The sequence below is a fragment of the Marmota monax genome, unplaced genomic scaffold, assembly GCF_021218885.2.
Source record: "Marmota monax isolate L192 unplaced genomic scaffold, Marmota_monax_Labrador192_F-V1.1 WCK01_AAM20220418_F8-fsc00100, whole genome shotgun sequence".
Lineage (NCBI taxonomy): Eukaryota > Metazoa > Chordata > Mammalia > Rodentia > Sciuridae > Marmota > Marmota monax.
In genome coordinates, this window is record NW_026693872.1 from 6,729,501 (window position 1) to 6,873,679 (window position 144,179).

At 42.4% G+C, this 144,179-nt stretch overlaps 2 protein-coding genes and 2 long non-coding RNA genes across 5 annotated transcripts; all 4 read left to right on the top strand.

Annotated features, from left to right (window-relative positions):
• Positions 1–8,904: 8,904 nt before the first annotated feature.
• Klhl6 (kelch like family member 6) lies at positions 8,905–77,266 on the top strand. Of its 2 annotated transcripts, XR_006855720.2 has the most exons (8): positions 8,905–9,290; positions 37,884–38,049; positions 54,727–55,176; positions 61,359–61,596; positions 66,355–66,557; positions 67,901–68,114; positions 69,425–70,940; positions 71,806–77,266. XR_006855720.2 is itself a non-coding variant. In XM_046462602.2 (7 exons), the coding sequence occupies exons 1-7, from the start codon at positions 8,998–9,000 to the stop codon at positions 69,724–69,726; spliced, it is 1,866 nt and encodes a 621-aa protein (XP_046318558.1). In that variant the 5' UTR covers positions 8,905–8,997; the 3' UTR covers positions 69,727–73,805. The 2 variants fall into 2 exon arrangements, 1 of the variants encoding a protein (XP_046318558.1); XM_046462602.2 differs by having other exon boundaries at positions 69,425–73,805.
• Positions 77,267–100,831: 23,565 nt separating this feature from the next.
• LOC124105384 (uncharacterized) lies at positions 100,832–105,816 on the top strand. The gene is made up of 3 exons (XR_006855714.2): positions 100,832–100,966; positions 103,165–103,275; positions 105,659–105,816. It is a non-coding gene; the product is annotated as an uncharacterized LOC124105384 (long non-coding RNA).
• Positions 105,817–126,577: 20,761 nt separating this feature from the next.
• On the top strand, positions 126,578–128,441 carry LOC131424875 (palmitoyltransferase ZDHHC19-like). The gene is made up of 2 exons (XM_058585052.1): positions 126,578–127,230; positions 127,993–128,441. Exons 1-2 carry the CDS (start codon positions 127,018–127,020, stop codon positions 128,164–128,166), a joined length of 387 nt encoding a protein of 128 aa, XP_058441035.1. The 5' UTR covers positions 126,578–127,017; the 3' UTR covers positions 128,167–128,441.
• Positions 128,442–130,346: 1,905 nt separating this feature from the next.
• LOC124105456 (uncharacterized) lies at positions 130,347–135,976 on the top strand. Its single transcript, XR_006855730.2, has 3 exons — positions 130,347–134,393; positions 134,743–134,884; positions 135,425–135,976. It is a non-coding gene; the product is annotated as an uncharacterized LOC124105456 (long non-coding RNA).
• The last annotated feature ends 8,203 nt before the right edge of the window (positions 135,977–144,179 follow it).

Sequence of the window (144,179 nt, forward strand, 5' to 3'; positions counted from 1 at the left end):
ACCTATCTCTATCCCTTGGTCCTCTGACTGTTCCTCCAGAACTGGAGTCTGACCTTGCTCTCCTTACTTCTTCCCAAGGTTAGCATTCTTTCACAAGACCCAAACCTAAAGGCCAGCTCCCTAAGGGCTGCCACCTGAGTAAGTCTGGTCCAGAGGGGAACTAGGATGTAATGCCAAAACAGGAAGAGTGTAGGCTATGGGGTGAAATGTTTCAAAAAAAAATAGTATCTGTTGAAAAATTCCCTTCAAGGGAAAATTGGATTTACCCTTAGGGCAGGCATGGAAGCTGGAGGGAACCAATGTGCTATCCATACTGAGTTCTAGATGGGGAGGACAGCACGAGCTATGATGGTCAGCGTGCAGGGAGACAGAGGAGTGTCCAGTACTGCTCTGCTTCCATTCCAGCGAAGCTCGTTTGGACATAAGGGATGAGACTCCATACACATATCTTAAGATAGGGGGCTAGGCAGAATCTCTCTGAAATCCCAGAAGAGAGCCTTAACTGAACTGGAACGTTCAAATTCAAGGAGGACCTCAGAAGGGTGAGGCAGGATGATGGCATGATGGTCAGTGTTTATCAGCCAGCTCTCAAGAAGACAGAAAGCACTTGCCAATGTCTATGTAAGTACTTCTGTCATGGCCAGTTTCAATCATAATATGTCACTGAACTTAAAGTTGGGAAGAAATAAACACCATAGACTCTTTCAAGTTGGTGTGAGTCTCCCCCAGTATACTACATGTTAATTTTGATTCTTTTTTAAATTTTCCAAGTTTTTTTTTTTTTAATAACTTCTGTTGAATCCAGGGGCACTTAACCACTGAGCCACATCCCGAGTCCTTTTTATATTTCATTTTGAGACAAAGTCTCACCAAGTTGCTTAGTGCCTTGCTAAGTTGCTGAGGCTGGCTTTGAATTCGTGATACCCCTGCCTCAGCCTACCAAACTGCTGGGATTATAGGTGTGTGCCACCTTGGTGGGCGAATTTTCCAAGTTTTTAACAAGGTACTTTTATTATTGCTTTATAAGCAGAAAACCCATAGCAAAAGTTAAATTTAAAAAAAGAAATGTGGGATTTCTTGGGATGGGTGGGATGGGATGATATGTGGGATGTGAAATGGTGCATTAAGAACAAATTTCCCTGATTTCACCCTTTTCTGAGGGTCAGTCTAGGTCATCAGTTGCCTCTTTTCCTCTGGGATCATCTGCGGACTTGTGCCAGGTTTGGTTTGGTTCACAGCTACCCTTAAGTGGATTTATTAAGGAATAATCCACCTGGGCTTGGTGGTGCATGCCTGTAATCCCAGCATCTTGGGAGGCTGAGACAAGAGGATTGCCAGTTCAAAGCCAGCCTCAGCAATGGTAAGGTGCTAGGCAACTTAATGAGATCTTTTCTCAAAATACAAAAAATTAGGGCTGGGGACGTGGCTCAGTGGTTGAGTGCCCCTGAGTTCAATCTGCAGTACCTCCCCCAAAAAGAAAAGAAATAATCCCTTCTTATTTTGTGGGACATTGTTTCAGGGAGAGGTTGATCAGAACCACATGGTGGGGGTCTTGGGAGCATTTGGCTTTCCTAAATTCAGGTCCTGAAAGGACATTCCAGGGTGACGTTTAGGGACCAGGTTATGTGGCCCTGAATAGAAAGTTTTTTAAAAGCTGTAATTTATATAGAATAAGCCTTTTTTTCTTTCATTTTTTCTTTTTTAGTTTTTAGTTTTTATTTATTTATATGCGGTGCTTAGGATCGAACCCAGGGTCTCACACATTCCAGGCAAGTGCTCTACCGCTGAGCCACAACCCCAGAACACAGAATAAGCCTTTTATTATGTTGACCAGAAGTGAAAAGTTATGCCATGGAAACTGTGTACTGTGTGTGAAATCTGTGCATGAACATAAAGGCTTGACACAGATCTTAGAAAAACAATCTCCTCTGGGATGTGATTCAGTAGTAGAATACTTGCTAACATGTGCACGGTCCTAGGTTCAATCCCTAGTAGAGAGAGAGAGAGAGAGAGAGAAATAATCCCCTTGGGATTAAGTTATGGAACATCTGAATCCAGTTTTGCCCTTAGATTTTGGTTCTGGGCTTCAGCCTTCAGCTCTTCCTCAAGCAACTTCCCAACTTCCTGTTTCTGACTAAGGCAGTCCCTAAGGGACTATTATTCACTATTATTTATGGAGCTATTTATCTTTTGTTATTATTATGATGGGATGTGGTTGGCAGGAGGGGTTGGCCTAAGGGGCTCAGGGCTGGGCATTGATAGACAGGAGCCTAGGAGCACTGGGCAGCCTTGAGTGAGGCAGGAAGGAGAGGCCAGTCCAGGATGCAGGATGGGAATGTGAGAGGCTGGGGCCCTTCCCCTGGGAGCTCAGGATGCACAGGGGAGCCCTAGCCCAAGGTAGAAGGGCAGCTTCTCTGTCCTCTGGGTCCTCAGGTAGTAATTGGAGCCAGAGTGAGGCCACAATCTGGGAGGTAACACTGCTCTTGTTTGAGGCCTGGGTGGATATTCCAGTTACCTTACACTGAAAAGTGAATACACACAAGTCCCAAATATGGTGCTTCAGTAGAGGGTGGATAAGAAACCAATTTAGGAGCTGCAAGTCTTGAGCTACAGTCTCATTTCAGCTACTAATTAGCCATTGGGTAAATAATTGACTTTTTATTTTATTTTTTAAGTATTAGGGATTGAACCCAGGGTCTATCACATGCTAGGTAAGTGCTGTGGCCCTCTTTGTTCTATTTTGAGATAGGGTCTCCCTAAGTTGCCCAAGCTGCCTTCAAACTTGCAATCCTCCTGACTCAGCCTCCCAAGTAGCTGGGATTACAGATGTGCACCATCGGCTATTCTGGCATTGTTTTGTGATGCGTTGTTTGAGATAATTGTAGGCTAGCCCAGGAAAGCTCTAAGGATTTAAGAATCTTTCTTAAATGTGGTCTGCAGGTGACTTGCCTACAACTCCTTCCTATGGGCTCTTATTTGGTCCATTGGAGGCATCTTCTAGTTTCTTCCACTTGCTGGTCTTTCAAATTTCATACTGGAGTCCTCCTTTTCCCTTTTATTAAGCATCTGTGGAACTTCTGACAGATCTACATGCTCTTCTATGAAGCTACATCCCTAACGTTGACAGTTTTGATAAGTATGTATCTAGGACCAAGGTTCTCAACTGGGGGGGGGGGGCGGGATTTGTCACTTAAGGGACATTTGGCAATTACAGGAGACATTTTTGATTGTCACAACTGAGAGAGGACATATCCAGTGGGTAGTAGCAGCCAGGGCTGCTGCTAAACATTCTATAATACACAGGATGGCTACCCACAACACAGAATTATGCAGACCTGAGTGTTAGTGGTGCTATGGTTTGGCAGCCTTCATCTAGAACATACATGTTTTTTTTGGTTTGAATTTTATAAGAATATTATTAAATCTATGCATTGTTTTGCAATCTGAATTCACAGTATTTCTTCAGGCAGTAAAGGAGACTGAGACTCTAAGCAAAAGGAATAAACATAGGTCCAAGGCAGAAAAATGGAGCATATTTAGAGATAAACTATGTAGTTGCAAAATCATAGCAGAAGAATGCCCTGGTTTTGGAGTGAACAAATGAGGTTTGAATCTTCTTTGATGTTAGAGTATGTCTTTTATGAATTCATATACAATCACTTGTCTTTGGTTTGTTGAAACAACACTTGCCATAAAAAGTCCGTTAAAGTGGCTGCCATGAGACTCCAGGGCACATTCATCTGAAGCACAGCGAGCTCAGCCTTCTTTGTCTCATGCTTATTCTTAGGAGTGGTATAAGCCTTCTTCCTTCTCTTAGCACTACCACAAAATATCAATACTAGATGAACAGTGTATTCCTTTTGAAAATCGTTGTCAGACAAAGTGTGTCTGTTTTCTAGTTGCCTGCCAGTGAAGGCCAGTCTTTAGTGGTCAAGAGGAATTTTTTCCTTATCCTGGATCTTGGGCCTTTGCATTTTCTGTTGAATCTAAGGATTCAACCTTGGGGGTGATGGTCTTCCTTGTAAGAGTTCTTATGTATGTCTCTATTTTAAGGGAATTTTAGTGGCAGTTCCACATCATCTGTTGGGTTGGAAAGTAGGGTTAAATCTTAACTCTGTCTCCTAAGATCAAAGAACTGAGTGAGAGAAGAGATGCACTGGGATCCGTGTGACCTCACAGCCATGAGTCCTCTATAAGCCTCAGTTTCTATATTTTTAATTTGAGGAACAACACTACCTACTTTGAAGTATTATTGCAATCATTCATACAGGTAGTAGTTGGTAGGTGCCCTTCAACAGATGAATAGATAAAGAAAATGTGGTACATATATGCAATGGAATATTACTCAGCCATAAAGAAGAATGAAATTATGGCATTTGATGGTAAATGGATGTAATTGGAGACTATTTGCTAAGTGAAATAAGCCAATTGCAAAAAACAAAGGCCAAATGTTCTCTCTGATATGTGGATGCTAACCTACAGCAAGGGAGAGTGGAGAGTGAAAGAATAGAAGTTCATTGGATTAGACAAAGGGGAATGAAGGGAAGGGAGGTGGGATGAGAATAGGAAAGATAGACTTAAATTCCCTATGTTCATATATGAACACATGACCAGTGAAATTCCGCATCATGTACAATGACAAGAATGGGAAGTTATAATCCATGTAGGTATAATATGTCAAAATACACTTTACTGTCATGTATATCGAAAAAGAACAAATAAAAAAAATAAAAAATAGGTAGTGGTTGGTTAAGCACTTGCATCTGGTAGGTTTTCAATAAATATTGACTATTATTATTATTGTTGTTGTTATCCTTTTATTGTCAAATAAAATAGATGTAGAAAATGGCCCAAACAAATAAATAGCTTTGTGGATTATCATAACACACGCACATGCTTGTAAACACCACTAAGGTCAAGAAATTGAGCTTTGTCAACCACTCCAATTTTCTTTTTCATGTGTTTCAGTTCAAAGTCAGCCTGGTAAAGTGATACATTTAGCGTATTCCTTTAAGATTTTAGCTTGGGATATATTTAGTTGGAGGATGCCCCAACTGTTACACCTCAAGTATAGCTGTTAAGGAGGCAGTTGGGTATATAAGTATGGAATTCAGGGAGCCGCCAAGGTCAAGGAACAAGTTTGGGCACAGTCAACATATAGGTGGCATTTAAAGCCATGGAACTGGTGAGGTTACCTAGCATGACCAGCCAGGTGAAGCACAAATGAGGAGTCAAGTTATCACTTGGCTTTGTGCTATAATAATTAGGTAAATATTGATTTCTCCAAATGACCCCTGTCAACTATGAAGTACATAAGGACATTCAAAAAACTGTTTTCTAACTACCACAGAACATCAAAAACTTTGTTCTTTGAGAAAGTAAGAACAAGATATCCTATACTTGTCTGGTGAATCTAAATCACTTTGACACACATAGGCAGGCTCAGTTTCCAGGTCGGATAGAGGGCATCAGATAAAGGGTGTTATGAGAGTCTCTCTTAGATATTGTGTCACACATGAACTTTTGGGGGACACTTCATATCTAAACCATAACATGGTGACAAGGTGGGGATAGATGAGACAGAGGAAAACCCTTAGAGGATGAGTGAGTTACACCATGGACAATTAGAGTTCAATGCTCTGGGGATACTCTGAGAGATGGTGTAGAATATACTTCAGTATTGAACCACCAAGGGACAAAGGAGGGAATGTATCTGTCTACACAATCCTGGCCCTTGGTTGAAGGTCATTCTTGGGAGTTGTAACTCTCTAAGCATTTCTGGTGAGCTGGCATGCACTCGTAGATGAGGCAGAGTGATGCTTTGTATGTGTGTGGGGGTGAATTTTTTGGGGTGACCTTCAGGATGGGCAGAGGGGATACGGCATGGCACCATGGTGGGTGCTTTTGTGTGACCTTATTCACTTTCATGACTTTTAAATGGAGAATAGAGTACTGAACTGCACTGGTTTAGTGGGAAGATTGAGTACATTAAAGTTCATAAAGTGTGTTTTAGCTAACTTTTCAGTGCTGTGACCAAAGAACAAGAACAAATTTCAGGAAGAAAAGTTTATTTGGGCCTCATGGTTTCAGGGTCTCAGTTCATAGACAGCTGACTCCATTGCTGGGGCTCAAGGTAAGGCAGAATATCATGGGATAAAGGCCCAGAGGAAGAAAGAAGCTGCTCAGCTCATGGGTTGGTCAGGAGGAGGGGAGGAGAGAGAGAAAGAGAGAGAGAGAGAGAGAGAGAGAGTCAGTCCATCCTCAGGGTCTTCAAAGGCATTCTCCCAGTGACCCACCTCCTCCAGCCATGCCCCATCTGCCAACAGTGATCACTCAGTCCATTCAAACTAGGATGGACTGATTAAGATACAGCTCTCATAATTCAATCATTTTACCTCTGAATATTCCTGCAGAAACACAGGGGAAGGCTCATAGCAAAACCATAAAAAGTGCTTATTACAGTCCCTGGAACATAGTTAATGTCCATGAATGATAGCCTTAGCAGCAATAAATTAACGTGGGAAGACAATGACTCTTCCTCTGTACCTGACTTAAAACTTTCTTTTATCACTATAATTTGTGTTAAAGGAGACAACTGACTAGAGTCAGAATATGCAATCATGGCTTTGGGATAAAGATTTTTCTTTGAAGCATCCCACTTCTGTGGGAACAGAACCTATTTTATGTGAGATTATAGAGCCAACTAGCCTAGCAAAATACAATTATTTTCTCACTAGTAAAGCTTTTGCCAATAGCTTGTGTGTTTTGTTGCCCTGTAGGGAAGTAAAATTTCCACAGGACAGAATTTGTACCCATGAAGAACATTTACCAGGTCATGCTGAATCTCAGAGTATATCCACGTTGACATAGGTGCCAAACTGATTGTGTTTTATTTTTAATTTATTTTTTACCATTGATCTGATCATAGATATAATCATGCCCTTAGTATATCTCTGTATGTGCTTTCCTAGAGGAAAATGGAAGGGGAGTGGAAGGAAACAGAATCTGCTCATGTTGGAGGAGGGAACATAAAAAATAATAAGGGAATTTGGTAAACAGCTCTGTCATGAATGAGGAATCGAGTTTATTCTTTATTTGAGGTGGGTGGAGCTGAGTGTGGCCAATGTTGTTTATAATTTGAGAGGTTCCAAGAGATAAGGCATGAGAGGGATGGGTTGTGTGCTGTCCTCACCCTTCCTGGAGGATGGAATTAAAATCAGGTAGGTGGAAGTCGAGTCTCCTAGTCAAGACCCAGAGGACAAGAGAGGGTTGTGTGTGCCCTGTGGAGGCACAGGGGGTGGCTCCTTCCCCCTCTGTGTTATTGGGATCTGATTTTGTTCAGCTATCAGATGGTTGTTCCTCAATCTTGGAAAATGTGGTCTAGTACCAGGAGATGAATAATATCTAGTCCCTCCCAATAGCCATAATCCTTCTGTATTTCCTAAGATTGATTTGGAGTGGCCAAGTGGTCCAGAAGTCTGATGGGGATCTTAAGAAATCTTTTCCTTTGGTAAAAAGAGATGGAGGAGACAAGGCCTGCCTGATTTTTCCTCCTGATTTTGGATTGGGATTTTGTGAAGACATGATGTTTGGCACTGTGGAAACTATTATGTGACACTAAGGGGACATCTTCATAGGATGAGAGTAAGGAAGTAGAAAGATGGAAAAATCCTGTGTCCTTTTGCACTGAGATGCTGAATCAAACTTGGGAATCATTGCTTTTGCCTTCTTTTACTATGAAATTCCTAGTATTTAAACCTCTTTTGATAGGCTATTTTGTTACTGAAGCCCAAAGCATCTTCATTGAGAGAACTTAGGATAAAGAATAAAGTTTGGAAGAATATCAAGACCCTGATGTTAGGAGCAGGGATCCATAAAAGAGAGCAAGGCAGAACTGGACCTCCTGGAGAGGACTTTGAATACCTCTGACTGTGGGAAGGGATGGACTCTTATCCATCAGGAGGACTGGCAATATTCCCAACTGCCTGAGGGTGGATGAAAGCAGGAGTAGAACTTTGTTGAGGTGCTGTGGACTGTTGCAGCCATGGCAAGCCCTAAAGTTCCATCTATGGGAGACAGAGGAGTCAGGGCCAACAGGATATTTCAGCCCTGGTAGCTAATGGTGGTGTAGGAAACAGAGGCATTGGAGCCAAACAGGAGTGTTTGAACCCTGACACTCATTTGATCTAAGCTTCAGTTTCCTTAGTTATAAAAAGAGGAAATTCATATCTGCCCCACTGAATTACTATATGGGTTAAGATACACTTAGTCCTATAAATTCCCTAGGATATAGTGGTATTTCAAATGATAGCTATTGCTAAGTAATAGAGACCTACAGAGATAACAAACATACTTTATGACCTTTAGAGACATGGTCTATTGCTGTTTTGTGAGATGGGGCCAATTTAAGACTTGTTAGGGTCATCAGGTGTCAAACTACCCTAACTGGTTTTCTAAGAGAAGACCCTGGGGATGGAGTTTCTGGAAATGATTTCTTTTCTTCCTATAGAAGTATATTCAAAACAATAGACATGTGTTTTGGGTGGGAGACATTAATGACGTTTTTCCTTGAGCAGGGAGGAAGGTGAAGACCCAAGATGTGTAGGGCCAGCAGCATCAGGAATGTTAGAGATAGGTGGGATTTCTCAAAGCACACTGAATACAAATGTAAATAACCAGAGCTTCCTGCTCACGGATGTGAGGTGGGAGATGAACCAAAATAACCACTTCTGAAGAGTGGGAGACTCTGAGAAGCCACCCCTTCTCCCCTAGAGTTCCCTCCTACACGCCCACTCTAAGTAATTTCTAAGTCTGTGATAATTCACAGAAAGAAGAAGAATAGGGAGTTGCTGGCGTTTGTAGTAACAGGATGAGAAAGTGCGAGACTTCCTGTTATGTGCGTGTGACAGCTGGTGATAAGTGGAGGGCCCTGCACAGGAAATCCGCTCAGCTTCTGCAATGTGACCTGCCTGAAACTTGGGCGCTCCTTCAGTCAGGATGTCCATGGCGGGACAAAGGGGATCCTGGACCATGGGCGATGTGGTAGAGAAGAGTTTGGAAGGGCCCCTGGCACCCTCTACAGAAGAGCCCTCCCAGAAAAGTGGAGAATTGGTAGAAATCTTAAATGGGGAGAAGGTGAAATTTGACGACTCAGGACTGTCCTTAATTCTTCAGAGCGGCCTGGAGACCCTCCGAGTGGAAAACGCTCTGACAGATGTCATCTTGTGTGTGGACATTCAGGAATTCTCCTGCCACCGCGTGGTGCTTGCTGCGGCCAGCAACTACTTCAGGTCAGCGCGCCTGGAACCAGAGCCAATCTGGGTGCAGGTTGCAAAGAAAATCAGTGTTGATGTGAAAGCCCAAGCTAGCTAGTTTGCTTTCACATTTATGGTTTATATACATCTATTGAGGTTTGTGTGTATACGTAAAAGTACAAGAAAGGGAGGTATTGAACTTTAGATTTTAGGATGTAGGCCACATTTTGAGAGAGACTGGCATCATTTAAAAGCAATGTTTATAAATAACGGTGAACTTTCTGTGTATATGTATGTCCTTGTTCCAGAGGATGGGATATGACTTAAGTCATGGGGATTTTTTACCCTGTCTTTGTTCTGACTAACATGTTGGAAAAATAATGATGTCTTTATTCATCAACAGAAATAGAGAAAAGGATGTGGCCCCTCTTTTGAAGTTAGCGAGTTAAGGGCCTTTGGGTGTGTGCGGGAGGTGGTGGGAAATTTAGATGCAAAAGGCTCTGGTTCCAACAGATCTGTGGCCTCCACAGTGGGAGGACCTGGCGTCAGGAGACCTGGGTTCCATCCCATTTGGTCTCCTTTTGACCATACGACTGGACGGAGGGGAGTCTCTTAATGTTCTGAATTTTACCTGTCAGATGAGGACAGTGATGATTACCTCTCAGGATTCTTGCAATAATTAAACACGAGGGTGAAAAGGGTCTGACAGAGTGCCTGGCATGTGGTGGACTCTCATATATCTTCATTGAAATTCTTCACCCCATTCTGCTTTGTTCCACTAAGAATTACTTTTTGAGGGTTTACCATGAGCAAATCCCTGCAGTAGGAAAGTGGGAGAATCAAGAACCCAGTGATCACATCTGGATCCAGCATTGTCCACGTGAACAGGGACTCAGGCAGGGAACCAGTCCATGAAGACAGTGTGAATGCAGAAGGTATTTTGGGAATGTGAAAAAGAAATACCTTTATCATTTTTCTTATCAAGATTCTTTTTAACTCTCCGTTCTGGCTGAGGAAATCAAGTATCCTGGAAGGCATTTTATGTTTTTATTTTTTTGAGGTACTTAGGGGAAAAAAATGTCTCTCTGGAATTCAAAGAGCAGGGTTGGCTGGTTATTGTGGGATGGAGTAGCTCCCCTATGTTGATAAGGTAAGGAGATAATCTTGAGTTTGTGGAAATTCGTGCCTATTATACACCCGGTAGATATAGTTATCTGATTTTATTTTTGTAGTGGTATGATAGAGATAACTGATGTCCCCTTTTACAGATGAGGAAATAGAAACCCAACATTTTATATCTGGTCATTATTGCAGCAGGGAATCTGTACATTTTAGAGGTCCTGGTTTTTAATGCAATGCAAGTTTTGGGCTTCTTTTCACAGCCTAGAAAGTAGAGTGCAGTCATAGCCATAAAAATGCGTGGACATAGATAGTCCAATAGTATCAATCACTTGCTTTCACAATTGATCACAGACCTTCTGGGGGTGAATGAAAGCTAATTTTGCTCAATGCCCTGGGTACTTGTTTTAGAGTCATTCTTTCTGTTTTGAGTCACTGGGAAAATGCTAAAATAAAATGTATACCTGGTTAGTAATTTTGTTAATGGCTCAGCCTATGGGACAGGACCACTGGCTGTGTGTCCTCGGCACATCACTGCTCTCTTCTAGTCCTTGGGTTTTATTCTGCTAAACAGAAGGTGTCTGGGCTCAGATCCTTCCAGCCCTGTTGATCGAGGACACTTAGGGCAAGTCTCTGCCAGTCCTCAGAGGAGGTGGTGGCAATGAGAAGTTGGAGGCACACAGGGATGAACTTGTCTCTCCATGTATGCAGAGTTTTTTCCCAAACTGTCTGGTCATGAGGGGAAAGGCCTTCTAATCTTCAGAGCAGTGACTTTAGATCTGTATCTAGGGATTTCCAATGTGGCTTTTCTTCTGTAATGAACAGATATGGAGACAGGATTCTTTTTTCAGTACTACTATTAGTAATGGCTTCTTTTTGTTGAACCTTTTGTGTGGGCCAGCCCTGTGCCACCAGTGTCACATACACTAACCCATTTAATGGGAACAACAATGCAGCAAGGTAGGGATTTCATCCCCATCTTACAGAGGAGGAGCTTAATAAGAAAGTAGCCAAGTTAAGCTTTGGAACGAAGACTGAGATTGAGTCTGACACTGCCTCCCTGCCTCTCCTGCTGTTTCTAAGGTTTTGAAAATCATCTGTAGCTGGGTTCTTCTTATATTCAGACTTAAGAAGGCCAAAGAGGCTCCCCACACAGCCTTCTGGGCTTTGGGAGGGTTTGGAAGCTGGCTGTAAAATTATATAGGCTTTTCCCCCTTTATTTCATTGAGAAAATAAACACTTTGCTCTAAATGGCTGACTATAGTTTACTTAACCAGTCCTGCACCGACAGATATTTGGTTTGGAATCTCTTGCTGCTGTGGACAATGTTGTAACGAATACTCTTATGCATGTGCCATTTCATATGCGTGCAAGTGTATCTGGGGATGCACTTCTGGAAAATGGTTGCTAAGTTAATGCATCTGCAGTCGTAAGAGATTTGGTCAACTTCTGTCGGAGACAGGTTGAATCACTTTATATTCTCCATGATTTTATCAAAATAGAGTAGTATCAAACTATTGAGCTTTTGTATTATACACCAACAACTTAGAGCTGAATATATTTACAGGATATAAGAGATGCTATGGTTTTTTAATACAATGAGGAATGACCAAATCAAGCCAATCAACCCATCATCACCTCAACATTTAACATCTTTTGCAATGAGAACATTGAACTGAGGTTTTGTACCTTTTGGTTATCATCATCCCAAGTTCTTCAGCCCCAGCTCTGCCACCCATCATTCTATTTTCTGCTTCTATTAGTTCAATCGTCTTAGGTTCCACATTTAAATGAGATCACATGGTATTTGTCTTTCTGTTAAACCGTTGAATTTTTGCCAGTTGATAGATGAAAAAGAATATCTCAATTTAGTTTTATTTTTGCATATCTCTTATTTTAATAAGGTCATGTGTTTCAGGGTGATCTGAAGTTCTTCTTTTGTGAACTGTCTCTTTATATTGTCTTTCAAATTATCATGTTTACTTTTAAAAATTAAAATTCATTTTTTTATCAAAGACATGCAAATAGTTAACAAAAAGTCAAATAGAATTATGAAAAACAAAAATTCCTCCTCACTCCCTCTGTCCTTCAGTTTTGCTCACCAGAGGCCACTATTTTCAACTTCTTTTTTTCTATTTTATCTCTATATTTCTTTCTTCTCTCTCTCTCTTCCTCCCCCCCCCGTGTCAGGGATTGAACCCAGGGGCGCTTAACAACTGAACCACATCCCCAGCCCTTTTTAAATTTTTTACTTTGAGACAGGGTCTTCTAAATTGATTAGGGCCTTGCTAGGTTGCTGAGACTTGCTTTGAACTTGCAATTCTGCCTCAGCCTCTCATGTGTCAACAGGCCACTGGGCTCAGCTTATCTCTATATTTCTATAAATACTTATGCTATTTCTTGATTTCTCAATATTAGATATAATATGTTTATTTCAGATAAGAACTTAGCATTTATACCTAACTCCCTTACCATACACTCCCCAATGTCTCTCTTTTTTTAAACTTTGTTTATTTTTTCAATAACTTAGTACCTCACACGTGCTAGGCAAGTGCTCTACCACTGAGCCACAACCTCAGTCTTCTCTGTTGTCTCTTAACATAATGTTATTGTAAACTTTTTGCTGAATCTCTGTTGAGTTTACATGATCATGTTCGTAAATATAGTATTTCCTGTGGAGCCAAATAATACAATATATTTCCTTCCTTGTAAAGTTTTTTTTTATAATTTATTTTTTAGTTGTAGGTGGACACAATACCTTTATTTTATTTTCATGTGCCGGTGAGGATCCAACCCAGTGCCCCATGCATGCTGGGCAAGCGCTCTTCCTCTGAGCCCCAGCCCCAGCCCCTTGTAAACATTTTTGTTTTGTTTGAAGTTACTAGTCCACTCCTGGGCTAGGGATGCAGCTCAATGGTAGGGTACTTGCCCAGCATTTGCAAGACCCTGGATTTGATACCCAGCACCACAAAAAAGAAAAAAAAATCCATTTCTTTTTCCATTTGCTTAGTTTTTTTTTTTCATTTTCATTTGCTTAGTTTTTGAAGTGTCTTTTTCTCACAGTTTCTCATCATGCTCTTTAAGAACCTACCAGTTCCATCCCCACCCCACCCCAAGTTCTCATATCCAACACATGTTTTCTGGACTTGCAGCCCAGCTATTGCCCAGCTGCTTCCCACCATCCCCCAAACTCTCTCTGACTCTCTGCTTCGTCACATAGAGCCTCTCTCTCTTCATCCCCCTCTCTTCTCTCCTTCTTACTCTGATGAAACATATCCTCCAATAACTTCCTAAGAAAGGGTGTATGGAAGGTAAATTTTCCAGGCTTTGTATGTTGAAAATATCTCTATTCACTCGATACAGAGATTGATAATGGTTCCCCAAAGACATCTATGTCTAATCCTGGAACTGTGAATATGCTACTTTAAACGGCAAAAGGCACTTTGCAGATGTGATTAAGTATCTCGAGATGAGAAGATCATCCTCGATTGTCTGGCTGGGCTCAATGTAATCACCAATCCTTACTAGAGGGAGGCAGGAGGATCAGAGTTGGAGTGAGGAGCCATGGCAGTGGAAGCAAAGGTTGGAGTGATTGGCTTTGAAGATGCAAGAAGGGCTCAAGGAATGTTGATAATTTCTAGAAGAAGAAATGAGCAAGAAAGCAGATTCTCTCCTTTAGCCTCCACAGGCAACATGGTTCTGCTGATTCCTGGGTTTGGGCTCAGTGAAACCCATTTTGCATTTCTGATTGCTGTATTGCAAAACCATAATTTTTGTTTTTTCAAAAGCAACAGAATTGGGACTGGGAATGTAACTCAGTGGTAGAGCACTCACCTAGGATCCTAGCATACGTGAGGCCCTGGGTTCAATCCCCAGGACTTGGGGGAAAAAAAAAGCCACCATGCTTGCAGTTTTTCAGTAGTTTGTTACAATAGCTATATGAAATTAATATACTAAGATATAGATTTTTTTTTTTTTTTTGGTGCTGGGGATTGAACCCAGGGGAGCTTTACCACTGAGCTGTATCTCCAGTCCGGTTTTAATTGAGATAGGGCCCACTAAGTTGCTGAGAGTCTTACTAAGCCGCTATGGGTCTGACTAAATTGCTAAGGCTGGCCTTGAACTTGGATCCTCCTGCCTTAGCCTCCCAAGGCACTGGGATTAGAGACATGTACCACTGAGAATTCTTGAAAATAATTGTCCTTCCAGATTTTGAAAGTATTGCTACATTGTCTCTGGATTCCTTTATTGCTATGAAGAAGTTTGATGCTCTTCTGATTTCTGATCCTTTGTCTGTGATCCTTTTTTCTCTCTAGGAAATTTTTAGGATTTTTAAAAAACAATTTTTAAAAAAATTCTAAAAAATTTAGAAAATAGGATTTTCTCTTAAAATGTTTTTATTATAGTTATACATAATATCATCCTGACATAATTATACATACATGGAATACATTTCCATCCTCAGTACTTCCTTGTTTCATGGTTATGTTTATGTGTTTGTCTCTCTCTCTCTCCAGGTATTTTCCTCCAACCACTTTGATATGCATTTAACGGCACCTTTTAACTTGAAGACTTATATCATCTAGTTCTAAGAAATTTTCTTGGGTTTTTTATAGTAATTATCTGTCCACTTTTTCTTTATTCTCTAGTTTTGGATCACCTGTTCAGTTGATATAGATTCCTAATCCTCTAGCTTTCTTCTCTTTTTTCCTCTATTTTTCATCAGCTTATCTTTTTATTTTACTTTCTCCAGTTATATTTCTCAAATTTGTCTTCCCACCTGCTAGGATCTCAGTTTTAATTTCCAAGGGCCCTTTCTTATTTTATGAAGTATTGCTTTTTTTTTTTTTAGAGAGAGAGAGAGAGAGAGAGAGAGAGAGAGAGAGAGAGAATTTTAATATTTATTTTTTAGTTCTTGGCGGACACAACATCTTTGTTTGTATGTGGTGCTGAGGATCGAACCCGGCCCCACGCATGCCAGGCGAGCGCGCTACCACTTGAGCCACATCCCCAGCCCTGAAGTGTTGCTCTTGACAACATCCTGTTCTTGTTTTAATGTGGATTGTATTTTCCTTAATGTCTTTGAGATTTATATATATATATATATATATATATATATATATTTAAAAAAATACTTTTCTTCTGTTCCTTGTGATGGTTCTGCATTTCTATTTTTTCTTTTTAGTCTCTAACTTTTATTTCAAAGGCTATATTCAAATATCTAGTGATCTTTAGATATCAATTCATACTTACAAGTGAAGAGTGAAGCACTAAAAGGCTAATGGATGCTAGGATGGGGGGTGGTGAGGCTTTGCTCTGGAGTCATGGTATTGAGCACACTTTTTGTTGGGAATTTCCAGATATTAGTATTAAAGGTTTTTGCTCTTTGTACCAATCTTTCTAAGGAAAAAATCTCCATATTCCTACCTAGGAAAATATAAGATTCATTGTTTGCTTTCTGGGAAAAGAAGAAGACAGGGTATATCACTTTTTGGGTTTTAGATGTATATTTAATTCTCCTGTTGCTGGTTCCCCTCCCTCCTCTGTGCTTGGGGGCACAGGTTGTGTCAGGTGTTCATGAGTTGGTTAAATTTCTCCAGAACAAACCTTGTGAGTCCTTAAGTGATTGTTCCTTTGACGGGAGGGGTAGGGATGGTGATCTGAGCATAGCGAGATGAAACTGCTTCTTTATACAGAATCTCAACTAGTGCCTGTGTTTGGTCCTATTCTGACCCTCCTCGCATCCCACCTTCGTCTTCTAAGGTGGTCATGCGTACCAGAGTCTTTCTGGGGTTCTCTGGAGAGGACCAGCTCAGGATGTCTTAGTGGCACTTTGGTTTCAGCTTCTTCCATATGGATCTTCTCTGAATTTTTTACCTTCCCAGTTCTCAGGAGGAATTCTGAGATGGCAAGAAGTAGAATTCATTCCAGGCTCAGCTCTATGTCTAGTCTTCTGTGACTCTCAGAGGAGGTACTGATAAAACTAGCTGTCATTCTGTCCCCGCTGCACCGGGCTTTATCTTTGGTATCAGGCATTGCACCTAAGTACTTTATAACAGTATCTTGTTTAATCTTTAAGATATTTACTTCAAAGTGTTGTTATCATCCCCACTTTGCAGAAGCAGAAGCTGAGATCCTGAGTGGTTAAGTAACTTGCCCAAGGTCATGAGCTAGTGGAAGGCAGAGTATTGCTTTGTCCCCCCTCCCCCCACCCCAATTGTACTGGGAATTGAATCAACCAGGGCAAGTGCTCTATCCATGACCCTTAAAACTTTTTTTTTTTTTTTAATCTTAAGACAAGGTCTTTCTAAGTCGTCCAGGCTGGCCTGAAGTTCGAGATCCTCCTGCCTTAGGCTCCAGAATAGCTAGGATATAGGTGTGTGCCACCATGCCTGGCTCTTCTTGCTCTCTTGCATGTGATCATTGGTGATTTTTGCAAAGACCTGCTACTCCTAAAGAACTAAGCAAAATGCAGAGGATGCATATGGCAATAGCTCTTATTACTCTGTGACTAGTTAGATTTCTGTTAGCTAAAGAGATAATGAAACCAATGCTTTGTGATACTTTTTATATGAGGGAGAAAACCTTTTTGGCTACCAAGTATCCCATTGTTTCTGCCACAAACTGTCCCTAAACCAAACAAACACATAGAGAAGCAATTTCAAGAATTTATTTGTGATGCCAGGAGACTAATGGGTGGGAACATGTTAACCAAATAGGGAGTACATTAGTAACTCAGACAATGTATTTCCTTTTGGAAGTCTATTTAAAAGTCTTTGTAAGAATGAGGAAGTTGGGGGGAAAAATGTTTGGTTGAGACGAGAAAAGGGTGAAAGAGATTAAATCTTAAAAAGTAGCCTACTGTATACATTTAAATGTCAAACAGCCAAATGGCAAGATGTCCAAATATTTTTATGGCAGAAAATTTGGGGAAGTATAGATTTAACATCTCTAATATATTCTTTATTTTATGAAACTACTAATATCTATTATAAGTTCACAATAAAGCTGCCATTTGTGTTATGCCTTTGGACAGATCCCAAATCAGTCACTGGAAGGGGTTGTGTGTGCTGCGCTCTGAGTCCTACCTCGTGAAGGGTTTCCATCTAAACCAGGGCTTCTCACCACTTGGGGGGCTCATATCACTACAGAATATGGCATATTATGTGACAGTGGTCTGTAAGTGTCAGAATGGGATGTAATAGTGATAAGGAAGCTGTTACAAGGCTTCCCTCAGTCCCATAGGATGACTGGCCCTTTCTATAGGTGTATAAAAGCTGTCAGGCTGAGACTGAATCCACAGCAAACTCTCTTGTTGCTGCTGATGCCTGAAGTCTTTGCCTGGATTCTGACCCCTGCTGTGTACCTCAGTCTCTGGGTCTCATTCCCTGAGCTTATCCTGAGGGGATTTAGCCCACGAGCTACAACAATCAAGCATAAAGTCAGGAATGAGAAGGGAATTGTGGGTATAGTCCATGCATTTGTTATCATTATTACTTATTAACCAGTGACTGGAAGGCAGAGATTGGGGCAAGAGGCTACTTGTAGGCTATGTTTCCATGTTGTAATCTTTAACTCTTTCTCCATAATGGTGTTAGGTGTCTAGAGAGGAGCCAGCAAGTCTAGGTGATAGAGTAAGTGAAGAAAACAGGAATGAGTCAAGGCTGAGTCTGAATTTAAGAATCTGGCAAATGGTGAAAGCGTTGAGGACTATGGCCGTCATTGTAGGTACATCACCAGTGTCATGTCCTGTATTTTATACTTTTAATATTTCCCAATATTGTGGACCAGAATCAATAAGGTGGTTAATATTTTAAGCATTGGAGCTTTATAATCACTTTCCTGCAATTCCAAAATTTCCAAAGAGCTGCTAGATGAAAAGTTTTTTTTTTTTTAATAATTTATTTGACAACCAAATCTGACTTGAACTGTAGTCATTTGATGGAGATACCTGCCCTAAACTGAGGAAAGGCTACTTATGGCAGCTGTTGATATATTCTCTCCTGTAATGCTAACACATTCAATTAAGTTGTGCTGGAGGTGCTATATAATATTGAATACAAGAATTCTGAATTCCAGAGCACATATGGCTATAAGATTTTTGGGTAAGGGATTATGGGACTTTCTCATAAAGCTCACAGGTTTCATTGTGGTGTTGTCTACCTTTTATTCACATGCATGTTTTTACATATTTGTAAATGTAGTTTTCATACAGTTTTGCATCTTGCTTTGCCCCCTCTCATCATTATGATCTTTTTCCCTATGGTATTCCATAGTTTTGTAATCATCACTTATTTATTTATTTTGCTACCAGATGCATAATATGGAGATCATTCTCTCTCTGTGGACATTTAAGTTGCTTCCAAAATTTTGTTTTTATAAATGATGCAGCATGATAATCTTTGTATTAAGTATTTTTTTGTAGTTTAGAATATGGAAAGGCTGACATTTTTTGAATACTTACTACATGTCAGGCACCTTGCTTTGCTTTGATTTCATTGAACCCTCACAACAACAATCTCAACAGTTAGATAACTACAATCTCAACAGTTAGATAACAAGTATATAGCATGGTCTCCATTTCACTTTCAGTGGAACTCACTTGGATAGGAAGAATGACTTTTCCATGGGGAAAACAGATCTGAACCCAGAGGACAGAAATGTGGCTAGTAGGGTGTTTTCCAGTGTAAGACCATTAAGTCTCCCCAACCCCTATGCACCTAGTGTGGGCTGCATAAGCTGAAAATGAGGAGAAAATGTAAAAAGTACCTCTCTGTGCAGGTACACACACGCATGGGCAGGATGCTGTCAGAGCATTCATCCCAATTTTTGTCTGAGGTCTCAGCAAATAGACCCCAAAGCAACAAAGACCCAGCATGTCTGAGAACACCCATCTAGGGCAAAGGGTTTAATAAGAAGTAAGAGGGTGGGTCAGGGTATGTGAGGTAAACACATGCTCTGAAAGAACAAGATCTCAAGATTCTATAGGCCATCACTGGGCCAGCACCAGAAACTACTTGGTCTAGTGAAAGAATTCATACTCTGGAAGTTGAGTCCAGATGCTGCCATTTACTGGCTGTGTAAATCTTGGAGGGACTGCTTGGCCTGTCTGGGGCTCAGCAATGGTACCTACAATACAGTCAGGCTAGTGGTTTATGTCTACCTATCTTGGTGAGTTGCTATGAAATGAAAATAATAAAATGGATTTATTTGTGAATTTATTTGTCTGCAAACATTTTATGTACAGTAATAAGTCAGATTTCTTAGTTTCAGTAAACAGGAATCGACTCTGGCTTATTTGAGGAGAGGAATTTATGTAAATGATAGTAGGACTTGGAAATCCCCCCCCCCAATCCCCAAACAAATCTGAAGAACCAAAATGAAAAAACAGACAGGTGCAAAGGAGGTCAGGCAGCAGCCGGGACCATAGCCCAAGGCCACCCTGAACTGTGTGGGGAGGACTCCCCAGCTGCTGCTGTCCTGGAGACCACAGCTGCACAGCTGCAGTCGCTGCTGATGCTGCATCGCTTTCTCTGAAAACTGGAGGTTGCTACTGCTTCTGCTGCCTCTGCTAAAACTGGCTCTCTCCTCTGTCCCTGCTTCTTGGACTCACTAGCTCCCAGTTCAGAGCCTGGAGTTGATTTATCTGATTGACCAGGGCTGAGTTTTACATGTTAATGCCTTAGATGGAACAGGAACTGAGAAAGACAATACCAGGCCTTTGTAGCTACTGGAGTGGGAACTGACTTCTGCCGTTACTGTGTCTCATTCAGAGGGATAATTCACTACACCTAGGGAGGCTTTCAGATGTTGGACAACTGGAAACTGACAAGTGTCTATAATATGTACCTAAAATGGACCAGGCTTGCATAGAATGCAGAATAGGTACTAAGGTACCATGAAAACTATACAGGCATTAGGGGACTCTGTGACTCTTGTCACATTAGAGATATGGATTCTGAGATCCTAGTAAGCAAGTGGACAGTTATTATTAGCACTTTCACTCTTATTCTCCCCCAAACCATGAGCAGTCCTGTGTTCACTTGTGGGAATGTGACACAAAGGTGCCATCAGCCATGGGTAGACTAGAAATAGATTGAAAAATGTGACCTATGTGGAGGCAGTGACTACATTATTTGTCTCATTGTCCTTGGCACTACTGCAATGGCTGGCATTCAGCAGACACCCTGTAAATGTTAGAAGTGAGTAAAACCTCGCTATTCCTCCTGCAGATTTAGTTACTGATGAAGTAGCATCTAGGCCTGAGCAGGAAGTCCTTACAGAGTTTGGAAGCTATCACATGCTTTAGAAAAGGGAAGAATGATAAAGTATTGCCTTCACAGGAAAAATTGAAAAGAGCATTTAAAAAATCCAAAATGTTTCCGAACGTTGAGGATTTAACAGGTTACTCGTATCATCATCTGGATACAGATGTGCTATGCCTATAGGGTAGGTGATTCTTGTAGGAATTTTAAAAAAATTGTTTTTAGCACTGGGAAGTTGTGCTCTCAGAACAGAAGTGCAATCAGGTCCTTTGATTTTTTTTCTACTTTTTAAAAGTTGGTGCATTGTAGTTGTACATAATGATGGGCTTTGTTGTCACATATTTGTTCGTGAACACACTATACCAATATAATTTATCCAGTATCACTCTCTGGCACATCTGTCCTTCCTCCCCATCTCCCACTCATGGTCCCTTTCCTCTATTGATCTCCCTCTGATTTTCATGAGATCTACCCCTACCTTTCTTTTCCCTTTTCCTCTCTAGCTTCCACATATGAAAGAAAACATGTTCCTTGACCTTCTGAGTTTGATTTATTTTGCGTAACATAATGGTCTCTAGTTTCATTAATTTTCCGGCAAATGACATAATTTCATTTTTACTTATGGCAGGTCCTTTGATTTTTAAATTAAAGTTTCTCTGTCACCTCCACTCATGGTGTCTAAGCATGTGGGACTCCTTTCAACCAGGAACAGAACAACTATTCTTCTCCAATTTTGAATAATCTTGTGTGTAAACTCCCAAATAAATCACAACAGATAAATACATCCATGATTCATATCAAGTCATGAGCACATCTCTGCATCAAGCCCATGGATACCTGTCCCTCCATTAAAATGTTTTTATAGAACTGAGTGCTAATATGGTAAACCCAATGGCATAGGAGAAGGGCTGGCCACATGCTCAATGGTTGTGTTTTTGGTAAAACTGCCATGGAGCTTACCATCAATCATGTTGCTCAATGTTTCCGTACTAGTTATCATTTTTGTCTTCAAGGGATGGAAGCTCAACTCAAATGAGCTTAGACAAGGAGGTAACATACAGCATAGGAATTGCTGGGATGTAACAGAGCCCAGGGAGAAGAGGAACCAAGTCCTCAAACACAATCAGATTGCTCTCTCTCCTCCTCTCACTTGTCTCATGTGGAATTTTCAGTTTAAGTTCTGGCACATGGTTGGCAGCTTGCCTGTTGGCAGATCTGAGACTCACTTCCCCCAGCTTTGGTTCTAGAGGGAAATTGAAGGACTTTCTTTATCTTGAGTCTGAAGAGTCCTTGGGAAAGAACTGATTGGTCCAGTATCATTCGATTACCCATTCTTCCACCAATTGCTGCCATCAGGGGGCACTATGATCAGCTCAGCTTAGGAGTTCACCATTGGTCAAAGAGGGATGTTTGTGTATGGTGGAGGGGAGGAGAGAGGGAGAAAGAAAAGAGAGAGGCAGGGAGAGAGAGTGTGAAGAAGGAGAGAGAGAGTGAATCAGATCAGGAAAGACAGACAGAAAAAGAGACAGAGACATCTGCAAAAACGTGAGAACTCCCACATGAACAACATAATTTGAGTGGGACTGGTTGAGGAGAAGAGAATTTCCCAGAAAAGGAAGACACTGGATGAAAGGAGAAGCAAATGTTCACTAAAGAGGAATCAAATCCTGTTTTTTTTTTTTTTTCTTTCACTAGCCAACTTACCATATTTCTGTATTTGCTTTGGCTGTCCTTAGCTTGAATTTTAATAACAGTTTCCTCTTTAATCACTTAATTCTTATTTTGGTTGGCACTGCTTTGAATTTTAAAACCCATCTCCTTCTTTAGGATAAGCCATCTTAAATTCTTTTTGGCAAGTCCATCTCTATATAAAGATGCTTCCTTGCTATGAAAGAAGATCATTTAGGCAACTGTGTGCCCCCCACCAGCTGTAAGGGTATATGTTCTTTCATTGCATGTATATTTCGTGGAAAGCTTGAAGGTCACAGTAATTACAGGAGTGTTGATACTGCTCTGACTTTAAAACACAATCAAAATAAAACTAGCAAGATACATCAAGGATTTAAAACATCCAGCAGATTTGAATGTAGTGATTCAGGTCCTGGGGTCAAGTAAGAGCTTACTGAATTCAAAAGACCCTATGTCATGTAGAATAAGCTTGGGTTTAAAGAGGGCAGAAGAACAAGACATTTTGGTATTAGGAAAATAGTGGGAGGGGCAGAGGCCCAGTGAATAATTCCTGGAAAGAGAGGTTAGCAGACACAACACACACACAAATGGACAGAAGAGAGTAGAGATTAGGAAGAGATAGGAAAGTATCAGGTGTCTCACAGCATCCTTAAGGCTCAGGACAGCAGGTTGGGTTGGAGGGAGGTGGCTGTCTCATTTGCTGGTGGACCCAGAAATGGAGAAGAGAATTCTTAGTAAGCTCTATGAAAGTCCTCCTTCTTCCCACATGTCTTCACCTTACCACTGTTCATTGGCAAGCCTTCAGTTGCAGAATCCTGGATCATATTACCTCTCCTGGAGTACAAATACCTGGAGAGGAGGGAATGCAAAACACTAAATTTTTGTTACTGTAGTGTTGAGTGGGTTTAAGGAAATTTCATCTGTCCATTCATATAGTCAACCAATGGACCCAAATTTACTAAGTGCTTACATACTCTAGGCCTGGCATAAGGTATGCAAAGGTGAATGAGTTATGGTTCCTTCTAACCTGGAAGACACAACCTAGTTAGGGGAGAGAGATGAGTAAATCGATGTTTAGAGTATGGGGTGACAGGCACCACAATGGAGCCCTGCAAAAGGGCTATGGGAGCTACAGGAGGGCATATCAAGCCAGAGAAAAAGCTGTCAGAAAAGTCTTCCCAGAATAGATGAGAGTTGAGGCATGAGTAGGCATTGGCCAGAATGGGCCAAGTGAAGGGGAGAAGGAAAATACATCTGGGGAGGAGGTACCATGCAGGGCCAGCACAGGAACCACAGGGAGAAGAGCAGAGGTGCAGTAAAGGAGATGTGTAGTCAGGGAGAGGGGCAGGTCAGGTCATGACAGGTTTTGTTGGGCGAAGCTGAGGGGTGAAACACATGTCACAGGCAGTGAAAAGCCATGGAGGAAAAGTTAAACAGAAAAACAATATGATCTGAGATCTCCCTATAGGGTCAAGGTCCCATCAGTCTTTGGAGACCCTCAGGTGGTTTCAAGAAGTTACAGTGAGAGGAGATAAGGGTCAGAATGAAGGCAGAGGCGGTGGCCTGGGGAGGCAGACTTAAGATGCTGAGTTCTCTCTGAGGGCCTGCAGGGCAGACAGACCTCCCACGGCCCCAGGGAGAGGCTGCACTGCCTAGTGAGAAAGGGGAAGAATGGAGAGTGGGAAGATTGGAAGACAACGGATGTCACACTTCCTTGAGGGTTGACTCTGAGCTTCAAGATTGGGAAGAGAAACAGGAGGTAGTGTGACCCTAGCAATCCTTCATGTGCCCACGCATCCCATTTTAGAGAAATGCCCCAAAACATAATGAATAATTTAAAAGTAAGTCAAGTTCTGAACTTGCAATTTTTGAACACTTTGAAGGAGATTCACACTACAGTTATTACTAAAATCTCTTTCCCTTACCTCCGGAGTAGACCAGTGTTAGTTTTAAGGTATCTTCCTTTGAAAATTTTTTCAATTTTTGTTTTTGGTATTGGGAATTGATAGCAGGGGTGCTCTGCCACTGAACTACAACCCTAGTCCTTTTTGGTTTTTATTTTGAGACGGGGTCTCACTAAGCTGACAAGAATAGCTTTGAACTTGCAATCCCCTTGCCTCAGCCTCTTAGGAGTTGGAATTACAGGCTTTTCTTTAAAATTTCAATAGCCCTCTATCTCAGAGGACCAGTTAGAAATAGGAGCCCCTTTCTCTGCAGTCCACATTAGGATGCAAGACTTGGAAAGTGTAGCAGGGACTAAGTGAGACTGGGTCCTGGTACCCCTGGTTAGCACAACCTTCAGGGGCTCCTCCTCCACCTCTGGCCTCACAGCTGCTGCCTGTCAGAAGCTCCTGCGTTTCTCCCCTTTCCCTCTGGCTTCTGTATCACGAAAGGCTAAGGAGGAGGCCTGGCTATCCAGATTGCATCGTGACAGCTGTCAGAGAAAGTAGTCTGGAATACACATATGACCACCATTGTCCTGTCACAACAGGCATAGCTTTGATGAGGGGAGCCTCAACATCTGAATACCTTGGGGTGAAGACTGGACCCAGTGTCGGTTTGTGAATTTCTAAGTGGTTGGAACCAGGGAATGTTCAAAATATCTCTAGACAGGGCCAATCTTTGAATTCTGGTCAGTGACAGTGGTCAAAGGTAAGCCAGGCGGCATCCTGGGGGGAAGGGTGAGATGGAAAATGTTCAGAAAAAGAAGGTGATGTGGAACCTCCAGGACAGTAGCCTGGTCAGGATGTGACAGTGGACAGTAAGCACAAATGCTGACTTTGCTCCTGACCCTATAGGGAAGTGAGAATCTAAGCAAAGCTCACAAAAGAGGAGTGTGAAGGAAGTGGTATTTGGTTAGGGGAAGCCAGGTTTTCATCACCAGCAAAGATGTGGGAGATGTACAAAACCAAAAGCAAATTAAAGCAGAGAATAACCACTGTGTTCTGTAATATAAAAATCTCTAGGTCCTGGGATAAACAGCAATGGACATGGAATTCTAATTCAGAGAATTGTTAGGTATTATGTTTCCTTGACACATGCCTTGGACAAAGTCTCCCAGGAACTTATTGCTATTTATTCTCATAGCAGTTAGAGGAGAAATGTGGGTTTGGAGTTTGGGGTCGAATAGGCAAATCTGTGGGGCTTACTTGAAGTATGGGACTACATTGTATGTGTGGCTTACTTTCTATCCATCCATCCATCCATCCATCCATCCATCCATCCATCCGTCTGCCCAACAACTACTAGAAGTATCTCCTCTGGGCCAGTAATTTGAATTGAGAGAGAAATAAAATCTAATCCCTTTCCCTCAGATGCTTATTAGTCTAATAGAGAAGACATATTAAAACCAGACCACCAAAGTATATCAGAGAGGCCTGCCTGGAGCCCAGGGTGCTGATGTGAATGGATTGGAAACTGCTAGTCACTGGGTATAGCTGCACTGTAGGATGGGAAAGGAAGTGCACAGACCACATTGTAAAGGACCTTTATGACAATGTTGACAGGACTCAAGGTTTACTTTTTCTGGGCACCTGTAATATAATCTTCATGGGCCCTTTGCTGTTCAGGATTTCTCTTGTCCAGTTGAATCAGTTGGAACTCTGCATTGCAAGTGACAGTCAGTCAGTTCATACTGGTTCAAACATAAAGGAAAAAAAGGAATTTGTTCATATGCTTTTAGTTTTTTCATGGAACTAGAGATTAAACCCAGGATCTCATGCATCCTGGACAAGTGCTCTATCACCCAGCTACACATCCAACTCTTGTTCATGTAATTTTTTTTTTTTTGGTACCAGGGATTGAACCTAGGGGTGCTCAACTGCTGAGTCACATCCCCAGCCATTTTTATTTTTTATTTTGAGACAGGGTCTTGCTAAGTTGCTTAGGGCCTCACCAGTTGCTGAGGCTGGCTTCGAACTCACAATCCTCCTGCTTCATCTTCCTGAGCCATTGGGATTAAAGGCATGTGCCACTATGCCTGGCTTGTTCATGTAATTTTAAGATATCCAGGAGTATCGTTTTATGTATAGTTGATCCTTGTCCTCAAACTAATCTCATCAGGACTCAGATGCATTTTTTTTTCTCTCTCTCATTACTGCTTTCCTCTCCCAGGGAGGGTCTTCACACAGGGAGGCAAGTATCTTTGAACTTTCATTTCTACCAGTTTAGCAATCTCATGGGAGGAGAGCTTCTGTTCCTCAGTAATTCCAGAAAAGTTCTGGAATTGGCTTTGCTTAGATCAGCTTTGTCATGTGTCTGTCCCTAACCAGTCACTGTGGCATAGAGGACATAACATGTGTTCGTTTCTGGTCTAAGAGGTAGGGTCAGCCCCATCCAAACATCCCAGGCTAACAAAGGATGAGAGGTAGCTCCCAATGGAAAATACAGGTACTCCTACTGAAAAGGATAGGAATGGTGCTGGGCAGGCAAAACAAGAATCGCCCATTCGATCTCTGAGACTGAGTCATTGCTGAAGCCTGGCCACAAGCATTGTTATGATTGATGTTCTGTCCAGCCTGGTTGTGCAGGACAAAACAAGCTCTTCTTTCTGTTATAAATTTGAATGGAGTGAGTTACATGGCATGTTGAGACATCAGCAGTGGTCCCGTGGGTCTTGAAGGACTCTAGTTCCATAGTAATATGGCCAGGTTCTGATATCTCCAAAAGGTCCAGGTGTCCTTGAGGAGTGGTGAACTTAGCCAAGGAGCATGGCAGACAGCAATTCTTTTAAGGTTTGGTAATGCTTAGAGTCCATGATGGGAAGCTCTGGGTTTCCAGTTTCATCTGTCATCTTGGTACAAAGACTCAGCCAGTGGCTGGGGGTTCAGAGTTAACTTCAAACTCCAGAGAGAAACGTAGAGAATTGTTATTCTTGTATCTGTACTGGAAAAAAGAATTGGCCATGAATATTCAAATGCTTCTCTGAAGATGTAGTGGTCAGTTCTCCATTATTATAACAAAACATCCAGAGGCTGGATACTTTAAAAAGAAAAGAAGCTATTAAGCTCACCATTCTGGAAGTTCAAGGGTAGGGTTCTAGCACTGGCTTGGGTTTGGTGAGGGCCTCCTTGGCTGTGTCACAGGAACAGTGTATCATGGCGGGAGTGCATGCTAGAGGGAGAGAACACATGGTGAGACAGGAAGCCAGAGAGCATTAGGGAGGGGCCAGTTTTGCTCTCCTACAATAACTGTCTTGTGAGAAGTCATCAGTGTCCCATGAGAACCACCTCAATTCCCTCTGAGTGCAGTACCCACATCAGCCTAACCACTTTGCACTAGGATCCATCTCCTAAAGTTCTCACCACCATACACCACCACAAGGAGGACCAAGCTTCCAATACATGAACCCCTGGGGGACAAACCACATACACACCTCAGCAGAAGGCATCACTCCAGCTGTATGCAGTTTGCATGTGCACAGCAGACAAGAACAAAATTGTATGCTATTATTATTAATAGAGCTTTGGTGCCAAGCCCTCTTCCAGAACTCCTACCTCCAATGAACTGTACTACTCAAATATAAACTGTGGTGCCTTTTCTTTGCATCTAAACTAGGGAAAGACTAAGAGGCCAGGATGAGGCCTTCTTTCATCTGAGCTATGCAGGTTAGGAAGAAGAGATTAATTCGTTCTCATTCTAGGATTCTAGGGGGCTAGATCTCAGAAGGTGAAAGGGAGACTCTACAGCAAGAGGGGACTTTCCTGGGACATGTTTGCCCGAGCACTGCAGCATTTTTTTTCCTTGACTTTAATCTTTATTGAATCTCTTTCTCAGATGTGAACCAAGGGAGCCTGTGTAGAGGAGTGGGGGTGACTTCTTTCTAGGGCAATGGTTCTTAAGCTTTACTTGCAAAGGAATTATAGGTGGGGCCCAGAGAAGCCTAATAAGATACATCTCCCTAACCCTACTGCCAAGGATTTTAATTCAGTAGGTCTGGGGTAGATGGAGTTTGGGATTCTGGGTTCTTAATGGGTACCCAAAGTACTAAGCAGCTGGGCCAGGGAACATGCTTTGTGACCTACCTCCTGAGGCTGCTGTATCTGGAAGCCGAGGATGTAAGCAGGACTCTAGTGTTGGGATGGGATCTGCATGATAGGACTGAGGGACAGCTTGAAGTCAGAAATTGGGCTGAACTGAATGTTTATTTGCTTCCCTTGGTTAGGACTATGTGGAAAACAGCAGGTGGAAGATTTCAGTACCTTGAGCTTAGAGTTGCTGGGAAGCATACAGAGTGATGTCATGCCATACCAGGTCACACTTGCATCTGCTGACTCCCTGCTTTGTTTGCAGTGGAAACCCCTATGATTGGCTGCATTGGTTTTATATCCAATAATCCCTTTTTAACAATAGTGGTCATTGTGCAGCACAGGATGACTAGTTTGAAACATTATTTTAACTGATTGCATACACATTGGACACTTGTATTCTTGAGTAGAACTTCACTTACTTTGTAACTAATGTTAAAGCCAGTCCAACACAGAAGATCTATCTCAGTGAAGGAGAGGAGTCAGTTTTTGGTATAAATGGGAATAGTGATGGGGTTGGAGATAGAATAGAGTAGAGGCAGGCAGGGAGGAAGCCAGTATAAGATAGTGGAGATGATGGGGTTTATAGGGCTTAGATTGGTGTTTGGAGTTCAGAGCTATGGTGGGTTGGGGAGTGAGTGAGCTATAAATAGTCGAGCTGGGTGAAATGTTCTGAGCTGCTGAGTTTAAGAATTACAGGAGCCCCTAGAACTCATCAAAGTTATAAGTAGAATGCTTGAGTGCATGTGTGTCCTCCTCAAATTTCAGGCTCTGGGATCTGGGGCTGTGATGTGTTCATCATCATGGGGGTGGAGAGCACGTGGGGCAGGACTCCCCATCCATGACCTCTACAGGGTGCTTAACCATTCTTGGAGTGGCAGATTCCTGTCAAAAACAAAAGCAAAGGAACTAGGAAGGACAAGTTGACTCATTCCTTCATTTGCTTATTCCCTCATTTTTTCTGGAGACCAACTCCCTACTGGGTGGGAGCGCTGGTCTAGTCTTGGGGATACAGTAGCAAATATGGCAGAACTCAAACCCTCAATCAGTTCACATTCTAGTCAGGGGACAATTGTTAAACCAATTAACAAGTAGGTGATAGCAGGGTTATGAAGAAAAATACAGGAAGTGAAGGAAGTGAAGGTGTTAGGGAATGACTATTTTGGTTTGGGGACAGCATCAGGGAGAGCCTCTGAGGAGGTGACATTGGGGCAGAGATATGAAGTGAGGAGTAGGCCCAGTAGAGATTAGAAGGGTGTGGGGCCCAGGCAGAGCTTGACTTCACCCCAGAACACCTTCAGGCTGCGGATGTTCTCATGGCTGATGTGGGAGATGGGCTCACTGGCTAAGGCTTTTTGGGGTCAGCACTGATTCACTGTACTAGGCGTCTGGCTCACTGTTATGAGACCGTTTATGCTGTAAAATGAGGATCCTAATAGCTACCTCTGTTTTACAAGAAACTCATGAGAATTGGTCAGCATCTTTGGAAATAGTTTTTATTATACAATATCTTAAATGTATGCTATGAGTTAAATTGTTACCAATTAATCCAGCTGTGTGATCAGAGAACAAAATGTGGGCTGGTACACTTAGGGCTGACGCTGAGCTGACATCCTCCACCCCACCTATACAAAATTTGGCCTTGAACTCTTGCTGATTTTCTTGCACTGTTGAGTTATGGACCAAGTCCAAATGCTAGGTTCTGTTGATTGCTGATCACCTGTGAGGACCAAACTTTGACCACAGTTTTCCTGGATCTCCCAGCGGGAGCAGCGGGAGGCCTAGAAATTTAATTTTTGAGAAATAGATTTCTCCCCAATTTCACTTTATTCATATTCAGTATGGTGGCCATGGCCCAGGACAGTCTATTTAAGTGGCAGAAAAATAAACAAAAACATCTTGGAAAAGAGCAGTGAAATGCTGGGATTTGGGAATCAAATGTGAGAGAAGGACACTGTTTTTAGAATACTTCCCTCCTTTCTCCCAGGCACAGTTACTGAATTAATGTCTGTAGAGCAACCTGTGTGTTGGTGTTTCCCTGGCTCTGGATGGTGGACAGAAATATAGCAACTCTGACATCAGTCACACCAGTCATCCAAACACATCAGGCCAAATGCTGCCAGGTCAAGGGTCACAAGCTGAAGTGATGCACGGTCCTCCCAGATACCTCTGGGTATCTCCCAACAGCCTGCTGAGGTCTATGATCTGGTCTGAAAGGCCTTCCTTGATTGAGTGCTTACCAGGTACCAGGTATTGTGCTAACCACTTGATGCACATTACCTTGCTTATTCTTCCAAACAATTCACGGAGGCAGTGACTGTTGTATCATTGAACAGAGGAGCAAACTGATGTTTCTTCACTTGCACTGAGTCCCGCAGTGAGTGCTGAGTGTTGAGCATAGAGCCTACTCTGGACTGCAGCCCTTCTCTGCCTTCCAACAGCTAGGCAGCAACTCTTCTTCCTTGCTTGCCCTTAGACTCCCCAAAACTCCTTTGCTTGTGCACATCCAATTCACACATAGAAAGAAAGCCACAAGTGCTGAGCATTTTCCTACTCCTGGGTTGGCCTTAACTGAAGGCTATCAGCAGTACCCACTGTCATAGCCTATTGCCTTTGCCTCTTTTGGGACCACTCTGAAGTATGTCTCCAGATCCTTGCAGGGTCAGATTGAAGTGATTTTCTGCATGACTTTGGTCTTACTTGGCTTCCTCCCTTAACACATCCCTAGCATAGGAGGATCTTCTCCTGGAGAATCCAGGTACTAGTTGGTATGGGCTGAGCCGGGGCAGGATGTTATCCAGTGATTGTGAATCCAAGAAAGAATTTGGATGGGGAATCTAGCAGTGACAGCCCAAATAACAGTCCAAGTGACCCCAAAGAGACCAATAAAATATCACATTGAAATACATATTATTTATTTAAGAGTCCTCCTGTGTGTCAGGTGTCACAGGAGACCATTTCCACACATACTTCATTAATGTTAGAACATCTCTCCATTAGGGTTTCTTAGTTTTCTTCTGAATGTTGAAGATCACAAATTGTCCCCGACTTAACAATAATTCAATTTGATTTTTTGATGGTATGAAAGTGATGTGCACTCAGGAGAAATTGTACTTCGACATTTGAGTTTTATTCTTTTCCCCTGTTCACCATGTGCTGTCTCATATTCTGCTGTGGTGCTGGGCAGTGGCTCTGAGCCACACAGCTCCCAGTAAGTCATTTGATCACAACACTAAACCACAGAGGCTCAATAGCACACCGTGTTACTACACTATGATGTTCAGTAGGTTAGGTGTGTAAAATGCATTTTTTGTGGGGATTGTACCAGGAATTGAACCCGGGGGTGTTTAACTCTGGGCCACATCCCCAGCCCTTTTTATATTTTATTTTGAGACAGGGTCTTGCTAAGTTGCTTAGGGGACTCGATAGGTTGCTGAAGCTGGTTTTGAACTTGGGATCCTCCTGCCTCTGCCTCCCAAGCCCCTAGAATTACAGGCATTTGCCACCATTGAGTGGCTTCATTACATGCATTTTTATTCTATGATATTTTCAATTTACTATGGGTTTAGAGACACATGAACCCATTGAATGTTGAAGAGCACCTGCATATGGTTTTAAAAAAATTCACCTTTCACTAATCTTAAAATCACATTTGAAGTGAAATAGCATTTCTAAATTTGATGCTGGTGGGTTTCCAGAGGTGTTGCATCCGTTATGTGAAACTTCATCCAACCTCATGATCATGCCCACTAAATGACCTATTTTCCATGTATTTGAACATAGGATGTTCATGTGGATGATTGAGGGATAATTGCAGATCTGGGTGACCCTGACTCTGTGCAGGATTGATGCTGTAGAACTGTGCTGCCTAATATGGCACCACTACCACTTGTGACTGTCAAGCATTTGAACTGTGGCCAGTCTCAACCAAGATGATTTTAAGTCTAAAATATACATGTTGGATTTTTGCAGACTTAGTGTGGCAAAATAATATAAATTATCTTATTGGTAATTTGAAAATATTCCTTTCATGTCAAAATGGTAATATCAGGTCTACACTGGGTTAAGCAAAATAGGTTATTAAAATGGGTCTTCATCTCTTTTTAATTTTTAAAAAGTGTGATGACTGGGACATGTCAAATTACATATGTCATTACAGACCTACTTAGCAGCACTGCCCTAGAAACTCCAACAAAGGGAGGCTTACAGCCTGAGCTTGTCCAGTTCCTCCAAGCGAGAGGCATTAGCTGAGAAGACATTGTATGGTTGACCAGAAGGATTTTTTAAATGAAATCAGGAGGCAACAAGGCGAGACCTGCATGACATCACTCTTAAAGGCACATGATTGTGGTTCTGCAGACAGCGCCCTGCTGCTGACCAAGAAGATTTATGACTGAAGAAAGTGGCTTGTAAATCGGTCACCTGCCCAAGTGACATCATTGCTTCTTTGGTCCCAGGCTGGAATTTATTAACTTGGTAGCCCTGGAATTCACATTTGCTCTTCCTTTCATGCTGTCTTAGTCTTGTGAGAAGAAAGACGCCAGTTGGGGGAAGACAGAAGAAGAAGGAGGAAGGAGGGGTGGGAGGGTCATCATTGGTTAAAGCAAAAAGGACAGAGAAAGGAGGACAGAGGGACACCAGAGGGCAAGATCTCACTGGCTAAAACAAAAGCTTTGAGAAGTCAGCAAGTCAAATGATCCCTCCACCCTCGTGTGTGTGTGTGTGTGTGTGTGTGTGTGTGTTTGGACTTTTGGATGTTTGATCCTGGGAAGCCACAATCTACCTTTGTCTTACATATTAGGTAAAGGGGAAGGGAAACAGATGAGTGATTACAATTCATTTTAAGACAATTTATTTCCAGTCGTGATAAATAGGAGGTGTGGGAAAGGAATGGGGAGCAGGACATAAGGATATAATCCCCTCTGTGTCTAAATGGATGTCCCAGTTTGGGGACCCCTATTTTTTAATACCAGGGCTCCACTCTGGGACCTTCCTATTTCAGTGATTTGACTGGGAGATAATTATTCTCCAGGCAATATTCATTTGTACCTGTTGTTCAGGTATCTGAGACTTATAGAGTTCATTGAAAACTAGCTAGAGAAGTTCCCCAGCAGCCTACTGCCTCGGTTAATACATTTTCTGGGAAATGTCCCTGGCATTGTCACAAGCCTTGCAACTCTGTTTGGATGCAGTTAATTCTTGACTCCAGGGGCATCCATCACCAGCAAACTATGGTGAGAATATACCTGTTAAAAATGTTCTCTCTGAGTTCTGTTGCTGTTTATGGACATTCAACGGCTCCCCATTGTCCACTGAATAAAAACCTAGTGCCCTGGCCTGCCTCCAGGACCTTTCACAATCAGGACCCAGGTTTACCTTCCCAGACTCCTCTTACTACCTCCTTTCAATCTGTGGACCCCAGCTGAATCACATGTAGACGCTTATAATGACCCTTTACCATTGTGCTCACATGGGTGACTGGGAGCTGTGGCTCGCTGCCAATGCCCAGCATTTTCAGAGAGTATTGTGTTGTATATCACTAGCTGGGGAGAAGATCAAAATCTAAATTTGAAGAATGGTTTTTGCCCAATGTTTATGCCTTTTGCACCACTGTAAAGTTGAAAAATCCTGTCAAACCATTATAAGTTAGAAATCATCTGTATTTGCTGGTTCTTTTATCTGCCCTTCTTCTTTATGTCCCTTCTACTCATAGTGGTTTTTTTACCTGCAAATTCTATCCATAACCTTCACATATCAAAATTTTCCTTCTCCATGAGCAGCCACTCCTGGCTTCCACAGCACATTATAGTCTTTTATGGCCTTTTGTTTGTGCCTATATATCCCTGCTAAATTGTGAACTATTAGGGTTTGGGGTTAATAGAGACTGTCAGTATTAGTCAACCTGAGCTGTTATAACAAAATATCATATACTCGGTGGCTTAAACAGTAGAAATTTTTTTTTCTTACACTTCTGGAGTCTGGAAATCTGGGATCAAGTTGCTAGTTGGGGTTTTGTGAGGGCTCTCTTCCTGGCTTGTAAATGGCCTCCCTCTCCCTGTGTCTTCATGGTCTTTCCTTAGTATATAAGTGAATGGTGGGGGGAGATCTTTTTCTCTTCTTATAAGGACACCAGTCCTGTCTGATTTGGATATCATTTTTATGACTTTGTTTAATCTAATTACCTCCTAAATCCCTGTCTCCAAATGCAGTGGCATTGGGAGTTTTTAGGATTTAAACATGTGACTTTTGGGAGGAACATAGTTCAGTCTATGGCGTTCCACATTTGGTCCTTTAAAGTCATGCCCTTCTTATATGCAAAATACATTGATGACATCCCAACAGCTCCCCAACTCTTAGTTTATTTCATTGTCAACTTCAAAGTCTCATGTAAATTTCATCTAACTCTGATATGGGTGAGATTTGAAGAACAACTCATCTTAAGACAAAATTTCTTTCCAGTTGTAAACCTGTAAAACCAAAATACAGCAGTGGGACAGGATAGATATTCTCATTCCAAAGGGGAGAAATAGGAAAGATGGAAGAGGTGGCAGTTCCCAAGGAAGGGCCAAACCTAGAAAGGTAAATCACATTTCATTTTAAGGATTGAGAATAATCCTCTTTGGTTTGATGCTGTGCCCTCCAGATCCAAGGAGGTGGCAGTATCACTCCCATGCCTGTAAGTGGGAGTCCTGTCCTCAAAGCTTTGACAGAGGCTGTCCCACCTATTGAACCAGGTGGCCCTTATGCTCTATCTCTAAATCACCCTCCAGTGATTGTTTTCTCCTCTTGAGGAATAGTGCACGTTGGCAGTTGAGTACCTGAATCATCTTGTCCCCCACCATCAAGTCCAAGTTCAATAGCTTTTCCTCATTTGCCCAGCCTCCATCCCTTCAGTTAAAACTGGCAATGTTTCATGTAATCCCATAAGTATTTTATCACCCCAGGTCATTTTATCAAATAATAGCCCTTGGTGCTCCCTTCAGAGCGTGCTTTCTCATGTTTTATAATGTTGGTATGCTGAGAATTTCCCTAGTCTTTAATTTCTGTTCCTTTTTTGCTTAAAAATCCATCTCCAATTAATTACTCTCCCTTTTCGTTTTACTAAGCAGTAGGAAGGAAAGCTGTTCCTCAACCCTGCTCAGAAATTGCCTCAGCTAAATATCTATTTAATCACATAAGAGTTCTACCTTCGACAAAATACTAGGACACTGTAGTGTTGAGTTTTTTTTTTTTTTTTTGGCCACTTTATGAGAGCAACACCTTTCTTCCAATGTACAATAACATATTCTCAATTTCCATGTGAGATCTCACCAGAAAGACCTTTAATGCCTATATTTCTATGGACATTCTGTTCAAGGCAATCTAGGCTTTTTATAGCATTCACCTCAAAACCCCTCCAGCTTCCACCCATTACCCAGTCCCAAACCAGCTTTCATATTTTTAATTATTTGTCATAGGAACGCCCCATTTCTTAGCAACCAAATCCATCTTACCTTGGGTTGCTATAACAAAAGACCATAGAAAGGGTGGATTAACCCACAGAAATGTCCTTTCTCACAGTTCTGGAGGCTGGAAGTGAGATCAGGGTGCCAGCGTGGTTGGGTTCTGGTGGGGGCTCTCTTCTTGGCTTGCAGCTGGTCAATTTCTTGCTGTGTCTTCTTCACATGGTGGGGAGGGAGAAAGAGAGGGGGGCTGTGGATTCTGCTCTTTTTCTTCTTCTTGTAAGGTTAATAATACTATCAGATAAGGACCTCAATCTTTTGACCTCTTTTAATCTTAATTACCTCCTAAAGACCTATCTCCAAATATAGTCACATTGGAGGTTAGAGTTTCAACATATGAACAGTGAGTGGGGGTTACAATTCACTTCAGAGTACTGCTTAATATTTAAACCCGTCTCATTCCTATCCCAGTATCCTACATAGAGTGAGTGTTCTGTAAATGCATGTTGAATGGAAAGAAATTGAATTCCAGCGCCTCCAAGGAGTGGTTTTCATAAGCTGTGCTGTCTTAGCTTGTCGAATTTCTGAGGTCTCACACCTACTGGAAGGGCCACAAAGAGTGAACAGGTTTTTGTAGGAATGGGCTGAAGGAATTGTCTCAGCTACAGCTATTAAGGATCAGACTCATGGGGTAAGAATGTTGTGAGGCTGTTATTCATCCCCAAGAGAAATTCCATCTAGTATGTAATGCTAACAATCATAATTCTTCTAAGCATTTGGATTTGTTTAAAAATATCTATCACAAGGATTATGAAATTGTGCATATAACCGAATTGCATTTCTTATGTGTAGGCTGAATCACCTGTGATGATGGTGCTGCAGCCACGTTGGTGGGCATTTTGACCTCAGTCACAGATTAGTTTCATGTTCCCATTCATGGTTTTCTATTGTCTTCCCTCCTATTTTAAATTTACGTAATCTTGCCATATTTTTGGCATCTTTAAACAGAATTTGGTTACAGAACTTCAGAAATCTTTTCAGAAGCCTAGTAAGATTTAAATGCATTTTAAAAATAAACAAAATTGCTCATACATTCCCTGAGGACTAGCAGCTCAAAAAAACCTAAAGAGCAGGATCAATTCACATATGAGCCCGGTATTGGGTGAAAAAAAAAAAAAGCCTGTGTTTCTTCTTATCTATTAGTTAATGAGTTAATCCTTAACAAACTTTAAAAATAGCTCTTAAAGCCCCATTACAGATGAGAAAGCTGGAGCTCATGGAAATGAAAAACACGTCCCATTTTTGAATTGGTAGGGCTGATGTTCAAACCCTCATTCATCTGATGCTAAAATCAACATTCTTTCAATCCTGTTCCCCTGCTTTCAAGATAGAGGCAAAGTTCATTCCTAAGGAGGATCAGAGCCAAAAAATGAGGCAGAGTAATGACCTTGAGGAGTTCTGGTCCTGGGAATCCATGGACAAGTGTTCAACCTCTGGGCTGAGGGGCAGTTGCAAGAGCCATTTGCACTGTTGGAGGGAAGCTGGGTTCTGAATGGTGAGGCTAAGTTCAGGCCACAGGAGAGCTTGTATGAGAACTGAGTTAGCTACTCAGGAGACTGAGGCAGGAGGATCACAAATTTGAGGCCAGCCTGAGCCTATTTTAAAACAAAAAATATAAAGGGCTGGGTTTATAGCTCAGTGGTAGAGTGCCCCTGGGTTCAATCCCCAGTACTAAAAAATAAAATAAACATCAAAAAATCCCCTGTTTGGTACTGGGCAATGAGAAGGAAAGAACAGATGAGGCTTTGAAATTTCCCAAGAAGGATCCCCAGCATTTTGAGTCCATAAAATCGATCTGGAACTGGTCTTGGGGACCACAGTTAGCCTTGGCAGAGCAGGACATTTCATTTCAGGAAGCACTGACTAAATGTCTGATGTGTGGTGGGTGCTGGAAAAACAGCCATAGCCAGGGTTCTGATCTTGGGGACCCCCACTGTTCTAGGAGGACAGACAAGTCTAAAAAAGGATCTCTTTAGGTCTGGAATCAAGGGTCCTAGTAGGATTCATATTCACTCATCTTTCTTCCAGGGCCATGTTCTGCAATGACTTAAAGGAAAAGTATGAGAAGAGGATCATCATTAAAGGGGTGGACGCCGAGACTATGCACACGCTCCTGGACTACACATACACCAGCAAGGCGCTCATCACCAAGCAGAACGTCCAACGGGTCCTGGAAGCTGCCAACCTCTTCCAGGTGTGTGAACAAAGGGGCTTGGTGCTCTTCTCTCAGGCAGGTGAAAGCAGCAGTCCCCAGAGACCTACCTGGACTGGCTCCCAGGCCTGTATCTCACCCCACCACACACACACTTAGCTGGGCCTGTGCTTACTTGAAAGTCAGAAGATGTTCATTTAGAAAATTTATGAGAGGTGGTGAGATGGGACATTGACTCCTTCATGAGATGAAGTCAGGGAATCTGGGTGCCTAGAACGTAGACATGGTTCTGCAGGCACAATGACACGTCTTGCAATAGTCTAACTGGAGCCAGACCTGCAACCAGTGCTTCATATGCATAACCTATGACTCTCAGTACAACCTGGAGAGGTGATTATTTCCCCATTCATGAGCAGGGAAAATAAGGCCATTCAGAGAATGATTGACACGGCTGTGATTTGAACTCTGGGTTTTCTGATTCCAGGGTCCACATGCTTGCTACAATACCATGCAGTTTCTCAGGCAGTGATGTCTAAGTTCTGGGGGAAACAGGGCCTGTTGTGATTACACTGTGTAGTGACTGAAAGAACAAGACTGAAAAATATGGGGTATCATTGAAAACCCTCAGAATTAAGTTTAATTTTAATATAACATGTATTTCTTCCCATCCAATTATGTTGGCTTCAATGTGGTTACAATAATTATATTTAACTTCATAAAATAATTAGACCCATAGATGATGTCAGTTGCATCCACAATTATATCAGGGGTCCCATCCCTGAGTCGAAGGTCATACCATTGAAATTGAGTCTAGTGGATTCAGGAAGAGACTATCTCATTGCTTGGATGTTGAGACTTATCAGAAACATATACAATATGTATATACAGCATACTTTTTAGCATTTGCAAGACCCAGAGAAAGTAGACACTTTCATTCATTGCTGGTGGAAGTGTGTAGAAATTTTTCTGGAAGTCATTTGGAAACAGATATGAAAAACTGAAGGAATAATTATGGATTTTCAAAGTAATTCATATAAATAGTTCTGTAGTGAATTGGGTTATGTTCCCTAGAAAGATATGTCTGAGTCCTAATCCTTAGAACCTGTGAATGTGACCTTATTTGAAAAGAGGGTCTTTGCAGATATAATTAAATATCTTGAGATAAGACTATAATAGCTGGTATCTTTGTGAGAGAAAGGAGAGGGGGGTTTGACCTGGAGGCAAAGGTGGCTTAGGACAACAGAAATGTATCCTCTTGGAGTTTTGGAGGCCAGAAGTTCCACATCAAGGTGTCCGCAGGGATGTATTCCCTCTGAAAGCTCTAGGGATGAATCTTTCTTTGCCCCTTCCAGTGTCTGGTGGGTTCTGGCATTTCTTCTATCGTGACCACAGCTAATCTCTGCCGTTGTGGCCACATTGCCTCTTCTTTGTCCACAGGTCCCCTGGAGGTGTCTGTGTTTTATAAAGGTACATCTGAGTACATTTAGGTACCATGCTGAGGAGAAACACCTCCTCTCAAGCTCCTTGCCTTAATCATGTCGTGTGGCATATAAGTAATATTCACTCCTTTGCCACACAAGGTAGTATTTATAGGTTCTGGGGATTATGGCATGAACATAACTTTTGGGGGCCCAACATTCCACCTACCACAGAGGGTTTCTTCAAATACCCTCTTGCCGCAGTCTGGCTGGGCACAAATGCCGCAGTCTGGCTGGGCACACAATCACGAGCCACCACACAGCTTGTAGATTCAAACAGCAACTCTTTATTCCCGAACTCACACCAGCCGTCTACAATCACGTTCTGGGGAAATCCACGTTCTCTTCCCAAATCCTCCTTCTCTCCCAAATTCACCTCCACTGGGCTTCTATCTCCAAAATATACTGTCTGAATCCCGTGAGAACTCAAGGGGAACTCAGGCAGCAGGATACGCCCTATTCCCAGCAGGAATAATCTTAAACCTTAAACCTGGAACCTAAACTGGGAACGCCCTAAACAAGATTATCTTAAAACCGGGAACACCCTAATCTGCCTTGGTCCTTGAGCAAGGTCACTTACATTCAATGTCACTGCAACATGTCAGCAACATGGGGTACGCTGGCAAGGAAATTGTCATACCTACTTGGCTAATGGCTCCCAGCATCTCCCCCCTTCTGATTAATTAAACAACAAGCAATGTGGCTTAAGGACCGTGCCTGGTAGGTTGTCCAATTCAACATATGGTTCTTACCCGTCATCGGAAAACTGACCTTTAGGCGTCAGCCTCCTGTCTTAGGTTGATACCACTGCAATTGGATCATACCCGTCACTGACTACCGGTCCAGCATACAGCCATACTTGTGGATAGGTCTATGCACCAGTGGGGGGGTGAGGTTCTTTGCCTCACCTCTGTTGGCCCCCAAATTTGGCCTTGGTGCCAGTGGGGGAGTGAGGTTAATGTGGCTTAAGGACCGTGCCTGGTAGGTTGTCCAATTCAACATATGGTTCTTACCCGTCATCGGAAAACTGACCTTTAGGCGTCAGCCTCCTGTCTTAGGTTGATACCACTGCAATTGGATCATACCCGTCACTGACTACCGGTCCAGCATAAGCCATTGGCCCCCAAATTTTAGACCATCACTAGCAGAAGGGAGGAGGATACAGAAATGCCACGACACCAAGCCAATTGACGGCTCCTTGGGAAAAATTGCATCACTGGTGACACCATCAGCAAAGATATGCCAGCACTACCACAACTAACATGGGGTGCGCTGGCAAGGAAGTAAAAATTGCATCACTGGTTAATCACTATCGCAGATGTAAGAATGGCCAAGCTGGAGCTCTGGATATCAGCTGTTATGGATTTGAGTCAAATCATCTTCTTTTCAATCTGTAGAAATTGTTTTAGTTAATCTCTCTGGAATCCAAATGGGCTGCTGTTCTCCCTGTGAAAAAACACAAACAAAACCCCAACTCCAGACAATCACTGGGTCAGGACCTTTCCATTGTCCTGTTAGAATATCTTTCCAAAGTACCTTAGGCTTATGTACATTTTTTGGATACATATGCCTTTCCGCAGCACTAAGTCCTGATGAATCCAAATTTAAAAAGTTTAGAGTAAAAAGGGTTATTTTAAGATTAACTTTGGGGGATATATACCCCTTTCCAATTCCCTCTTTTTGCTTTAATAAGTATATGTCTGTATCTAATAGTTGTCTTAGCTTTTTGCATTTTCTATCTGTGTAATACCTTACTTGACATTTTCAACCATTTTTTCTTATTTCTATCTTCTAATTTTTTTCTAAGGTTTTTATATTTACCCTTAGTTGCTTATTTTCTCTCCTAGTTTTCTTGTTTCCTATTTTGTGGGTTTAAAATTCTTGTCTTTCTACATTTTTTTTATCTTTCTACATATTCTTTATCTTTATTCTTTTTAACTTTCTATACTTCTGTCTTTAAAGTTTTTCACTTTAAATTTTTAATCTTCTTTATCTAAATATCTTTTATCCTGTTATCTTCCCATTTTTTTAAAGTAATGCCTTTAAGATTAAGCCTTTTTCCTCCATCATGAAGGCATTTTAACCATCTTCAATTTAACCTTTTAAGCCTTTTAATTATCATCTATACTGTACTTTTAAATGTACTTTTTCACCACCTACAGCTTCACTCTTTTAAAAGAGGGTTAGATTTTGTTTAAATTGCTTCAATGTTAGTTTACATAGCTGCCCTTCAACCAAAGGCTTCTTTTTTTTTTTTTTTTAACTCCATTGAGAAACTTTGTCTCAATCTGCCATGTACAAATACCTTTTTTTTATTTCTTCTTTTCTCAAGCTTTTAAAGTAAGTCTAGTTTCCTCAAAATCTTTTTAAATGGCATTTTACAACTTTTTACTTTACCACACAGAGATTATCTCATCTAGAAACATTTCTTTTTCCTTTAACCTTTTATATTAATATATTTCCACATCTTGAATCTTTTTTCTCTCTTTTTTAACCGTTAACCCTTTTTATAAATTCACATTTTGAAACAACTCTTATAAAATTTCTGATTTAGACAAATTACTCCACTTTAATAAGATGAAAGACTTTCATGTTTTTTATGATACTATAATACTATAATTGAAACCCAACTGAAAATTTTTCTACTCTTTGTATATAAATTACACGATAGAATCTTAACTCTTAGTAACCTTGTTTTAGCAAAGACACAGACACAAAGCAATATTAAACCTTTTTCCATTTACCAATTTATGAAAACACACATAATGTTTAAATATATTACCTTATGGAACTTAATAAGTAAGAGTACTTGATTTTATATTTAGTGGTTGATATTTTAACACTTTAGCTTTGTAAATTAATCAGATGTCTGTAAAAACCAAGATCTTAGACAAGTGTAGTAAACAGAACTAGCCATCTCTTTCTTGTTGAAGAAAAATCTTTCTACAGGATACCATGATGGTCCCATTGATATACTTAATAACTCGTCTTTAAAAAGCCATGGGCTACATTTTTGTATTGTATCAACATATGCCCTAATTGTTCTTGGTTTCACTGGGGTGCCTCCTTCCTCTAACAATTTCTCTTGCTCGGAGGCAAACAACTTCAAACATTGAGTCAACCATTTTCCCCAGTTTGCCTGAGAAAGTTCTAGGAACAGGCAACTTGAAATAAAAACAAAATAAATCAAAACAATAACACATTGTTTTTTGAAATGTTCACCCATTCTTTCTCTCTTCCTCAGGGGTGAGAAATTTCACTTACCTCTAAGCTTCAGAAGTTCCCCGTACGGGCCACAAAATGCCGCAGTCTGGCTGGGCACAAATGCCGCAGTCTGGCTGGGCACACAATCACGAGCCACCACACAGCTTGTAGATTCAAACAGCAACTCTTTATTCCCGAACTCACACCAGCCGTCTACAATCACGTTCTGGGGAAATCCACGTTCTCTTCCCAAATCCTCCTTCTCTCCCAAATTCACCTCCACTGGGCTTCTATCTCCAAAATATACTGTCTGAATCCCGTGAGAACTCAAGGGGAACTCAGGCAGCAGGATACGCCCTATTCCCAGCAGGAATAATCTTAAACCTTAAACCTGGAACCTAAACTGGGAACGCCCTAAACAAGATTATCTTAAAACCGGGAACACCCTAATCTGCCTTGGTCCTTGAGCAAGGTCACTTACATTCAATGTCACTGCAACATGTCAGCAACATGGGGTACGCTGGCAAGGAAATTGTCATACCTACTTGGCTAATGGCTCCCAGCACCCTCTGATGATTTGATTCTTGGTAATCTAGTCATATTTTGGATAGAGGCCTTAATATGCTAGTTTGAAGCTCAGTGTACATAGGCCAGGGTGGAAAGCCAGTGGACAGGAGAGTTTTTCCAGTGCTCTCAGCTAGCCTGCCAGTTTTCTTTTTATAGGGGGTTCCCAAATGTTAGAACCTACTGGGCTTTTCTTAGGATTGCTCAGTTTCTCCAGACAAGGCTCTTTTCTCCTGCTCCAGGGTTATAAGCCAACTACATGTATTAGTTTGTGTGTGTGTGTGTGTGTGTGTGTTGTGTGCAAATCTTCACTTAACCCCTATATTTTCAATATGATGCCTGTGTGTGTCTTCTTCAGGTTCTGGTGTCCCTGAATCTAGAGCTTCTTTGGGCATGACTTCTCCAGAAATTAAATCTTCTTTTCTAGTGGGAGTGGGATAGGAATTATTAGACCATATGGAGTTAGGGGGTGAAAGGAGGCACAGGAACTTATTCATCTGTCCCCCTACTGTCAGTGGCGCCTACCCTGGCCTTCCTTCTTCCATAAGACCTCAATAGTCCTGCTCTTTTGGGTTCAGAGGGGCAAGCTTGTTCCCCTTTAGGCCTGACCTTCCCTCTCAGCAGAGTCACTTGCCAGTCTCTTGTTTTCTGTGGTTTGGGGTTACTGATGCCGCCTGGTTTCATTGAGGATGGTGTTTTATGTTTCTGTTTTTTTGTTCTCCTTTCAGTTTTGGGTGATTTTTCAAGAGATAAAAACTCTTACGATATTAAAGACTGTGATCTTTTATAATGTCTTTTGAAAATATTTGCCACTGGTCATTTGACTCATAATTTTTAATTACAGTTTTATTCCACGTACAAAAGTATTTAGTCAGATCTATTCATCATTTCCTTGATTTTTTTGCTTTTGGTATACATTTTTAGAAGGGCTTATTTAGAAGGGCCTTCCATTGCTCATTCTTATGCTTATTCACTTATAACTTCATTTAATCTTTTGTATTTACAGCTTTGATATTTAAATATTTATATATCTGGAATTATTTTGGCATCAAATATCTTCTTCTCCAATTCCCTTCTCCACCTCCTCCTTTGCTTCCTCCTCTTCCTCTTTCCCCATCTTCTCCAGGTGATGAGCCTCAATAGAGAGGTTGGTTTTAACAAGAGAAGTGGGAGAAGGAAGATAGGATAGAGACAGGACAGGCTCTGTTCATTGTTGATTCCTCTACTCTGGTAATCTAACCTTAAAATTTTTCCAAATCTCTTTCTAAGAAAAAAAAAGTAAGTTTCTCCCTGAGGCTATTTTAAGAAAACTAGAGAAACACTCTGTGGACTTCTGGGTCTCCATTTAACCTACTGATTTCTCTGGACTACTTGCTACGAAGTCTCAGATATGAAAAACTGGTCACAAAAAATAAAAAAGAAAGTCAAACTTGAAAAAACAAACTGGGACTCCTTTCGTGTGTGAAGGATAAAAATTAATAGGTCACTGAAATCACTTCATAGTTTTAAAAGAATTATTCTTTGGAATGGGTAAAACATGCCCATGTTCCAATTTCAGGAAGGCTGAAGGGAAGGCAGTGAGGGTTCGCCATTGTCACTCTTAGTGAGGTCTTGCTGTTCTTTCTGTTCTATGTGCATACAAGACGATATACACATATATCAGTCCCATTCATTGCTCTCATTTTACAGACACAGATGTTGATATACTCTATTTCACATCCTACTTTGTTTTATAACATATTTTGGAGATTGTTACAGGTCGGTGTGTGTAGAGCATTGTGTTTTCAATAGCCACATAATATCATTAAAGTCTCCTGAGATGGGACCTGTTCTCCATAATGGTCTCAGATGAGGCAGAGAGGGTAGAGGGGAAAAACCATGGGTTCAGAGTCAAGCAGATTTGGGTTTAAACCCCAAGCCAGCCATTTGTTTGCTGTGTGCTTGTGGACAAGTTACTTTTCTGAGCCTTAGCTTTCTTGTTTGTAAAATTAAGATGTAAAAATTAAGTTGTTTGTAAAATTAGCTCTCCTTCCAAGGAGTGATATTTTGAGGATCCAATGAGATGATGTATGCAAAGTACCGGACATATAATAGATGCTGAAGAAAAGTCTCTTCCCATAATTTGTGTGTTAATTTTTACTTTACTTTGCATAGTTTGTGCCTTGGATAAACTGGCTGACACTGAGCTATAAGAACATTTCCCTAAGAATCCCTAAGTTTTTTTCCTTTTTTTGGTACTGAACATTGAACCCAGGGATGCTTAACCACTGAGTCACATCCCTAGCCTTATAAAGTTGCCAAGACTGACCTCAAACTTGCAATTCTCCTGCCTCAGCCTCCTGAGATACTGAGATTACAGGTCTGCACCACCACTCCTGACAACATCCCTAAATCTTTTTGTTGTTATCCTCCCCATCCCAAATTAGGATTATAAAGTACCATGTTTAAGTTTATTTATTTTTTTATCATGTCCACATGGTATGAAGTGAACAGATGCTTTATTTCAATTAACTCAGTCATAGGTAAAGAAAAGTGTGCTGGAGTTGATATTTATGGTCATTCTTGAACACCCACAGAAGCTGGCACCTCCTTCGTTGAACTGAAATCAATGGCTGTGAGGTTCTCACATGTCCCCCACCCCACCTGATAGTAAAGGTTTCTTCACACCACAGAGGTGACTCAGTTTGTTTTCTGCCTGTCCCTTTAGGTCTTCTCTTAGTCTCTTTCTGTTACCCATCAATTGTGTTTTCCCAGAATTTTCCAGTCCAGAAAGGGCCAAATCGTTGACCAAGTCAGTTAACACTCGCTGTTTGGGAAGAGCAACTTCATTAGCTGCTGGCTAGTGTGCAGACTGGTGGCTCAAACCAATCGGGTATGGCTTGACATGGGACAGTTCCTGTCAGGAACTGTGTACAAGTACTGACTGATCTACCCACTACAGGACTTTTGAAGCAAGCTGACCAAAATTTATTGGTTGGTTATAGGAGAAACAGCTCTTCTCTGAGTACTTTTTGGAGAGATAAAGGTAAGAGAGACATCTAAAAGGAAATGCCAGGGGACCTTTTCTGTGAGATGATGTCTTTGAGATGAATATCACCCAGCAGGGTGCCTTAACTGGACCTCCAGGCTCTGAGTTCTAGGTAAGCAGCCAGTAAGAAGCTATAGACACCGGACAACGACTGTATAAAGTTGGCAAGATTTCTCAATCTTGGAGAACCTCACCATGCTCATTACTTTTGTTTTTACTCATTTACTTTAACTTTTTCATTTTTTTAAATAAAAACTCATGAAAAAAAAATTAGGGCTTGGGAGCTTATCTACAAGGCAGTAAGAAGATGTAAGGTCAGGGTGGCATATCCTGTATTTAATCTTGGAAGAGAAAGATTTTTAAAATACAGAGCAGTTGGTTAGAAGCAGCAGCTTAGAATAAGAAAAACAAAAAACAAAAATCAACACAGGTGGTTCTCTGTGAGAAAAGAAAGGGGGATGCTGGTCATCTTGCCTGGCCTGGGAAGAGTCACATGATACCTCCATGGTACCCTAAGAGCAGCGACATGACTTCTTTTCATGGTGACCATTTGAGGAGACTTTGGTGAAGATTCCAACGTTGCTTATTTTCTAGTTAGTTCTTCTGTGTGTGACAAATGAATGCTCGTGAGACCTATGTGGAAGACAGTCTTGTGGCCAGTGGCCGAACCAATTGCCTAGGTTGGCTCCTGACTTTCTAATCCATGGAACATAGTAGACACTCTATAAATATTGGTTGGATGAGTGAATGTGTGAATGAATGTGTGAATGTGTCATTCTTGTTTATTACTACAGAGTAGTAGGACTTCCTCATAAATTACTTAAGAACTCAATGAATATTACTTGGCCTGGCTCTTAGAAATGTCATGGCTGAGTAGAGGAGGAAGAATTCCACATGCTAATACCAATAAATTGCTTCAATTTAAAGTATCTACTAAGCGCCACACACATAGTAAAAAGTAGGTAATGTGCAAATAGATTTCTGTTGTCATTGACGGGGGACCCACAGATTAGATTATATCCACTTAACACTGGAGTAGCTGATCACCCTAGGTAAGAAAATCAGCTCAACTATTTCTTTTTTCTTTTTTGGTACCAGGGATTGAACTCATATATCATATCCCCAGCCCTATTCTGTATTTTATTTACAGACAAGGTCTCACTAAATTGCTTAGTGTCTCACTGTGACTGAAGCTGGCTTTGAATTTGTGATCCTCTTGTTTTAGCCTCCTAGCTGCTGGGATTTCATGTGTGCGTCACTGCTCCTGGCTCAACTATTTCTTTACTGTCATCTGGATAAAGTCTTAACACTTTTCAGATGAGGAAACTGTGGCTCAGAGACAGTTCAGTTCATCAAGTGGTGAAGCTATGATCTGGAGTTTAAATCTAGAACTTCTGACTCCATAATAGGCTTCTAACCCCTACCCCCAAAGCCTCTAAACAAAGATTCCCAAAGTGTTCCCACCCAGTGGCTGATCCAAGCACATTCCAGACAGGAAGGAGGAACATTGAACTGGACCTCACAGACTGGGTAAGAGTTCAACAAGTGGTGGCAGGGTTGAGGGGAAAGTATTCCAGGCAGCGTCTCTCTGTACTTGTCCCACCTTAGTGATTGGATCTTTTGCAGGTCTTACCTCCTTTCTTTCCTGCCCTCTCCTTATGGCTTCCAGGAACAAGCAGACCTCTCAAATAAGACTAAAGCAAGAACTGAAAGGAGGGGAATGAGAGCATCCTAAGGGACTGGGGGCAGTAACTCCAAGGCCACTTAGTCATTAGGGTTGATGGAATGCTGATTTGGACTAAAATAATACTTCAGTTACTGTGGAGCAGATTTGTAGGCACCTCAAGGGAGATGAAGGATCACGTGGGAGAAGTCTCTAAGGTCTCAAGGTTTTGGAGAATGTAAAGGGGAAGGGAAGAGGAGGTTGGAGATGAGAAACATTAGGGTGCATCCTCTTTTTAAATTTTTTATTAACATGTGTAAACTATATATATTAATGGAATTTAGTGTGATATTTTCATATAGGCATCCAGCATGCACTGATTAAATCCAATTTTTTTCACCCTTTCCTTACCCCTTCTCAATCTAGTAATCCCAGGTTGATTTTTCAAAGTTTCCACATATGAAAATACAAAATATTTATCTTTCTGCGTAAGTTCTATTTATCTTGCTGAAAACGATGGAATTTCATTCTTATTTAAGACTGAATAGTACTCCATTGTGTATTTATACCACATTTTCTTTATCCATTCACCTGTAAATGGGCATCTAGGCTGATTCCATTTTAGCTATTGTGAATAGTGCCTCAATGAACATGGGCATGCAGGTATCTCTTTGGTAAACTAATTTCATTTCCTTTTGATATATAAAAAGAAGTGGGATGGCTGGATCTATTTTTATTTTTTTGAGGAAGAGTAAAATTAGCTAGATGGGGTTTTATCAAACTCAGAAGCTTCTGCATATCACAGGAAACAATCAATAGAGTGAAGGGACAACCTATAGATGGGGGAAAATATTTGCAAATTACTTATCTAACAGAGGATGAATATCCAGAATATAAAAGGAACTCAAAAAACTTTAAAATGTAATCCAATTAAAGGTGGACATATAATCTGAATAGCAAGATGTTTTTCAAAAGACGAAATACAAATATATCATTTGTCAGACCTTTTGCTAGTTGCTGCTGGAAATACAAATATATCTGCCTCTTTGGGACAGATATTTCTCATGGGAACTGCAGTCATGTCTCAAGTGGTTTCTTTGATCATATTTTTGGTCTCTCTGAAAGAGAGTCAGGTGCTGGCTGTATGCAGTCTTTTGTTCACATGTCTCCCCAAACAGGAAGTTGGCAGTTTGTTGCCATTGTCTGTCATCTCAGCTCTAACAAGTTCATGTGTCATGGGTATACTCTGAGAAAGAACATTTACCCTAAGGTCTTGCAAAATCTTGTGGCAAAGCAAAAAAAAAGTATTAAAAAAATAAATTCTTGTTCTCATGATTGCCCTGTACATCACATCAACCAATTTCTAGTTTTTGGTCAGGATCATGGGATGCTGACACTCAAAAGTGTTGTTAACACATATTTTGGGGAGACATAGATAACTTGGAGCCCCCTGCCCACCCTGTGCTCATAAAGCTGTTTGATATTCTTCTGGCATTTTGTTAGCTTGACAGTGCACGTTACACTGTCAGAGTAATGTTGAGTGAGGAGAGTTAGCAAGAAGAAATGGTGTATGTGTGTGCATGGGTGTGTGTGCATGTGTGTGCATGTGCCTGCGTGTGAACACTTATACGTAGTTCTGGGGACTGAACACAGGGCCTCAGAAGTGCTCTCCTAAGCCTGTAAGCAGAGATTGTGAGGATCATTTTGCTGCCACTAGTTGAATGACTTCAGGCAACATTCTCTATCTATATCTATATCTATATCTATGATATATATGTGTGTGTGTATATATATATATATATATATATATATATATATATTTGTGGATGGACACAATACCTCTATTTTGTTTATTTAATTTTTTAATGTGATGCTAAGGATTGAACCCAGTGCCTCACATGCAAGAGCTCTACCAATGAGCCAAAACTTCAGCCCTCGGGCAACATTCTTAACTCTGAATTCTTGACTCTTTCTTCTATACAAATGGTAATACTAATATCCTCTTTGTTTACTTGTTGAATGAAATAACAGATAGAAAAGTGCTTAGCATAGATCTTAGTACATGCTAGGTGTCTGAGAAATGGTTCCTTCTATCTCTCCTTCCCCCCTTTCTCTTCTTTTGTTGCTGCTGGAAATAAAAACACAAATATGACCTAGAACCCACCTTTGAGATGCTAGTCTCAACTGGCCAGAGTGCAAGGCAGAACACAGGTGCTCCACAGAAGGGGCAGGCATAACCCAGTGGAGCAGAGAGGAGAGAAGAATTCACTTTGTGTTGGGGAATTGGAAGCTATCAAAGAGGGAGAAAAAAAAAAAACTCCATAGAGAGGTAGAATTTGTCTACTTCTTTTCCATCCCCTGATTTTCCATTTCCCTCCTTTCTTTTTTTTAATATTTATTTTTTAGTTTTCGATGGACACAACATCTTTATTTTATTTTTATGTGGTGCTGAGGATCGAACCCAGCACCCTGCGCATGCCAGGCCAGCGTGCTACCGCTTCAGCCACATCCCCAGCCCCCTCCTTTCTTTTTACACAATTTTGACCCAGAATTTAAAATGTTCAGAGTTGGGGAAGGTTCCAAGCCTAGCCTAACCAGACAGGGCTCTCCCTCATTTGTTGGCTCTGTCCTCAGGTGGATGGATACCAGGGAGTAACTCAATGTCCTCTGAAAACTCAGTTCTCAGAAAAATGCTACATGCACAAACAAGGGTTTGTGTACACTTGTAGGGGTTTACAGACTGTCTGAAGCCAAACCATTGGTCTCTGCTTTAATACCTGTGAGTGAAGAAAACATCCCTATGGAGGTCTTCGATCCTCAGCATGGTAATGTCATCAGGTATCATCACCTCTTCCTCCTTCTTGGGTAAACTTAAAAGAAACCTGTGTTGAAAAATCAGGTGAGCTATTCTGAGTCATTCCTTAAAAGTCAGGCTCTTGAGGAATGTGGGATTTTAACAGAGTCTTGGAAAAGCAGGATTGTGCGGGCCAAGCAGATGGCGTGAGCATCAGAAGGCACAACAGGGATTCTCAGGGAATGTCTGGAGGTGAGACAATGGGTCTAGCTGTGGCTGCAGCACTGTGAGGGAGGGTCATGGTGATGTCAAGAGCCAGCTTGTGGAAGGCTTTGAGGGGTTGGAGGAGGACTATTTTTGGTTTCAGACAGTGGACTCACTGGACTTGGGTACATAGCACTGGTCACAGTTGTAATTGTACATTCTTTGTGTGATTAATTGATTAGTGTCTTCTGTTCCTCTGGTCTATCAGCTCTCATGTCCCAGGAACCATCTGTATCTAGCATGAGTCAAGAATGTCCAGCTTAATGGATACTCAATATATATTGGTTTATGAACAGGTAGATTAATGGCTGAATTAACAGTTTCAGAGTGGAAAGAGACAAGCTTGGATCAATGTTTCTAACAAACATGGGCTTTAGTACTTGATTTGATTTTGTCTCTGTTTCCTTTTTCATTTATCAATGGGTGTCACACAGGGATGGAAATTGGCATCTTGTTGGTCCATCCTTCCTGTGTCGGGGCAGATTAGATTGAGCTCTGTGGTGAAGTGTACAAATGATCTGCCAGTCCCTATCCCCCCCCCCGCCCCCTCCCCCCCATCTTCCACATGTTATTTGACCTGAAGCACCTTGAAATAATGCAAAAACACACAGTTTTGGAATTAGATGAGATTAGTTCATTCTTTTACTCTATTTCTTTTTTTAAAAGTACTTATTTTTTAGTTTTAGATGGACACAATATCTTTATTATTATTTTTTAAATGTGGGTGCTGAGGATCGAACCCAGTGCCTCATGCATGCTAGGTGAGCACTCTACCACTGAGCTACAACCCCAGCCCTGGCTCTATTTCTTATTAGCTTCATCTGTAAACAAGGAATGATCCCAAATATCTATTTCATCATGTTATTGTGATGATTAAATAACTCTTAGTATAAAGAGTTTGGCATATAGTAGGTGTCTTTGTTTTGTTTTTTTACATTTAAGTTGATTTTTTTCTCATTGTGTACTTTAAAACCATAAAAAATATTTTTGTAAGTTTTCCTTGATTTTAAAATGGTCATGTTTGGTATGGAAAACATTGTCTATACAGCAAAATATTAAAAAGTCAAACAAAACATTTTATCTACAATCATTATTAGCATTTTGTGTATTTCCTGTTATGGTCTTTGCTCCTGAGAAACTTTGTCTATTTTAAAAAGGTAATTCCTATACACAATGAGAGAGGCTACAAAAGGGTAAGCAATGAAAAGTAATTCTCCCTTTGACCCTGAACCCAGCCATTAGGTTCCTTTCCTAGAGACAACCAGTGCTACCAGGCCTTAAATGGCACCCTATGGAGAGTCTAAATTTCTAGAAATATCTGTTTAACTTCATATCGTCTTCCTCTCATGTGAAGCTAGCATGGTGGATACGGTGTCTTCACTGGAGGCCGCGGTTTAAGAGAGTTTCCTTTTAGCTCTCAGATGTCTTCATGGGCAGGGCCAGATAGGACTCTAGTGGCAAGTTCTGAGGGCTCGGTGATACTTGGTCTTGGTTGTGTATTTTTGTTCTTTGAATTGAAAATTTGCAAACAGCTGAACAGGTGTTAGACTTCTGGGTCTCAACCGTTGACACAGTTGCTCAAGCGAGGAGCAGAGCTGTTGGAGCCACAGACAAGAGGACTGAGGCAGAAGTTGTGCTTTCTCCAACTTTACTTTGAATCCCAGGGAAATATTTTCTAAATGGACAGTGGGAAGATGTGGTCTGATATGGAAAGATTATATTTTGCAGTTGAAATCAATTCAGAAAGTCAGGGATGCATGTCTCCAGGATGCTCTGAACCTGAGTCAACTCAGTCCACTCTAAGACCACTCCTGTACCTACCCTTTCCCTCAGATTCCACAGTCCTATGTCCCTTCCACCCCATATCCTATCACCAGATCCCTCCTCTGCACACTTCACCCCTGCCTGGCCAGATCTGTCCCATCCATCCTCTCACCAGAACCTGCCTTCTCCACCATGCCCTTCCTCTCAGCCTTTCACTTTCCTCTCCTTCCATTAATAGACCTGCCCAAGCACACTGTGAACTCGACCCTTCAAGGGGCCCAGTGGACAAAGAGGGAAGATAGGAGACTGCACTTGATAAAAGCTAAGCTCCATAGAACAACAAATAAGAATGGACTGATGATGCATCTGAGACAACTCATCTGTAAAATGGGCATTAAATAATATAATGGATATGACACTGCTTCAAAATCTGTAAAGTGCTGTCCGAACACAAAAGACTAAGATTCTCATGAGGATGATGATAAGTTAAACTGGGATATGGAAGCCAATCAATAATTCTACCAATTAATTTTTAACTATTGAAGTGATACTAATTCACTTTAGAGGATATATATATATATATATATATATATATATATTGCAAATAAAGATAGGAAAAAAATTCTCATAGTCTAATTAGAGAGTGTGGTTCCTTGGATTACAGTTCTTACTGAATACCTTATCCATCTCTGTGGGACCTGTTTATGTGGGAGGACTATTGTTCCTTTGGTGGTGAATTTTGCTGTATGACTTACTGTGGCTAGTTAAGTGTGAATGCAAATAGCACAGAGCCACCACTGAAGCTCTAAGAGCTCTTGTGTGGTTCTGCCATCTTTCTTCCCCTTCTGTCATGAGACCAGCATATTTCAGTTATGAGCTTTTCCTTCATCTGGGTCCTGGAATAAAGAGCCCTGTGAAGGACACACAGTAACAGTGAGAGATAATCGTTTCTTTTGTGAGCCCCTGAGGTGTGAAGGTTGTTTGCTACTGCAGTATAATCTGTCCTAAGATACCTATATTGATGCACAGGGAAATAACACTGTTAATCTTTAGTCTATTTTATTCAGTGATTACATCATATATATTTTTCTCTATAAAAATAGACTTGTAAATGAGCATATTATTTGGTGAAATGCTTTTCTCATCTGCAACAATTTCAGCATATAATCTTAGAAAATAAGGATTTAAAAGATAAGTATTTTTTTTCTTAAAATACTCATAGTACCAAAATCAATAATACTAAAATTAATAATTTCTTCATATCACCAAATATTAGTCATTATCAACATTTCTCCAACAGTATTTTATTCTTTATTTAAATCAGAGATTTAATTTTGCAGGAGACTTAGTTTGCAGTAGGTTGATACGTCTCTTAAATCTCTTTATCTTTAGGTTTGCCCTCTCCTTCTCTTTTTGCTCTTGTAAATATTTTTGTTGAGGAAACGGAATCAGTTGTCCTGGGGAATTTCCCACAGTCTGGATTTTGCTGATTGTGTTTTTATGGTGTCACTTAGCATGTTCCTCTTTCCACTGTATTTCCAGTAAATGGTTTATTAAACCTAGAGACTTGGGCTAGGGATGTAGCTCAGTAGTAGAGTATTTGCCTTGCATGGGTGATGTCCTGGGTTTGATCCCCAGCTCTGCAAAAATAAATAAATAAATAAATAAACAAACAAACAAACAAATAAATAAATCTAGGCTCAATTAGATTCAGTGATAGATTTAAAAAAAAAACCTCAATACACTATAAATATCTTCCACATCATTTATTATCCTATGATAATGTGTGTTTTTTTAAATGATTATGGAGTTGTTGACTAGAGCAATGTATCATTAATTTATCTAGGCTGTTGTTGGACGTTTTGGTTGTTTCTGCTTTTGCTACTCTACACAGCTCACTGATAAACATCCTTGTGGCAGTCCACTTTCTGGCCTGATTTGCTCCCTTCTATTCCATTAGTTCCTGCGGATGGTGGATGCCTGCGCCAGCTTCCTCACAGAAGCCTTGAACCCAGAAAACTGTGTTGGAATCCTGAGGTTGGCAGACACACACTCTTTGGACAGTCTAAAGAAGCAAGTTCAGAATTACATCATTCAAAACTTTGTGCAGATTCTGAACTCCGAGGAGTTCCTTGAACTTCCCGTGGACACTCTGTACCACATCTTGAAGAGTGACGACCTTTATGTGACTGAGGAAGCTCAGGTGTTTGAGACTGTGATGAGCTGGGTCCGCCACAAACAGTCAGAGCGACTCTGCTTGCTCCCCTGTGTTCTCGAGAACGTGCGCTTGCCACTTCTGGACCCGTGGTACTTTGTGGAGACGGTCGAAGCAGATCCTCTCATCAGACAGTGCCCAGAGGTCTTCCCACTGCTCCAGGAAGCCAGGATGTACCACCTTTCTGGCAATGAGGTGAGTTAGAGATGAAAGATGCTATGTTTAACCAGATTAATTAGAAGATGCTATACTGTTCAAAGTTTGAGTCAAGAAGTTCCAGAAGCCCTGAATGCCTGATCTGTAAAATGGGGATGTACTACATTTTCAGACAGTTACTGATAGGATTGGGTGACAGAGGAAACCACCCAGCACCACACCTGATTCATTCTTGCTCTTCTCAATTGTGTGAGAGCAGGAGGTTGGTGAGGGGCAATGCACACAGAAAGGACCGTGCCCTGTCCAGAGGCATGCCACTTTCCTAATTTGTCCACTCTGGTGAAACCTTATATCTCTTGGATGGATTCTTATGTTACATTATCTTGGTTCAGACTTTCATCCTTTCCTTCTCAAATTTCTTGAAAGTTCCTCAGAACTCACCTTCTTGCTCTCAGTGTGGTCTCACACTGATTCATTTCCACCAGTAGGATTATCTAAAACTCAAGTGTGAGCCTCTTGCTCATTGGCTTACCTTCTTCACTGGATCCCTGTCATTTCTGGGGTGAAAACCACACTTCCTGCCTAACCCCCATCCAGCCTGGCTTCCTGGCATCATCTCCCACCTCTCTGTTCTGCTCTAGTCCTGATGTGTTGCTTGTTGTTCTCCAAAGTGGAAGTGTAGTCCAGTCTCCAGGCCAAGGCAGGTGATATCCGAATGCCTTTTTCTTTTTCTTCCTCTAGTTAACTTCCACTCCCACCTCAAAACTCAGTTCAAGCATGTTCTTCAGAGACCTATGTGTGTTCTTATAGCCTTTGGTGACTTCCTTAATTATAGCACTAGCTGTCACGTGGTAAACCTTGAGTTCAGAATCTGTAAATTCCTTTAGGTAGAGAGCTTGTTATAGTAGGAAATGTAACTTACTGGACTTTTCATCTCCAGATCTTAGAAGCAAGTCTCTGGTGCATAGTGAGTTAGTGGTCAATGTTTACTGAGTGCTTAGACAAATACCAGGATGGTGAATACACAGAGCATCTGGATCTACCTGGGTCTCCTTAACAATTTCTGAAGAATTTTTTTTTTTTATTCAAAACTTTATAAATGTGAGAGCAAGTGTATTACAGAAGAACAAAACTGGCAGGAAGTAATGCTATAGGGACATCTTGCTAATGATTTGTACACATGCAGACCCATATACATGTGTCACTATACAAGAGTTCTGAGATTAGCCACCAAGCCTTCTTTGTTAGGCCATTGGGAAAAACCTTACCCAAAGGTAGCTCAGCAATCATTTGTCTGAGGCTCCTCTGGCTCTTCCCCCCACCCCACCGTTTGTCTTTTTCTAGCTCTCTGTCATTCTTAGATCCACTTTTTATTCATTCATTCTGGAAATGTTTCCTTAAATATTTGGTAGAATTTACCAGAACCTGAAATTTTCTTTCTGAGATTTTTAAAATTACAAATAGCATAATTTTCATAGATACAGTTCTATTCAGGTTATCCATTTCTTTTAGAATGAGCTTTGGTAGTTTGTCTTTCAAAGAATTGTTTCACTTCACATAAGTTGCTGAGTTTTTTAGAATACAATTATTCATAGTATTCTCTTATCACCCTGTTATTATTTATAGGATCTGTTGGGATATCCAATCTCTCATTCCAGATATTGGAACTTCATATCCTATTTTTTGTTTGTTTTTTTGTTCTCCTGAACAGTTTGGTTAGAGGTTTATCAATTTTATTGATTTTCTCAAATAGCTAACTTTTGGTTTTATTTTCACTATTGTTTTCCTATTTTTTAAAATTTATATATTTCTACTATGATCTTGATTATTTTCTTTCTTCTGCTTATTGTGGATTTAATTTACTCTTCTACTAGTTTATTAAGGTAGGAGCTGAGAACACTGGTCTTGAGTTTTTTTCCCTTAATATTAGCATCAATGCTGAAAATTTCCCCATAAGAATTACTTTTACTCAAACCATATATTTTAAAATGTTGTGCTTTCATTTTTCACAGATAAATCCTGAACATCAACTTATGTCTTAGTCTATTTTGTGTTGTTATAAAAAATAACTGGAGGCTGATAATTTAAAAATTAAAGAGGTTTATTTGGCTAATGAGACAGTCTCTGCCTCACTAACCTTTTGGTCTGACAGAGACATTGGGACAATTAGACTATGGGAGAAGACCAGATCACCACCCACATAGGTCCTTTCCCATGGTGGATATGTGGGAACTTGGCAGATAATTCACACTGGGTATCATACAACTGCAGAAAGGTTTCTCTTAGGTCAATTTAAAGTACAGAGTCTTGGCTAACTATACTTCCAATATTCTATACTTGAACATGCTAGTTACTTTTGCTTCTACCTGCTATTTTCTAAGACCTTAAGATATAGGCAATAAAGGTTTTCCTCTCATATAGAAAGTCTCTATCCTGTTTTCTGCAAAAATTATTACAATTACACATCTTCACTGTCTTTTGTGTTTTCAAGGTCCAGAGGGTGGGGTGGGGTGGTGAGCAGATATGGGTTTTAATATTAACTGTACAATTTATTGACAGTGTAATTTCAGGCAAACTACTTTGCTACTCTAAGGCTCAGTCCTAATCTGTAACACAAGGATAATAATATCTAACAAGAGACAGAACTGTTTTAAAAATTGAATAAAATAATAAATGAAATGTGTGTAGTACAGTGCTTAGTACAGTGTCTAGTGTCTGATAAGTGTCCCACAAATGGAAGCTGGTGTTATTCTCACTCAATTCCTTTATGGTTGCTCTGTCTCCCACAATCAAGCATTTTCTTCTCTGGAACTCAAATCTCTTGTTTCACTGGTCTCAGTCTTTTGCTGCCTTATTTCTTCAAATCCTGAACAAGGCACTTTCTCATTTCCATTTTATATTCTGGACAACTGAATCAATCACAGATCTCCAAATTGGGTCTCATTGCCAGTTGGTCTCTTGAACTGTAATCTATGCACTGCTTGAATGATCTTGGGTTTATTCCTGATGGCAGTAGAGTGAGTTTGGAGGTTACTCTTGTGAATACACTCCTCCTCTTAACCTTCATTTCCAACCTTCATCTCTTCTTCCCTAGAATCTTCTCCATCTTGTAGGATGGTGGTAATGATAGAAATTTTAGAATCTTAAAAGCAAATGTTGATCTACATTTTGTTTAAAAGTAGTAGCTGGAACCTTCATTAGAAGAGTTTTTTTTTGTTTGTTTGTTTTTTTAGGACAGAAAAAAGTTGCCTCTTCATTTAATTGCTTTCTAAGTTTCCAGGGACTAAGTTGGTCTATTATAAAGGTTTTTCTGACAAGTATGATATGGGAAGATGCAGGCAGAGGCTCACTCTTAAGGACAGCTTTGTTGACCAATATGGTCATTTCTATTTGTCCTCAAGTATAACTCTGTGAACAATGAGCAGTTAGTCAGGTACAACTGTTCATTTTGGTTTGTTTGTTTGTAGTACTGACAATTGAACCCAGGCAAGTACTCTACCACTGAGCCATATCCCTAGCCCTATCTGTTCTGTTTTTAACAATCTGAAGTTAAACTGGTTAGACCTGATCGTTGAGTGCAATTCATTGGAAAATATTTATGTAAATCTACAACAAACTTTCATATCTCTGACTTCAAATTGACATCTTTCAAGCCTTGGGGTTTAATATTTTACCAAATTTGCAATTTGATGATAGTGCCAGCACTCAGCACTATTAAGTTACAAGCTTAGTTACAAGGCAATTCTCCATATCCAACCAATCACATCACCAAGATGATTGTATTAGTTAATTGTATTAGTTATCAATCATTGAAAAACAAACTACCCCAAAACTCAACTGTTTAAAACAAAACAGACAGCTGGTGGAGCCCACTTGTAGAACACTTGCCTAGTATGTGCAAGGTTCTGTATTCAACCCCCAGCACTGTAAAAAAAAAAAAAATTCAAACAGCAAACATTCTCAAGTCCTGGGTGGGGTTAGGCTGGGTATTTCTGATGCAAGATCCCTTACCAGGATGTAGTCAGGTTGCTGGGGCTACAGTAGTTTCAAAGTTCAAGTGGAGTTGTAGAACACACTTTAAGCTAACTCACAGAGTTGTTGGTGGGCATCAGTTTTTTTACTGGCTGTTGGCTGGAGGCCTTGGTTTCTTGCCATGTGGGAATCTCCATGTCAGCTGACTTCCCTCTGAGAATGAGAGAGCAACCAAAATGGAAGCTGTCATGCCCCTTGAAGCCTGATGGACCATCATTGCTGCTCTACTATTCATCATAGAGATCAATTCTGGAACAGTGTGACGAGAACTACATAAGGTGTGATTACTGGAAAGCAGGAATCACTGTGGCCATTGTGGAGGATGGTTACCACAATAATTTAGAATGGAAACAATAATCCATGTAAGGGGCTGGGTTACCTAATTTGCCCATCCATCCATCCATCCATCCCCCCATTCACTCATTCACTCTATGCGTATAGAAACCCATAAGCTCCAGTTGTTGGTGTTGAAACCCACAATTTTAGTTTACACCGATATTTGACATTCAGGAGCAAAGAATACCCTGTCAGCCCTGGGAGCCAGGAAGTAAGGCCATTGCCAGTCCAGGTCCCCATCAGCCTCCACTGCCCAGAAGGTTGTTGGTGCATAAGACAGGAAGCTTCCAAGAGAAGGCTGAGGCCTGGTTGTCAGAATTGAAATAAGAGTCACAGAGGAACCAGTTCTGAAGGATGATGCTGTCCTTTACACAAAACCCAACCACACCTAAATCTCCTCTGAAAGAGGACCAGATTGGTGCTGGATGTTGTGTCTCAGACGTAGGTAGGGGAAATTTAGGGACAGGAACTAGGGTTGGTAGCTGGAAGGAAAGTTGCAAAATGTCAAAGTTTGTCTTTGGTGTCAACTCATTGCTTAGATCCTGTCCTGCTGCTTTGGTGTCTTCAACTAACTGACTCCAAGTTCCTTGGAGCATCCCTCCTGACCTTCCTACTTTCTACTGTTGATGCCCTCAGGCTCAGCCCATTGCTTAGGGTTTGTCCTGCTGCAAACTCTATGGCCATGGTCCAGTCTCAAGAATTTACTGGAGCTGATTCTTTGGGACAGAAAAACAAGGAAATAAAGACTCATGGAAAAGTCAAGTTTGGGTGTACTGTGGTCATTGAATTCACCCTGTAAGGACTCAGTCTTTGGTAATGTAACCAATTTGTCAACACCAGTGAGCAAAATCAAAGTTCTATAACTGTTAGATCAGCCTAACTTTGTAGGAAACAGTGGCTGCTTTGGCGGTGGACAAGGGGGCACTACCTCTCTGACTCTCATCAGTACGCCCAAGGAACCTCCCCACTGAGCACCAAGGATTGGATGCAACCAGGAAGAGGCAGCTCTTCCTTTCCTAGTGATATCCATTGACATCTGCTACTGCTCCCACCGACAGGACAATCTGATGAGGGTTGTGTATGTGCCAGGTGCCCCACTCTACCTCATGACATCAAGAGTGTCCACAATGACCTAAAGTCACAGAACCAGTAACAAGCATTTTTCAGAGACTATATCACTTCTCCAAAGTCACATGGCCACAGGTGATGGAAGCCCAGTGTACTTGACTTCCAAACCCCTGGTTTTACAACTGGATTCAAATACCTGTGGTGTGGAGTTCCTTATTCAAGTCTCTGAAGGGTCATAAACTTGTGTAAGGACCAGTTCCCCAGCCTCTCTGGCTCTGCTTCTTTTTCCTCCTAAGTTTCTGCTCTATATGTCACTGTAAAGGACTTTCCTTCCAAAAGGAGGTTGGTGGAGAGCAAAATCTGAGATATTAAGAAATTGAAATCAGGGGAACTGGGAAATAGCCCAAAATGAAATTCAAGAATTTAAGGCTTCAGACCAGGTAGGAAGCATGGGAGAGGGCAGTAAGTACATTTGATGGCAAATAGACCCTGTCTTCTTAAAACAAAATAAAAGAAAACCCAATAGGTAACATTTATTGAGTACACATTACACACCAGGCTCAAGATTAAGCACACTATATATCAAGCTACTTAATTCTCACAACAAACCCATAAGGTAGTTAACACTAAAATTTCCATTGTATAGATGACACAGAGGCACACTGAGGTGAAGTCACGTGGTCATACATACAGATTTTGGAATTGGGACCTGCTCCATATGGCTTCACAGCCTGAGCTGTGCTTCATCATGTTATCCTGCCTATATGTCCCCCATTGATTTTCAGATCATTTCGGAGCGCACCAAGCCCAGGATGCACGAATTCCAATCTGAGGTGTTCATGATCATTGGTGGCTGTACAAAGGACGAACGGTTTGTGGCAGAGGTAACCTGCCTGGATCCCCTGAGGCGCAGTCGCCTGGAGGTGGCCAAGCTCCCATTGACTGAGCATGAGCTGGAGATTGAGAATAAGAAGTGGGTGGAGTTTGCATGCGTGACATTAAAAAATGAGGTCTACATCTCAGGTAAGCAGGAGCCATGTGGAGCCAAAGCAAGCCCATACTCCGCAATAGCATGCCACATTTTCCCAAGTGAGAGCCAGGGAACCATCCTATGAGAATGACTGTGAGTTGGCAATGATGTAACTCTGACTGGGTCAGGTCATGGAACCAGGAGCTCAGGTAGTCTTACCTGGAGAGTGCATTATTAACTAATAAACTCTAAAACGTGAGCAGCATTGTACTGGGATCTAGGGGAGCAGGCAGAGAGGTCAAGTCCTTCTGGGAAAAGGAAGAAATGATACCAGGGTTTATTCAGGGTCTGCTACAAGCTAGCATAGGACTCTGAACCAGGTGTGGGAATATAGTAAGCAATGAAAACCTCTGCTCTTCTCCCAAACCTGACCCCCTCCTAAGTTTATTAGGTCATATTTTGAGAGACTTTGAAGTAATATGAAAAGCATACATTTTTCTTGCTAAATTGTCAATTATTCACAATTACTTTATGGCTGACTTCAATTAGACCTGAAGTTGCCATGCAAGTCAACACTGTGTCCCCAGCCACTAGCATTATGCCTGACTTCAGAGTAAACATTCAATCAATGTTTATTGAATGACATAGTCTCAACATTTTTTATTGCATAGTAGATGAATCTACTTTAATAACACTTAATCATTTGCTCTCACATTGATTCTGTAAGGTAGATAGGATAAAACTGAGGCTCAGAGAGGTTCTAGAATATAACTAGGGTCACACCCTGGTAGGTGTCAGGCAGGATCCCAACCCAGGTGCTGAGCCTGAGTCCCAGGCTCTCATCCTCACATCAAAAAACTCAACCCTTCTTGGGACCCTAGGGAAGAGTTGAACATCCCTTCCCACCCTTGGAGGCTTTTCTGCAAATGAACTTGTTTGGGAAGAGCAGCTTCCCAAGCTGGTTTCCTTCAAAGTGAAGGGCAAGTCTGCTCTTCTTTGTAAATATTCATACCATCTATTAGGTTCTAGTTTTATTTTATATTGTAGAAATATTTGTAATTGTTATAGAAAATTCAAACAATACAAAGAATAGAAAATAGGTAGTTTCTCTGTGCCATTATAATTCTATATTTTTACAAAAATAGTGATATTGTTTTGGGGTAAGTAGTATTAGTGATATAGCAATCCTAAATCTCAGTGAATTAAGATGATAGAATGTGGGAGTGAGGGGAGGGGTCCATCTGCTTCCACTCAGGCACTCAGGGACCCAGCTTTCTTCCATCTTGTGATGCTTCCATTTCCCACATGTGGCCTTCATTTAGGGAAGACAGAGAAACCCAGTGGGTTGAGAAGGCATATGTCCTCATAAAAGCCTCTCAGCCTGGAAAGAGCACCTCGATTCTGCTCACATTCCATTGGCAAAGACTAGCTGTGTGCCCTTCTCTCCCAGCATACAGGTGTCCTGGGAAATGTCGTTTAGCCTTGTGTGGGGGGAGGGAGTGGGGAACAGGGTTGGTGGTCATAATCCATCTTTGCCATTTATACAGCACGTTATTCTACCACTGTCCTTTTCCTCTTGAATTTATTGTTCATTTTAAAATGATACCAGCAATACATGCAAGCATGCTTGTCTACACAGTTAAATCAACAGAAACGTGTACTTCCATTAGCAATATACCTGGGTATCGTTACATGTTGGCACAATGGATGTATGTATGTTAAGTGACATTCTACATGTCAGCTACATGGTGAGAGCTCCATGAGACCTATCATTTTCACCAGTGCTTTTCCCTTCTTTGGTAGTGGGGATTGAACCCAGGGATGCTTTACCTCTCAACTACATCCCCAGGCCTTTTTATTTTTTATTTAGAGATAGCATCTCACTAAGTAGCTGAGACTGGCCTCTACCTTGTGATCCTCCTGCTTCAGCCTCCTAAGTTGCTGGGATTACAGGAGTGTGCTACCAGGCCTGACACCACTGCTCTTCTTTTTGCCAGCTGTAAAGCAGTCTATTGAATGAAAAAAAAAAACATCATTTTTTACAACTTTCTTTTTTAAAATCTCCTTGGGGGGAAAAAACCCCACTCCAGTAGGCATTCTTAAACACTTAAACTTTATATACTTGTGCTCCTCTTTGGAAAGTTCCTGGAAGCAGTCAGAAGGTCTGTGAATAGAGAAATTTGGTATATATTGCTAATTGTCCTCCAGAAAGTTTGTATCAATTTGTTGTTCAATCAGTGTTGGATGACAGTGCCCATTTTCAACATCCTTGCTAACAATTTTTATTATCAATCATTTACATTTTTAATAGACTAAATGTTTAAATTTATACTTTTGGAGCATTGGTGAGGTTGGACATATTTTTACATAGTTATTAGCTAATTGCGTTTATTATAAAAAATTATCTGTTTATACTCTTGGGCTGTTCTATTGATTGTTGTCTTTTTCTTACTAATATTTGGGAGGTCTTATTATGTATCCTTTGCCTTTTGTGTTGCAAACAGATAATGGTTGTCTTTTTAACTTTGATTTATATTTATATAGTCATTTTCTTTCCTATATAATTCCGAGTTTCATGTCATGCTTAGAAATCTTCTCCCTGTTTGCCAGGACGGTGGTGCATGCCTATAATCCCAGCGGTTTGGGAAGCTAAGACAGGAGGATTGTGAGTTTGAGGCCAGCTTCAGCAACTTAGCCAAATCCTAAGCAACTCAGCAAGATCCTGTCTCTAAATAAAATATAAAACAGTGCTGGGGATGTGGCTCAGTGGTTAAGTTTCCCTGGGTTCAATTTCCAATACCAAAAAAAAAAAAAAAAAAAAAAAAAGAAAGAAATCTTCCCCCCCTCCCCAAGATTATTAAGATGGTTTCTTATATATTCCCCAATTACTTTTACAGCAGTTACATTTGACTTTTATTTTAAATGTAATGTGAAATCGGTATCTAACTTAATTTTTCTCCAAATGAATAGAAATTGTTCTAATAACATTTGTTAAATAATTCTATATATTTTAGTCCTGTTTGTATCCTTGTTATTAATTAATCAGTTTGTCTACTTTTGTGCTCATACTGTAGTGTTTTTATTTTAATAGCTTTTAAGCATATTTTAATATTTGCCGAGGAAAGCCTACTTCATTCTTTTTTTTTTCAAATATTTCTTAGAAGTTTTTCCAGTGATGGAGCACTTGCCTAGCATGTGCAAGAAGGCGCTGGCTTTCCTCCCCAGCACCAGAAAAACAACAACAACAACAACAACAACAACAGTTTTTGGAAAAGTATACTTTAAATTGGCCTTCAGGGAGCCAATCAGAGTGACTGTGCATTTGGAATGAGTGTGCAGCTCAGCAGTAGAGCACATAAGAGCCCTGAAAAACAAACAAAAATACCAAAAAAAAAAAAAAAATAAATAATCATCCTAAATTTTCTTTTCTCAGTGAAATTTAAAATTATCCTGTAGAGTTCCCTTTAAAAAGTCCTTCAGGCACTGAGTATGCAGATCCCCTGAGGGAGGGTTGGTATCCCTGCAATAACATGTCTTCACACCCACGCATACACTATGCTTTCCAGTTAGTCAGATTTTCTTTAAAATCCAGAAATAAAATCATAGAGCTTTTTTCCTATTTTAAATAAAGATTGCATATATTCTCTGAAAGTTTATACTTACTTTATAATCTTTGACATTACCTAAATGGGATCAATATCATACTGTTTTGAATAGAGACTTCTAAAAGGTGTATGAGCCAAAGGAAAAATGGTCAGAGTATAATGAATAAGAAATTCAGAGAAAAGGAAGCTCAGCCTCCCTTAGAGTCAGGGAAAACCAAAGTGGGATAGCAGAGAGAGGAGCAGGGGGACTCTCCCCTGCCAGCTGAGGGTGGGACATGAGGAAAGGTCAACCAGCATAGCTTCCCAAAGATGCTTGGTGTGTGCTCATGCCTCTGACCTAGAAATCCCACTTTAGGGTTCCACCCTAGAGAAACACTTAAACCTGTGACCCAGAACATTGTCAGTGATATTTTTCTTTGCCCCACTAGTGCACATTCATAAGTCTGATAAATATAGTCTTTTGCTTCAAGCAGTTGGTGGTGCTGCATGCTGGTGGGGAAATGGAAACATAAAGGTGTTTAAATGTTTTATTAAAGTCACCCCAAAAGGCAGCCCTCCTTTGTCTTGGTCTCTCTCACTAACTGATGAATTATGTATTTTCTGTTTATCAAGAGAGTTGTCTTCAATATTGACCGATTCACTCTCAAAGGAACTATTGTGAGAACCTCTTACTTTATAACAAAAATTAATTTTAGAAAAGGGCAAGTCCCACTTGTATATTTACTAGATCAGAGCTATGAACCAAGAGAATTTTGTAAGATTTCTTGCTGATTTTTCCAAATTTGTGTCTTTGCTCTTTTGTTTAAACTTAGAACTTAAGCTGCCTTCTAATTTACCAGGTGGTCAAGGTCCTGCCATCTCTGCCCGGTCTCACTCCCTGCTCCTTGTGGGCAAAAACACAGAGTCCAGGCTCCCTCTGCCTCCCCACTCACCCAGGTTGAACTCCAGTGACACTGATGTGGCACTGCACACCATGAGGCCATGGCTCCCCTCCTGGTCCACCCACCCCACCCCCAGATCCCTGTATTTGCTTTGTCTCCCCCAAGTCTTGCCATAGACCATATTCACCTTCAGGATTTCTCTTGTCTCCCCTTGGAGTGAGGCTGGCATGAGGATTTAGTGCTTTAGGAGTTCTAAGAAATGATGGGAGAAGCTGCATTTCTGACTCATCTGGTGGTTTCTTAAATATTTTGTTACTTCTTATAGGTGGCAAAGAAACACAGCATGATGTTTGGAAATACAATTCTTCAATCAACAAGTGGATTCAGATTGAATATTTAAACATCGGCCGCTGGAGGCATAAAATGGTGGTGTTGGGTGGCAAGGTCTATGTCATTGGAGGTTTTGATGGCTTACAGAGGATCAACAATGTGGAGACCTACGACCCCTTCCACAACTGCTGGTCGGAGGTATGGGAGATTATTTCTATGACTAACTCTATCTGTATTATTACTTCAGAGCTAAAAAAAAAAAAAGAAAGGCACATGCCTATGACGGTGGCCAGCATTTTGATTGCCTTGCTCCTATGGAGAACATTTTTGGTGGCTCTGAACATTCCCTTCCCTAGGAGTCAGGGCTTCAGCATTGCTGATCAAGGCAAAGCAATAATGTCCTTCCAGGTGGGGAGGCTTTCTCTGGGCAGCCAGAGCCCTCTGTGTGGAGGCTGTGGAGGGGAGGCTTACCCTGCCCTGAGATGGTAGATCCCATGGTCACATGTCTGGCTCAGAATCTTGTCCCCTCAGATGCATTCCATGAGATTCGTCTCCACACCAGGCATGCGGGCATCCGCACACTGCACTGTTTGTGAACCTAGAGTCATTTGGTCATGTTTAGAAGTCAGCCCTTATTTATTTCCCCATTAATGATGAACCATTTACATGCCCACATGTAAGACTCTCAATGTGACCTCAGGTGTATGTCATACCCAGGAAAAGTAAAGTGACTTCGCCTCCTGTAGTTCCAGGTTATTCTTAAGTTCAAATTTTCTTTCTTCTCATCAGAGCATATTCCAGCTTTGGGAAGTATAAAACACAGTCACTGTAGGTACAAGCAAAGGTCCCCAGATCACCACAACATCCAAAAAAGGCCTGTCAACCTGAAAAGTGCTATATAGGGAGCCCTTAACATCTCTGGGGGTGTGCCCAACATGTTCCCCAATCATCAAGTCCCATCATAAAGTTACTCCATGACTCAAAGGGGTTATGCAAATAGGTAATAGGCTCTTGAAATTCTTTTTAGTATCCTGGGATTTACAAGGTAGAAGTACAAGTCTGTCTTAATCCCCAAAGTTGCAATGTGCCCCCAAATGGCTGGTTAAACCCATATACTAGCTTTTCTTCCTGGATATAAACACTAAAGACAATCAATGCTGTCACATAGTAGGTACTCAGATATTTTCTGAATGAACATGTAAATGAATATATATGTTTGAAAAATCATTTTCCTCCAACTTTGGCTGACTTCATCTATATAACTCTAATTTCTGCCTGTACCCTCTCCTTCCTTGAGAACTAGACTCGGGAAAACAGGTGGGAACATCCCAACACACAGCTTGCCCTAGCCTGCCTGTATGGAGGCTGGGAAATGCATGCTTTGATTCTCTCCACATCTTAAGGAGAGTCAAGCCCACAGGCCTTGTCAGTTCAGGAGAAGGATGCCCAGGTTTGCATCCCAGGACATATGTCCTGTGAGTTCTTCCAGCAATTTAGGCAGCATAGCTGACACCTTTTTCTTGTGCCCCATGCCTCTGCAGGCTGCACCCCTCCTTGTCCATGTCAGTTCCTTCGCCGCCACCAGCCACAAGAAGAAGCTCTATGTGATTGGGGGAGGGCCTAATGGAAAACTGGCCACAGACAAAACTCAGTGTTATGACCCTTCCACCAATAAATGGACTTTAAAGGCAGCCATGCCTGTGGAGGCTAAATGCATCAATGCAGTGAGTTTCCGGGACCGCATCTATGTTGTTGGTGAGTGAGTGACAGCTTTTTATTTATCTGAGGTCCCCCTTCATGCAGCTATGCCAGAGATCAGATATAATTCTCTTGAGAATTCCTGGATGAAGTGGGTAGAGCTGAAAAGGAAGAAAAGTTGGGGTTGGTTCAGGTCTTGGTGGATTTTCCTTTACAGTCCTAAAGGCAGAATAAAAACTGTTTAGGGGTAACAAAACAGATGGACACTGTGGCCCAGAGGAAGAGGCCTGAAGTCATTGCAGGAGGAAAGTTGTTTTGCAAACATTAGGAATGTATAGAAGTTGAAATGTGCATGGTATAATAAGTGCTCAACCAGTGGCAGCTATTATTACTTCCTAGTTTGTGTTCATGGAAATTTCTCTCTCGCTGCTTTTTAAGGGCTCTGAAAAGTTACATTTAGTTGAGAGAAAAGTCTAGCCAGCCAGACCACAGTTGGCATGTATTTGTTAAGGATGGTGGCTCCCAGTTAGAATAACCAGGGAGCTTTTGAAAAAACTATGGATAACTGGTTCCTACCCCAGACCAATGAAATCAGAATTCAGGAGGGAAGGAGGTTGCTGGGGAACAGTACAACTTATTATTATTTTTTTAATCTCCGGGTGATTTTAATGAGCAGCCAGGGTAGAGAACTACTGATGAAGGAGATGCCAAGATGCCAGGAAATAAATAACTTCAGTGAATGAGAGCTAATCAGAGAAGGCATTTGGGGGCAAAACATTGGAACAGATTAAGGGGAAAACACTTTTCTCCCTTGCTTTAGATTTCTCCTGTGTTCATGGTTAGTTTCCTGACTGTTCCAAAAGTCTAATCTCAAGATGGTTACCTTGGGCTTGTGTCTCAGATCATGCTGAGTCTCTGAAGAGATGCCAACCCGGCTACTGCCAGGGATGGATGATTTCTATCAACCAGTGCTCTACCGGATGCTTTATGTGCATCTTAGGACCACCATGGTCTTGGTGCCCATGGTAACAGAATAAAAAGTGCAGAGCTGGGATTATGGACCACATCTTCCAAAGGCACCATATTTCTTCCCAGGAGCAGTCTTAAGGTACATTTTGGTAGCTACGTTAAGCCAGTTGTTCTTTAGAAACCACGACTGCAGAATTGGAAGGACATTGTGAGTCATCTCGGTGGCAACTTGCTGCTCCTAGGATGCATCCTGGCTTTCTGGGAAAGGGCCATCAATCCACTGTTTCTCTTGGCAAGATGGGAGTCCTGCCCTAACCGGAAGTAGAATTTTAGTGGCTAACGGGATAGAAACCCAGAAAAATGGTAGGATGCTTCCCCTGTGTGTTCTTCCTCTCCAGGAGGGGCCATGAGAGCGCTGTACGCCTACAGCCCTCTGGAGGACAGCTGGTGCCTGGTGACGCAGCTCAGCCACGAGCGGGCCAGCTGCGGCATCGCGCCCTGCAACAACCGGCTCTACATCACCGGCGGGCGGGACGAGAAGAACGAGGTCATCGCCACTGTACTGTGTTGGGACCCCGAGGCTCAGAAACTGACGGAGGAGTGCGTCCTGCCCCGGGGGGTGTCGCACCACGGCAGCGTCACCATCAGGAAGTCCTACACCCACATCCGGAGGATCGTGCCCGGAGCTGTGTCTGTGTGACTGACAAGGGACCCTGGAGGGCGCCACCGGGAGCACTTAGTTCTACCTTGCGCCCTTCATCCGTGTCCACCCGCAGGCTCCGCTTGTGTTTAAGGCCATGAATCGGGAGCGCACCCGGCTTGCTCTGGGGCACCTAGCAAGTCACGACTTTGGAACACTTGAAAATGGCCAGGAATGTTTGCATGACCTACCTCAGGAGGAAGGATGGAAGAAGAGTAATATTTAACATTTGCGACACTTCTACCCTATGCCAGGTCTTTTTCTATATTAACTCATTTAACCATGGGAATGACCGCCTGCTGGGATATTGTCACTCTAGTCTGAGAAGAAACTGAGTTTCAGAAAGGTCAAGTGGCTTGCCCCCGGGTACTCATTTAGCAAGTAGCTATGCCAGGAGTATAAACCCAAGTCTTTCCAGTTCAAAGCCAATGTCCTCCCCACCATGTGCCTAACTGAGAGGAGGAAAATCAAAACCCAAACCTGACTCAGGTCTTGTTCTGGCCAGTCTGTTAGAAGATTGACTCAGCAAGGCAGGGAAATAAAGGTGTTTCTTTTTCCTTTTTTTTTTTTTTCCTTTTCACTCCTGTATTTAAATCTTATGAAATCCTTAGTGTTGGAGACTTTGGGGGCTTTTGTCAAGAGTGTCTCATAGGCTGTCCCACTTGACAGGGGAGGCAGTTCTGGGAAGACCAGTTTGTATTGAAAGAGATAAAAAGTTTTGTTCTCCTGGCATCAAAGCTTTTCTTTTTTATGGTCACTGGATGGCCCATTTTGGACTTGAACTGACATTGCCAGATGGAATTACCTTCACCACAGTCTGGTGCCTGGACTCTTAATGTCCAACAGTTGTACTGTAATGTAGAAAAGAGGTTTCCAGAGACTCAAACTATTGTTTTTTAAATATGTAAACATCTCAACACTGCTGGCCACTGCAGGAATGTCAGATTCTTCTTGACAGTGTACTTTCTACTTTAAGACTGTGATCTGGACCCACTCACCTGAAGTTTTCAGGATATTTTAAAGCCTATCTTCTTGAGTTTTGAATAAGCTTGGCTCAATTTTGATTCTAAGAACAGAGTCTGCCCTTCACTCTAAGAAAAGAACTTTCAAATGAGCTCACTGGAAATTCATTCTAATCCCCAAGATAGAGAAACAGGTTAAGAGATCCTGTTTCATACGCTGTAGTTAAAAACATAGCAACTGCATTACCCCAGGTACTTTATTTTCATTGTATGATTTCAGTTCTCTTTATAGAGTTTTAGTTCATGTCAGAAGGGGCATATTGTGCTTGTACAATATGTACAGTGGTTTGGGAAGTCAGAGGTATTAGAGTTGATAGTGAACTTAATTTACAGAAAAAAAGTTAAGGTCAAGTCAAGTGTGGTGGTCTAAGCCTGTAATCCCAGGGACTTGGGCGGCTGAGGCAGGAGGATCGCAACTTCCAGGTCAGCCTAGGCAACTTAGTGAGCCCCTGTTTCAAAATAAAATTAAAAGGGTAGGGATGTACTCAGTGGTAGAGTACCCCTGGATTCAATCCCCAGTTCCACAAAAGGAAACAAAAATTATGGTCAGAAGAACTTAATGTTGTAAATGTATATTTAAAACTTGGAAAATTATATCTCTATTTATGCCTAGCTTGTTGAAGATAAATATAAATACATGTTAGTGTGTAAAATGCTCTGCCTTAGGGTCAGGTGATCTATCCCCTGAGAAGAAAATTAAGACGGGTCAATGCACACATACTTATGGATATTGAGAACACACTGTCATGCACCACAAGCTCTAATGACCTTCACAAAGCTCTCAACTGCAACAATTTAATCTAGTTCAGCAATGTTATCTAGTTCATTGCATGTTTGTCAATCTTGGAAATCAAATCTCTACCCTAGAGACCTCAATAAACGGGTAAGTGGGCCACCAATCAATATTCTAATTTTTCTTTTCTTCAAGTTAGCCAAAAATGAGATGCATACTTATGGGGCTGAGTCCAAGACTTGATTGCCTGTCAAGGGGGTCTCTTCTGAGAGCTGTGCACTTAGGTCAACTAGTGGTGATTTCTTACATGTTTGTCTCTTGCAGATCACTGTCTGAGCCATTTGTGACCTACAGGAAAAATCAGTCTTAGTCCAAAGGCTATTTCAGGGAAGAGATTCCAAAGAGGAAATCCAATGACAACATCACTGGCATACAACTCTCAGAAAGAGAATGTTCCTTGCCAGGGATCCAATGGGTACTGTCCTTTGATAGAAGCAATCAGCAAACTTACAGTTCTTTAGAGGTGTGTGTGTATGTGTGTGGGGGGGGGGTGTTTAAGATTGTGCTGGGAAAGTGAGGACATAGGATCTCTAAGTTATAAACCTGATTCTAAATGCAGTTCTGAAGTTTCAGGGGTAATTCATAATGTCTAAGTTCACACAAGGGGAGGAGTCTCTATGATTTTTGTAACACCAATAAACATGTGAATTGTGGTAAAGTTACAGGTATTCAAGATCCAGGAGTTCTTAATAATAATGTGGGTCAGGGGACAGATTTACCTATTAAGAAGATCTAGAGTGGTGCATGCCTGTTATCCCAGCAGTTCGGGAGGCTGAGGCCGAAGGATTGAGAGTTCAAAGCCAGCCTCAGCAAAAGCAAGGTGCTAAGCAACTCAGTGAGACCCTGTCTCTAAATAAAATACAAAATAGGACTGTGGATTTGGCTCAGTGGCTGAGTGCCCCTGAGTTCAATCCTTGGAAAACCCCCCTCCAAAAAAAGATCTAGGGTTCTGCATTTGAAGCTGCCAGCCTGTAGCTTTTAGGAAAGGAAAAAAAGTTCAAGTCATTTTGGGGAAACTTTGCAAGTATAGTCATCAGAGTTTAAGCTTCTAGGCACTAGAAGCTCTTAAAATCTACTTTTCATTCCAAGTTAATAAAACAAAATCCCAAGTTTGCACCAAGTTAATGGTTATGTACCACCAATATGGGGAGAGCAAGCTGAGGCTAACCCAGAAACAACCCCAGGACTCAGAGGGGGGATAGAAGGAGGTTCTGCCACAGTTGGCATGTTGAGGCAGGGCCTCTGCATGGATAGACATGGTAGAGGAGGAGGAGGTCAGGTTTTGAAGATGAGGGTCTAGAAAATGATATTGCGGCCCAGGAGTTTGTAAGTGTGACTCCAGTCCCAAGAAGGGCAAGAAAGAATAAAGGAGCAGGGGACTTGCACACAAGGAAACAAAGAGGGAACCTACTTCCTAGAACTGAGGCACAAGTTAGAGCAGGGCCAACAGTTGGGGCAATTTGCTGTGGGGCCTGTGAGCTGCCTGGTTGGGTCTTGCATCCTAATGGAGATAACAAGACCCAGAGCCTTTGATGGAGTAGAATCTGTAGAAGAGGTTAAGGCTGGTCAAGGCTGGTCTGACAGGCAGGGAGTTAAGCTCACCAAAACACTGACAGATAAATGTCTTCTTCTTTGCTTTCAGCCATTCTGGTCTCAGTGGTTTCAGGAAACACACACATGTAAAACTCCATGTCCTTGAACTCAAAGTAACCATGCTCTCAGGGAAATAACAATTATCATTCTCAACATTCTTTTATAGCTGTGAAAGCATAGCTTTGCTATTTATAAAAGTTGAGGTAGTAGTGTTCATTCTTTACTTGTCCTATTTGATTTTGAAAAATAAAAGTACTCCATAATTTTTAAAGTGAGTAGACATCAATGGATTTTTTTTTTGTATGAAGTCCTAATTTGGGGTTGCAAAGTCATTTTTTCTTCTAAGTGTTAGATCTCATGATTCAAAGAGTCAACTTCCATGTAAATTCCCATATGTCTCAAATATAGGTACTGCAAAGCCAGTCCTGACAGGTCAGATTTTTATATTTATAGGCATAAATAGTGAACCAAACCATTTAAGCATTTTTGGTTTCATGAGATTGTAGTTTTTTTAAGTGATCAAAGCAAGGATGTTGTTTATAGGTTAAAGAAGTTTTAATTTATTCAATAAAATGTGTATGGAATGGATAAGAATGTGTTGTATATAATCAATGATTTTTTTTTACTTCTTTTGGTTGATATGAATAAATACTATCTGAATTGAAATTAAATGTAGTTGGTGGGAATTTAAAATGTTTCAGTAGATCAAGAGAGTTTAGATTAATGCAGAAGACAACATTCACCAGGTTTGCTTTGTAGAATGGTTAACAGTACAGTTTTTCCCTCCCTAAATCCACATTGCCTCTCTGAACAAGCTTTCCCAAATCATTTGCAATGTATGCGACTTTCATCCTGCCTGGCCTCACCCCCTCTTACAGGATGCCCTCTTTTAGGTTTTGATTCCAGATCTGACTTCTAAGCCCTCTACCAGTGTCTTCCATGTCATCTCTGAGGCCCCAACCAACCCCATTCTTTTCGCATCAGTATATGAGATGAAGGGCTGTAGTTCTCACCCACTGAAGAACTTGACATCATTTTGGTTTGTTTTGGATTATAATGCAAAAGTCCTACAGAACTGAAAAGGAAACTTGAGGCTCCAAAGAAATTTGGTGTTCCATGAATAGCTTTGGACCATTCCCTCTTGGTTTCTTATTCTTCTGCCTTAGGAGGTCTTGGTGGAAAACCTTGGGAAGCACAGATTCATCTCATGGGGAGAGTTGTTCTGGAGTTGATTCTGGGCTAGAAATCCAATGGCCATGACTTTATGCTCAGCCAATTTATTAACTTTATGCTCAGCCAATTTTCCTATGGGATCTCAGGGATAATTGGATACTCAGTCCTCTCCCTGTTCCTGTGGGCCCATGCCTCATTTTGTGTTTGTGTACACTGTCATAGTTCAAGATCCCTGGTCTAGGGACCTGTCAAGGTCTAGTGCATCCTGGCCTTAGCATTGATCTGCCTGTTTACCATTCACTGTTTTTCACTTCTGTTTTTTTTTTTTTTTTTCATCTGAGATTTTCCTTTTCTTCTTGCCGGCTCAGATGTCTGAGGTCAGTTGTTAGCTACAACAAACTGTAAATTATTTCGACAATTTTGAACTTTTTCAGGTAGTACTTCAAAAGGGTGTGTGTGGGGGTCATCCCAGGGTTGTAGCCTGGGAATACTGGAAGCCATGCTGACACGGGAGTTTCCTAGGGCAGGGTTTGAATGGGAAGCAGGGGCAGGGAGCTTCAAGGTCCAGGCTTATTTGCTTTATGAAACAGATAAGAGTTCAAGAAAATGATGTGTTGACCACTTGCACTGAAGTTGGCAGTATTTCGGAAAAAGAACTGACCAATTTCTGCAACACAGAAGGCCCCACTGTGAGGCCAGGAGTGCCAAACCACTCCTTCTAGAACCTTCAGAAAACAACCAAAGAGAAAAATAGTATGGAAACTTCTTTGAACCTATATAGGCCACAAGCAATGCTTTTAAACTTTTAAAATCATGTGTCAATAAAATACATCTTTCAGTATGTCTTATTTTAGTTTTTCATGAAGTGCTGTTCACAGTTCAGCAAATTAACTTCATCACTGGCCAATGGGTCACAAATCACAAACCACATCTGAAAGACAAGAAGGGCACTGACTAGGGAAAGGGCAGGCAGCAGGTAGGGGAGAGGAGCCAACCTTTGGTTTCACATATAACTCAACACCACCTAGAAATCTGAGGGGCAAATCTGACTGCACAAAGGAATCTTTTGAGTCTGACCTTAGATAGACAGGATTTTTGCGGATGAAATTCATTCTTTCATAATAAAGATGTAGTAATAGGAGCATCTATTGAGTAATTTCCCAGAAACACAAGACTGAACCAGAACTAGTCAAAGAGATTAGGCCAGTGACAAAACTCATCTAAGCAGAAATGCTAAGATTTTTTTTTTTTGATGCTGGGGATCGAACCCAGGGCCTTACACATGTAAGGCAAGCACTCTACCAACTGATCTATAACCCCAGCCCCAGAAATGCTAAGATTTTTAATTGTCAAAGTGCATCCTGGTAGAATGTAGCATTCCCAGAAAAGGTCACTGTAGAAGCCTGGAGAAAAAGCAGTACATTAGGGGCTGTGGCTGTGGCTCAGTGGTAGAGTGCTTTCCTAGCATGTGTGAGGCACTGGGTTTGATCCTCAGCACCTCATAAAAATAAGCAAAATAAAATAAAGCATGCTGTTCATCTACAACTACCAAAAAACATTTTAAAAAAAGCAATACATTGGATTTTGTTCTAAGTCCTTTGTAGACGTTTGTGAAAGAAGTAATCGGGTGAGATTACTTCTTTCAGATATTTTCTGAGCTCCTACTATGTGCCAGGCATGATTTTTAGGCACTAGGGCTCCATCTGTAAACATCACACCTTGCTTTCATGAGCTGACATTCTAGTGGCAAGAGCAATAACCAAACCAAAACATAATACGATACCAAGTAGTGATAAGTTCTGGAAGACAAGTCAGGCTGGGCGAGGTTATGCAGGCTACTATAAGTACCTTGTCTGGTATGGAGACCCTTAAATAGAAACTCGCAAGAAGAGAAAGTGTGAGGCCCAAGGTACCTGGGGGAAGCTTGATCCAGGTAGCAGGAACAACCATAGCAAAAACTCTGGGGCAAGAGACTCAATGTGTTTAAGGACCAGTAAGAAGGCCTGTGTGAATGAAGTGAATTCAAACCTATGACTGGGAGTCTCAAAAGTGACTGTAAGCATGCTGAGTATAACTGCATAAGATGATAGCAAACAAGGCAGTTTCAGAAAGGCTAAAGATTCACAAATGTTGCACACTCATACATATGGCTTTCAAATTCAAGTCAGCTACATTCATAGGAGGTCGTTAATTGGAAGGAATTGCCACCTTGAACCCCAAAGTGTTTGTAACCTAACAAACTTTGAGCTCTTTACCCAAATCCTTCATTTTTCGGATCCTATCCTGAGCACTATTGTCATGGAGGGCAAGGATGGCTGTCCAAGCTGACTAGCCAACCGGTGGAGTTGGGGAGAAGCCAGATCACTAAGACCTGCTGCTCATTCCTTGTGTAAATGGAAGTAGCAGCACTCGGATCACATGGGCCCTCTTGTTCATTGCCTCTTCATCCTGGTGGTGGGGACAATACCCACTGGGAGGGATAAAAGGGAATAAAAGCCAAAACTTTTAAAGTCGGTGAGATTAAGAAGCCTATCTGATTTTTAAAAACAGCTCATTGGTGTAGGCCGAGATTCAGCACATTAAAAATCAAACTGCAGTTGGCCCTCTCTGTGCACAGCTCTACATCCATGGATTCAATCAACCACCTGTTGAAAATATTTGAAAAAATTGTGCCTGTATTGAACATGTACAGACTTTTTCCTTATCTTTATTCCTGGAACAATGTAGTATAAAAACTATTTAAATAGCATTCACGTTGTTAAGCATGATAAGAAATCTAGAGGTGATTTAAAGTCTATGAGAAGATGTACAAAGGTTTTGTGCAAATACTATGTCACTTTGCATAAGGAACTTGAGAGCATCCTTGGATTTTGGTGTCTACAGGGAGTTTGGTCTATTCCCCACAGATACTGTAATAAACCAGTGTAATAAAACACCAGAGTGGCTAAGTGCAAACCAACAGATTGTTATAAAAATGTATATAAAATGTATGATAATTCAGATACAGAGTAGAAATGTAGTGCTAAAAATGTTTATTCTAGGTGATTTTAGAGAATATGTCTTCCTGGGAGGTAGGTTGGCATCCCCAGTGGAACCAAGGCTGGAAATGTAAGGGTGATAAAGGGTTTGTCACTCAACCTCCAATTCAGATGGCCTCTTTGCAAAAGTAGGGTAATAATAGACAACATCTCACAGGGTCTGGATAAGGATTAGATGAAATCATTCACATGAAACGTTTAGCTCATTGCCCGACTTTGTAAATGCTCCATAACATTAGCTGTTGTAATTTTCCTCATTTGACTAAGAGCCCGCAAGGCTGGGGACTATTTTCTTGCTAGTCTTTGTTCCCTGCAGCACATAGGGAACACTGAAGAATATTGCAGCATCAATGCCTGTCAGAAATAGTTGAGGTTGGGAGGACTGGTCCTGAGGACCTGCTGCCCCGTTAATTATCCCCATTATTGATCACCTGTTGAGACTTTCCACCCTTTGGAGGTTGAACAATGACAACATAGATATAATTTCTGGGTTATGCAATATTTTTAAGAATTTGCAACCAAACTGCTCAGAAAGAATATGGAATGCTCTTTTTAGATAAGGGCTTGTGCTGTCTGGAGTGCAGTCTCCACTGCTTGGCTCAAAGTATTTGAGTGTGCAGACTCTGACATATACTATCTTGTTTGATCCTTGCACAAACTCTGTGAAGTGAATTGATGTTTCAGGGTTGAGGCTCAGAGAGGTTGAATAACTCCCCTAAGTCAAGAATGTGATTTTCTGAAGCTAGGGATCTTCTTCTGCCAATTGCTGCTTGCAGGGCAGAGGATATACTGAATGTAGTGACGTCATTGGTCTCATTTAACTTCAGGGTTCTACGATTTGAAGATTTTAGATCACGCATGTCACAATTTAAATGTGACCCTGAAAAATATCTAGGAATTCTTGTTACTAACTCACTGTGTGATCAATGCAAAGCCAGGGATCCATGTCAAAAAAACACAAAGGACTGAAAATGACTTTAAGTGGGTATATTTCCAGCTCTAACAGATTTTCATGCAGGAGGTAAGACTGCACTTCTAAAGGTTTCCACCAGGGGGCAAAAGATGTTCACAAGCTCCTTCGTTCTGCTCCTATTAAAGAGCAGAGAGCCAAGGACCAGCCAGGGTTGGTGTATTTTCTTAAAAAGAAAGAAATTCCTGCTAGCCCTAGAGCTCTGCTCTCTTAGGCCACCTCTCTGAGAGTGTGCTCTTAGAGTGCCTGTGGCCTTCTCTATCTTGGGATCACTGAAGAAGTCCCCATCAATTGTAAGACACGTCTTTATTTTAGATGATTCTAAGAAAAATGATATAATGCTTTAATGGTAGAATTACACAATGCAGTTTTTCTCACCAGCTTCTCATGGCCTTAAATGTCTTATCCTCTATCATCAGGGCTTTGGCCATTTTCCCTGCCCTTCACTTGCATTGCTTGGCATAATATTGTATTCTAATATTTATAGCTAAGGCAAAAATACTTTAGCACACATTCTCAGTAACAAAGCTAATATAACAATGTAGCTTCATTTGCTTTGTATCCCACAAATATTATTGCTTTGCAAGAAAATATTCGACTGTGGTCCTTTCCTCTCTAGTAAATATGGGTTTCACTAATAAAAAAATATGTCCATTGCTCTATTTCTATGCTTTTCTGCATATAACTTGGTTTCAATGCCAAATCAGAGCATTATTACCATTAAATAATTTCTTAGAAAGTCTTTATGGAAGTATAATTGACATACAATAAACTGCACTTAAAGTACATGTCCTCATATATATGAAACCAGTATCACAAACACGGTAATGAAACGGTCCAGTCCAAAAGTTTCCTCCTGCCTCTTTACAACCCCTCCCGCTCACTCATCCCCTCCTCCACCCCTGTATACTGGCAGCCAGGGATCTGCTTTTTGTCAGTACAGATCAGTTTGCATTTTCTAGTATAAATGGAATCATAAATATATGCCTTTATCCTCCTCTAGCTTCTTTCACTCAGCAATTATTTTGAGATTTATCATTATTGTGTGTATCAACACACTAACTCTTTTTCTTTAAAAAAAAAGAAAACAGGGCTGAGTTGTGGCTCAGCAGTGGAGCACTTACCTCCTACATGTGAGGCTCTGGGTTCGATCCTCAGCACCACATAAAAATAAATAAGTTAAATAAAGGTATTGTGTCCAACTACACCTAAAAAGTAAATATTAAAAAAGAAAACAGCCCTCATTGAAATATTATTTACCTTCCATAAAATTCATCCAATTTAAGTTAATGATCCAATGGTTTTCAGTATATGTACAGAGCTGTGCATACATCACTAATGTTCTAATTTTAGAACATTTCCATCATTTGCAAAGACAACTGATACCTGTTTGAAATCATACATTTCCATCCTGACCCCTAGGCAACCACTTCTGTACTGTCTGTACAGGTTTGCCTATTCTTAACTTTTAATATAGTTGAATGATACAAAATGTGTATGTACATATAATATATAATACATATAACACAATAATACATACAATATAATATAAAACATATTTCATGTCGTTGAATGCTATACAATACAATATTTCTTGAATGCTTTATTTTTTTGGTGACTGAACAGTATTCCATTATGTGGGTATACCACATTTATCCATTGATAAAAATTTTGGTTACTTTCACTTTTGGGCTATTATGAATAAGGCCACTATAGATATTTAAATACAAATTTTTGTGTAGACATATTTTTCATTTCTCTTAGATATATACCTGGGAATAAAATTGCTGGGCCAAAGTGTAACTCCTTGCTTGATATTCCAAGAAACAGCCAAACTATTTTTCAAAGTAGCAGAACCATTTTGTATTCCCTCCAGCAAAGTGTAGCATTCCAATTTCTCTGTCTTCCTGTTAGCACATGCTGTTGTCTGTCTTTTCTATTATAGCCATTCCAGTGAGTCTGAAGTTGTATCTCCTCATACTACTCTTTTAAATGTGTATTTCCCTAATTATCAATAATGAGTATCTTTTTGCTTATAGGCCATTCAAATATCTTTGAAGAAATGTCTGTTTAAATCCTTTTTCTCTTTTTAAATTGGGCTATTTTGTTTTCCTATGATCAAGTTGTAAGAGAAACTGTGATAATAAGCATTTACTGTTTTAAGCTACTAAGGTTCAGGGAATTTATTACTGAAACTAATTATTTTTCTTAATGAACTTACTATAGTTATAGATGTGGATAACAAATACATACACATATACGGGGTGAGGGGTAGTTGGCAGCTGGGACCTGGCTCAGGGATGTGCCCTACCTTCATTCTCCAGATAAGACTCTGCAGGAAACCCCATGAGACTCCTCTTCTGGGGTGTCGTCCAGTCCAGTGGTCCCTTACTCCAGCAGCAAATAGTGCGAACAGGAAAATGACTGTCTTCCTGAGAGGTCTGCAAGGGAGGCTTGGAGGGCTGGAGGGAGCTGTGTCCTCCATCACCCCCTGCGGGAACCAGAGGGGCTGAGCCTCCAGGGTTCAATGGCCTCAATGTCCCAGACAATGCAGGGGCTATCAGGGACCACAGAGCTCCCTGCTGGGAGGCTTTGGTGGTGACTCTGTCCTGGCTCTGAGGCCTGGCTCAGCCTGGAACCCCCACAGCCCAGGTGGGCAGGATGGGAACTGAGAGGCCTGCAGGCAGCGGGCACCTTGAGATGAGGTGATCACCTGGAGCTGGGGCTGCTGTCCCACTCTCCTGCTGGGCCCTGCAGGGAAGAGGGAGGGGTGGGGCTGCAGGTCAGGACACAAGAGGCTCTCAGACACTTGACTGAACCATGTAAGGGGTCATCTAGGCCACCCTGCCCCACTCCAGGGTTTGCCTGAGCCTGGAGAAAGGAAGGATCCTCTGAGCTCCATGAAGACCCAGATCCCACCTCCCGGTGTCAGTGCTGCCTGTGACAGGGGAGAGAAAGAAGAAGACCCACGTTGGATAGTAATGGAGGCATGGGTTCCCTCAGCTCCTAGTGCCTCTGGTGAGGATGGGGACAACTGGGGCACCCACAAGAACCTCAGTTTTTGTAGAACTGGATTTTCCTTCTCCTTAGAGGGAGATGCAAAAATTTATACCCTAACACAGTGTATACTTATAAATACATTTATGAAATTAAACCAACAGCTTCCTGGATGATATTTACCCTTAGTGTGATGACTTCATCTGTCTTTCCCACCCCATCCCCATGTGTTCTGCTCTACTCTAGAGGCAAAGCAGGTGAAGCTCTGTGGGCATGTGTGAGGGGTCACCAGAGTCCTTCCAGGGCGAGTCCCAAACTGCAGCTGCTCTGGGTGTCTTCTCCTATGGCCCTGGGCTCTGGGCAGTAGAGACAATGCCCTATTCACTCTCTATCCTGGTGGCTCCTGGAAGAAACCTGGAATTTTTAGAATCTGCAAACCTTGGAGAAGATCCTGGGGGCAAAGCCTGGTTTATGGGGAGGAAGGTTCAGCTCACATGCATCCAGCCCGCTATGGTAATTGACCTGTGGGGACTTCTCAGTGCACAAAGTGGGGTCAGGGGCTGTGGGTCCTGGCCCCTAGACTATGTTCCTTCCTTACTCTGACCCTTCCAGTCCCAGCTCCCAGGGCTGCCTTTTGCTCTAGTTTAAATCACCTGCACATTTAATTCATTTCTGGTTCATGGCCATGGGCTCTGCAGACCTGAGTTTTTGATATTAAGTCTTCGATTCTAAAGAGCTGGCACAGAGACAACACAGACTCTCAGACTCAGAGTCTGGCCAGTCATGAGCATGTGTGTGGGTGAACAGAGAAGAAGCCCACTGCCCACTGCTCACTGGTGGAATAAAGGACTTTGGTGCCAGCCAGACCTGAGTGTGTTTCTGTCTTTGCCACCCACAAGCTGTGATTTGGGGGATGCTCATTTGCCACTCTATACACTTTTCTTTATTTCTTTTCTTTCTTTTTTTTTTAGTTGTAGAGAGACACAATATCTTTATTTATTTATCTTTATGTGGTGCTGAGGATCGAACTCAGGGCCTCACACGTGCTAGGCAAGCACTCTACCACTGAGCCACAATCCCAGTCCATGTTTCCTTATTTCTAAGATGGGGATAATACTGCCTATTTTGTAGGGTAGTGTGAGGAACAGCAAAAAATGTATCTAATGTACAATTCATTTGAATTGATGTGAACTCAAAAATAGCACATGCTATGTTTATTGTTAATAGTAATCACAGTGATTGTAACTGGTGGGTCTCAAAACAACTCTGGATATCTCAGGTGCCCTGTGACAGCTTGGAGGGGATTTGGCTACCATTGTTTGCATCATCCCAAACAAAAAGAAAACTTTCATAAAAACTTCGGGGAGTGGGGCTGGGGATGTGGATGTGGGGATGGGGCTGGGGATGTGTGCTTGCCTGGCATGCATGCAGCCTGGGTTCAATCCTCAGCACCACATACAAACAAAGATGTTGTGTCCGCCGAAAACTAAAAATAAATATTAAAATTCTCTCTCTCTCTCTTAAAAAAAAACTTTGAGGAGGAAGCAGATTATGTTTGTGAACAGGTTGAATAATAAAAGGAGAGGAAAACCACACACGAAACCAAGCAGAGGACACAAGCCCACACCAAGCATTTCCTTTGGTTACAAGTGATAGCTGCATTCTTGGAAAATGAACAGAAAGACTCTGGTTCCAGCCAAAGCCCCAGCATACTGGGAGGATATAACCCTGGCCTCTGAGCCACCCCCCAGTCCATGCACCAGAATAAATACATTATGTTGGGACAGAAGGATAAGAGGAATGGGAAAGGTAGGGAAAATCCATGTGAGTGATGGGAAGCCCTGTTTTTCCCCTCAGAGGCAAACACAGAAAATAATTTAGGAAATCATTTGGGGGGCTCAGCATTTAAAACCTACCAGTCATTTTTGTTTAAATAATTAAATATGTGAAAATTTTCAGAATAAAAATGGAGTCATTTTTGTCAAACCCTAACAATAAGAATACTCACCATGCCAGGGAGTTATAAAGGAGGGGTCTCATACATCTGTAAGAACTATTATTCAAAAAAGACTTTGCCAGAACCCAGACCTCACACAAAGGCCACCACAACCTTACACAGAAAATACTTGTGCAAGAATGCCTGCCCAGAAACTCTATTTACCTTGGGCTAACACTACCATTTCATTGATCCTTGTAGCCAAGTATTATTGTTTCAAAACATCTATGTAATACTCCTTAAAAAAAACTAAACAAAAACAAAAACAAAAACAAAAACAAAACCTTCCTCTTGCCTCAATCTCCTTGAATACACCCATAGTTTCCCTTGGAATAGGTCTGCTTTTCTTCAATAAACTTTATTAATCTTTAAAGAATCTCTGATTGTTATTTAAGTTCACAAGTTAAATACCTTCATGAGCGAATATAACATAGGATTTCAATTATCCGAATCAGAAAACACATATTTGGTAAATGACGGATTTTGAAAAAAAAAAATTATGACATGATTGCCAATTTTGCTCTAAAGTCGGCATTTCTCTTCATGTTCGCTAGATGGCGGAATGGGACCACAGCAGGTCCCCCAGTTCAGTGTCAGCTCTTCTCACACAGGTTTAAAATGAGGAAGTTGGGTTCCATTCGGATTTTTCTTTTCCTTCCAGAAAATAAAGGTCAAGAATTATGCACGGTTTTCCAAGGACCCTCTTTGGCACACAGAGGTTTTCCATTTCCCTGTCTGAAGGTCTGAACCTGAGGCGTTTCTTATCTTGGAGAAAGGAACAGTATGAGAGAAAATTGACCCTAAGCCAGGGGCTGTTCTATGAACTTCATTTATTTATCTGCACAGGGAGACTCTAAAGTGTCACTTCTGTTTTGATGAAAAAGTGCCTTCATTTTGTTGCCTGGACATTCTCTACGTATTTCAAATGTGACTACCAGGCTCAAATGAAGGATCAGCCTGGGAGAGTAAATCTAGTGACACTAGAAAGAGACCTCTTTGGAGGTGCTCAACTTTTCATTCCTGGCAGTGAGGACTAATGTGATAGAGTTCTACACTTCTTGAGCAAAGAGGCAGATAACATCTAGATAACTGACTTAACACACAGCCTGATCCAGAAACAAAGAGCCAGAGCTGTGGGAGCCAGTGATCACAATAGCCAGAGGCCAAGGCCTCCTTCCTTCCAATCTGGTGATCTGGCTTCCAAGTAACACAGCAGCAGGAGGGCCACTGAATCAGCATCTGCCAGGTTCCTCACCCAGATGTAAGCCTCACTGACTCCTGACAGCCATGCTTTGATGCAGGGTGCACAAGGCAATTGCACTGAGTCACTGAGGTTATTTATTCAGGCCTTATCTCTGCACCAACATTCTGCTAAGGGAAGTGGAGACTAACACAGAAATATAAACCTTAGTGCTTTGCCTCTATAGAGTTTGTGATAAAAAAGAACTTCCATTGCTGAATTTACACAAACTGGTTCCAGAAAAGAAAATTAGTTTGTTCAGCATGAGTATTCAGACTTTGCAGCCAGTTCCTGATCAGTCAGGATTAAATGGGATCCAAATGCCTTCCTGTTATGCATTGAATTCAATAGAGAAAAGTCATTCCACATGTGGAGGGAATTAAATTCATTCTGGTTGAGAGCTATAAGGACAGTCTCTGAAAGTGCCACCTCCTTACCGAGTCCCCCACCCCCAGATCCCCACCCTATGATTTAGCCAAACCATGAATCAATTGAGCACACATAATGGGGGGGGGAAATTGATTTTTGCATCAGAAGAGAATCTCCCTTAGGTTTTTCACTCATAAATTCATCCATTCAAGTTTAACTACTTCCTATTACAAAACCAGGTTAAACTTGGACTTTATGATCCTCTACAGACTTTAAATCAAATCAGGGCATTTCTCTGTTCAAACCCAAAACTTTTTAATGATTCACTATTTTGCTAAAGCCAAGTTCTCAAGAAAAAAAAAAAGCTTATAGAATCTATTTTTTTTGTTTGTTTTTAGTGAGAGAGAGAGAGAGAGAGAGAGAGAGAGAGAGAGAGAATTTTTTAAATATTTATTTTTTAATTTTCGGTGGACACAACATCTTTGTTTGTATGTGGTGCTGAGGATCGAACCTGGGCCGCAGGCATGCCAGGCGAGCGTGCTACCGCTTGAGCCACGTCCCCAGCCCCCCTATAGAATCTTATATAGTCCCATTTCTCATTATTTATCTCTCTAGTGTCATTTGATTTCTTCCTTTTCCTTTTTCTTTTTCCAAGCATTTTTTCTGCCCTTTGCAGGACCCCACATCACTCCCTCTTTCTTTCTGTTTTTTTCACATGTCTCAACAAATATAACTTTCAGATCAAATGCTGGTTTTGTATGGTCCACAGCTGAAAATGGTATTTGCATTTTAAGTGGTTGAAAAATTCAGAAGATGAATACTATTTTGTGACACATGAAAAGTAAATGAAATTTAAATTTCAGTGATCATAAACAAAGTTTTATGGGAACAGCCATGGACACTGTTTCCCTGTTGTCTATGACTGATTTTGTGCTGTCAGGTCACAGTTGAGTAATTGTGATGAGACCATGTGATCCATAAGCCTGAAGTATTTATGAGCCGTGTCTGGCAAGGTGGCGCACACCTGCAATCCCAGCAGCTTGGGAGGCTGAGGCAGGAGGATTGCCAGTTCAGAGCCAGCCTCAGCAACTTAATAAGGTATTGAGCAACTCAGTGAGACCCTGTCTCTAGATAAAAGAAAGGGCTGAGGATGTGGCTTAGTAGTTAAGTGCACTGAGTTTAATTGCTGGACACACACACACACACACACACACACAAAGAATGTATTTATGATCTGGTCCTTTACAGAAAAATTTTCTGATCCCTGAGTAAGGTCAGTATGATATCACTGTCTTTCACATCTCTCCAATTCTACCCACCCTTGAAAATTCAGTTCCAATCATCCTCTTCCAAATGTTACATCTTTAACAGATTCAGCCAAAATCAATACCACAGCCTTGATTTATTTCCCAACCTAGAATTAATATTAAATCAATTCACTGAATGTTTATTGTCTTTCTGCAATAAGCCCATGCATAATAATTGGTACTGAGGATAGAAAATAAACTGTTTGTAATCCTAGTCTTTTGTGATTTTGCATTCTATTTATGAAAATTATTTTAATGCAGAGTGATAAGATAGTAGTACTTACGCAATATTTTTTCATACACTGGAGTGATATCTAACTTAGCCAGGGGTAGGGGGAAGACACTGGCAATATTTGGTGAATTAAGCTTGAACAGAGTTTGGAAAAAAGTAAGTGAGGGGAAGAGGAATGGAATTGTAGCTCAGACTAAAGGGGGAAGTGGGAGGAGAGATCAGAGGTAGGAGGGGTATGCTGTACCACCTGCTTCTAAGTTATTTGGTGGGGATGACATGGTCATAAATGGGTAGAACAGATACTGTATAGCCTTACAGGCCATTTGGTTCATTACCTCCTTTTATAGATAAAAAAGCCACAGAGGCTTAGAGCCATGAAATGATTTGCTAAATTCTGGGCTTTGGAAAGCTAGAATGGAAGTTGAGATCTCTTAACTCTCATCAACTTTAATACTCTTTTTCCCACTAGGATGTTTTGAGCCTGTATTTTGGTGAATATCTAAAGTCCTATTTGCAGGTTATTAAATAAAACACAAAGTGAAGTCAACATGATCTTACAAGAATGCTGGGTTTCAACCAGGTGCAGTGGCACTTACCTGTAATTCCTGCAACTGGGGAGGCTGAGGCAGTAGGATCACAAATTTGAGGATAGCCTTGGTAATTTAGCAAGACCCTGCCTTAAAATAAAATAAAAAGATCTGGGGGTGTAACTCAGTGGTAAATTGCTTGTGTGCAAAGCCTTGAGTTCAACCTCAGTACCAAAAAAAACCCTCAAAAACAAACAAACAAACAACAACAACAACAACAAACTGGGATTCAGGAAACTGGGCTTCCAATTCTATTCCTTCTTCAAACATACAGAATAAAGCATTTTGATTCTCAGGGGCTCAGTTTCTTCAATAGACTAGATTAAATAATTTTGACAACCCTTCCTGGCTATCATAGATCATTTTTAAAATATATTATCATTTCTATTGAAATGTGTTAGGTAATATTTGGTCTAGTGACTCTTGCTTCTCATTTCTCCCAAGAAATGAAGCAAAGGTCACGAGGCTTTCTATTCATTTACAAACTTGATTAACTAATAAACAGTTACTGTGTAACTGGGGGTGGTAAATAGGGATAGGGATCCCAGGGAGAAGGGAAAGGGAGGTGGGCTGCAGAGGTCTTGGAGAAGGTGAAATCTGACTGCTTCATGTGAGAGGTGCTGGGCTTGGCCAGGAAGTTGGGAGAGGCTTCCAGGAAAGAGACACCACAGGCACTGGAGTCCATGCCACATGAGGGAACCAGGCTGCTGAAGCAGGGTTTGGATGAGGAGCATGGGGAACAGGGGAGCCCACTGAAGAGAAGTTCATCATCCAGGGAACAGGGTGACCTCATCCCAGGAGGCCCAGGGAAAGTACAGGCTATTGATTGTGCCACAGCAAGCAGGGCAGATAAGTGTCCAGGAACCCGTTCATTAAATGTAGAATAAGGTCCTCAGGGCTCAGACTTAGGGAAACACACTCTTAGTTTTACATTTTCCTTCTGATTTGGTGTTCTCAAATTTCATAATAAATTCCCAAATCTGCAAATGGCAACAACATGAGCATGGTAGACCCATACCATGATCATGCTGAAACTAATGCTATTTTAATAATAGCATTTAATAATGCTATTTTAATGCATTAATAAAAGCTCTGATGAATATGAATGCTTCCCTAGCTCCTGGGAGGAGAGTTCTGCTCAGTTGCTCAGATGCCCTATGTATTTTCCTCCCTTCTTTTGTATCTCAGTTCAATGTTTGGGGTCATTTGACTTAGTCCTAACATGTATTCTCATTTTTACATAATAAGGTATCTGATATGCTTTTTGGAAGTGGGTGTGATTCAAGTAAGTTTCTCCATATGTTCTTCAATATCATGCTATTCTACATAAGGATGAATAGTTATTCCTACATACATTCTTTTTGAACAGGGGACTTGAAGTCCTTTCTACACTCAATCTTATAACATTTCTAATGTATTTTAAAGATTAAAGAGGATTTTATTTTGTTAATGTGTCTTATTTTATTTGTGCCACAAAACCTCTGACTACTCTTTCATCTTCAGCACCTATCATAGCACCTTCAAACTAGTTAGAGTCTCAGTGATTGGTTAAAAGAATGATTGATCAAGTTAAGTAAGAAACAACAGTCTGTGAACAAAATATGTGCTAGTTATTATTTGCATTTCAATGAGGAAGAAAGGTGTTGTGCTGGAGTCACCAGGACATGCTCAGGGAGCCAGGAGCCCATCTTTCTTTTAGCTTCATGCCCTTTAAGGAACTTCATCTTGGCAATTTGAAATTGGCCACGGTGGGAATATTTGCACCATAGGAATTGGCAAACACTACAAATCAGCACCCTCTGAGAGCTAGTTTTTAAACATCTGTCAACATACCAACGAAATTAGGATTCAGACTAGTTATGAGACCTGGCTGAGGTTGAACTGCTGACTAAGAGGTCAAGTGCAGGTCTCCTGGTTCGTGGTCAGAGATTATTCGGACATTGGACGAGTCAAGGATGAAAGAGTAGCCAATTTTTGAGTCTGCAGCACAGTTTTATATATGACAGGGTTCGTGGGTAGAGAGACACAGGGAAGTATGCTGGAGAAAGGAGATTGCATCCAGGTCTCAGGTGTTTACACTTTGGATTCAGGAAACATGTCTTGAGTCTCAGAGTCACCATGGACAGCACATCCATAATCCAGACACAGCCGGATACTACATGAAAGATTCTGCTCCACCACAGAGATTCCTGAAATACTGAGGCAGGAACTGTGGGAAAGAAATTATTAAGCTGGGCACGGTGGCCTATGCCTGCAATCCCAGCAACTTGGGAGGCTGAGACAGGAGGATTGCAAGTTCAAGGCAATCCTCAGTAATTTAGCGAGATCTTTTCTCAAAATAAAAAATAAAAAGGACTGGAGATGTGGCTCAGTGGTTAGTTAAATGCCTCTTGGTTCAATCTCCAGTACCTAAATAAATAAACAAACAAATAAATAAATAATTGCTTCAATATATGGGAAAGAATTATGCTGGTAAATGATTCCAGCAGAAATAGCAAACAAAACAAAACAAACAAACAAACAAAAACCCAAAACAAAAGCTAAATAAATATTAGTAAAGAAAAACATTCTGAAATTATCAATATCTTTTCATCTGGATTACACACTGGATTATATAGAAACAAAAGCACGTCTCCTGAAAATTCTCAAGGGGAAAAAATGTGACCATTCAGTATTCAAAAGTCAAAAAGGTTTAGAAGAGGCTTTCATTTATATTTATTTTTAAAATAATATCGATTTCGGGAGGGAGAATGGGAATAGGAAAGATAGTAGAATGAACTGGACATACTTTCCTATGTGCATATATGATTATATGACCAGTGTAATTCTACATCATGTACAACTAGAAGAATGAGAAGTTACACTCCATAAATATACAATATGTCAAAATATATTCTACTGTCATGTATAACTAATAAAAACAAATAAAAAACCCAAAATATGAGAACAAGAAAAATATATATTTCATAAGTTATCTTTATTGATTTCATTTTTTAAACAATCACTGCTTATGTTGTAAGAACCACGGCTGCGGCATAGTTTTTGGAATATTGACATAGAGCACAGTCAGACTTGTGCTATGGAAGCAGAGTCACCTTGAGTGTTATGGGAATTAAGGATCTTGTTGGGAATTAGAGCTTTAGCAAGCATGGAAACATCTGGGAATGGATGGGCTACAAGAAGGTGTAGAAGCAGAGAGAAAAGTTACTTTCCATCCTCTTAGGGACCTGGGGGTGAACGGACCAGTCAGAACTTGCTGGGAAAGGCATTTCCATCTGTGGACTGTGAGGGAAGCTGATGGAGAGGTCCACAGGGAGCTGCTGTTCCTGACTTGGAGGGCCTACAGACAAGTGACAGTGTTGGGCCACTGTTGCTCAGTGGGGCCACCAGTTGGGAGAACAAGGTAGATGTGAAGCAGAGGAGATCAAGGATCAGAGTCCAGCTGGCACCGCCATGCCTATCACTACAGCATACAACCACCTGCTTTGGGCAATAGCTGTGGCTTCACTTCCAACCCCTGCATTCTGTGCAGTTTCTCTTTGGACCAGCTCCTGGTATCATATAAGGAAGAGGAGTCTTAGAAATGTAGTTTCCAGACAGACCACATTGATACACAAACCACTAGACATAGGAATGTTAAATAAGCAAAACTTCTTGAATTATTTCAGTCTTCATTTGGCATTTTAATAATTTTAGTTGGAAAAACTCAATTCTGCTAATGCCTATAGCAATTGGAATTATTGTTAGAAATTCTTTTAAGGCAACACTTAGACCTGGAAGGAAAAATAAATTCAACATATTATATGTAAAAAGGAGTAAAATTGCATATGACTAATTATCATTATCACAAAAAAATATTCCATACTTTCATCAAATATCACTACCACGTATATTGAGTTTTTAAAAATCCTCTATTAAGGCCCTAGAGTCATAGCACAGTGGTAGAGCACTTGCCTAGCATGTGTAAAGCACTGGGTTTGATTCTCAGCACCACATATAAGTAAATAAAGTTCATTAAAAATTTTAAAATTCTCTCTCAAAAAAATTCCTAGAACTATACAGTGATATATCATTCTAGAAATATATGGAAGAAAGAGTGATGTGAATTGTTCAGTCGCGTAAACTTGCTCTGCTGCCATGTTTCTCTGCCATCTTTGGTCCATCTTTACCTATTTAGCAGATATATTGCTATTCTACTAATCCCTTTACTTCTAAGATAAATTTATTAAATAAAATTGTATCTTAAGAGGATACTGTCCACAGTTTCTAACATTCCTATGTTTTAAATCTGCAGGGCCATAAGGTGTTGATGTTGTGCTTTAGACTATTAGATAAACCAAGATGGATTTACAGAAATTGTATTGTTTCTGGTTGCTTGTGTTTGTCAAGGACTTTGGTAGTTATCTTTTTCAAATATTAGAATAAGAGATATCTCAATGTGCAAATATATTTCTAAGATTTTGTCTATACCTCTCTTACTTTAAAAAATATTCAGGGTACTTTTATTTTATTTTATTCATTCTTTTTTAGTTATACATGGCAGTAGAATCCATTTTGATATAATCATACAAGCATGGACTATATCTTATTCTAATTATGATCTCATTTTTGTGGATGTGCATGACAGTGGGGGTGTTTTCATATATGTACATAGGAAAATTATGTCATATTCATTCTACTGGCTTTCCTTTTCTTATCCCCCCTCCCTTCCTTTCATTCCCCTTTGTCTAATATACTGAACTTCTATTCTTCTCTTCCTCTTCATGGCAATTTTATAACTTTGGAATTATAATTTTGGAAATGGTTTGGTTGGAAACAGAACCCCAGATGATCCATAAAGTGGGCAATGAACACTTATAATAATTATCTATTAAGGAAATGGAAAGGAAATTATATTTTAGTTGCACTTTAAATATCAGCAAAAGCAAAGTTAAATGCAGAATTCCCAACACAAATTGTTGCCTTTGGGCCATCACATAGCCCCTATACCATAATCAATAACTATTTTCTTAATATCTCCATGGGCTGTGATTTTTTTCCTTTGTTCCACCTCAACTCAGGACTCAAATCATTTTGCTCAGTTTAGATAGCTATGGCAAGGATGGGTGCCAACTGTCTTTTAAAATATTAGTGTTAATCAAACAGCACTCACAATTGACCCTAAAACAATGTCACTTATGCTGGGTATGATGGCTCACACTTATAATCATAATTCCAGTGACTGGCTAAGGCTGAGGCAGTAGGATTGCAAGTTTGAGACCAGACTAAACTATTTAGTGAGTTCTTGTCTCAAAATAAAAAAATAAAAAGGACTGGGGAAGTAGCTGAGTGGTAAAGTGATCCTGGGTTCAATACCTAGTATTAAAAAAAAAAAATCACTGTTCACTCAAGATGGACGTGCCCTCCTGAGTAGGATGAAAGTGACCTAGAAGGAACCTCCAGGGCACCTGCACAGGACTCTGCATGCCCCTGGAAGTATGAAGTGTATGATCTGCCAGTGGGAAGAAGAGAAGAAATGCTGAAAGACCTACTGTCAGAAAATTGTACCAGATCATTGTTACAGGGGCTGCCTGAGCATTTGCAGCTTGGAGGGGAAACTGAGCCAGTCTCACCCCTCCCCTGGGTGAGGTATACCCCATCCACAGAACAGCTTTATTGGATCAAAGAAGGGTCCCAGCAAGTAGGGCCTGACCCATCCAAGATGGTTTTAGTCCCTGTGGGGCCTTACTGAGTGCCAGATGGCACAGGAGAGGGACCCTCATGTATTGGCGTGAAGGAGAGGATCACTTGTAGGAGGCCCCCTCCCAGGGCAGAGCAGAGACTGGAACAAAATGGATTCTTAGAATGGCTTGTGGTGAGGGCCTCTTTGTGCTGTCAGTTCTCTTCATTCCCAGTTCTGGATGTAACCAGTACAGTCTCTTTCAGTTGCTGAGGTTCTGGAATTGAGGGAGGATGATGATGGTGCTAAACCATAGGAGCAGTGAGAGCCTCAGGAAAGGGGTTGGCATGCCTTCAGTGTCAGCCTTGGGGCCTTGGTGGCATCAAGGGAGAAGGACACTGGGCCCATTGTACTACAGATGCGGTTTCTCAGAATGAAAGTTTGAACATTTGGTGAATGTTGAAACACTTGGCAAAGTTCAATTTGATCAGTGGTTAAGAGGCACTCACCCTGTGCAAGGCATTGTAGGGGGTCCTTGGAGGGAATCAGAGATGAGCAGGACATGGTCTCTACCCTTAAAGGATCTGAAGACTGTCAAAATAGTCAGAACAGATCTAAAACTCATTTATACAGTGACAAAGTACTAACAATTGCTATTGTTATGGAACACCCTGGGCTGGATCACTGATGGGAAGGAAGAGGATTCTGGATTTTGGGACATTCAAGTCCCATCTAGTCACTGTTTCTTAAGCATGCAATTCAATGCTCCAGTTTGGACAAGCTATACTGAAGATTGATCTTACACACCTAGGTGAAGATGTGCAAGTGTGGAGTGCAGAATCTAGGGTAGAAATATGAATCAAGATGAGAGACAATGGAGAGATCATGAAGGATCCATTGTGGGGAGAAAAGAACAGGCAGGAAGGATGTGCGTAAGTGGGAGGGAGCTGGTGGGTAGTAAACGAGGCAGCCAAAGAGTTGAGGTGTTATTTTAAGGGGTGATGCTGTGTTAACAGAAATGGAATCCCCAAACACGTGAAAGGCAGCCCATCCTTTCCTGGCAGTGGTACTGGAACAACGAAGCCTCCTCTTCCTTCTCTCCAGGTGAGAGTCACTTTCTGCAGCATGTGGTGGCATGAGGATGTTGACTGTGCATCCTGCCCATTAGGACAGCCCCAGTCACTGTGCATAGCACTCCACACACGTCATTGTGATTGTACACAGCCCTCACTCACCCTGCAGGACTGGGGCACACGGAAGTTGGGGAACTTGCTGAGATCCCACTTAGGAAGCTAAGTCAGGATCCCTCCAGCATGTCTCTAATGGGCCTGGCCTTGAAGAACACCAAGGCCTGTGATCTGAATCCATAGGACAAGTACTGCACAGGGCCTGAGCTGACAGGTATCCAGGCAGCAAATTAAATTGTACTAGTGGAGCCTGCTACCATGGTGATATGTTTCACTTGTGTTAGCCATTAAACAAATCTGTTGTCAAACCTGCTTCATGAATATGCCTGTGCTCTCTTGCTTTCAGGGTTTGGTCATCTCTTTCCATGATTAATAACACTTACCCTCTTCACTGTGTGTTCCCCAAAAGTCCACTTCTCTCCTGTTCTCCATGTTCTCTATCCCTAATTATACTAACATGCAAACTGCAGCTACTCTCATTGTCTAGCCCATCTCAATATTACAGTTTTCTTGTTCTACCAGTTTTGATTGCTCTCTTTGGCTCTGTAAATCAAATCCCTATCTTCCTTCCTTTTAAGAAGCTACTATTGAGTCTGCTATTTTTATTTCAGTCAAATTGCATCATCACTGAGCTCTGTGTTTATTTCCAATCTATTTCAAAATCTTTGTACACTTTTCCTCCAACAGAAACACTTTGTTCTGAACCATAAAACCTACTACTCTGTTTATATCCTTTAAGGCTTTCCCTGGGGATTCAGTTTCCTCTAGAAAATGTTCCCAGATGGGCAAAGGGTCCTCCCTTCCCACCCCGCTTCCCTATTTATTTTCTTTTTTAGGGTTGTTTCTTGAGGAATAATTTACACACAGTCAAATTCACCCTTTTTCATCTATGGTTATGGATTTTGACACATGGATACTGTCTTGCACTCTCCACCAGGATCAAGGTTAGCAGCACAATTCACAATAGCTAAACTGTGGAACCAACCTAGATGCCCTTCAGTACATGAATGGATAAAAAATGTGGCTTATACACAATTGAATATTGCTCAGCAATAAAAGAGAATAAAATCTTGGCATTTGAGGTAAATGAATGGAGTTGGAGAAGATAATACTAAGTGAAGTAAGCCAATTCCCAAAAAACAAATGCGAAATGTTTTCTCTGATATAAGATGACTGACTCATAGTGGGGTGGGGGTGGGGGATCATGGGAGGAATAGACAAACTCTAGATAAGGCAGAGTAGTGGGATGGGAAGAGAGCAGGCAGGGGGTTAGCAATGATGGTGGAATGTGCTGGACATCATTATCCAAAGTACATGTATGAAGACACGAATTGGTGTGAACATGCTTTCTATACAACAAGAGTTATAAAATTGTGCTCTATATGTGTAATATAATTGTAATGTATTTTGCAGTAATTTATTTTAAAAAATCAGAAAAAAAGAAATAAATAGCAGAATAATGACTGCCAGGGGCCCAGGGGTGGTTGGGCTGTGGACTGGTAAGGTGCTGGTCAGAGGAGACCAAATTACACTTAGATGAGAGGGTTGAGTTTAAAGGGTCTACTATCCAATATAATGTCTACAGTTAACAACATACAACAGAATGACTACAGTTGGTAATGTTATATACACTTGAAAATGACTCAGAGAGTCCATTTTAAGGGTTCTAATCACAAATAAATAATGAAAGAGTGTATATGTTCAAGAGCTTGACTCAGCCATTCTTCAGTGAATATGTTTCAAGATATGTTGTATGCCATAATCATGTACAAGTTATCATCACCATTATCATCACCATCATCATCATCATCAGGGATTGATCCCAGGGTTGCTTAACCATTGAGTCTCATCCCCAACATATTTTATTTTTTATTTTGAGACAGAATTGTGCCAGAAAGCCCACCCTGTTAATGAGGGAAACTGGGAGATTATTTAGTTGTGTAGATTGCTACCTCCTTCCCCAAACTGGAACTCTGTTAACAGAAAGAGAAAGAAATAGAAATAGGCTGAGCAACCAGCACTGCCTGGTTCAATTAGCACTGGGCCTGAGAGTGGATAATCATCACCAAACTTCTCCCCATGCCATCACCCCAGGAACCATATTATATGGTCTCTGTATTAGCCTGCTTTCTCTGGCTCTAACAAATTACCCAAGAATGGGTACTTTATTAAGAGATGAGGTTTATTTAGCTCCGAGTCCAACATATGGCAGTCCCTGTGACTAACCTTTGATGAGTGCTCACAAAATGGTGAATGGCATCATGGTGAGAGGACATGCAAGGGGTCGAGACTTCATCGCCAAAAACTGGGGAGGATGAATCTTGTTCTTTTTAGAACAAGCCTCTCTCACAGGAACTAATGGGGGCCCATGAGAATTTCTTTACTCCCTTCAAAGGGCCTCATCCCCAGTGGTACAATTACTTCCCTCTAGGCCACACCTCTTGCAGGTGCTACCATCTCAACACTGCCACACCCAGGACCAAGCCTCCAGCCTATGAACCTTTGAGGGACAAACCACATCCCATCCTCAGCAGTCCAACAAAGCCACCATTGTAAGAGCAGGATGTCCCAGTCCATAGGTGTGTATGTGAGGGCAGGGGAGGCTTGCTCTCAGAGGGCACTGGAAGCAGCCAGAGCCCCCATTCCGGAACATCTCTGATGTCACACTTGTAGACATGGTACTCTGGGTTCCAAGGCAGGAGAAGGAGCGGTTGGCTCTCATTTGTTTGAGAGCAGGCTCAGCATGAATATCTCAAATGCTTTCTGGTCCCCACCCACACCCCCAGCCAGATCCTGGCTTTTCTCGAGCCTTTGGGCTTGATTGACTATGGCACCACGGGTCTCTCTAAGCCTAGGGTTCTTCACGTTTCCATGAGTCTCCATGCCAGCTGTCAGGTTTCTCACCAAGAGACAGATGGGAAATAGACAGTGAGAGTGCAGAGGCAGGGAAGTGGAGGGAGGCCAGGAGGGAAGGAGGATATTTAGTGTGAAGCATAGATATGTGGGGAGCCTATCAGGGAACTATGGGAGGCTGGTAATACTGGTGACATTTGGTGGAGGGAATGGGGTCTGTCTCTAGCCTGGATATTCAGATCTGCCCTTAAGGAGTGTGAGTCTGACTTCAGGTGAGCAGGGCCTCAAGGAGGCTCCGGGTTGCCCCAGACTAGAACTGAGTCTGGCCCTGATTTCAGATGCGGAGCACTGGCTCAAGATGGAAAGTGGGGCTTTCCCTTGGCCATGGGGCTTCTCTGCTTCCTTACTATGTGCAGCCTCATTTCTATGAATGCTTCAGACCCAGGCATCTTACACAGAGGTAAGGCCTCAGAACCGTGGGAGAGGGAGGTGGCACCCCAAAGGCTGGTGCCTACAGGGGTCATTTCTAAAGGGCTGAGCCCCCCTTGTGGCCTCAGGATCCCTTCTGACCCTGTCATTACTTGGGCCCTGGCACTTCATTTCCCAAGCCACTGAATTGTGAAAAAACAGAATCCTGGAGGTTTCCCAGTTGCTTTAGAAGAGAGGACTGGGCAGACTGGCATGAGAGGTCAACAGGCTCTTCCAAAACCACGCACTTCACTCTTCCTCCTTCCCATTTCACACATGACTCCAAGCACTGATCACTATTCCAAAGGGGGGAGCACCATGTAGATCTCTTGTGGCTGGAAAGTCCTTCTCTCTGACTGCCCACTCATCTGAGTGGTCAGTTTGCTCAGCAGGGACTGGGATTCCCCTGCCCACCTCCTCTCCATCTTCTTGTTGCCCAGTGATACTATGGGTTGCCCTGAGCAGCAGAGTGATACAAGGGCCTCCTTCACTGCCCAAACCTCTTTCCCTGCCAGGCGCCTTCGAGCAGGACCCTGAGGCTCCCTACATGGCACCAGTGAATGGCAGGTTGTACCACATGCCATGGTGTCCCACCTGTTATTTTCACCGCCTGCCCCGAACCTTCCACTGCAAAAGCTGTGACATCTGTGTGGAGGTGAGTGCTCCTCCTCCCTGTCCACTCACCAACCTATCTCCGGGCACCTGGTCAGGACCAGGAACCTCACATCATGAGTGGGCCAGGTGGGGGTATCAGACCATGTTCCCAGAGTGCTTCAAGTGGCTCTCAGCCACTGTTGGTCACTTATATATGTCATCACCTGTGTGTCTGTACCTGTCCAGGGAAGCTGGCCTTGTTTGCCCAGGTGTTGATATGCTTGGGCATCACAATTGTGCTGAGCCTTGTAGAGCCAGGGGGAGGAAAAGCAGTGACTGTCCCCTCCCCTGGGTTGTTGATAGTAGATCCCCAGTCCTTTAGGCTGACTGCTGCCATGTCCTGGGGATCTTTGCTGGTCTTGTTCTGGGTGTCCCAGTTGGAGGGTTTCCTGGATTCTGAGTGCCTTTCTCTGATGTGCACACCCTGCTCGGTTTCACAAGTGCAGATGGCTGGTTGGGCAAGGGTGTTTTTTCATCCTTATCCAGTGTCTGAGAAAATAGAGGCCCAGAGATGTTCTATCCTGCTCCAAGTGATACCAGGCAGGTCTTGAGAGATAAGACCTCACTCAGGACAGGTGAACTGATGAGCTATGGGGTAACTGTGCTCTAACCATGGAAATGCCAGGTTCTCCCTGAGATTGGAACCTGTGTGTAGGGCCAAGAGCAGGCGGCCTAGAGAGCTGAATTGGGGGATGTCTCAGGATTCGGGGGTGATGGAGGCCAATCCAGACAGATCCTCAGTCCTGCCTCCTCTCCCCTAGGAGTTCGACCAGCATTGCAGGTGGGTGAATAACTGTGTGGGGCACCGAAACATCCGGTTCTACCTGCTACTCCTCCTGTGCCTGTGCCTCCACCTGGGTGCCGTGCTGACCACCTGCGTGGTTTTCATCATGCAGAGGAGGCACATGGCATTCCTGGACTATACCATGACGTAGCCACACAGTCCCAAGGGCCCACCCTGAGAAGAGCTGGTGTGGTGGGGAGGGAGGGGCAAACAGCCAAGTAGGGACAGAGGAGACCAAGGGCAGGGCTAGAGGGAGAAGTCACTTGGGAGGACTTGTGAAGGAGATGTGGAAGGCCAGTGGGATCAGTGACATGGGCCGGGTAGGATGCCTGTGGAGTTAAGAATCTAGGGGGGCCACAGAATAGGGTAATAAAAGTTGAAAAGGGACATGTGGGTGGACAGTGTGGTGGAGTGAGGTTTCACTTGGGTGTACTGGACTAACTGTCCAGTCCAGGGAGGGAGAGTGTGTGGGTGATGCTACCTGGGGTGGGAGGGAGTGAGGGAGGAGTTGGGTAGAAAAGCGGGGCCAGAGAGGAGCTATTCCATGGCTTCACTTCTTAGCCTGTGCACAGCATCCTAGTGGCTGTACCTGCTGGGGCCCTCCTGCTACCCCTCATCCTGCAGTTGTTCTTCAATGGAGTGGTCGTGGGCGTAGCCAGGCGACCCTAAGAGGACCAGGTAAGTGGTCTGAGTGCCTGTGTCCTCGACTGTGTGGAGGTGTCTTGTACCTCTGCAATTAGGCACTTTGTGTGGTTTTTCCACTGTCCTTGGCCCTGATGTAGCTTCATGAGTCCTTCGAGACCCACCTCTGAAGATGCAACTCAGATATCTCTATACCCTGGAGCGTCGGTGGCCATTCTCCTTCTGGGTACATTGCATTGAAAGCCTACTGTGTGCTGGGTGGAAGTTACTTGAGGGACGGGTTTAGAGATGAGTAAGTATGTCATGCACTTGTGTTGATCAACAACCTGCAATCAGAATAACACTGGTGCTGTATAGAGGTGGATAGAGGTGCTGCTGGGCCACTTGCCATTATAACAGAATATTTGCTACCTAAAGCTCATGAAGTTGGATTGAAACTCCACCTGGTCTGGAAGGAGGAGGGGTTGAGGGTGATGGATGAACTCAGGGGAAAGAGAAAGTAGAATAAGGGAGAGGAGAAGACAGTGTCTAGGGAAGGACATGACCTTTGAGGTTGACCTTTCCTGCTTTGTGTACTGAAGGTCTTCAGCTCAGATTTTTCTGGCAAATTTGATTTTTGACTAGGAAAATATGTCTGTGCATCCCCTGCTGCTACTAGTTGCCCAGATAGTTAAATTCAATGAAGTAGATTTTTAGAAAAAATCGAGAGATAAAAGAGTAAAGTGGGAGCAGGGTGGTGACACCATCTTTCGATCAGTTGAGCAGAACACCCTAGAAAGATCTTAAAAGGTACCTGGAAGGATTAGGTGAGAGGAAAGGTGTGGCCAATGGAGACAGAGCAAAGATCCTGCAAAGGGAAGCACAAGGGGATGAGGAGCCCTGAGAAGGCAGGAGAGGTGGGTGCTGGGTCAGCACTGTCTAGGGAGAGCTGCTCACAAGTGGGTCGAGGGAGGTCACTCTTCCTTGGAGCCTGGGAAGGCAGGAGGCCCTGGTCACTCTTGGAGCCTTGCCATGTTGAGCCCTGTCTTAACTGACCAATTTAGCGAGGGTCACTGGGAGATGGCCTTGCCCAGTCCTGCTGATTCTGAGCTCCTCTTCCCTTTCTCATTTCCCTCCAGCATGATAACCCATATGATGTGGGCCACAGAAGAAACTGTTTCATCATTCTCTGCGCACCCTTGGGATCCAAGTGGTTGGTAAACCAAAGGCTCAAGTGATGGACCCTGGGGCTGGTGGTGTGGGATGACGCTGGGTCTATTTTCCTGGTCCCTGTCCCCAGCTCCCAGGCCTTAACACTTCCTGTTCCTTTGCTTTGGGATTTTCTCTAGGGCATTCTGGGAGTTTCTGGGAAATTTATTCTTTCTTGGTGTTTTAGATTCTTGCCCCAAGAAATGTGGTAGAGGGGAATTGCAGCCTGGATAAGGCTCCTGGATGAGAGACCTGGGCTCTGTGCTTTCCCAGCTGAGGGGTGAGAGTGGTCAGGGACACCAGGCCAAGGTGGGCAGTGACTCCTTGCATTTGGCCTGTTGCTTCCCAGGTACATGTCAGAGGCTGTGTGCCTTCAGGTGGAGCAGGGCACCACCTGGGGGCCAACATAACATCTTAAAGACCTCCTTGGGCCCAGGTGTGCAACTCAGGCCCTCCCAAGGTGTGGCAAGTCTGCACCCTTACAGAAGGTAAGGAGTATCATCGGTTGACTTTGAAACATGGGAGTTTGTGTTTGCACATGTGTTGGGGGAAGCCCCGGATGTCGGGCTGGCTGTGAAGCTGAAGCCCTTGGAGCCTAAGGAATAGGAAAATGGTATTCCAAATTTCAATGTAAACTACTAGCAAACTTCAACTCCTTTGTATGGCAACTATCTTATTTCTGTTTTCAAACTCTTCCACCCCAGCCTGAGTTAAAGGTCTGGAGCGCTTTTTTCCCAATCACAAGTGTGATTACCAATATTGTAGATTCTTACAATGTTCTGATGAGACACGGTCTGACATGTATCTTGCATTCATTGCAAGAGCACCACCAAAGGTGATCCTGCATGATGTTGGAGTCAGTCTTGGCCATCTCCCCAGTTCCCAGTTTGGTGATGATCTCAGACTATCACCTATACAACAATTTTTTTTTTGTGGGGGATGTACTAGGGTTTTAACCAGGAGATGATTTATCACTGAGATTTGTCCCCAGTCTTATTTATTTTTTATTGAGTCCGGGTCTCATTAAGTTGCTGAGGACCTGACTAAGTTGCTGAGCCTGGCCTCCAAATTATAATCTTCCTGTCTCAGCCTCCAGAGTTGTTGGAATTATAGACATGTGCCACCATGCCCAGCTATACTCTATTTCTTTCACCAGAAACACTTTGTTCTGAACCATAAACCCTACTACTCTGTTTATATCCTTTAAGGCTTTCCCTGGGGATCCAGTTTCCTCTAGAAAATGTTTCCAGATGGGCAAAGGGTCCTCCCTTCCCTCCTGCTTCCCTGTGTGTGAGTCCAGGTGTGGGCCTCAGGAGGAGCATTCTGGGTCATTCTGGCTGTCTGCAGCTCTCATCTATACGCTGTTTGTCTTCTCTTCCACAAAAAGCCCAACATACTTTCAACAATCTCCTGACTTACTCTGGGAGTGTTTATTTATATGGCTGATTTATTATATGTAAGATTATGTGGGTTTTAAATTTTGAATGTGTGACTGTTAGTCCACAGGTTATTGGGGTGGGGTCCTATGTATTTTTGCAGGTACAACTCTGACATGGGAACTTAAGTGAGTAGTACCTGAAAGGAAGATAAACTTGTGTGGGCATTTGAGCATACAATATATACAGTATTCCATATATTGGCTGCTTCTGCTCAGGATTGATATTTGGAGTGGATGGAGCAAAAGAGCAGATGAGATCAGTTCTCTATTCAACAATGAATTACCTGAGTATTGATTAATGCTGGTGGTTTTATAACAAGTTGTAGATATAAATTATAAATTAGTACTCTTTGTGGTTCGATGGGCAAATAATGTTTTATACTTTGAGGCAATAAACTCTACACTTTGCACTGAAACTAAATAATACTGAGTGCTGAGCCATGCCCCTGTGTGGGATCTACAATAAAAATGGAAGGATTGAAAAAACATGATGCGGTGCTCTAAGAAAGCAATCACGCCAGGTACCTGGCACATGTCTACAATCCCAGAGGCTCTGGAGGCTGAGGCAGGAGGATCTCAAGTTCAACAACAACCTTAGCAATTTAGTGAGGCCCTAAACAACTCAGTGAAACCCTATCTCTAAATAAAATATAAAAATGAGCTGGGGATGTGGCTCAGTGGTTAAGCACCTCTGGGTTCAATCCTCAGTACCAAAAAAAAAAAAAAAAAAAGGATGCAAAATAGATTTTAAGTTTTAATTTTGCTTTCTAATAAAGCAAATTTTTCTGGGGTAGGAAGAAACATGTCTCTAACTGTACAGCCCCATATAAGTTCATTAAGATAAATTTCTCTTAAGACACACTCTCTGATAGATAGGCTATGCTTTATGCTATGCTTTTCTCTCCTCCTCCTCTTCCTGTTCTCTTTCTCTGAACTCCCCTCATGCCTGACAGCAGCAGCAAGTGCCAGTCCAGGTCCTCTTCCTGGGGTCCTCCAACTTTCTCCCTGGGGAAAATTTTTTAGGGTGGCTTTTATTGAGTGGAGTTATTTAAATATATTAAGGTGGAGGGTTAGGAAAAGGATACATTATGAAGAAAATGAGGACAGGTGCTAACAAAATGAGGTGGGGGTGAAGCATAAATGAATGCAAAGTTCAGACAGAGAAGGAAATTCTTTGACTTTAAGGATCTGGGCTCTTGACACTGCCCCACCCACTTTTCTGCCCTCCCATCCTGATGGGAACTACAGGAGGAGCTGTGCCAGGAAGGCCAGTGAGCACCTTGGGGACTGATGGGAGCACTTCTCTGCTCTGAACTGCCACAGGGTCTGGAACCTGATGGAGGTGACATGGTTAACCAGGTATCTTGGTGTTTCCATTTCTTCTGTAAAACAGGGAGATCATTTCTCCCTCATAGTTTGTTGGGAGGCTTGAAGAGTTACCAGGGATGTGAAGCACTTGGAACAGTGCCTGGCGTGTAGTACACATGGGAAGGAACGTGCCAAAGGAGACCTGTGTTTCCTAAGGGGCCAAGAAAAACACTGACAAGACAAGAATGGCATTCAGAATAACAAGCAGACCCATCAGCAAGACAACTGTGTCTCAAGAGCGCTGACTCAGGAGTGATGGAGAAAAGCAAGAGTCTGAACTTTCTGAGACCTGTTTTATATGTCAGCTTTTTTATTGGTTTGAAATTCTGCACAAACTAGGTCCTGAGAATTTAAAATGGGTTTTAACATAACTCCTTTAAAATACATTGACACTCTATAATCCTTTTTTTTTAAAAAAAACTAAATATTTGGGCTTATGTTTGTCTATTTGTTCATTTGGCTGTTTCCTGCCTTTATTCCTTCATACCAATGACCAGAATTGTGCACTCCTGCTTACCTCTGACCAAACACATAAACTAGTTTATGTAGCTGGGGATCTTGTCACCGAATTGACAGAGTAGGTCTTAAGTTGCCAACAGAGAGATGGCAACATAACCCAAGTTTTCCCTTTGCCCAGCATTCACACAAAATTGCAATTTAGTCTTTGGGCTAACTTTGATCAAGAATTAATTCTCTGTAGTTTTAGTGTGTGTGTGTGTGTGTGTGTGTGTGTGTGTGTGTGAAAAATCTCTCATCTTTGCCTATGACATCAGCCTGTCATGGCTAGTCACAGTCATCAAACGCCCAAAGACAGCTATTGAGTAAAATTTTATCTTCTCTAGAGGAGCCAAGCAAATTGGAAGACTTCAAATTTGAATTAATAAATGGTATAACAACTGGATACAGAACTTTTCCACACTTAAAATGTGGTTTATAAATTTGATCTTCAGGTTGGTTGCTCCCTTCTTAGGCAGATAGGATAAGTAATTACTACTAAATAGTAGTTATTCACACTTCCCAGTATCAATGGATTTACTGAGAAAAATTCATGGAGTTGAAATTACAAGTTTTCCAGTCAACTCTGAGTGATTTGTGACAGCAGTTTGGCTTCTGGACTGGTTTTAACAGGAACAAATTGCTTTAGTCAGGAATATATCACCACAAGAAGGTAGTTAAAAATAGAATGTAGAAACTGATACAACATAAATAATTTACAGATAATTTAATCTTTCTTTGCTTGGCCATTCCTGGACAAGAACCAAGAATCATCCTACTTTGGGATTTAAAAAGCAAAAGTAAAAGGCATAGTGACCGATTTTTACTGTAGCTTCTTAGAGGAACTTTATCAGTTATGTTCAAAACTTAAACTCATCAGTTTTATGGGGTATTTTGAATCTTGGACTGATTATTTAGTTAGAACAGTAGTCCTGTTTCCTAATACAGATGAGACTGTGTATTCAGACTAGAATAAGAGACGTAAATTTGAGTGCATTTACATAGAGGAGCTAGAGATACATTTAAATAAGCACGTTTCATTACACTTCCCTAAAAAGGAGAAATCTGGAGTCACATTGGATGATTAAATGACATAGGTGTTTTTTTTTGATAGTCATATAATATCCCCCAATTTTAATCCACTAGTCATGCTTTTGGATTATATCACCTACTTATCTGGAATTTGGGGATTTACTTTTGTTTTGCCAAGTATCAAGTTAAGGATAGAACTGTGGATCCCTCTACTGGTGTTTTCTTCAAATTACAGGTCTCCACTAATTAATTGTTCATGGAATCCACTTAGTGAGTTGCCACCAGAATTGGGGGGCGGGGGAGGGATACTGGAAACTATATAGGATAAATAGTAAGGGTAAATATTGTTTGGTAAAACTGTTTCAGATGTAGCTATGAATGCACAATCAAGATCATCTACTAGTTAGAAGCACTCAGGAAGTACTCAGGTAGAGCTACAGTCATCAGGATGGAGAGAGGGTTGTGTACATGCAGAATTGGACCCTGCCTTATTTGAAATGCTGATAATTTTTACTATTAACTTCAATTAAAAATACTGTATTTAAAGAATACATTGAGAATTATGTTCTTTCATGCTTTTTTTGAAAAAGACTTTTTTAAAACTTTTTTTTTAGTTGTCAATGGATCTTTATTTTATTCATTTGTACGTTGTGCTAAGGATCAAACCCAATGCCTCACACGTGGTAGGCAAGCACTCTACCACTGAGCTACAAGTGCTTTGCTTGCCTCCTCCAGTCCTGTATCCAAAGAGCATGTTTTGCAGAAAGAATGAGGGTACAGAGAATGCACGGGAGCACACATGGGGATGAGGAGGAGATGAGTGTCTCATGTCTTCTCCCTTATCTAGGAAGCAGGAGGTGGACTGATTGGAGCCAGGGGCCAGGCCTGGGCAGAGGAGAGTTAATGTGGCTACTGAAGAGGCTGGGAGAGAAAGAAAGAACCACCTTCTTGGTTTCAATGAAAATTCTAATAAAATTGAAGAAAACCAAAGATTGTTGTTATTTTACCTAAACATAAGCATCTTCACTCTTGCGTGCATGTATTTGGCAGACAGTACATGTAATTTAGGCAAACTCTGTTCTGTCTATAAACTTCTTTATAAAGAAAATGAAAAGATCTTACCTGCTAACAATCCTGCCTACCATGTACATAACACTGCTGGAAAGGGTATGTTTTGCTTGCTGTGATATTGAAATTTTCCATAATGAAAGCTTTGTTCATTTTTCAGTTTTCTCACAATGTGCAGAAATATTGAATTAAAATTTTGACTTTACAGAAATGTGCATCTCCTTAGATGTGCATCTGTAAGAGGGCCATCATTGTTTCTGGTCAAATATCAAGAGGAACAACAAACACCTGGGCTCCCCAAACAAACCTGTAGGTACTAGGTGAATGGGCACTGCTCGGGGGTTGGAAATTTCAAACATCTGAAGGCAAAAATGTTTGCTCTTCCAACTACTCCATGCTCAAACACTTTCTGAGAAGATATTTAGCTTGATGTCATCACATTAAACTGGTTTGGGAAGAGCAGAGGTATAAGCCAAAGCAAATTCTATATTTGGCTGTCTTTAGTTTTACCACTACATGAAAGGAAAGAAGGGTGACCTAAAGGTTGAAGGGAGTTTTGAAAAATAATATTGGAAAAGAAAACAGGAAGCATATAAAATATATTATTGGGTCATGAGGGACAGAAAGAAGCACGTTATTTTTAATGAACACAGGTAACTCTTCAACTGGTCCAATTGTATTTATGTTCTCTTTTTCTTTTCTTTTATTATTTTTTTTTTAGTTTTTATTTTTTTTATTTTTATTTTTTTAATTTTTTATTGTTGGTTGTTCAAAACATTACATAGTTCTTGATATATCATATTTCACACTTTGATTCAAGTGGGTTATGAACTCCCATTTTTACCCCATATACAGATTGCAGAATCACATCAGTTACACATCCATTGATTCACATATTGCCATACTAGTGTCTGTTGTGTTCTGCTGCCTTTCCTATCCTCTACTATCCTCCCTCCCCTCCCCTCTTCTCTCTCTACCCCCTCTACTGTCATTCATTTCTCCCCCTTGTATTATTTTCCCTTTCCCCTCACTTCCTCTTGTATGTACTTTTATATAACCCTGAGGGTCTCCTACCATTTCCATGCAATTTCCCTTCTCTCTCCCTTTCCCTCCCACCTCTCATCCCTGTTTAATGTTAATCTTCTTCTCATGCTCTTTGTCCCTACTCTGTTCTTAGTTACTCTCCTTATATCAAAGAAGACATTTGGCATTTGTTTTTTAGGGATTGGCTAGCTTCACTTAGCATAATCTGCTCCAGTGCCATCCATTTCCCTGCAAATTCTATGATTTTGTCATTTTTTAATGCAGAGTAATACTCCATTGGTATAAATGCCACATATTTTTTTATCCATTCGTCTATTGAAGGGCATCTAGGTTGGTTCCACAGTCTTGCTATTGTGAATTGTGCTGCTATGAACATCGATGTAGCAGTGTCCCTGTAGCATGCTCTTTTTAGGTCTTTAGGGAATAGACCGAGAAGGGGAATAGCTGGGTCAAATGGTGGCTCCATTCCCAGCTTTCCAAGAAATCTCCATACTGCTTTCCAAATTGGCTGCACCAATTTGCAGTCCCACCAGCAATGTACAAGTGTACCCTTTTCCCCACATCCTCACCAGCACTTGTTGTTGTTTGACTTCATAATGGCTGCCAATCTTACTGGAGTGAGATGGTATCTTAGGGTGGTTTTGATTTGCATTTCTCTGACTGCTAGAGATGGTGAGCATTTTTTCATGTACTTGTTGATTGACTGTATGTCCTCCTCTGAGAAGTGTCTGTTCAGGTCCTTGGCCCATTTGTTGATTGGGTCGTTTGTTATTATCTAATTTTTTGAGTTCTTTGTATACTCTGGATATTAGGGCTCTATCTGAAGTGTGAGGAGTAAAGATTTGTTCCCAGGATGCAGGCTCCCTATTTACCTCTCTTATTGTTTCTTTTGCTGAGAAAAAACTTTTTAGTTTGAGTAAGTCCCATTTGTTGATTCTAGTTATTAACTTTTGTGCTATGGGTGTCCTATTGAGGAATTTGGAGCCCGACCCCACAGTATGTAGATTGGAGCCAACTTTTTCTTCTATCAGACGGCGTGTCTCTGATTTGATATCAAGCTCCTTGATCCATTTTGAATTCACTTTTGTGCATGGCGAGAGAAAGGGATTCAGTTTCATTTTGTTGCATATGGATTTCCAGTTTTCCCAGCACCATTTGTTGAAGATGCTATCCTTCCTCCATTGCATGCTTTTAGCCCCTTTATCAAATATAAGATAGTTGTAGTTTTGTGGATTGGTTTCTGTGTCCTCTATTCTGTACCATTGGTCCACCCACCTGTTTTAGTACCAGTACCATGCTGTTTTTGTTACTATTGCTCTGTAGTATAGTTTGAAGTCTGGTATCGCTATACTGCCTGATTGACACTTCCTGCTTAGCATTGTTTTTGCTATTCTGGGTCTTTTATTTTTCCATATGAATTTCATGATTGCTTTCTCTATTTCTACAAGAAATGCCATTGGGATTTTGATTGGCATTGCATTAAACCTATAGAGAACTTTTGGTAATATCGCCATTTTGATGATGTTAGTTCTGCCTATCCATGAACAGGGTATATTTTTCCATCTTCTAAGATCTTCTTCTATTTCTCTCTTTAGGGTTCTGTAGTTTTCATTGTATAAGTCTTTCACCTCTTTTGTTAGGTTGATTCCCAAGTATTTTATTTTTTTTGAAGATATTGTGAATGGAGTGGTTGTCCTCATTTCCATTTCAGAGGATTTGTCGCTGATATATAGGAATGCCTTTGACTTATGCGCATTGATTTTATATCCTGCCACTTTCCTGAATTCATTTATTAGCTCTAATAGTTTCTTTGTAGACCCTTTTGGGTCTGCTAGGTATAGAATCATGTCACCTGCAAATAGTGATAATTTAAGTTCTTCTTTTCCTATTTTTATGCCTTTAATTTCTTTTGTCTGTCTAATTGCTCTGGCCAGTGTTTCGAGAACTATGTTGAACAGAAGTGGTGAGAGAGGGCATCCCTGTCTTGTTCCAGATTTTAGAGGGAATGCCTTCAATTTTTCTCCATTCAGAATGATGCTAGCCTGAGGCTTAGCGTAGATTGCTTTTACAATATTGAGGTATGTTCCTGTTATCCCTAGTTTTTCTAGTGTTTTGAACAGAATGGGATGCTGTACTTTGTCGAATGCTTTTTCTGCATCTATGGAGATGATCATTTGGTTCTTATTTTTAAGTCTATTGATGTGGTGAATAACATTTATTGATTTCCATATATTGAACCAGCCTTGCATCCCAGGGATGAATCCTACTTGATCATGGTGCACAATTTTTTTGTTATGTTTTTGTATCTGATTCGCCAGAATTTTATTGAGGATTTTTGCATCTAGGTTCATTAGAGATATTGGTCTGTAGTTTTCTTTCTTTGAAGTGTCTTTGTCTGGTTTAGGAATCAGGGTGATGTTGGCCTCGTAGAATGAATTTGGAAGTTCTCCCTCTTTTTCTATTTCCTGAAGTAGCTTGAAAAGTATTGGTATTAGTTCCTCTTTAAAGGTTTTGTAAAACTCTGCTGTATACCCATCCGGTCCTGGGCTTTTCTTAGTTGGTAGTCTTTTGATGGTTTCTTCTATTTCCTCAATTGATATTGGTCTGTTTAGGTTGTCTATATCCTCCTGACTCAATCTGGGCAGATCATATGACTTAAGTAATTTATCTATGCCTTCACTATCTTCTAATTTATTGGAGTATAAGGATTCAAAATAATTTTTGATTATCTTCTGTATTTCTGAAGTGTCTGTTGTGATATTGCCTTTTTCATCCCATATGCTAGTAATTTGAGTTCTCTCTCTTCTTCTCTTCGTTAGCATGGCTAAGGGTCTGTCGATTTTGTTTATTTTTTCAAAGAACCAACTTTTAGTTTTGTCAATTTTTTCAATTGTTTCTTTTGTTTCGATTTCATTAATTTCAGCTCTGATTTTAATTATTTCTTGCCTTCTACTTCTTTTGCTGTTGTTTTGCTCTTCTTTTTCTAGGATTTTGAGATGAAGTATGAGATCATTTATTTGTTGGTTTTTTCTTTTTTTAAGGAATGCACTCCAAGCAATGAATTTTCCTCTTAGAACTGCTTTCAATGTGTCCCATAGATTCCGATATGTTGTGTCTGTGTTTTCATTTATCTCTAAGAATTTTTTAATTTCCTCCTTGATGTCTTCTATAACCCATTGATCATTCAGTAACCTATTGTTCATTCTCCAAGTGATGTATGCTTTTTCCTTCCTTCTTTTATTGTTGATTTTCAGTTTCATTCCATTATGATCAGATAAGATGCATGGTATTATCTCTACTCCTTTATATTGTCTAAGAGTTGCCCTGTGACATAATATATGATCTATTTTTGAGAAGGATCCATGTGCTGCTGAGAAAATAGTGTAACTGCTTGATGTTGGGTGGTATATTCTATATATGTCGATTAAGTCTAGGTTATTAATTGTGTTATTGAGTTCTATAGTTTCCTTATTCAACTTTTGCTTGGAAGATCTGTCCAGTGGCGAGAGAGGTGTGTTGAAGTCTCCCATGATTATTGTATGGTGGTCTATTAGACTCTTGAACTTGAGAAGAGTTTGATGAACATAGCTGCACCATTGTTTGGGGCATATATATTTATGATTGTTATGTCTTGTTGGTGTATGGTTCCCTTAAGCAGTATGTAGTGTCCCTCTTTATCCCTTTTGATTAACTTTGGCTTGAAATCTATTTTATTTGATATGAGTATGGACACACCTGCTTGTTTCCGAAGTCCATATGAGTGATATGATTTTTCCCAACCTTTCACCTTCAGCCTATGTATGTCTTTTCCTATCAAATGTGTCTCCTGTAGGCAGCATATTGTTGGGTCTTGTTTTGTGATCCTTTCTACTAGCCTGTGTCTCTTAATTGGTGAGTTTAAGCCATTAACATTTAGGGTTATTATTGAGATATGGGTTGTTCTTCCAGCCATATTTGTTTGTTTCTGTTACTAAACATGGTTTGTTTTCCTCTTTGATTATTTTCCCCCCCTTTACTGTCCTACCTCCCATTGTTGGTTTTCATTGTTATTTTCCATTTCCTCTTCCTGTAAAGTTTTGCTGAGGATGTTTTGAAGAGATGGTTTTCTAGTTGCAAATTCTTTTAACTTTTGTTTATCGTGGAAGGTTTTAATTTCATCTTCCATCCTGAAGCTTAATTTTGCTGGATACACAATTCTTGGTTGGAACCCATTTTCTTTCAGTGTTTGAAATATGTTATTCCAGGATCTTCTAGCTTTCAGAGTCTGTGTTGAAAGATCAGCTGTTATCCTGATTGGCTTGCCCCTAAATGTAATCTGCTTCCTTTCTCTTGTAGCTTTTAAAATTCTCTCCTTATTCTGTATGTTGGGCATCTTCATTATAATGTGTCTAGGTGTGGATCTCTTATGATTTTGCACATTTGGCGTCCTGTAGGCTTCTAGGATTTGGGATTCTGTCTCATTGTTCAAGTCTGGGAAGTTTTCTCGTAGTATTTCATTGAATAGATTTCTCATTCCTTTGGTTTGGAGTTCTATACCTTCCTGTATCCCAATGACTCTTAAGTTTGGTCTCTTTATGTTATCCCATATTTCTTGGATGTTCTGCTCATGGTTTCTTAACCGTCTTGCTGAGCTGTCTATGTTCTTTTCAAGTTGAAATACTTTGTCTTCATTGTCTGATGTTCTATCTTCTAAGTGTTCTACTCTGCTGGTAGTATTCTCAATTGAGTTTTTAAGTTGGTTTATTGCTTCCTGCATTTCTAGGATTTCTGTTTGTTTGTTTTTTATAACCTCTATCTCCCTGTATAGTTGATCTTTTGCCTCCTGGATTTGTTTGTGTAATTCATTGTTGAAGTGATCTTTCATTGTCTGATTTTGCTGTCTAATGTCTTCCTTGATACTCCAGATCATCTGAAGCATGTATATCCTGAATTCTTTATCTGACATTCCATCTGCTGCAGCTGTTACCTCTTCTAAAGTTGAGTTGACCTGCATTGCTTCTGGTCCTTTCTTTCCTTGTCTTTTCATACTGTTTACGTTTCTTTCTGCTTGGTGAAACTGTTGTGTTTTTGAAAATTTTTCCCCCTATATATTTATATTGCTCTTGTATAGTTGAAAAGTCTCCCTTGCAGGGTCGGGTGGCGGTCTGCCTACGTTGCAGGCGCGGGCGGCGGCTCTGCTCTGTCCCTCCTCCAATTGGTGTGAGGTGTTTACCACGCCCGTGGACCCCTGGGCCTGTCGGTCGCAGGTCTGCCTACCTTGCAGGCGCGGGCGGCGGCTCTGCTCTGCCCTTACTCCAATTGGGATGTCGTGACTACCATGCCGGCAGTTCACTGGGCCTGTTCCGGGCGTGGGCGGTGGCTCTGCTCTGCCCCTACTCCAATTGGGGTGACGTGTGTACCACGCTGGCAGGCCACCGGGCCTGATCTTCCAGTTGGTTGCAGGTCTGCCTACCCTGCAGGCGCGGGCGGCGGCTCTGCTCTGCCCCCCTCCAATTGGTGTGACTTGTCTACCACACCCGCGGACCACTGGGCCTGTTCCGGGCGTGGGCAAAGGCTCTGCTCTGCTCTGCTCCTACTCCAATTGGGGTGACGTGCCTACCACCCCGGCGGGCCGCTGGGCCTGTTCCACCGGTCGGTCGCAGGTCTGCCTACCTTGCGGGCATGGGCGGCGGCCCTGCTCTACCCCTACTCCAAATGGGGTGATGTGTCTGTCGCATCGGCAGGCCACTGGGCCTGTCCCGCTGGTCGGTCGCAGGTCTGCCCACCTTTCGGGCACGGGTGGCGGCTCTGCTCTGCCCCTACTCCAATTGGGGTGTCGTGACTACCATGCCGGCAGGTTGCTGGGCCTGTTCCTGGCGCGGGTGGTGGCTCTGCTCTGGTACGTGTGTACCATGCTGGCAGGCCACTGGGCCTGATCCACCGGTCTGTCGCAGGTCTGCCTACCTTGCAGGCACGGGCGGCGGCTCTGCCATGCCCCTCCTACCACGCCCGCAGACCACTGGGCCTGATCTGCAGGTTGGTCGCAGGTCTGCCCACCCTGCGGGCACGTGTGGCGGTTCCGCTCCGCCCCCACTCCAATTGGGTTCATGTGACCACCACACCGGCGGGCTGCTGGGCCTGATCCGGGCGCGGGCGAAGGCTCTGCTCTGCCCCTACTCCAGTTGGGGTGACGTGTATACCATGCTGGCAGGCTGCTGGGCCTGATCCGCCGGTCTGTCGCAGGTCTGCTTACCTTGCAGGCGTGGGCGGCGGCTCTGTTCTGTCCCTCCTCCAATTGGTGTGAGGTGTTTACCACGCCCGCGGACCCCTGGGCCTGTTCTGCCGGTCGGTCGCAGGTCTGCCCACCTTGCGGGCGCGGGTGGCGGGTCCGCTCCGCCCCCTCTCCAATTGGGGTCACGCGACCACCACGCCGGCGAGCCGCTGGGCCTGCTCCTGGCGCGGGTGGTGGCCCGGCTCCTCCCCTCTGGCTCGACGACAAAGCGAGAGAGACTCTGGTGTCTGTGACTCACCCTCCCTACCAGGAGACCAACTGTTTCTGTTGCTGCTGGTATTGATGAAGTTCTCTCCTCCACCGCTTTCTGTTGACATCAGATCTCTGCCATGTTGGTATCCTATGCGAATGGCAGCATTTCGTTCCCTTTGCCAGGTGACCAAAGCAACGGGTGAGTCCTGACCGGCCCTCACAGGCCCGTCTCAGTCCTGTTGCCACTGACCACGAAGGCTCGGTTGGTATTTACCTCCACAGTGCTCAGCAGGACCCGGACCGAGAAGCAGTTTCCGCGGGCTCCTTAGCCCTGGGCCAGAGCAGTTCCGGGAGCCGGAACTCGGCCGCTCTGTGCTCGGTGTATGCTCTGATAAGAGCAGGCTCCAAGAAGCAGTTTCCACGGGTTATTTAGCACTGATCCTGAGAAATTTGTCTGCAAGCCGCAGGCGAATGGCAGCCTGAAATTACCTGTTCTATGGCTGAATGAGCTGCGGTCAGTCAAAAACAGGGATGGTGACGTCAGCTCTCCAAGATGGTGGCCGCTGGCCTCCTCTGTGGTCTGACCAGTGTGGAGAACCGAATTGGACCGCTTCCTTTCCCCATCTCGAACCCAGAATTCAGCACTGAGTACGGTGCTTGCACAGCTGGCAGAAACTGCAGCGCTGTATCCCTGTGTCGCTATCTCCTCGTTTCCCAGCGCGCGCCGCAGACTCTAGCCGCGGGGCGATTTGCTGAATAAGCAGTGTGACCCTCCGTGTGACAAATCTCTCGCGTTTGAGCCCCCGTAGCTGATCCTCGTGCGATGGAAATCCTTCCTCCAGGTTCCGGAGCACCCCACTATTGCTGGAAATTCCTAACAAGATAGCCTTTAGCTGTCCTGACTTGTCATTCTCCCACACAGTGACGAGGCACACGGGGGCAATGCACTCCCCTTGCTGCCATCTTCCAGCCTTCCTCTTTTATGTTTTTAATGGTGCTAGGGATTAAACTCGGGGCCTTGTGCATGTGAGGCAAGCACTCTACCAACTGAGCTATATCCCCACCTGCTATGTTCCCCTTTTTTAAATGCCTTCATCTTCAGAATATATTATTATGGTCAGTAACATTTAAATACCATATTTCATACACAGAGTTAAAATTAATTACTGTATTAGAGAATAGAAATATCCTAAGAATGCTACATCATTCTCACACACATTGATTGCTACTATGAATTACTACTAATTGCCACTGTTTATCTTGTTGTTCTTTTGCTTAAATAATAACATTTTGCAACAGAAAAGCAAATAATATAGATTAATAAATAATTTCGAATAAACCTCTATTTTATCTTTTTATATTAAAGTAATAATGTTTATATTATGTTATGATATTTTTGTCTGGTATGACTGTGGCCTGGGTTGATTTTCTAAGAAATTGGTCACCCTAACTAACTTTCTAACACTGGCCAAGCTTGAGCATATTAGGGAACTCACAGGAAGCAGTCAGTTAAAACAATTGCTACTTTTTGATAAGTTTGAGTTTTCCAGGCAAATCAAGCAGGAAAAGTCATTTTGTTCAGTAAAGGGGCTTAGCATTTTCAAATACACAAATGAAAGAGAGTGCCTGTCAAACTGTATTATAGCTCTTTGAACTAATTGGCAGTCATTCTGTTTTATATATAACAGTTCAGGCAGAAAGGCCATGAATTTGGACTGGTTCTCTTTCTATCATATATCTATTTATCTACAATCTACCTATAACATGTTTTCAAAATATGTGTGTGAACTTCTTATGTTGGGCCTTTAAAAAGAATGGTAAAACTTTCTTCAAAGAACCATGTAAAAAGTGTGCATTATAAAGTTATTGGATTAGTACAGAGTTCAATTCAAAATAAATACACAGTGCACAATGCGTTTCTTAAAAAAATATATACTCAGATTCACGCATTCAAGAGGTCTATGTAAGTAAGATCTCTCCACATAGTGATGTGTGTGTACATACATACAAACATATTTTGTCAAAGATTACCTATAAATAAGACTTGGGCCCTGATGGTACAAACCATTTATTCAAGGAATGAGTTGGAGAGTCCAAGCCTGGGTGCCCTCTTGTTACCCCTCCGACAACCCCTCTACTTGGAGAGGAAGGAAGGAAGGAAATAGAAAAAACCTGATATGACATCGAAGGGATTGTTGAAAGCAAATCTGATGAAGGCTCAGAAGAAAAGAGGATAACTGCAGAGAAGGAGTGGTCTTAGAGAATACTTAAGGAATCATGAGAAAATCTGGGCAATAGACACCTCTGAGGAGGTCTCAGATGCAAATGAGGAACATGTTATTGGAAACATGGACAGGTGATCCTTGTTATAGAGTGGCAATATTATAAATCATGTTTGTATCTTAGTGTTTGGTGGAAGGTAGAACTGAGAGCCATAAAGTTAGATATTTGGTTGAGAAAATTTCTAAGCAAAGTGTTGAAGGAATGGTCTGGCTCCTTTTATTGGCTAATAGTAAAATGCCATGAGAGAAATGACTTTAGGGCAGAATTGTTAAACAAAAAGAAAGCAGAACTTAAGGAAATGGAAATTCACAGCCTCTCCACAAGGTGGAAAATGGAACCTTAAGAGTGTGGCCAAGTTACCATTTGATAGGGAGCTTTGTTTGATGTGAATCACAGATGTACTCAGTTATCCTAGGTGGGAAACTGCTGCTTGAACTGAAGGGGAAGGAGAGGAGAGGAATGAAGGCAGTCAGTGGTCAGCTTTGGATTTTACAGGAATGAACCATAGAGTTATTTTATTAAGAATGTACACTGTTATTCGGGACAAAGGAAAAATGGTCTTCAAGGCAATTCAAAGACCCTCAGGGCTGCCTCCACAGTCTCAAATAGAGGGATCACTGCCTTGCTTTCAACAGGCAATTTGAATTCTGTCCAAAGCTGTGGGCTACTCTTCTAAGCTTAAGAGGCAAAACCTCATACACAGGACATTTTCACCATTTTTTCCCCTTTGGTAAAATCAGTCTCTTTAGAAACATCTCCCTATGAGCTTCTGATGGGCAGCAAAACTGTCTCTCACCACTTGGTTCTGCCAAATCTATTGCTGGCATCATTTGGCCGAATGAACAAGGGTCTTTGTTTTTTGCCTTATGCCAAGACCCTGGAGAGTTCAGACTTAGAGGCATGACTGACCTCTCCTGTCACTATAAATGTCCAAATGTGATAACCTACTGGAAAAAGTGACCCTTGTGGCACATATTTCTCTACTCTGTGAGCCAAAGGAATCTCTGGAGGGTAAGGAGGACAGCTAATGGTTGTTAGATGCTTAACGTTTGCAGAAGGGGTGAATTGAAAATGCCTCCCTTGTGCAGTCACAGAAACTCAATGGAGCACAGAAACAACAGTAGGTAGAATCCTTACAGGTTTATAAAGGCTTCATAAGCAAACAAAGGGAACCCAGCCATTTCCTGAGGAACCACTCCAGGTAATGCCCCTCTCTCAATGGGTAGAGTTTGGTCAGAGAGGGGAGAGGAATGCTCAGGAGGAATGAATGTGGGAGAGTAGAGTTGGGTTCATCCGGAAGTGTGTCACTGGGGCTTTTGTAGAGCACCTCTTCATCCATTACTCACCACAGGATACCCCAAAATGGGATTGGGACAGGAGCTGGGGGAGAAACCTTTTAGTTTCACTGGGAAGTGACCCTAGCCAGAATCTCACATTTGTCCCAACTGAAAGATATGGAAAATGACAGCCCCCAAGACAATGTGACCTGGGAGGAAAGAGGGAGGTGTTGTAGAGAGATTGCAATAAATTACTGAATGGATCTTAAAGCATCTTCAATCATCAACTGGCTGTCTGGATCTACCTGTGCTGGATGAAAAGCCACACTGCAATTCTATACCCTTTGACCCCCTCCAGGGGTTTGAGTATACTTTTTATACCATAAATAAATCATGCCAGTACATTAATCATAAGTGGCTGTAGCTATGATTCAAAATCATAAACAAACACATGATATCTAAAAGCATAAGTAGAAGGGGACCCTGGTTGGGTACAAGTGAAAAATAGTTACTAATGTCTAGACAAGCATTCTCTGAGAGGGTAGATTGTCCACGAAAAATGGGAACCCAAAGAAGAACAATTTGACATTGCCTAAGAACAGAAATATTTGTGTTTCTAAGCAAGGAGTGCTACAGGATCAAGATAGCAGAGGTGGAGTTTTCTCATGGGAGAAGCACTTCTTTCATGACATGGAGTCTCAGGGTAAAATGGAGTCTGTTTGGTCACAGCCCATATAGCCTGGCCCATAACTTTGGAAGAAGGGAAAACATTCATCCCTTCCCAGTGACAATGGGTCTTGAAGAGAGGAGGTGAATATGTGACACCACTCTGGACTGCCGCAGTCTGGCTGGGCACAATTCACAAGCCACTCGTCAAGCAGGAACAAACTTTATTTTTAGCACCCACGCTGTACCATGAGAGCTCTCCAGGAATTCCCTGAGAGCCCAATGGCCACCTCTGGCACTTCCCTCCAGCACACTCAACTGGAACTCTTAGGTCATTTTCAATTTTCCCGCTCTTAAGGCAGATTGGCTGGGTTGAGTGGGCGGAGCCAAAAGAGTCTCTCAATGAGCAGCTCCATGGTCTGAAAGGGCGGGGAAACAGCCCAATGAGCGTCACCGAAGAGGAGCCAATCAGCTGAGCGGGTGGAGTCCGGCCCCTCTATCTTGCCTCCTCAGAGTGGTTTGCTCCTTGCTATGCCGCCTGTGGACCAGGCAGGCTCTCGCCTCAGCCGGAGCCCGGAGGAGGCGTCGTGGACAGCTTGGTTGGCACCTGGGACCAGGTGAGAAGGCCGCCGCCCCGGGGGGCTGCGGAGGGAGGTGGAGACAGGGCGGGCCACCGCGAGGGAAGGCGGGGACACGGAGGAGGACCCAGGAGCCACAGAGTGGCCACCACCAGGGTGAGCGGCCCTCAACATTGGACTTTCACCCTTTCCTATTGCTGATAAGAAGCCACATAGGTCATGAATCCTGTCACCTGAGTCTGGTAGAACTGCGGCTTGCAATAACTGCATTTAATTAGCTGACATGTGCCCATTATTGTCTTCCAGAAAGAAAGAAAGGTGCATCTCTGAAAGAAGTGGGGTGAGGAGGAGCTTATCCTGGTGATAATCCCTGCAGGGGGCCGATCTGGAACCAGAAAATCAGGATCAAGTCCTGTTCCTCCCAGTGTTGAAGATTAACACCCAAGAAACACTAAGGCAAGAGTAAAAAGTTTTATTTAAAGGATAGAACCCCCCCCCCCCCACACACACACACATGGGAGCGGGGGTGGGGGGGAGAGAGAGAGAGAGACAGATATTGAGTTCTCTGGAGAGGAGGGGATTCAGAGCTGGTATTCAAGGGAGTGGGGATGTCTTGCACCTTTAATAGATTTCAGATTTTTCTTTCTTGTCAAATCCCTCTACTTCCATCCTGCCTATGTGGCCAAAAGGTGGGAAGGGAGCCGTCCAGCGGGTACACCCTAACTGTTTTACATATGTCAGGAAGGGAACAACTGAGCGGGTACTCATTAACTCCTTTCTGGGATAAACAATTCCCTGGATGCAGGTAACTTTGGCAACAGGATGGAGGAGGGGGAAGTTCTCTGGAGATATTCGCATTTTATTTCCTTTTGAAAGAGTCTCCATCCTTCTGACCCAATCCTTCTTTATCTACACTGACTGTCCTTTTGCCCTGGTCTCAATGCCACCAGCCCTGATCTATCTTTCGTCATTTAATTTTCCTTGGCCAGGCACAGTGGTGGCACATCCCTCTAAAGCCACAGGCTTGGGAGGCTGAGGCAGGAGGATTGGAAGTTGAAAGCCAGCTTCAGCAATGTTTTGAGACCCTGTCTCAAAATACAAAGGGCTGGAGATGTAGCTCAGTGCCCCTGGGTCCAATTCCCATCCAGAAAAAGGGGGTCACTACGTATGGGCTTTAGACAACTGTGCAGTTGCTGCATCTCAGCAGAGAGTTTTCAGTCAGTCGGTGGTGGCAGTTCTAGAGTGAAATTGATGTCACCTGGATCACAGGTTTCTATACCAGAAGTATATGGCCATTTTCAGCTCCAGTTGGGATGGGAAGATGATTTCTGTCCCTCACCAAGTCTTATGGTGGGAAGAATCTGCCAAACACAGAGTTTTAGGGTGCTCCATGGCCAATACAATGACACATGTCAGTATAAAAGAAACACAATTATTTTCTCATAATATGCAGCTCATGTGGAGGCATTGAGGGACAGGACAGGGACTCAACAATATCCCAAGGAGTGTCTGGGTAGCATGACTTGTTGCCTCAAGGATGGCACTCTTGGTGGCACTCCCAAGTGGCACTCCAGTCAGCAGGTCTAGCCTCAAGACAGAAGGAAGTGGGGGGGCAGATCTCTGCCAACTGCATCATCTTCCCTTTTATTGAAAATGCAAAAGCTTCTCCAGAAATCCTCAATAGACATTTGCACACATCCTTTTCACCAGAATTGTGAAATTCTGAAATTGTGATAGTTTTCCACCCCAGAAATGAGGGAAACTAAGGTATTTAGTTGGTAGATTGCTACCTCCTTTCCCAAACTGGAACTCTGTCTGAACAAAAAGGAAGAAGAGGAGATGGGATGAGCAATGAGCACTGCCTGCTTCAATTAGCACTGGGCCTGAAAGGCGGATAAGAATCAGCCGACTCCTCTCCATGACATCTCCCCAGAGATTCTGTATTAGTCAGCTTCCTATTGCTCTAACAAAATAACCAGGCATGGGTATTCTGTAAAGAGATGAGGTTTATTTAGCTCAGAGTCCAACATTTGGCAGCCCCTGCAACTGAACTTTGATGAGGGTCATCACAACGTGGTGAATGGCAACATGGTGGGAGGACTGCATAGCCAGAAACTGGGGAGGATGAGTCTTGTCCTTTTTAGAACAACCCCCTCTCACAGGAACTAATGGGGGCCCATGAGAAGTCCATTACTCCCTTCCAAGGGCCTCATCCCCAGTGGCACAATTACCTCCCACTAGGTCCCACCTCTTGCAGGTTCTACCCCCTCAACACTGCCACACTGAGAACCAAGCCTCCAGCCTACGAACCTTTGTGAGACAAACCACATCCCATCCTCACAAGCTGCAACAAAACTACCATTGTAAGAGCAGGATGTCCCAGACTACAAGTGTGTATGTGAGGGCAGGGGAGGGTTGATATCAGAGGGCACAGGAAGCAGCCAGAGTCCCCATTCTGGAAACTCTGTTATGTTCCTTTGATACTCTTTTCCTTTCCTGCTGTTGTCACAGCACTCTGAGTGGCAACTCAGAAGACGTCACTGGTGGCTTTATTTTGCTGGGAAAAGGAGGCCAAGCCATGGAGTTCTCCAATGACTTGAAGTCCCCAACCCAACATCCAGTTATGTTGGTTCATACCCAGTCTTCCTGCCACGTTCAACGTGGTGCTGCTGTTGAATGTCAGTGGCGTGTTTTTTTGCCTTCCTGTGAGTCTCCATGCAAGCTTTCAAGTTGCTTACAAAGACATAGAAAGGAGATAATGCAGAAGCAGGGAAGTGGACAGGGTCAGGAGCGGGGAGAAGGATCTATAGTTAGAAGCACAGAGGTTTAGAGTACCTGATGCTTTTAGGGAACTGTGGGAGGCTGGTAATGCTGGTGACATTTGGTGGAGTCTCTATGATCTGTCTCTTGCCTGGATATTTAGATCTGTCCTTAAGGTCTGTGAATCTGACCTCAGGTGAGCCAGGCCTCATGGGGAGCTCTGGGTTGCTCTAGACTACAACTGAGTCTGGCTCTGGTTTCATGTACAGGTGGCTTACCCTGAGTGGGGAGTGGGACTTTGCCCTGGTTACTGGCCTCCTCTTTCTGGTCACCTTCAGCAGCCTGGGGTGTCTGAACTTCTCTGACACTGGCATCTTACATTGAGGTGAGGCCTCAGACCCCTGAGAAAAGGAGGTGGCATCCTAAGGGCTGATGCCTACAGGAATAATTTCTGAAATGCTAACCCCACCTATGGTTCAGGGTCCATTCTCCTCATGTCATCATTACTTAGGTTGTGGCATTTTGTTTCCCAAGTTACTGAGGTGTGTAAATACAGAATCCTGGAGGGTTTCCAGTTGCTTTGGAAGGGAGGGACGGGCAGTCTGGACAGAGGGACCACCAGGCTCTTCCAAGCCACATTAGTCCTTCCACACTCACCTCTTCCCATTTCACACATGACTTCAAGCACTGATCACTATTCCAAAGGGGGGAGCTTCATACAGAGTTCTTGTGGCTGGAAACCCCCTTCTTAGACTGCCAACCCATCAGAGTGGTCAGCTTGCTCAACAGGGGCCAGGATTTCCCTACCTACTTCTTCCCAATCCTTCTTGTTGCCCAGAAAAGCTATGGGTCTGCCTCTGGCAGCCACATGATGGAAGGGCCTCCTGCCACTGCCCAAACCTCTTCCCATGCCAGGCTACTTTGAGCAGAATCCTGAGTCAGCATACATCATTTGGATGTATCGAAGGGCATTTCAGATACTCAGGTGCCCCCATTGCTTCTTCCATCACCCACCCAGGACCTTCCACTGTGAATTGTAATATTTGTGTGGAGGTGAACACCCCTCTTCCCTGTCCCCTCACCAATCCATCACTGGACACCTAGCCAGGACCAGGAACCTCACAGCATAAGGAGTGGGTATGAGACTATCTTCCCACACTGCTTAAAAGTGGATCCCAGCCACTCTTGATCACTTACATTTCTTATCGCCTCTGTGTCTGCACTTGTCCTGAGAGGTTGGCCCTTTTACACAGGAAGTGACATTCAAAGGGCATCACATCTGTGCTGAGCCTGGTGGAGTCAGAGAGGGAAAGGCAGTGCCTGTCCCATCCCCTAGCTTGTTGATGCTAGATACCTAGACCCTTAGGCCAGCTCCCCTGTTCTGGGGATCCTTTCCTGTCCTCATCTGGGTGTCCATGCTGGAGGGTTTCCTGGGTGCTCTTCTCTCATATGCACACCTTGCACAGTTTTACAAGTGCAGAAGCCTGGCTGGGGAAGGGTGTTCTTTATGTCCTTATCTTGTATCTGAGAAAATAGAGGCCCAGAGTTATTGTATATCCTGCTCCAGGTGACACCAGGCAGGTCTAGTCTCTAAAGACCTCACTCATGACCGGTGACCTGATGAGCCATGGCATCCTAACTGTGCTCTAACAGTGGAAATGCCAGGTTCTCCCTGAGATGGGAGCCCATATGTGGGGCCAAGAACAGGCAGCCTAGAGGGTTGGATTGGGCAAGGCCTGATCATTTGAGGGTGATGGAGGCCAGGCTAGATAGAACCTTGAGGTCTGCCTCCTCTCCCCATAGGAGTCTCACTATCACTATAGGTGGGTGAACAACTGCGTGGGGCACGGTAACATCAGGCAGATCCTGCTGCTACTTGGGGCTCTTTGTCTGTACCTATGTGCCCTGCTGGTGACATGTGTCATCTTCCTTTTGCACCCCAGAGATATGCCGGTGTCCTTGGACAAGGCCATGGCGTGCCCATGCAGTCCCCAGGACCCGCATTTGAAACAGCAGCAGTTTGTAGAGGGAGCGGCAGGAAGCCCAGGGGTGGGGTAACGAGGGCTGGACAGATGTGGGCGGGTCTAGAGGGAAAAGTCCCTTGGGAGGACTTGTCCAGGACATGTGGAAGGTGAGTGGAGTCAGGGCGCTATGTGGTAGGATATACTGTGGAGTTGAGAATCTAGGTGGCCAGAGAGATTGATAATGAAGGTAGGAAAGGGAGAGGTAGGAAGACAACGTGGTGCAGTGAGGTTTCCATTGGGTGTACTGGACTAACTGTCCAGTGCAGGGAGGTAGAGTAGGTGGGTGGGGCTGTTTGAGGGAGGGGCCATGGAGGGCGGAGTCTCATCAAGGGGCGGGGCCAGTTAGCAACTGTCTCCAGGGTTGGCTTCTTAGCTCGCCCACAGGTTCCTAGTGGCTGTACCCACCACAGCCACCCTGCTGCCATTAATTTTGGGGCTGTTAATCCAGGCTATATCTGTGAGCACCACCAGGCGCCCCAGAGGGACATATAAGTGGGGCCCAGGGCCTATGTCGGGATACCTGGCTGTGAAGGGTGAAGTTGCACTTCTGCCGCCCGCCACTTTCTGTGCTTTCTCCACTTCCCTTGGCCTCATTAGTCCTTCCACAACCACCTCTTTAGATGCAGCTCAGACCTCTCATCCCCTTGGAGCTCGCTGGTCCTTCTCCCTCCTGGTTGCATTGCTTCCAGAGCCTACTGTGCTCTAGGTGTGCTAGGCTGCGGGTTATTTGAGCGATGGGTAGAGAGGTGAGTAAGTGCATGGTGCACTTGTGTTGATGAGCAACCTGCAATCACAATAACACCGGAGACACCCAGGAAAACTGTGAGCAGGGTTGGTCCTGAGTGGTGCAGCTGAGTGAAAGGAGGTGAGAGTGTGGCGAGGCCGCACTCCCTGTCCTAGGTGTGATTGCGGAGAGACAGAGGACAGGAGGGCATGGCCTGTGAGCGACACACCAGTGCTAAAAGGCACAGAATCCCGAAAGTAGGATGTTAAGGGAATGATGAGGATATGGCTCTAATTGAAGCCCAAGGTGGCATGGGCAGTGAAGTTGACCCCCTGGGGGTCAGGATTAAAAAGGTCCAGAAAGTCAAGAGTGGAATTCAGTTTAGATGCAGTAAAAAGCTAGGAGCAATGGTAGAATTTTTTTTAAGTTGTTTCTTGAGGAATAATTTACACATTAAAATTCACCCTTTTTCATCTATGGTTAAGGATTTTGACACATGGATACTGTCCTGCACTCTCCACTGGGATCAAGGTTAGCAGCACAATTCATAATTTCTAAACTGGGGAACCAACCTAGATGCCCTTCAGTAGATGAATGGACAAAAAAAATGTGGCTTATACACAATTGAATATTATTCAGCAATAAAAGAGTATAAAATCTTGGCATTTGAGGTAAATGAATGGAGTTGGAGAAGATAATACTAAGTGACGTAAGCCAATTCCCCCCCCAAAAAAATGCCAAATGTTTTCTCTGATATAAGGTGGCTGATTCATAGTGGGATGGGGTGGGGGAGCATGGGAGGAATAGACAAACTCTAGATAAGGCAGAGTAGTGGGATGGGAAGAGAGCAGGCAGGGGGTTGGCAATGATGGTGGAATGTGATGGACATCATTATCCAAAGTACATGTATGAAGACACGAATTGGTGTGAACATACTTTCTATACAACCCAGAGTTATAAAATTGTGCTCTATATGTGTAATATAATTGTAATGTATTCTACAGTAATTTATTTAAAAAATCAGAAAAAACAGAAATAAATAGCAGAATAATGACTGCCAGGGGCCCAGGGGTGGTTGGGCTGTGGACTGGTAAGGTGCTGGTCAGAGGAGACCAAATTACACTTAGATGAGAGGGTTGAGTTTAAAGGGTTTACTATCCAATGTAATGTCTACAGTTAACAACATACAACAGAATGACTACAGTTGGTAATGTTATATACACTTGAAAATGACTCAGAGAGTCCATTTTAAGGGTTCTCATCACAAATAAGTAATGAAAGAGTGTATATGTTCAATAGCTTGACTCAGGCATTCTTCAGTGAATATGTTTGAAGATATGTAGTATGCCATAATCATGTACAAGTTATTATCATCATCATCATCATCAGGGATTGATCCCAGGGTTGCTTAACCATTGAGTCTCATCCCCGACATATTTTATTTTTTATTTTGAGACAGAATTGTGTCATAAAGCCCGCCCTGTTAGGGAAACTGGGAGAGTATTTAGTTGTGTAGATTGCTACCTCCTTCCCCAAACTGGAACTCTGTAAACAGAAAGATAAAGAAATAGAGATAGGATAAGCAACCAGGACTGCCTGGTTCAATTAGCACTGGGTCTCAGAGTGGATAATCATCACCAAACTTCTCCCCATGCCATCACCCCAGGAACCATATTATATGGTCTCTGTATTAGCCTGCTTTCTCTAGCTCTAACAAATTACCCAAGAATGGGTACTTTATTAAGAGATGAGGTTTATTTAGCTCCGAGTCCAACATATGGCAGCCCCTGTGACTAACCTTTGGTGAGAGTGCTCACAAAATGGTGAATGGCATCATGGTAGGTGGACATGCAAGGTGTCGAGTCTTCATCGCCAGAAACTGGGGAGGATGAATCTTGTTCTTTTTAGAACAAGCCTCTCTCACAGGAACTAATGGGGGCCCATGAGAATTCCATTAATTCCTTCCAAGGGCCTCATCCCCAGTGGCACAATTACTTCCCTCTAGGCCACACCTCTTGCAGGTGCTACCAGGTCAACACTGCCACACCCAGGACCAAGCCTCTAGCCTATGAACCTTTGAGGGACAAACCACATCCCATCCTCACCAGCTCCAACAAAGCCACCATTGTTATAGCAGGATGTCCCAGTCTATAGGTGTGTCTATGAGGGCAGGGGAGGGTTGCTCTCAGAGGGCACTGGAAGCAGCCAGAGCCCCCATTCCGGAACCTCTCTGATGTCACACTTGTAGTCATGGTAATCTGGGAGCCAAGCCAGGAGAAGGAGCGGTTGGCTCTCATTTGTTTGAAAGCAGACTCAGCATGAATATCTCAAATGCTTTCTGGTCCCCACCTGCACCCCCAGCCAGATCCTGGCTTTTCTCAAGCCTTTGGGCTTGTTTGACTATGGCAGCACTGGTCTCTCTAAGCCTAGTGTTCTTCACGTTTCCGTGAGTCTCCATGCCAGCTGTCAGGTTTCTCACCAAAAGACAGATGGGAAATAGACAGTGAGAGTGCAGAGGCAGGGAAGTAGAGGGAGGCCAGGAGGGAAGGAAGATATTTAGTGAGAATCACAGAGATGTGGGGAGCCTATCAGGGAACTATGGGAGGCTGGTAATGCTGGTGACATTTGGTGAGGGAATGGGGTCTGTCTCTAGCCTGGATATTCAGATCTGCCCTTAAGGAGTGTGAGTCTGATCTCAGGTGAGCTGGGCCTCATGGGGGCTCCGGGTTGCCCCAGACTAGAACTGAGTCTGGCCCTGATTTCAGATGCCGAGCACTTGCTCAAGATGGAGAGTGGGGCTTTCCTTTGGCCACTATGTACAGCCTCATTTCTATGAATGCTTCAGACCCAGGCATCTTACACAGAGGTAAAGCCTCAGACCTGTGGGAGAGGAAGGTGGCACCCCAAAGTCTGGTGCCTACGGGGATCATTTCTAAAGGGATGAGCCCCCCTGTGGCCTCAGGATCCCTTCTTACCCTGTCATCATTACTTGGGCCCTGGCACTTCATTTCCCAAGCCATTGAATTGTGAAAAAACAGAATCCTTGGAGGTTTCCCAGTTGCTTTAGAAGAGAGGCCTGGGAAGACTGGCACAAGAGGCCAACAGGCTCTTCAAAAACCGCACACTTCACTCTTTCTCCTTCCCATTTCACACATGACTCCAAGCACTGATCACAATTCCAAAGCGGGGAGCTCCAAGTAGAGCTCTTGTGGCTGGAAAGTCCTTCTCTCTGACTGCCTGTTCATCTGAGTGGTCAGTTTGCTCAACAGGGACCGGGATTCCCCTGCCCACCTCCTCCCCATCTTCTTGTTGCCCAGTGATGCTATGGGTTGCCCTGAGCAGCAGAGTGATACAAGGGCCTCCTTCACTGCCTAAACCTCTTTCCCTGCCAGGCGCCTTCGAGCAGGACCCTGAGGCTCCCTACATGGCACCAGTGAATGGCAGGTTGTACCACATGCCGTGGTGTCCCACCTGTTATTTTCACCGCCTGCCACGAACCATCCACTGCAAAAGCTGTGACATCTGTGTGGAGGTGAGTGCTCCTCCTCCCTGTCCACTCACCAACCTATCTCCGGGCACCTGGCCAGGACCAGGAACCTCACATCATGAGTGGGCCTGGTGGGGGTATCAGACCATGTTCCCAGAGTGCTTCAAGTGGCTCTCAGCCACTGTTGGTCACTTATATATGTCATCACCTGTGTGTCTGCACCTGTCCAGGGAGGCTGGACTTGTTTGCACAGGTGTTGATATGCAAAGGGCATCACAACTGTGCTGAGCCTTGTGGAGTCAGGGGGAGGAAAAGCAGTGACTGTCCCCTCCCCTGGGTTGTTGATAGTAGATCCCCAGTCCTTTAGGCTGACTGCTGCCATGTCCTGGGGATCTTTGCTGGTCTTGGTCTGAGTGTCCCAGTTGGAAGGTTTCCTGGATTCTGAGTGCCTTTCTCTGATGTGCACACCCTGCTCGGTTTCACAAGTGCAGATGGCTGGTTGGGCAAGGGTGTTTTTTCATCCTTATCCAGTGTCTGAGAAAATAGAGGCCCAGAGATGTTCTATCCTGCTCCAAGTGATACCAGGCAGGTCTTGAGAGACAAGACCTCACTCAGGACAGGTGAACTGATGAGTTGTGGGGCTAAATGTGCTCTTACCATGGAAATGCCAGGTTCTCCCTGAGATTGGAACCTGTGTGTAGGGCCAAGAGCAGGCGGCCTAGAGGGCTGAATTGGGGGATGCCTCAGGATTCGGGGGTGATGGAGGTCAATCCAGACAGATCCTCAGCCCTGCCTCCTCTCCCCTAGGAGTTCGACCACCATTGCAGGTGGGTGAATAACTGTGTGTGGCACCGAAACATCCGGCTCTACCTGCTACTCCTCCTGTGCCTGTGCCTCCACCTGGGTGCTGTGCTGTCCACCTGCGTGGTTTTCATCATGCAGAGGAGGCACATGGCATTCCTGGACTATACCATGACATAGCCACACAGTCCCAAGGGCCCACCCTGAGAAGAGCTGGTGTGGTGGGGAGGGAGGGGCAAACAGCCAAGGAGGGACAGAGGAGACCAAGGGCAGGGCTAGAGGGAGAAATCACTTGGGCGGAATGTGAAGGAGATGTGGAAGGCCAGTGGGGTCAGTGACATGGGCCGGGTAGGATGCCTGTGGAGTTAAGAATCTAGGGGAGCCACAGAATAGGGTAATAAAAGTTGAAAAGGGACATGTGGGTGGACAGTGTGGTGGAGTAAGGTTTCACTTGGGTGTACTGGACTGACTGTCCAGTCCAGGGAGGGAGAGTGTGTGGGTGATGCTAGCTGGGGTGGGAGGGAGGGAGGAAGGAGTTGGGTAGAAAAGCGGGGCCAGGGAAGAGCTATTCCATGGCTTCACTTCTTAGCCTGTGCACAGCATCCTAGTGGCTGTACCTGCTGGGGCCCTCCTGCTACCCCTCATCCTGCAGTTGTTCTTCAATGGAGTGGTCATGGGCATAGCCAGGCAACCCTATGAGGACCAGGTAAGTGGTCTGAGTGCGTGTGTCCTTGACTGTGTGGAGGCATCTTGTACCTCTGCAATTAGGCACTTTGTGTGCTTTCTCACTGCCCTTGGCCCTGATGTTGCTTCATGAGTCCTTCGAGACCCACCTCTGAAGATGCAACTCAGATATCTCTATACCCTGGAGCATTGGTGGCCATTCTCCCTCTGGGTGCATTGCATTGAAAGCCTACTGTGTGCTAGGTGGCAGTTACTTGAGGGATGGGTGTAGAGATGAGTAAGTATGTCATGCACTTGTGTTGATCAGCAACCTGCAATCAGAATAACACCGGGAGACTCCCAGGAACACTGAGAAGAAGGGTCAGTCCTGAGTGGTGTAACAGACTGGAAGAGACTGGGGTTTTGGTGAAGCCCATGCTGTAGAGTAGAACATGCCACTCTCTGTGTCCTGTGTGCTTTTGGAGAGGAGACAGGAGGGCATTGACTGGTGGAGGTACAATTTTGCAGAAAGGCCCAGAAACCTGAAAGTAGGGTATTAACAGAATGATGAAGAAGCAGATCCAGTTCAAGCACAAGGTGGTATGACATTTACTCCAAGTCGGTCAAGATTAGAAAGACCCAGAATGTCAAGTGTGGAATGTAGTTTTCAAGTAGTGGAAACCTGGGAGCCATGGTAAAATTTTGTAAAAATGTCAATAATTGAGGGTAATTACAAATAGTAAAATTCACCCTTTTTAGTCTCTAGTTAGGGATTTTGACAAATGACATCCTGTACTCTCCACCAAGATCAAGGTTAACCAGTTTCATTACCCCAGAAAATCCTTTCATCTCTTGTTGTCACATTCTCTCCCTAAGTCCTTGCTGGTGTTTCTCTTTCCAGAATCATGCATAAATGGTGTTGTGGGCTTTCTAGTGTGGCTTCATTCACTGAGCACAATACATTTGAGATTCATCTATGTAGTTGCTCATATCAGTAGTTTATTGTCTTTTGTTTCTGTGTAGTATTGTATTTCCCTACAGATTATTTATACATTCACCAATTGAAGGATTTTTACTTTGCATCTAGTTTTGGCAGTGTTTTTGTTGGTCTATTTTGTTTTGTTTTTGTACCAAAAATTGATCCCCGATGTGCTTAACCACTGAGCAACATTCCCTGACCCCTCCACCACCACCACCACCACCCGCACCCTTATGTTTTCTTTTTGAAAAATTTAAAAAATTTTGAGAAAGGGTCTTACTAAGTTGCTTAAGGCCTTGTTAAGTTACTAACTTACTAATTTTCTGAGGCTTTGAACTTGCCACCCTCTTGCCTTTGCCTACCAAGCCACTGAGAGTACAGGCACGGTCTACTGTGCCCAGCCAGTTTTGGGCAGTTACAAATAAAGCCGCTAAAATAACCATTGGTGCACAGACATGTGGACATAAGTTTACATTTCTGTTGGATAAATTGTTAAGGGTGGCATTGCTGAGTCATAAGGTAAACATATGTGGGACTTTTTAGGAAACAACTGTACCGTTTCTACTTTCTACGAGCAATGAATGAGAATTCCAGTTGCTCCACAACCTGGCTGGGCACAGTAGACCGTGCCTGTACTCTCAGTGGCTTGGGAGGCAAAGGCAAGAGGGTGGCAAGTTCAAAGCCTCAGAAAGTTAGCTTTGACACTGTCATTTGTTACTATTCTTTCTTCTTTTCAAATTGTAGCCTGTCTAATAAATGAGTAATGGTACCTCACTAGGGCTCCAGTCTGTATTTTCCTAATGACTAAAAATGTTCAGCATATTTTCATGTCTTCTCAGGCATGGGTATATTGTTGGTAAACTCTTTGCTCCAGTCTTTTGCCCATTTAAAGAAAAAAGTGTTGTTTTCTTATTGTGTTTCAGGAGTTCTGTATACAGGATTCACATCTATGTTTTGCAAATATTTTCTTGCAATTCATGGCTTGTCATTTCATTTTCTTCATAGCATCTTCCAAAGAGCAGGAGTCCTTAGTGTTGCTGTTTTTCCAGCACTGGGGATTGAGACCGGGTGCCGGACCACTGCGCTTCTTCCCCAGCATTCGTTGTTGTTCACTCTTAATGGAACCTCATGTCCTGTGTGAGGAACAGTTTCATTGCTTTCTTCCCCATCTGTGTGTCTTTATTGCTTTTTCTTTGAGCTTTGACTAGGAATGATAGGAGTAGGCATCTCTGCCATGGGATTCCTTTAGTATGGCAATCACTTAACTAAAGGCTCTTTCAGGAAGACTGGTGGGCAGCATCAGTGGGGGAGGGGAAGCTGAAGACCCCGAGACAGCTGAACAGACAGAGGAACCTGTCTGCTCATCACCTCCCATCCTTTTAGTCACCAGCCCACCACTGCCATATGTGCTTCCCTCCCACCTGTGACTCCTGTGCTTGGCCCTTATTCCTCAGCCCTGTGGTCTGCCTGTCTTCTCCTCTCTCCAGCTTCTAGTATCACCATTGAGTTTGCCTGGCAGATTTTACCCTTCCCCCATCCTGTGGTTCTTCCAGCCCCAGGTCCGGCCATACGCCATTGCCCTTTCTCATCTGCTCAGAGTGAGGCCCTCCAAGTCAAGGGTCCCCAAGTCTCAAGGAACCTAAATGCAGTCTGCACTCTGGGATTCTTCAGACAGGGCTCCTTTCCATTACCGCAGCACCTATTTCAGGCACTGATCCCATGCTCCAACTTTTACTCCTACCATACTCCATTCCATTACTACAACTCCTCCTGGAGTCACTTGTTTGGTGGTTGGTGGCAAAGAGTCTGGTGAAGACCACATAAGTTCAACTCCCAGCTGTAGAACTGACCAGCAGGGAGACCTTGGGTATGCTACTTAGCCCCTGGTCACTCAATTTCCCTAGGTGTAAAACAGGGAATTGTGGGTTAATTCATGTAAACCACATAGAACAGTGGCTGGTACCAAGAAGTGCCCTATGTGCTGCTGTTACTATTACTACCATTCCTTCCCATGGTCATCTACACATGTCTGTGCCTCTTCTTAAAAGCCATACAAATCCCACCCTTAGCACCCCAGGCCTCCACTCCACCTGTTATACCTTCTGGGCCTTATTTCCTGAAAGAGTTGACCTTGTTCACTAGCTCACCCTTCACTTCCTTGCCCAGGTCTGCCCAGCCCTTGCTGTCAGGATGATGCTCTCATTAATGGCCAAAGCCAGCAGACATCTTCAGACTACTCTTTCAGGATTGGACACAGCCTCTGAAACCAGAAGTAGCTGTCTCAGCTCTTAACTCTCTGGGCTTCTCCTCTTCACGTGCCTGGGTGCTGTGAGCTGGGTTGCCTAGATGGTTCCCATGATACCCTCTCTATGCTCTACCCTGTCCACTCCCCATGGTGCTCAGGGCCATGTGTTGCAGCTGCCCTCACCACTGAAAGTAGGCTGGCCATGCTGTTTGCAGGGTGCTTTCCATCCCCAGTGCAGTGACTGGGTTTTATTTTTTGCTACTTGGTAATGAACCCTGGGGCACTTTACCACTGAGCTACATCCCCAGTCCCTGCTACATTTTATTGTAAATCAGGGTCTCGCCAATTTGCTGAGGCTGGTCTCAAACCTGCCTCAGTGTCCCAATTCACTGGGATTACAGGTGTGTGCCACCATGCCTGGTTGGACAGAAGCATTTTTGATGCCCTGAAATATTTCTGATGGGGGTGCATCTCAGTGGTAGAGTGTGTGCTTAGCATGTGCAAGGCCCTGAATTCTTCAATCACCAGCACACAAAGAGAAGACATCTGAATCAATGAGTGAAGCCACAAACAGAAGAATCAACATTTGGGGATAGAAGGAAAGAGAGAAAGGAACAGAGAGAAGCCTGGTGCCCTGATCCCCCAGGATAAGGGGAGAAGGAAAGGCAGCAGGAAGTTGGTCAGATGATGGGGCAAGAAGAAGATGCTGCTGGATTTTGGTCCTGTGGAGTGTGAGGGTGTTTGAGACACACAATTGGAGCAAGAGCCCCAGGTGTGGAGCCAGTGGGAGAGGCTGGTCTGGGTGCCTCAGAGCTGTTGGATTCCAGTTGTGTGTGATAGTGTTCCATGTTGGGAGAGGAAGGTATTCAAATTTACTGCTAAGTTCTTAGAAATTTATTAATTATCATTCATTAAGCATTTTGTATACCTTATGTACAATCAATATTTCTTATGTATGATATATATCTAATCAAACATTCTTTCTCTAAATTTAAAAATTCTGCAACTTTTTAATACTCTGATATTAATTTATTTCTTCTGGTACTAGGGATTGAACCAAGGGGTGCTTTACCACCAAAGCTGCATCCCTAATCCTTGCTATATATATATTTTTTTGAGATAGGGTGTCACTAAATTTTTGAGGGCCCTCCTCAGGAGTGACTTGATGTATAATCTCTTTTTTTAAAAGATGAAGGAGGAAAGCAGATTGGCATGATTGTGGATAAAAATTTAAAACAGCAAGGTACTGATTTCTATCAGAAATTATTAGTTTTCATAATAAATAAAAGTGAAACTTCATTTTACCCTGCTGCTGTCACTATATAGCAGGCATTTCTTTTCTCTCTTTAAATTATCTGTGTGTGTGGGAAAACTCAATGCCATTACATGAATTTTTAAAGATTAAAGAAAAATTGTTGAGGGCCTTGCTAAGCTTTTGAGGCTGGCCTTGAACTTGCGATCCTTCAGCCTCAGAATCCCAAATCCCTGGGATTCTGTGTGCACCACTGCACCTGATGGTATATTCATTTCTTAAGTGCTGTGAACACCATAGAGGAGGCAGAACCTCATAGAGGATAATGATTCCTATTGTTTTTTGGACATATTCCAGAGCGGTTCTGATGTGGAATCATCTTTCCTTCAGTGGAGACGAGTGTTGGATAGAGGTGCTGGATAGAGGTGGATAGAAGTGCTGCTGGGCCACTTGCCATTATAACAGAATATTTGCTACCTAAATCTCATGAAGTTGGATTGAAACTCCACCTGGTCTGGAAGGAGGAGGGGTCGAGGGTGATGGATGAACTCAAGGGAAAGAGAAAGTATAATAAGGTAGAGGAGAAGACAGTCCGTGTCCAGGTAAGGACATGACTTTTGAGGTTGACCTTCCCTGCTTTGTGTACTGAAGTTCTTCAGCTCAGATTTTCCTGGAAAATCTTATTTTTGACTAGGAAAATATGTTTGGGCATCCCTTGCTGCTACTAGTCACCCAGATAGTTAAAGTCAGTGAAGTAGATTTTTAGAAAAAATCGAGAGATAAAAGAGTAAAGTGGGAGCAGGGTGGTGACACCATCTTTGGATCAGTTGAGCAAAAGAGCACTAGAAAGATCTTAAAAGGTACCTGGAAGGATTAGGTTAGAGGACAGGTGTGGCCAATGGAGGCAGAGCAAGGATCCTGCAAAGGGAAGCACAAGGGGATGAGGAGCCCTGAGAAGGCAGGAGAGGTGAGTGCTGGGTCAGCACTGTCTGGGGAGAGCTGCTCACAAGTGGGTCGAGGGAGGTCACTCTTCCTTGGAGCCTGGGAAGGCAGGAGGCCCTGGTTACTCTTGGAGCCTTGCCATGAGCCCATGTTGAGCCCTGTCTTAACTGGCCAACTTAGCGAGGGTCACTGGGAGATGGCCTTGCCCAGTCCTGCTGATTCTGAGCTCCTCTTCCCTTCCTCATCTCCCTCCAGCATGATAACCCATATGATGCAGGCTGCAGAAGAAACTGTTTCATCATTCTCTGTGCACCCTTGGGACCCAAGTGAGTTGGTAAACCAAGGGCTCAAGTGGTGGACCCTGGGGCTGGTGGTGTGGGATGAAGCTGGCTCTATTTCCCTGGTCCCTGTCCCCAGCTCCCAGGCCCTAACACTTCCTGTTCCTTTGCTTTGGGATTTTCTCCAGGGCACTCTGGGAGTTTCTGGGAATTTTATTCTTCCTTGGTGTTTTAGGTTCTTGCCCCATGAAATGTGGTAGAGGGGAATTGCAGCCTGGATAAGGCTCCTGGATGAGAGCCCTGGGCTCTGTGCCTTCCCAGCTGAGGGGTGAGAGTGCTCAGGGACACCAGGCCAAGGTGGGCAGTGACTCCTTGCATTTGGCCTGTTGCTTCCCAGGTACATGTCAGAGGCTTCTGTGTGCCTTCAGGTGGAGCAGGGCACCACCTGGGGGCCAACATAACATCTTAAAGACCTCCTTGGGCCCAGGTGTGCAACTCAGGCCCTCCCAAGGTTTGGCAATTCTGCACCCTTACACAAGGTAAGGAGTATCATCGGTTGAGCTTTGAAACATGGGAGTTTGTGCTTGCACATGTGTTGGGGGAAGCCCCCAATATCGGGCTGGCTGTGAAGCTGAAGCCCTTGGAGCCTAAGGAGTGGGATTATGGACCTGGAGGATGTAGGGCCAAGTCACAGGGCTTCAGAGCACACCCAGTTTTCCCTGGATAGACAAATGAAAAATGCTGCACTGCTAACTATCTGGTTGGCCTGGGACAGTTCCTTACCTTCCTCAGCCATTAATGAGGTCTGAGATTAGTCCAGTAGCTTCTAATGTTTTAAAATAAATTATTTTTTTTAATTGGAAATTTTTTCTCAGTCCCATATGAATCAGATGGAGTGTAGTATTAGGAGTGCAGTTGGGTGGGTAACCCCCAGTGCCCCCCAAGGGCCCTTGCAGTGACTTGTGGTGCCAGTCCTCTTTTTTTCCTGCCTCCAGGAGATGAGCGACTTGACTGTGAGCAGTGGGGTAGAGGTTAGGGAGAGCCCCCATGTCCTGACTCTGTGTTTATCTTCACATCAGGCCAGTGCTGCAACATCCCACCCTGTGATGCCTGGTTGTGAGCCCTACATCAAGGTCTCTCAGGCCTGAGCCCTCACTGAGTCCCCTGTTAGGGCTGCCATGACCCCACAGGTATGTATTTCTTATAAAATATATTTTTTGTTGGTTTTTATCACTTCTCTGTCTGTTTGTTCTACGTTCAGAGAAGCAAGTTTCCTGTGTGTGTGGTGAGGCTATGAGGGTCTGGTCAGAGCCCTCCTGGAAGGGAAGATCCTTTCTCTCTGGAGACTCAAGCTCAGGAACCAACACTATTTGGCTTTTTGACCTTGGGAAGACACTTAGAATTTCTCTCATCCTTAAAATATGGCAACAGTAATAATTACAGTGACTGACCTGTCTGACTTCCTGGCAAGGGCTGCAGATGAGAGGAGAGAAAATTGACCAACCTGGAAAATACCCAATGCACCTCAACTACTCCAAAATATAGAAATGGAACTTATTTATTAGTAGTAGTTATAATTGTGTGTGCACATGTGTGTATTATTTAGGAGTGTGTGTGTGTGTTTGTGTGTGTGTGTGTGTGTGTGTGTGTGTGAGAGAGAGAGAGAGAGAGAGAGAGAGAGAGAGACATGTGTGTATTCTTTAGGAGTGTGTGTGTGTTTGTGTGTGTGTGTGTGTGAGAGAGAGAGAGAGAGGGGAGAGAGAGAGGGAGAGAGAGAGAGAGAGAGAGAGAGAGAGAGAGAGAGAGAGAGATATTGATTTTGTGTGGTACCGGGGTTTAAATCAAACCCAGGGCTTTATGCATGGTAGGCAAGCCCTTCACCCCTGAGTTCCATCCCCAGCCCATTTTTATTTTCAGACATGCTCTCACTAAATTGGCCAGGCTGTCCTCCAACTTGTGGCCCCCTTTCTCAGCCTCCCTGATAGCCTCCCAAGTTACAGGAGTTAACTGCCATGACTATCTTACGGTTTTCTATATGCAAGATCTTGCCACCTGCAAATAGTTTTTCCTTCTTTTTTTCTCAGATGGATATTAAATATTTTTTTGCTTAATTTCTGTAGCTATAGTTTTTAATAAATATAAGGTTTTTCATAAATGTCCTTCATAAGGTTGAGGAAGTTACCTTTCAACTGTGTGTGTGTGTGTGTGTGTGTGTGTGTGTGTCTTTTTTAATTCTGAAAATGTATTAGATTTTGTCAAATGCTTTTTCTGCACCAAATGATCATGTATGATATTTTTCCTCCACTATTAATGTGGTGTACTACAAATTGACATTTTCTCCAAGTTTTAGTGTTTATAGCTTGACTGACCAGGTCCCAGATGCAAAGATACTATCTTTAAGAAACTGTGGTGGTGGGGGGGAAATTACTCTTTAAATTAACTACATAGTATATGATAAGAATGGGCATTATAATATAAAACCTTTCAACACATAGTAGTTAACTGCAGAGACCATTTTTATCTTAGGAAAACGGTGTTCCAAATTTCAGTGTAAACTGCTAGCAAACTTCAATTCCTTTGTGTGGCAACTATCTTATTTCTGTTTTCATACTCTTCCACCCCAGCCTGAGTTATAAGGTCTGGAGTGCTTTTTTCCCCAATCACAAGTGTGATTACCATTATTTTTGATTCTTACAATGATCTGATGAGACTCGGTCGGAGATGTATCTTGCATTCATTACAAGAGCACCACCAAGGTGATCCTGCATGATGTTGCAGTCATCTTGGCCATCTCCCCAGTTCCCAGTTTGGTGATGATGTCTCAGACTATCACCTATACAACATTTTTTTTTGGGGGGGATGTACTAGGGATTTACCAGGAGATGATTTATCCTGAGATTTGTCCCCAGTCCTATTTATTTTTTATTGAGTCCGGGTCTCATTAAGTTGTTGAGAACCTGACTAAGTTGGTGAGCCTAGCCTCAAAATTATGATCTTCCTGTCTCAGCCTCCAGAGTTGATGGAATTATAGACATATGCCACCATTCCCAGCTATACTCTATACTTATAAATGTTGAATCATTTTTGCATTTCTGGGATTAATTCCATAGTCAATGATACATAATATATTTAATATGCTGCTGAATTTAGGTTGTTATTTTTTTTAAAAGATTTATTCTATAGTTGTAGTTGGACAACTACCTTTATTTCATTAATTTATTTTTATGTGGTGCTGAGGATCGAGCCCAGGGCCTCACACATGCTAGGCAAGCACTACTGCTGAGCCACAATCCCAGCCCTCAGTTGTTAGGATTTTTAAAAAAGATTTTTGTATTTAATACTCATAAAGGATATTAATTTTTGTTTTCCTCTGTGATGTCTTTGTTTGGCTTTGGTATCAGAGTAATATTGGTCCTGTAAAGTAGGTTAGGAATTGTTCCTTTCTCTTCTACTTCTTGACTGACCAGGTCCCAGATACAAAGATACTATCTTGGTAGAGTTTGAGAAGGAGATGTGTCTATTTAAAGTTTTGGTAGAATTTACTAGAGAATCCATACTTTTCTTTAGAAGAGCCTACTAGCTTGTCTACCTTGTTTATTTTCCCCTTTACTTCTTTTAGCTGTTTTAGACTAGATTCTTTTACATTATTGGTTTTTAAGAATTTAAGTGCAATTCTAGTATAGTATCAGTTCTATTGACTTATGAAATACTTCCTCTTGCAAGAATTTCACTTTGTAATAAGTTGTCATTGCAAAAATGTTTTATGTTGTAGCTGAGATTGGTGGGAAAGGAAGATGCTAGTGTGTTATTATTTTGCATTGTTTCTTTGTTATTAATATTTTGCATTTTTTAGATTTACGCTACAGTAGAGTATATTTTGACATACTATACGTACATGGTGTATAACTCCCCATTCTGGTAGTTGTACATGATGTGTAGTTTCACTGGTGGTGTGTTTATATGTGAACATCGGAAAGTCATGTCCAATTCATTTCACAGTCTTTCCTATTCCCATTCTCCCTCCCTTCCCTCCCTTACCCCTCTTATTGTGTGTTAGCATCTGTATATCAGAGGGAACATTTAGCCTTTGGTTTTCTGGGATTGGCTTATTTTAAATTTGCTTTCAAAAATATTTTTTATATATTTTGAAATTGTAGATGGACACAATACCTTTATTTTATTTATTTTTTAAATGAGGTGCTGATGATCAAACTCAGTGCCTCACATGATCTAGGCAGTGCTCTGCCACTGAGCTCCAGCTCCAGCCCCTTGCTTTCATTTTTGAGATGGAGTTTGACTATACTGTTCTGTCTAGCCTCCAACTTGTGGTCTTCCTGTCTGAGCCACTGAGTAGATGGGATCACAGGCCTATGCCACCATGCTTGGCTCAAGATGCAAGTTTTAAATGAAAGATGTTTGTGTTCACAAATGAATGTTTTTGTGTTATGATTTGTACATATGTGTGTGTGTGTGTGTGGGGGGGGGTTTAATGTGGTACTGGAGACCCAACCCAGGTTCTACCTCACATGTGCTAGGCAAGTGCTTTACCACTTACGTATGGCACCAGTGCTTGTATGGGATTTTGTTTACTATATAACATCATAACTCTATGGATTCAGATGATAACAACCAAGAATTCAAAAAGCTTTTTGTATTTGAAAAATACAAAAAAAATTCAAAATACATGGTGCTAATATCAATAGATTAATGAAATAAAATATCCACATACAGACACTAGAAATCAATATGCAGAATGTTTAGAAGGAATTATTTGGGAATAAACACCCATGGAAGGAATGGAATGGGATGGGAAGATGCAAGACTGAGCAGAGGGGAGTCACCTGAGGTAGGGGCACAACAAATCTCAGGAAACCCCAAAATCATGAGGCACTTCAAAATTGTCCTTCTTTGGGGTACAGTGGCTGGGCCTGTATGCCTGTAGTAACCACTCCTTGGATATAATCTGTCCCTGGAAGGAGGGGAGGCAGGACCCAGATTTGCGGCTGTCTCCCATCCACACTCCAGCTGCTGGGTGGGTAAATTCTTCATACTGGAGGGGAATCTGGGAGGCACCTTCCAGTGTCCACTCCACAGATCTTAGTGTATATGGAGAAGTCCATGTCTGTTTAAGTGTTGGTCATGAATCCTGAAATGAAATCTATTTGATAAGTGATGCTGGAAACATTGATTGAAACCATGGGGAACACACATGGATTACACTGTTATCTCATCTTACCTGACATTAACTTCAGATAGATTAAAGAACTGAAAGAAAAAAGAAACAATATACCTAATACTTATCAGCTTGAAGGTGAGGGAAATGCAAGTAAACTTAGATGATGCCAATAAAATGATTAATAGATCTGATCACATAAAAAAACATTTTGCATTCAAAATTTTACACAAAATTAAAAGGTAAACAACAAAACTGAGAACATGTTTGCAATAAATACACTGAAAACATTAACATGTATACATTTATATGTGATTGGTTCTTTATGTTATCCTATCCATTCCTCCCCCTTTTTCTTTATTTCACTCCATCTTCTGCATTTGACAGAAATCATTTGACTTTTGAATTTTTATGTTTAGATTTTTTCACTTGGCATGATCTTCTCCATTACAGTCCATTTACTGGCAAATACCATAATTTTGATCTGTTTTTAAAAAAGAGATCCTGGGGAGGAAGAACATGGCAGTGGGTGGGGAGGGAGCAATCCTGTGACCTCCTCAGCTACGCTGGCAAAGAGAGACTACAGAATGACTGGATGATGCCTGCTCAGGAGCGTCCAGCAAAGTTGGCCTGAGGTGGTGCCTAAGTGAGCAGTTTGAGTTTCTCAGAGGCCACAGTGTGCTTGGGCACAGGTGAATCCAGGCCACCCTGCATGCGGAGGTACTGGCTGGTTGATTGGAGACCCGCCGCGACTCAGCGCTACAGAGACCCTTGAGTGGAGTAGAGAAAAATAACTTTGGATCATTTGAGGTGGTGCCAACCGAGCCTCCATGGGCCAGCAGACTGAGAGTTGAGGTAGGATTTAAGAGAGGTAGACCAGACCCACCCTTACCATCAGTCACCCCAGCAAGGAGACCAGTATCCACCATGGCAGAGAACTATCGTCATCAGAGTTTGGCAGATGGGATCGCTCTACAGCGAAATTGGCGACCACAGGCGACCCTCAGCCATCCCTCCCCATATAGCTGGGAAATCTCTAAAATCTCTCCCCAGCTCTCCATGAGAATGATTATTGGAGCCAATGGAAACAGGAGGGGCACCAGACCTCCAACTTTCCCTCCCACCAGTGCTGACAGCTGAGGAGGACTTTTTTGCCAGCTCCCTGGGGTGTGGCTACCCGAGGGAATCAGGCAAAATAAGCTGACGGCCCCCAGCCCCCATGCTCCACAACCTTGGTGTCTGGGTGAATGGCAAACAGAGAGTGCCCAGTCATTTAAGAGAACAGGGCACCCAGGGGACTGCAGGCTTGGAGTGTAGCTAGTTCTGTGGAGAACACCACTGGTGAGGGGGTCCTGGCTGGTAGGAGATGTGGAGGGGTGCGGGGGGGGGAGAGCTGGAGACCAAGAAAGTCACTGGGCAACCAGGATTGGAGAGTTGCCCAATGGGGAAGAGGAGCCGCCTCACAGGGATTGTATTTCCTGCATATTGAAGGCAGTAGCTTGGCCCAGAGGGCACAGCTCCACCTACTGGAAGAGAAGACGATTGAATTCTAAGACTGCATTTATCTTTTTTTCTTTTCATTTTTCCCCTTTTCTTTTATTATTCCTATTTTTCTTTCTCTCTTCCTCTTTTGTGACTTCTTCCTTCCCCTTCCCCTAGGTTTCCTTCCAAGCATTACAACATCTAATATATGTAATTTACTAAATGCCTATTGGTGAATGTTCCGAGGTGGTCTATATTGCTCCCAAGTCCCTAGCTACACTCAAATACTCCAGTCCATTCTCCTGTTAGTATCTCCCTTCAGTAGAGCAATATTCCAAGGTTGCTAAGATATACCAACCCCCATACCATCACATAACCTGACCTAAACATAAAGTCCTTAGACGAAACCAGAGATCACTATACACCTTCAGAATCTGTATGCCTTTTATGAAAGAAATGAATTTGCTTTAAAGTACAATAAAACCCAACATCTTTAGACATAGTCTTCCCTCACAAAGGAGAGATCCTGGAGATATACAAAACCAAAACAAATTTATAGGAGTAAATATTAACACTGCAATCAAACAGAGGTGGAAAATTATTTGAGCATAATGAAAAAAAAACAAGGAAAAAAAAGGATTACAAATAATGCAGGACAGCCTAAGTCTACAGGAGAACCTAGAGGCATCAGAAAAATGGTCAGACATAGAACTCAAGGCATACCTGACTCAAATGGAATGGAATCTTAAAGAGGTCATTAGACAGCAAATGCAAACAATGAAAGAACACTTTGACAATGAATTACATAAACAAATTCAAGAAGCAAAAGAACAACTCTACCAGGAGATAGAGGTTATAAAAAAATCAAAAAATAATCCTAGAAATGAAGGAAACGATAAACCAAATTGAAAACTCAAATGAGAGTATTACTAGTAGAGTAGATCAAGTAGAAGTCAGAACATCAGACAAGGAAGACAAAATATATCAACTCGAACAGAGTCTAGTCAACTCAGAAAGGCTGGTAAGAAACCATGAGCAAAACATCCAAGAGATATGGGTTATTGTGAAAAAAACAAACTTAAGAGTCCATGGGATAGAGGAAGGTATAGAAGTCCAAACCAAAGGAATGAGCAATCTGTTAAATGAAATAATTTTAGAAAACTTTCCAGACATGAAAAATGAAATGGATGTCCAAATCCTAGAAGTCTACAGGACGCGGAGCATACAAAACCACAATAGACCAAATCCCAGATACATTATTATGAAGATATGCAACATACAGAACAAGGAGAGAATATTAAAAGCTACAAGAGAAAGGAGGCAGATTACATTTAGGGGTAAACCTATTAGGTTAATGGGTGATTTTTCATCACAGACGCTGAAAGCGATAAGATCATGTATCAACGTATTTCAAACACTGAAATATAATGGGTGCCAACCAGGAATCTTGTATCCAGCAAAATTAAGCTTCAGTTTGACAAAGAAATAAGTATCATTCACAATAAACAAAAGTTAAAAGAATTCACAGCTAGAAAACAGCACTGCAAAGCATTTGGGGAAAATAATTCATGAAGAGGAAATGAAAAACAACCACCAAAACCAACAGTGGGAAGTATGTCAGTAAGGGGGGGTGAACTAATCAAAGAGGGAAAAACAAACCAAATTAAAAATAAATAAATAAACAAACAAACAAACATGACCGGAAGTACAAACCAAATATCAATATAACCCTAAATGTTAATGGCTTAAACACAATAATAAAGTGACATAGGCTGGCAACCTGGATTTAAAAAACAGATGCAACAATATGCTGCCTTCAGGAGACTCATCTGATAGGAAAAGACATACACAGGCTGAAGGTGAAAGGTTGGGAAAAATCATACCATTCACATGGTCCTCGGAAGCAAGCAGGGGTGGCCATTCTCATATGGAATAAAAATGACTTCCAGCCTAAGTCAATCAAAAGGGATAAAGAAGGACACTATATACTGTTAAAGGGAACCATTCACCAACAAGACATAACAATTATCAATATTTATGCACCAAACAATGGTGCTGCTACATTCATAAAACAAACTCTCCTCAAGTTCAAGAGTCAAATAAACCACAACACAATAATTATAGGTGACTTCAACACACCTCTCTCACCATTGGACAGATCTTACAAACAAAAGTTGAATAAAGAAACTATAGAATACAATAACACAATTAATAACCTAGACTTAACCGACTTATATAGAATATATCAACCATCATCAAGCGGATATACTTTTTTTTTAGCAGCACATGGATTCTTTTCAAAAATAGATCATATATTATGCCATAGGACAACTCTTAGAAATTACAAAGGAGTGGAGATAATACCATGTATGTTATTGGATCACAATGGAATGAAACTGGAAATCAACGATAAAAGAAGGAAGGGAAAATCCTACATCACTTGGAGAATGAACAATATGTTACTGAGTGATCAATGGGTTACAGAAGACATAAAGGAGGAAATCAAAAAAATTCTTAGAGATAAATGAAAACACAGACACAACATATCAGAATCTATGGGACACAATGAAAGCAGTTCTAAGAGGAAAATTCATTGCTTGGAGTTCATTCCTCAAAGAAAAAAAAACAATAAATGATCTCACACTCCATCTCAAAACTGTAGAAAAAGAAGAGCAAAACAACAGCAAATGTAGTAGAAGGCAAGAAATAATTAAAATCAGAGCTGAAATAAATGAAATTGAAACAAAAGAAACAATTGAAAAAAATGACAAAACTAAAAGTTGGTTCTTTGAAAAAATAAATAAGATTGACAGACCCTTAACCATGCTAACAAAGAGAAAAAGAGAGAGAACTCAAATTACTAGCATACGCAAAGAAAAAGGCAATATCACAACAGACCCTACAAAAATACAGAAGATAATTAGAAATTATTTTGAAAACTTATATTCCAATAAAATAGAAGATAGTGAAGACATCAATAAATTTCTTAAGTCATATGATTTGCCCAGATTGAGTCAGGAGGATACACACAACTTAAACAGACCAATATCAATAAAGGAAATAGAAGAAGCCATCAAAAGACTACCAACCAAGAAAAGCCCAGGATCGGATGGTTATACAGCAGAATTTTACAAAACCTTTAAAGAAGAACTAATGCCAATACTTTTTAAGTTATTTCA

Coding starts and splice junctions, on each gene's coding strand:
- Klhl6 (XM_046462602.2), top strand. CDS start 8,998: ATGTCCATGGCGGGACAAAGGGGATCCTGGACCATGGGCGATGTGGTA. Junction 9,291..37,883: donor GCGGCCAGCAACTACTTCAG/GTCAGCGCGCCT, acceptor TCTTTCTTCCAG/GGCCATGTTCTGCAATGACT. Junction 66,558..67,900: donor TCCACAACTGCTGGTCGGAG/GTATGGGAGATT, acceptor ATGCCTCTGCAG/GCTGCACCCCTCCTTGTCCA.
- LOC131424875 (XM_058585052.1), top strand. CDS start 127,018: ATGCTATGGGTTGCCCTGAGCAGCAGAGTGATACAAGGGCCTCCTTCA. Junction 127,231..127,992: donor GCTGTGACATCTGTGTGGAG/GTGAGTGCTCCT, acceptor CCTCTCCCCTAG/GAGTTCGACCACCATTGCAG.